This window comes from Medicago sativa, chromosome 1, assembly GCF_051527215.1.
Source record: "Medicago sativa cultivar Bolivia chromosome 1, Bolivia_mono, whole genome shotgun sequence".
Lineage (NCBI taxonomy): Eukaryota > Viridiplantae > Streptophyta > Magnoliopsida > Fabales > Fabaceae > Medicago > Medicago sativa.
In genome coordinates this window covers 18,801,620-18,945,798 of record NC_140749.1, presented here as the reverse complement: position 1 = coordinate 18,945,798, position 144,179 = coordinate 18,801,620, and the positions used below count along the sequence as shown (strand labels likewise).

General features: G+C 32.9%; 11 protein-coding genes, 1 long non-coding RNA gene and 1 pseudogene across 18 annotated transcripts; 10 read left to right on the top strand and 3 right to left on the bottom strand.

Annotated features, from left to right (window-relative positions):
- Window positions 1-13,083: 13,083 nt before the first annotated feature.
- LOC146953363 (protein RGF1 INDUCIBLE TRANSCRIPTION FACTOR 1-like) lies at window positions 13,084-15,166 on the bottom strand. The gene is made up of 3 exons (XM_085709219.1): window positions 14,815-15,166; window positions 13,942-14,097; window positions 13,084-13,385 (listed from the first exon to the last, which is right to left on the bottom strand). Exons 1-3 carry the CDS (start codon window positions 15,070-15,072, stop codon window positions 13,215-13,217), a joined length of 585 nt encoding a protein of 194 aa, XP_085565345.1. The 5' UTR covers window positions 15,073-15,166; the 3' UTR covers window positions 13,084-13,214.
- A 4,432-nt stretch (window positions 15,167-19,598) lies between these two features.
- Window positions 19,599-26,554, top strand: LOC146953362 (uncharacterized). 4 transcript variants are annotated; one of them, XR_015010069.1, is made up of 7 exons: window positions 19,599-20,769; window positions 22,026-23,371; window positions 24,362-25,039; window positions 25,289-25,407; window positions 25,530-25,650; window positions 25,995-26,138; window positions 26,291-26,554. It is a non-coding gene; the product is annotated as an uncharacterized LOC146953362 (long non-coding RNA). The 4 variants fall into 4 exon arrangements; XR_015010062.1 differs by having other exon boundaries at window positions 19,599-19,994; window positions 25,995-26,554; XR_015010061.1 differs by having other exon boundaries at window positions 25,294-25,407; window positions 25,995-26,554.
- A 12,809-nt stretch (window positions 26,555-39,363) lies between these two features.
- On the top strand, window positions 39,364-43,511 carry LOC146953361 (binding partner of ACD11 1-like). The gene is made up of 6 exons (XM_085709201.1): window positions 39,364-39,468; window positions 40,903-40,986; window positions 41,521-41,624; window positions 41,724-41,799; window positions 41,915-41,998; window positions 42,722-43,511. Exons 1-6 carry the CDS (start codon window positions 39,463-39,465, stop codon window positions 43,301-43,303), a joined length of 936 nt encoding a protein of 311 aa, XP_085565327.1. The 5' UTR covers window positions 39,364-39,462; the 3' UTR covers window positions 43,304-43,511.
- A 730-nt stretch (window positions 43,512-44,241) lies between these two features.
- Window positions 44,242-49,025, bottom strand: SDS (Cyclin family protein). The gene is made up of 7 exons (XM_085709191.1): window positions 47,807-49,025; window positions 47,553-47,717; window positions 46,270-46,436; window positions 45,748-45,876; window positions 45,369-45,546; window positions 44,889-44,933; window positions 44,242-44,656 (listed from the first exon to the last, which is right to left on the bottom strand). The coding sequence occupies exons 1-7, from the start codon at window positions 48,929-48,931 to the stop codon at window positions 44,627-44,629; spliced, it is 1,839 nt and encodes a 612-aa protein (XP_085565317.1). The 5' UTR covers window positions 48,932-49,025; the 3' UTR covers window positions 44,242-44,626.
- A 1,939-nt stretch (window positions 49,026-50,964) lies between these two features.
- Window positions 50,965-55,978, top strand: LOC146953359 (uncharacterized). Its single transcript, XM_085741445.1, has 3 exons — window positions 50,965-51,204; window positions 51,754-55,123; window positions 55,698-55,978. The coding sequence occupies exons 1-3, from the start codon at window positions 50,965-50,967 to the stop codon at window positions 55,976-55,978; spliced, it is 3,891 nt and encodes a 1,296-aa protein (XP_085597571.1).
- Window positions 55,979-74,605: 18,627 nt separating this feature from the next.
- Window positions 74,606-79,828, top strand: LOC146953358 (protein FAR1-RELATED SEQUENCE 5-like; annotated as a pseudogene).
- A 3,674-nt stretch (window positions 79,829-83,502) lies between these two features.
- Window positions 83,503-85,736, bottom strand: KNATM (KNOX meinox protein). Its single transcript, XM_085746280.1, has 3 exons — window positions 85,495-85,736; window positions 84,901-85,017; window positions 83,503-83,779 (listed from the first exon to the last, which is right to left on the bottom strand). Exons 1-3 carry the CDS (start codon window positions 85,627-85,629, stop codon window positions 83,657-83,659), a joined length of 375 nt encoding a protein of 124 aa, XP_085602406.1. The 5' UTR covers window positions 85,630-85,736; the 3' UTR covers window positions 83,503-83,656.
- A 7,057-nt stretch (window positions 85,737-92,793) lies between these two features.
- On the top strand, window positions 92,794-97,045 carry LOC146953356 (alpha,alpha-trehalose-phosphate synthase [UDP-forming] 6-like). The gene is made up of 3 exons (XM_085709181.1): window positions 92,794-95,403; window positions 95,775-96,048; window positions 96,585-97,045. The coding sequence occupies exons 1-3, from the start codon at window positions 93,395-93,397 to the stop codon at window positions 96,867-96,869; spliced, it is 2,568 nt and encodes an 855-aa protein (XP_085565307.1). The 5' UTR covers window positions 92,794-93,394; the 3' UTR covers window positions 96,870-97,045.
- A 5,600-nt stretch (window positions 97,046-102,645) lies between these two features.
- Window positions 102,646-105,386, top strand: LOC146953355 (uncharacterized). The gene is made up of 3 exons (XM_085741444.1): window positions 102,646-103,834; window positions 103,916-104,397; window positions 104,504-105,386. Exons 1-3 carry the CDS (start codon window positions 102,983-102,985, stop codon window positions 105,384-105,386), a joined length of 2,217 nt encoding a protein of 738 aa, XP_085597570.1. The 5' UTR covers window positions 102,646-102,982.
- A 1,553-nt stretch (window positions 105,387-106,939) lies between these two features.
- LOC146953354 (RNA-dependent RNA polymerase 1-like) lies at window positions 106,940-112,825 on the top strand. Of its 2 annotated transcripts, none has more exons than XM_085709172.1 (5): window positions 106,940-107,020; window positions 108,336-108,892; window positions 109,285-111,110; window positions 111,433-111,583; window positions 111,808-112,825. In XM_085709172.1, the coding sequence occupies exons 2-5, from the start codon at window positions 108,362-108,364 to the stop codon at window positions 112,633-112,635; spliced, it is 3,336 nt and encodes a 1,111-aa protein (XP_085565298.1). In that variant the 5' UTR covers window positions 106,940-107,020; window positions 108,336-108,361; the 3' UTR covers window positions 112,636-112,825. The 2 variants fall into 2 exon arrangements, with proteins under 2 accessions (XP_085565298.1, XP_085565290.1); XM_085709164.1 differs by having other exon boundaries at window positions 106,958-107,073.
- Window positions 112,826-117,857: 5,032 nt separating this feature from the next.
- LOC146953353 (RNA-dependent RNA polymerase 1-like) lies at window positions 117,858-123,516 on the top strand. Of its 2 annotated transcripts, none has more exons than XM_085709149.1 (5): window positions 117,858-117,976; window positions 118,770-119,337; window positions 119,730-121,555; window positions 121,878-122,028; window positions 122,194-123,516. In XM_085709149.1, the coding sequence occupies exons 2-5, from the start codon at window positions 118,807-118,809 to the stop codon at window positions 123,019-123,021; spliced, it is 3,336 nt and encodes a 1,111-aa protein (XP_085565275.1). In that variant the 5' UTR covers window positions 117,858-117,976; window positions 118,770-118,806; the 3' UTR covers window positions 123,022-123,516. The 2 variants fall into 2 exon arrangements, with proteins under 2 accessions (XP_085565275.1, XP_085565278.1); XM_085709152.1 differs by having other exon boundaries at window positions 117,860-117,976; window positions 118,781-119,337.
- Window positions 123,517-128,447: 4,931 nt separating this feature from the next.
- Window positions 128,448-133,492, top strand: LOC146953352 (RNA-dependent RNA polymerase 1-like). The gene is made up of 4 exons (XM_085709138.1): window positions 128,448-129,650; window positions 129,940-131,777; window positions 132,100-132,250; window positions 132,475-133,492. The coding sequence occupies exons 1-4, from the start codon at window positions 129,120-129,122 to the stop codon at window positions 133,300-133,302; spliced, it is 3,348 nt and encodes a 1,115-aa protein (XP_085565264.1). The 5' UTR covers window positions 128,448-129,119; the 3' UTR covers window positions 133,303-133,492.
- A 5,045-nt stretch (window positions 133,493-138,537) lies between these two features.
- Window positions 138,538-143,954, top strand: LOC146953351 (RNA-dependent RNA polymerase 1-like). Of its 2 annotated transcripts, none has more exons than XM_085709122.1 (5): window positions 138,538-138,656; window positions 139,450-140,017; window positions 140,307-142,144; window positions 142,470-142,620; window positions 142,843-143,887. In XM_085709122.1, the coding sequence occupies exons 2-5, from the start codon at window positions 139,487-139,489 to the stop codon at window positions 143,668-143,670; spliced, it is 3,348 nt and encodes a 1,115-aa protein (XP_085565248.1). In that variant the 5' UTR covers window positions 138,538-138,656; window positions 139,450-139,486; the 3' UTR covers window positions 143,671-143,887. The 2 variants fall into 2 exon arrangements, with proteins under 2 accessions (XP_085565248.1, XP_085565255.1); XM_085709129.1 differs by having other exon boundaries at window positions 138,540-138,656; window positions 139,461-140,017; window positions 142,843-143,954.
- Window positions 143,955-144,179: the final 225 nt, after the last annotated feature.

The window sequence follows — 144,179 nt, the reverse complement described above, 5'->3', positions numbered from 1 at the left end:
AGAGTGAAACAAGGGCTTATACAAATCAAATGAAAAGACACAAACAATTTTCAAGGACTAAAATGAATTTGAATGCAGGAAATGACTAAAATACCCTTTTTCCATGAATTTTGCAAATAACATTGAAATAAGATGCAGAGGAAAGATGCAATTGATCAGAGACACATCAAATGACTCGAAATGCAAGAAAAGAAGAATTGAGCTAGTATTTTTAGGTCCAAAATTAGGGTATAACAATATATATTTGTGGCCTAAAAGATTGCTGAGATTGCTTGATACTTGGATAAAAAATTTCATTTGGAGCGGAGATGTTTTAATGCTGAAGGTGTGCACGGTTTCTTGGAGTACTATGTGCCGGTCGTGGGATGAAGGTGGGTTGAATCTCAAGCCTACACGTCTAATTAATGAGGCTTTAATTTTGAAATTGGCATGGGACCTTCAAACAAAGCATAATCAATGGACGTCCATTTTCAAGCGAAGATATTTCACTAATGGCATACCATATATGCGATATTGCAAGTCATCTGTTTGGGCTGGAATTAAATCGCAAATTGCTACTGTGGGTTGTTGGATCGGGTGAGAGTATTCACTTTTGGACGGATAATTGGCTTGGAGAACCATTGGTTGATTTAATGCACCTTGATCCTAAATTTCATGCGCAGCTTACTGGTACGGTGTCGGAAGTAATAGACAATGGAACCTTGAGGCTGCCTGCGGCTCTTACAGCTGATGTGACCATCCAAAACTATGTCAACAACATTATTTTACCAATAAGTCAGCTCCCTGATGTGTTGGTTTGGCGGCATACTTCAGATGGGAAACTAACATCGAAGCATGCTTTTGATTTTCTGCGGCCTAGCGCTCCTGCTTTGTCTTGGGCAGAAAATATTTGGAGCACCGCTATTCCGCCCTCGCATTCTTGTATTTACTGGAGGCTGCATCATAATAAAATGCCAACGGATGAGAATCTCAGACGTCGAGGTTGCATTGTAGTCTCGGTCTGTAGCTTGTGTATGTCAACAGACGAGTCCTCAGAGCATCTTTTTCTTCGGTGTAACTTTGCCAATCAGCTTTGGGACTAGATAGGTACGAAACTTAACTGTATTATTGACCGTTCTACTGCTGGTTCTCTTCTCTCTTGTAGACCAGCTAGATGTTCTTCGCAAGTCTCTGATATCTATATTGCTGCGGTCTTGCACACCATCCATTCTATTTGGTGGGCACGAAATTCTTTGCAGTTTTCAAATGTGGTGCCTACGTTGCATGCAACTAAGGTTCGTATACATTCCTTTATCGCAATGTCAGGTAATGTTTCTAAGGGTTTTTGCCTTCCTTCTGATTCTGTGTTGCTGGACTCATTTACGGTTTCACCTCATTGCCGTAAGCTTAGAGATATTGTGCCGGTTTTGTGGAAGTCTCCCACCGCCCCGTGGTTGAAAGTTAACACGAATGGCTCGGTGATTGGTGGGAATGCGGCCTGTGGGGGGCTGTTTCGTGACCACCGCGGGACGTTCCGTGGTGCTTTTGCTGGTAATATTGGAGTCCATTCAGTTTTTTATGCAGAAGTCTTGGCCATTATTATTGCTATTGAGTGTGCTGCCTGTAACGGTTGGAGGAATATTTGGTTGGAGAGTGATTCAACAAGCGCTATCATGATTTTTTCGCATCCTCATTTGGTACCCGTTTGGCTTCGTAACAGATGGCAAAATGCTTGAAATCTTGGGATTCAGGTGATTGCTTCTCATATTTTTCGTGAAGGTAATAGCTGTGCAGATTATTTTGCGAATATGGGTCACTCTGTGGTTGGGACGGTTTGGATAGACTCTCTCCCTCGTGCTATATCACTAGATTTCTTTCGGGACAGATGCGGTTTACCTAATTACAGATTTCCTTAGTCTGTTTGTGTTTTTTTTTTCATCAATTTTTTATGTATCAGTTGTTCCTTTCGGAGGGTTTTGGCCTAGTCCCCCCTCCTTTGTACTTATTTTTCCATTTTTTAATAAATTTTCTTTGAGTTAGGCGGCAGAGGATGGCGGTGTCTCGGGGTGCCAACCTAATTAGGATGTCGACGATGTCTCCTGATGCCTGTCCTCGCTCCTTGCTTATCAAAAAAAAAAAGTCTTCAATTACCAACAGAAAAAAAGTAAAAGTAAACAAGTTTTTTCATAATTAAAAAGGTTTAAATATGGCTTTGTAAAAAAAATAGGGTTTAAATATGAATTTAAACCTTGCAGTTACACAATTTTTGCTTTTAATTTTTATTTTATTTTTGGTTCAGTCTCTATAAATTCAAAAATTGTTGGATTTAGTCCCGAAATTCATCTTGTTGGGACACATGGCATGATTATATTGGGTCATGTATGATGTTAGGACTAAAAACAACAATTTTTTAATTTGCAAAAACTGAACCTAACAATAAAACTTACATGAAGTAAAATCAAAACATGTTATAATTGGAGCTAGTAATATCATATTTAAACCATTGAAAAACATTATAGGAATAAACAACAATATTGGACTCATTTTTCCTTTATATTATTTTGTCAAAGATATTTTCTTTTAAAAAATTTAAGGAGCTTCATTAAAAGTATTTATTTGACGGGTTAAGAGGATATAATTTAAAAATGAAATTTCATTTTATTTTATGGAGTTAAACTAAAAAATTAGGGTTAAATTCAATGTATTATATTTTCTCATGATTATTCTTCAATTTTTTTTTGTTTTTATGTGTCATATTTCAAATAACTAAACACACATAAAATAAATAAAACATATAAATTAAAATAAGTAATGTGAAAAAGAAATGCATGTTTCTTTCTTTTTTTTGAAGGAATGCATGTTTCTTTCTTATTATATTTTTTTTTAAAATAATAAGATATTCAATTTCGTTTTATCCATTATGTTCTTATTTTCTCTAGAAGACGAAATGGCAACATCCATTAGAATTCACACACGCATGTGTGCGCGCATGTGCGCTCTTGTATAAATCATTGGAAGAAAATGTTTACAATTAAAATAAACTCGTGCAAATAATTAAGTTAAAGTCCTCATTATAGATCTTTGATGTGATCCGACTTAGAGACAAAATATTGAACAACTAACGAGCTACTTAGGTACTTCTCAGTCTTCCAATGTAATTGTAATCTAGAAGCATCGTCCAAAAAATATAGTGAACATAAAAACTCAGTCATATATAATTCAATTAAAATAGTTACTAATTTTTCCAACCATGTCAATGTGTTATATGCAATAGCGGTATTAAAGTATTGTGATTATCGTTTCCACAGTGACTCGTTTACTTATTTAGTTATTTTATAGTTCTAAGTTAGGACTTTTAAACGTCTGTAGTGACATAAACAAAAACACAATAATTTTAATGAAACTTCACATATTTAAAAAGATATCTTGGAATTAGATTTCCATAGCTATAACTAACGAGCATTGCTATTTAAAGGGAAAGAAATTGTCCCGAATCATCAAGAATAAAGTATAGACCAATTAAAATGCTTCCTTTTCCACAATACATGGAGGTGAGAGAAATTGAGAGAATGAAAATACACGCTCGGGACAAATTCGTGATACTCCTGTTCGTGAGATCCAGCATTACGCATAACTATAATGTATCCTCTTGATCAATTAATACTTTTAGGGTTTCAATTATATCTTTCACCAACCTATCATTGTATGTTTTTTCGTCCGACAAATGAAGATATATCTATTGTGCCTATTAACTTCTGATGTTTCACTAATTAAATTTGTACAATAGCATTAAGATCTAATAGCAGGTTGTGAGTTGATGGTCGGATATGGCAAGTGTACCAATCGTTAACCAAGTAATAAAGTGATAAGTAGAGTATCCTATCCACAGTGATTGTCCTTTCGTCCAAACAATTCTCGTTACTTATTTTTATAAGTTGACGGTATAAAAGTTAAGGGTTAAAAGACTTGCAATTTTTATCTGTTTGCAACAGAGCAAGTTTACTTGTTTTGGTTAGAGAAAAGTAAGCAACAGTTATGATTCTTCAAACAGCTTATTTCGGACAGCTAGGCATTTGTTCCCCTAATTACTAACCAGTTAATTCCTAGGTGCAGTAAGGCACCACCCGACTCAATAGTTTAACCTACTAAGTACCTACGTCTAGGGTCAACAATTCCTATGATATATTTGGCTAGTTAATAATCACTTACCTCCTAGATAGATAGTTATCAGTAAAGAGATATAAATATCAAGATATAAACACCCAGTTAGTAATAGCAATATTAGGCCCTGTCACAACCTAAGTACCTAATCTTGGGTTGCACCTATCACAGAAATAAACTACTTCCTAATAAAACTTAATAGCGAACAAAAGAATAAATAAATAAATAAATAAATAAATAAATGACATATTATATTCAATAAAAATCCAATGAAAATATACAGTAGTATATCTTAGAACTCTAACATAAAAAGATTTAGTTACACATGGTAACTAAAAACAAATTACTAAAGATAAAAACATACCCTAGAAAATCAAGGAGAAGATAGAAACTCTCCCAAAGCTTCAAAGCTGCCTTCCTCTTGACTGCCACAGTTCTGAACCAGAAATTCTGAATGAGGAAAGATGGTTTTATAGCGAGAGTTTCTACATGGGTTTCGGCTAAAAGTGCGGGTTTTACCCAAAATTAAAGCAGGAAAAGACGTTTGTGCTCCGTATTTTCAGATGCACGAGGCAAATTGCTAGTGTGCCTAGCGCATGAGAGAGAGGGCAAAAGCATGACATCCTTTCCTGGGCCCAAATTCTTCGATTTTCCGTCATTTTAGGTCTTCGTCTTCAAATAACTTGCCTCAGGACTTGGGAATAGAATTCCTCCCATTTGTAAGTCTTCTGAGGCCTCTTGAATCTTCATTTTTTGTTTCCTTGAATCTTCACAATTCTTCAGATGTTCTTGATTGCCGATTTGCATGATTTATTCGTGAATTACTTCAAAAATCCCCTAAAATTTCTATGTTTCGGGAAAACTAGAATTACATGTCCAAATATAGAAAACATTACAAAAGTCCCGAAATCATATGCAATTGTTCTAATGCTCATTCTTTTTGCTGCTAAAACCTAATGAAAATTACTGAAAAACATGCTAAGAATAACATAAGATGACATGTCATCATGAGTGTATATCTGAACTTGTGTCTAAAAACTAGCATCCACATATGAATTATTTCAGATCCTTTAGATAAAAATTATTTGTCTAGCATTTTCTAATCAAATAATCAATTTCATATGTATAGGTTCGGAAAAGTATTAAGAACAAAAATAACTCATCGATATAATCAAATTAAGATTATGGGTGCATTTGTTTTAACTTTAAAAAAATAAATTTTGTGTTAAAAGAATTTAGAGATTATTTTTTAAAGATTTTAAAAAATATCTGAAGTTATTTTTGTTTGCCTACTACCCATAAAAATCTATTTTAAAAAACAAATGAGTTTTAACATGGACATGTGTTACCTCCTTGTTGTTGAAAAAAATAGATTTTTGAAAAAAACTAATCCTAATAGCTTTTTATTTTAGGATCAAAATAGATTTTTTTTGATAAAATGATTTTTCTAAAAATCCTAAACAAATACTTAAAATGAAAAAAAAAAGAGTTTTTTTTAAAAAAATAGATTTTTTGTAAAAGAAATCCAAACCAAACGGGGCCTATATATAACTAACTAGATAAAGAGTTTACAATAAAATCATAGTTAACTACACCTAACCCCAACACCAAAAAAAATTAGCTACTCATACTCATGGTAGTTTTACAAAGAGATGGAAATGAGATGAAGTTGCATCCAAGTTGAATGATCAAACCTTGAAATGTTATCCACTTTGTCAATCTTCGTTCTTGAGCTATCCCTTTGGGTTTCCTATCTTCCAAAATCTGTAGAATGCCCTAAAAGTAGAATGACATGAAAGTGAAGATTCTATAGATGTATTGAGGCTTGCTTAGCGAATTAGCCTATATTCACAGTCAAGTGATTTTTAGTTCAACTATGAGGTCACTAGTGCAGCTTTGAATTGCTAAGAAATAGATGGTCTCCTAGCAACTTTTCTCTTTGAAACCTTCTTCAATCTCTAACTTGATTTGCTAAGTCATTTAGTGGCTTGTTTAGCAAATCTTCTTGCCTTATTTTTCTTCTATTTTCTCTGACTTGTTTCCCTAAGGTGTGTTTGGTATAGAAGAGAAATTGTAAGGAGAGAAGTTGGTAAGAGAGAATAAGAGAAGAGAGAAAGATGTGAGAAATAGAGTAGATTTGATGGATTGTTTGGTATAAGATAAAGAGAAAAGAAATAGAGGAGAGAGAAGTGTTGATTATATCTAAAAGTACAAAAATACCCTTGAGTACAAAAATGATTTAATTATAGATTTGATTTGTTTTTTTTTTTAAATGTTGAATAGCTTAAATAATTAAATTAAGTATTTTTGGTACAAAATAATTATATTAATTTAACTAATTATTATATTGATTGATTTGGCTAATTAATAATATTTTAATTTTATTTTAGAACCGAACATCTTTCCCTTTCTTAGTTTCTTATCTCCTTCCATAATCATTGCTAACCGACCCAACCATCTTAATCTCTCCTCTTCCACACATGTTGTATATTGTTGTCCCAACCCCCATAGCAATAGCAGTGACGAATTAAATTGGGGCTTTAAACTTGAATTTCACAGTCATAATTAATAAACAAAACCATCCAGAAAACTATTCTCAACGCCAGTCCACCCAAGAAAAGATCAGAATTAAATTGGAAAAACGGCACTTTAACAAAGTGATTGTTCAGCATGGCGGCACAAGAGCAACAAGATGGAGAAAAAACATGAATAAATAGGACAAGAACAAGGGTAATATAGGAAACTGGAGAACAGAGTGAGTTTCTTCTGTCTTTCTTCGCATATCAGCGAGGAGATAAAAAGGCAGTGGGGCCCACGTTTTTATAATCTCTCTCCACAAGTTCTTCACAAACCAAACGAGAGAAATTAGCTATCTCTTTTCAATTTCTCTCTCACCAACTTCTCTCCTCTCTTTTTCACCTCAACCAAACACAGGCGATTGGTAGGTTTGCTTCGAGAATGATCAATCCTCAGAGTTCGTGTGTTGAAGGAAAAAATAATCATTTGATGTTTGAAGGATAATAAACATATTACAATTATTATCTTGTTATCTACTGACGTGTTTTATGATAAATGTTTCATTGAGAATGTTCTAGACAAATGGAGAGAATGTTCAGGCCTCACAAAAATAACAAAACATATTCATCAAAACAACAAACAAAGCAAAGGAAAAATATGAGCTTTTGAGTAATATGTCAAAGATCTGCATAAATAAGAAACGGAGGTAGTATTCTCTTTGTGTCACCAAAAGAAGGAATAAATGATCATAAGAATCAAGAAAAATCAATGCATTATTTACACATGGGCCATAAAACCTACAAAAGATTAAAATCAGCAAAAAGACCTTCATTATTTTTTATCCATTAAGGAATGAAGCAAAAATGCCTTCATTATTTGCACATGCACATTAAGTAATAAGATAGATTCGGGCATAATCAAGATAGTTAAATACAATTGTGGATCTAAAGGATTATAATTTATACGTTATAATCTAAAAAAAAAAAAACTACAATTATGATTCATAAGAGTAAGATGTGTGCTCATCAAGGATTGAAAAGTGTTCCAGAGATGGTAACCATGAATTATATGTAGCATATGTAGGTGGATGAAACACAATAAAGTGGGTTTAAATTGTGTCGATGATTTAAAAACTTTTGCTTCTATATGTGTTATTAAAGATATTTTGATCAAATCTTTCTTAAAGGTATTCATAACACATAAAATTATTTATCAAATCATTCAACTCTTATTAAAAGACAAATTAAATGAGAATTACCAATTGATACTCCAAACAAATATTTAGTTGGGTTAATCTTCAAATCATGAATCCTCAGTAAGTCCAAATTGGAAATGTCATGGTAAGTCCACATGAAAAATCTATGCAGCATTCAATTAACCCCACCAATTGATTTTTTTTACCACAATCAATAATCTACTATTTTTAGCCATTCTAGATTCTTTAGAATCTACAAGATTGACTTATACTGGTGGGTCTTGTGCTTCAAAGACTAAAATTTTCCTTTGAATATGTAATTCAACATCTTGGGCTCCAACTTCTTCAATCAAACCATCCTGAGATTCTTTCCCAACTCACCTCTACTTTCTCCATTGAACAAACATGGAATCCAATACTCTGGATTTGGTTCCCAATGTTTCTAGCCGTTCTGGTAGGTTTGTCACCTCTAGAGGACTATTTATTGAGAACTTTGTCAAAACATTATGGGTTATACCTAGCATTAAGTTAGAAACCCCTATTAGTAAGATTGATGCGAATAAAACATAACCTCAAACTATTTTACATCTACTAAGAAGGGATTCTTATAAGTTTTCACAGCCTTTATCTTATCAACAACCCAAAACATGAGCCTTTTCTGAAGTGTTAAAGGTACACATTCACTAGTGTGAACCCAATTTCACCCTATGATGATTGATAAGTGCCAAAATTATGTTATTTTCATTAGCATTTATTAACTTTTTGTTGCCAGTAATCTATAAGAAAACCCCTCAATTTATTTTAAATATACAAATTATTATAGTTAAATGCCTGAATGCTATTATTCTTCAAGACTTGATTACAATAGAACAAAGAATCTGGACACAAGTACTTTCGTTAGTCAAGATCTAGCGAGATGAAAGCGAGCTAAGTTAGAGAGTTTCAAGGATTTCTTGGAAAGGACATTTCTTAGGTGTGCCAAGGCGAAATGAATTTGAGCAATTCAAGAGATTTTCAAGGTAAAAGGCTAGAGCACACTCGCTAGTTGAGCAACACTTCTCCCAATGAAGTAAGGTCGTTTAGTGCATTTTGACGACCAATTGGTTTTTACCACCTCTTGAAGAAACCTCGACTCATTGGGCGAGCTTGATTTATTCCATCGAGCTTGGCCTTTTTGTACTTGTATAAATAGGATTATAATCATATTTTTGAGATACCTTTGATACACTAGTATCATTTTAGAGAGAAAAAGAGAATGAGAAAAATGAGTTTCATCATTGGAGGCCATTAGAGCTTGGATTCAAGCTTGTTGATGTTCCTTCATCATCATTCTTCTTCTTCGCTAGTTACCTCAATCATTGGTAAATAATATCTCTATGTGTTTAGGATTAGATGTAGGTACTTAGGATTTAATGTATCACTATTGATATGGCTAGTTGTATACAGTCTATATTCAATTAATCTTTGATTTAATTCTATATTTAATGCTTTTTATGACGTGCCGTCTTAAAATTATTATTTGATTTAGAAGTTTGAGACATTATTCTTTTATTTAAGGGATCTGTTTTAGGCCATTTGTAGATACTAATGTTAATGTCTCTTTATATAAGAGATCTATTTTAAGTCATATATTTTAAGTCATTTCCATGTAATTGTTTGATTACGTAACTTTAAACTATTATATAATTTTCAGTCAATTACTTTGCTATTTTATTCGGTTAATTAATATTGTTCTTGATGCTTTTTATGCATTTACGGATGTCCATAAATTGATCCATGTCACAATGAGTACCAACCATAACTTTGTTGGCTGTATTTATTTTAATTGTCTACTATTGATTATATTTAGACATAAACGAATGATAGTTGTTACTTACTTTAGTGTTCCTAAACCTTCGAGGGTCATGGGCTTCACCGAGACATCAAAGGGTTGTGACTGTTGAAAAAAGTTAGTGACCAAGACATTGAACTAGCTATTTTGTTCAAATTTATTAAAATCAAGTAATATATAGCACAGTATTCATAGTTTGTAGTTACCTAAACAATTCAGGGAAGAAAATCTAACATGACCTAATTGCTTCCTCTTTCTCTTAAGGAATTAAAACCAACTTATTATAGTCAAGTTGAAACTAAACAGTCCTTATGGAGAATAATCTTTATAAATATTACTAACTGTGATAAATAATACACTTGCTATTCTTTTATCATCAATCCTCAACAAAGATATTTCAAATACATGTGACAAAATTAAAGTTAAACTTGCAACTTTGAAACGTCTTCTCCTTAATGTCAGCGGGAGAGTCTAACTCATTAAAGTTGTTATTCATACCATGTTTATTTACTCTTTCGACGTCAATCTTTGGCCTATACACTTCTTTTTATTGAAGAAGTCAAAGTAGCCCATCAAAATTGGCATCGAATATATTCAAAATTGAGACCTTGAAAGAACCACATCCCAAGATTTCAAGCCAACACCACCGGACCAACCCAAGTTGGTTAGCCTATGCACTTCCTAATGCATTATAAATATTGATTATTAAATTGTTTTCATCCATCAATTACAAGCTATCATATTTTATAGTGTTACATAAATTTGTCATCCCTAAATACTTAACAAAATTTGTTTTTTCGTCCTCATATAAAAAAAGTGACATGTTTACATCCCGATCACATGTATGCTAATTAGAAATTTGTTTTGTTATCCTTCAAATTTCTATTTTTGAATGATTTTTTTTTCAAGCATGTTTAGAACATTCTTCTGAGTTAAATGAAAAAAAAACATGTTTAGAACATCAAAAATAATTCTTTTACAAAAAATTAGAACTTTTTAACATGGAATGAAATAAATATGACATTTTTAAAACGCAAAAAGTGCATGATAAAAGCAATGAAAAAATGGATCAAAAAATCAATTTCGAGCTTATTTTTTGTGAGTAATTTTTTATGATATTCTAAACATGTTTGCAAATAAATATCATTCAAAATGTAAAAGTTTAGGAATAAATATAAAATTTAAATTTATCATAAACTAAAATCACATGCTGGAAAACTGTATAAAGCCACAGACATGAAGAAAAAAAATTTGCGTACGAAAAAATGAATTTTAATAATTTTTTAAAGACAAAAAAAGCTTATTAACCCTATTTTATACGATCTATCCTATTTGTCAACCCTAATAATAATGGTCATATTACCAAGAGCACTGTAATGAGATAGTAAAAATCTCTTCCAACTTCTTTTTTTTTTATTAGGTAAACAAGAGCTTAACATTTCAAAACATAGAGAATATTACAAATAGCTAGTGTTAACATTGAAAGGGCATTGCCCAACAATTTTGAAAATCCAGCAAAAAAAACCTAATAGAGCATGATTTGCAAGACACATAAACTTTGCAGACAAATATGAAAAATTAAACAAAATTCATAACCCAACAACCCATTCATCAACAATTTCCATCATCTAATGCTGACAAAGGAGATGCGAAAATCCAAAATATTTTTCTCTATCCAGTTACAGATCATTTTTTTGGCTTCATCACCTGCGTTTTGACTAAACTTGGTCTCAGATTTGTTCACTTTATCATGCTGGATAAAAATCACTTGATAAAAGACAAAGGTATTGAAGTGGGGAATGTCCTCATAAATAACTACACACAACTTATGTGATTTCTAACATAAAAACTCAGTTGTGATACACACTTGATACAAACTAAACTTGAACACAAAACACAGAACACAATAGAACACACATAGAATGTAAGATCAACAACAAACACACAAACAAACACTGAAGTATAAAATGAACAATACAAAGTAGATCAAATTGAAAATCAACCGTGGAGGCTTTGGTGGTAGGCGACACATATCTGGATCTGGTGGCACAAAGGTCTTCAGGTCAATGGAGGAAGTGGGTTAAGGTTCTGGTAGCGGTCGCTCAGATGAGAACATATATGTTATGGTTAAGGTCATGTGGGCATTGGTGGTAGTTGGGATGGTGGTGGGTTTCTCACCGTGGAGGTGGGTAGAGATGGAGAAGGGGTAAGGGGAAAAACATCCCTCCATAATGGAGGAGAAAAGGACCTCTATGGTGGAGGAGATAAACCTCCATAAATGAGGGAGGAGAGACCTCCATGGAGAAGGTGGTGGAGAGACAAAGATCTAAAGGAGAGAGACATTAGTAGCAAGGGTGGGTTGTTAGAGAGAAGTGAGAGCTTCTCTCTAGAAATGTTGGATCATAAACTATATTATTATTCACTCAAGTCTCTTCCAACTTAACTAGATGTATTGAGTTCGAATCAAACCATAGGAATACAATGATGTTAAATCTCGAGGAGATATTAGTTTTGGGGATTAGTCTCTGCAGTTGCACGGAAAGGATACCCGCTTCACACCAACAACAAAAACTATAGATGAACGAAAAAGAATGTTAATTTTACCAAATTATCATTGTTAATAATCTGTGTATTTACCATTATCATAAATGCATAATGAATTGTCACCGTGAGCATATTTTAGTTGGCAGGGATACTACAATATGTAGGATTGAGGTTCAAACCCCTAGACTCCCAACTTATTTATCTTAAGGGATGAATTTTTATCCACTAGAACACTTATAAAAAAAGAATTATAGTGGATTATAATATTTTGTGAGGTACAACATTAAAATTTAAAAATGACATTCATTTTGGTGTGGTGTGTGTCTATATATAGAGAGAGGAATTGTCTCCAAACAAATTGATGGCAAAAATGTGTACATGCTAAAATAAAATGAGAATGTTGCCAAAACATATGAAACAAAGGTCAGTTGCTAGATCAGAGAAAATATTGGTGATACATGTGCTTGAACATGACCAAGATTTGGGCTTCAATTTGGTTGTGGGGACACCAAATCTTTGCCATCCTATCCACCTACCAAATTTATGAGGTTTGATGTCCTTTTTGCCTGCCACAATCAAAGGGCAACATGGAGTTGCTTGTGCTACCTATAGTTCTAAGGGAACAGACCTTATTATACCATTACGAAGGTCACAAACATATGTCAGATTTTGGGAATCCTAAAAATGATGCAAAATAGGTACTATTGCTACTAGATTGATTTTTATGTTAATGAGTACTATGCATGTACATCATGCATATGCAAATGATATGATATATGTTTGGTTTAAAACAATCATTTGACCATTTTTGCACCACTCATATCAAAGCTAAATGGACCATAAACACCCAACTTATACATGAAATTAATTTCTTATTATGTTATATAATGAACTTGTGTTTCTAAAAAAAGTTGCAATAAATCTTATTTACCAAGTATATAAGCAAATAATATAATCAAGAAAGAAAGAAGAGAAATTTGAAAATTTTCAATAATCATTTACAAAACTAGAGATAGATCTCATAGGAGTGCTTTTCCTTGGACGTTTTCTGAGATTCACCCTTTCAACAGATTCATTTGGTTCAACAGTAGAGATAGATGACTCAGCCTCTGAATTTTGGTGATCATTTTGGTTGACTCCAAGCTCCTCAATTGTGATCTAACAATACACATGATTTAAATCATAAAAGTAATAAGCAAGCAAATAAATTTCACATTAAATTAAAATCTAGGTTTAAATGTGTTTTCATTTAATTTTTTGTCCCTACTAATTAACACTTTTATGTTTTGGTCCTTATAATTTTGTTGTAGTCCTTACATTTTGATCAGTTTCAATATAAATAAATTTTGCACGAACTAAAACAAAATAATAAGAACTAAACAACACAAAAGTCTACGTTTGCAATGATAAAAAATAGTTATAAGGACCGAAAATATAATATTTATAAGTACTAAAAATATATTTAAACCTTTTATCTACTCAAAAGCATATTTAAACCTACTAAAGTATATATGTTGTTTGTACCAAAAAAAAAAAAAAAACAAAAGTATATACACCCTCCGGTCACTAATATAAGCAAAAGTTTGATTTTTAGATTCATTCATTAAATGACGTATGTAGCTTATAATAAAGACTACATACGTCATTTAATGAATGAATCTAAAAATCAAAATTTTGCTTATATTAGTGACCGGAGGGTGTATGTTGTTGTTACCTTGCATTTGATGGAACAGAATCTGTTACGCTTATCTTGTAACTGTTTGCCACATTCTTCACAAATTCCACCAGCTTGCTTTTGAGATGTTGATGTCTTTGCTACTGCTAGTCGGGGTTTGATAAGCACAATCTTGTCATTGTTTGATATATAAGTCTGCAAAATCATGTCACGTTGTAAGTACAAAGTTAGGTTAAGTATTTAATCAGACAAATAAATCCATATGTTACTTCTACGGGTTGATCTATGAAGCACATACATTCCTTGAATTAGGCGTGTCCCGATGTCGGACATGCGTTGTGTTTGACACCGACACGACACTGATACATATAGTTACATTGAATTATGTGATTTTTTTTCAAATTATTAGCGGATACCGGCGTGTCAGTGTTCTTGTTGTGTCTGATGTCCGTGTTTGTGTTTAAAACCATCAAGACTATGACTAATGGAGAATAGTTAATAGAACAGCACAATTCATTTCAACAATTTAAACCACTTAAAAAATTTATATATTCATCAATGGTTATCATTCACACAATCATACGAGCAAAATAAATCAACCATAATGTAGCATAAACTATCCATCAGATTACAATTAAGAAACTGAATTGATTCACTCAATAAATGGCCTAAGAGCAAATTAGATCAATAAATGACATTGCAATTCATTAAGAAACATAATTGATTTCAAAAAATATTAATGAAATCAATTACTACCTCCGGTTCTATTTATATGAGAAAATTGGGTCAACAAAAATTGATGTATCTGATTCAAAATTCAGTCAAGTTAGATCAACTTTTGTTGACCTTACTTTCTCTCAGGACCAGCAGAGGGAGTAGTAAACAATAACGACAAAGTAGAGAGAAAAGAACCTGAATATATGAGCAATCAAAATACTTGAGTAGGTCAGTATATTTTGCAACATCTACATAGCAATATCTGTATATCTGAACCTTTCGATGAAGTGAATGAGATTCCTTATCATACCTACAAAAACTGATTCCACAATCCAAACAAAACACATTCTTCTCATTAAACTTTTCTTTGTGGTTTTTGCAATTTCCAAACCTATCTATCAAAAGTGCATCAAGCCAATCTTCTTTTCCATTTGGTAAACTACGCTTCACCATCTGCAAAATAATTCAATAAATAAACTTTGGATTAAAATTAAATAATAATAAAACATGAACACAAATTCAATGATCAAGGATCAATATTTCTCCACTATTATCAAATTACAAGAATATCAATCATCAAGAAAGAGTAGCACAAATTTCAATCTCCAAGAAAACCACTTTTGCAAGTAAAATAAACTTGTAATATATGGTACTAAAATTTTAACACAAGATGGGACTATTTTGAAGAATCACATGAACCATGAATGCTCCAAAATTTGTGAATGTGGAAAAGGGTATGAAATATTGAATCAATTATCATGAAATTGTGAAATTGCAATTGAACTTTGACACACAAAAAAATAATATCATAGCAAGGTAAAACAACTAAAAGAACACATGCAAAAGAATAAGAAATTGATAAGCAAGAAGTTTATGAGCTGACAATGTTACCTTTGTTCTTTCTCTCGACCAAGACACTGAAAGGGAGAGAAGATGGTATTATTAAAAATATATAAAGTATAACCAAAATATAATAATTATATAATTCTCAAAAACTGAAAAAGAAAAGAGTTAAGTTTGGAAACAAAATATTTTAAAATTCAAAGGGTTGTGACTGTGATTATGGGACGATTTTGTAAGATTGTTTTTCAATCTTCAATTGGAATTGGAAAAGTTTCTGTAAAAAGGAAAAAAAAAATAGAATTGGAAAAGTCACGTGGGGCCAAAAAATGGACCTCTATTGACACGCGCTCAACCCTCGCTTTTTTTTTTTTTTTTTGAGGGCAACCCTCGCATATTTCTTCTTTTAGTAAAATTCAAATAATAAAATTGTACCAAAAAATATAATAAAATATTAATGATTGGTAATTTTAGTAAAATTGAAATAATAAAATTGTACCAAATAAAATATTAGTAATTGGTAATTATTAAAAAAAATTCCAATATTCAGTATACATTGCAAAATAAACCATTGACTAATTACTATTGCACTTGTGAATTTTGTTGGTCAAACATTATTTGTTTTTTTATTTTTGGTCAAGACGTGTTTATTTTTTTTTATAAGTGGTCAAAGATTATTTGACATTGAATATGAGAGCACTAGGTTTGGCTTAAAAAAATCACTAGTATCTCAAATATTTTTACAACCTTAGGGACCAATAAACAATTTTCGTTTAATAAATTGAGCATGTTAAAAAAAACTTAGCATTTCCTTGGCCAAAAAAAAAATTAGCATTTCTTTTGGCGGAAGCAATGTTGTAAGAATTAATTAAATTAACACAAGATTTTTTTTTTTGGTCAATAAATTAACACAAGATTTATTCTGTAAAAAAAATTGACACAATTTATTAATTGATTTTGATTTTATTTATTTTTTGACTCAATTGATTTTGATTTTGATTTTATTAACATTTAAATTTAAGTATCAGGAAACTTAAATTTTAGTCATATATGTGGAAATTTACAAATTATAATTTGATTTAATTTTGTTTTTTCATCCTTTGTACTATTTGGCACCTTTCCTAATATATACATTTGTTTCTTTTTGACAAATATACACTTTTTGTTGACAAATCCTAATATATGTGTTTTTTTTAACAAAATAAATATTTAATATTGATCTTGTTGGGCCTAAGTAGATGGTTAGAGCCTAGAGGGTTGAGATCCTTTGCTTAGACGAAGGAGTTCGTTGTTCGTCCATCGGATGAGGGTGATGTACATGCATGTGTTATAACTTATAATAACATTCAAGTTAGTGAGGGTTTAAGGAGAGTGAGACAAATATTAAGGAAACTAGTGAGATAGTACATGACTCAATGATATGCATTGTTGTTATTTATCACTACTAGAAAATTCGCTTTTTGCGACGGAAATTTGTGAGGGAAAACATTCCGTCGCAAATTGTGACGGATTTTGTGAGGTTTATTGTTATGATGTCTAAAGCGACGGATTTTGTGAGGAATGTTGTCGTCGCTATGTACCCGTCACAAATTCCCTCAGAAATTTGAGCGGACAGTGTTTTGTGAGGGAATTAGCAACGAATATATTCCTTCTCTAACTCTTCCGTCACTTTTTCCGCCGCAAATTCCCCTAATGCTTTGTGACGTCCTTGTATTCCGTCACAAAGGGATTTCACATATTTTTATTAATTTTCCAAAAGTGTAATTCCAAAAGTGTAAAATTTCATAATTTTTAGCCTAACAGTGTAAAATTTCATAATTTTTAGCCTAACCGAATTTCATAATTTTTAGCCTAACCGAGACTTGAACCTAAGACCATATGTTGGTAGTAAAGGCAACTTACCACTATCCCATACTTACCACTATCCCATATTGACTCTTCTGTTATCTCATTCAATTTGTTTTAATTACTACTATGTTAAAACAATTTTTTTTAAAACGTTTCATTTTCTTCCACTAACAAATGTAAACGTGTTGTTATTTATTTTTTGGTTCCAATAACGTGTTGTTATTTTTTTTTTGAGGGAAACGTGTTGTTATTTATATCCTTATAATTTTTTTTAAGGAATATCCTTATAATTATTGTTAGGCAATTTTTACAGTATATTCAAAAAATTTGAATGCACTGGTACACCCATATTTTTAAATGAATAGTTTAATAAGTTAGTTTTTTTAGAAAGTTTTTTTTCTATCAATTACAATTACAATTATAATAATTATATTTTATTTATCAAAAGTGTCGGCAAAGCAAAATTCAACTTTTTTAATTTTTATTACTCACAATAGTGAATATTGATTATTTTTACAATAAAATGTTAAAAAATTAGTATGATTCTTATAAATAATTAAAGGTTTAAATATGTAATTAGTCCTTGCACTTTTACCATTTTTTGCTATTAGTCTCTGCACTTTTTTTTGTTTGGTTTTAGTCCTTGCACTTTATAAAAATCTTTGTATTGATCCCTCTGTTAACTTTCTGTTAAAAGAAAAAAAGTAAAACTAACGGAATGGCATGTGCCCCAATCATTTCATGCAACGTGGCACACTAAAAGACAAAATTCTAAAATTAAAGTAAAAAAATAAAATCATTGATTTTTAATTAGCTTTATTATTATTATCATTATTTCATTAGAAATTAGAAATAGAAATAAAAAATAAAAAAGAGAAGAAATATCATAATCAAATGAAAAAAATTAAAAAAAAAAAACTTATTTCCCAAACCTACAACATTGAATATTTTACAAAGCTTTTTTTTTTCTACAGTTCTAAATGACTATGCTATACAATTAAACCGTATTGTCCTCGTGAGCTTAACTCAACTGGTAAGAACAATGCATTGTATATGTAAGGTTCAGTGTTCAAATCTCGGCCACCACAAAAAAAAAACGTATTTTCTTTCAAAAAAAAACTTTAAAAAAAAACAATTAAACTGTATTTTTGTAAAAAAAAAAAGTACAGCTTATTCCTTCTTTAATTTTTTTAAGGTTAAATATGTTTTTAGTCCTTACATTTTGCCCCCCTTTGAAGATCCTCACATTTTATCTCTGTTATCAAAATTAGTCCATGTTGTTAATTCTCTAACGGAATGTTGATGTGGCGGTTAGTGGGTCCCAATTATTTTAGGGTTAAATATGTTTTTGGTCCCTACGTTTTGCGTGACTTTGAAGAATAATCCTTACATATTGGGACTCACTAACTGTCACATTAGCATTCCGTTAGAGAATTAACAGTAAAGGCTAATTTTGATAACGGAGATAAAATTTGAGGATTTTAAAAACATTTAATGAAATGTAGGGACTATTCTTCAAAGAGGCGCAAAATGTAAGGCCTAAAAACATAAAACATATTTAACCTTTTTTTATTTATAATTACTCTTAATAAAAATAATGAAAAAAATAAATAAAACATCATGCTTTCATTGAAAGTTTTTTTTTAAAGGTTCAGGAACTAATAGCGAAGTGCTTGGACAAATATTAATAAATGTTAGAAAGTGCAGGGACCAATAATATTTTTAAATAAAAATAATAATGAATAAAATAATAATAAAAAATTGATTTTTTTTTGTCTTTTAGTGTGCCACGTGGAGTGGAATGGTTGGTCCACGTGGCATAACGTTATTTATTGATTTTTTTAACTTGGACTTAACAGAAGGACCAAAGCCAAGTATTTAACAAAGTGCAGAGATCAATGCAAAAAAAAAAATGCAAGGACCAATGTCAAAATCTGATGAAATTGCAGGGACTAATGACATATTTAAGCCATAATTAAGTGATGTTTTTTCTTATGAAATAATGTTTTCTAAAATATAAATGTCGACAAATATATTTAAATTACATAAAATTGATCGTTAGCTTATTGATTGATGAAATAGGTGTACTGGTACATCTAAATTTAAAGGTGTGTCGTAGAAACTCCCTTATTATTATTATTATTATTATTATTATTATTATTATTATTATTATTATTATTATTATTATTATTATTATTATTATTATTATTATTATTATTATTATTATTATTATTATTTTAAATTCTCAATTATAATAAGTGAAAAGAGATATTCACTTAGTTTCTTCTCTCTCTCTCTAGTCTATACGTACACACTTCTTCCTCTTCTCCAACAACCTCATCGCCACCGTCCCTCCATCCCATGCCGTTTCTGGTCGTCACAGGCATAAATCGGAAAAACAAAAACCACTTTTGAACTTCTCATCACCTAAGCTTTCTATTGGATCAATTGATTTTGGGAGTTGGGCAATTTCACCTTCACCCTTTTTCTCTCCTATTAAGTGATTTTCTATTCGGACCGTGCCGGAAAATGCGTCCTCCTCGGTGGAGTTCGTGTTGCTACAACAAATCATCTTCGAGAAGCCGCTTAGGTTTCCAAACTTCTCCAGCAAAGACAGTGAAGGAGTTTCAATTGATGACTTGGCTTATCGTGCGGGATATTATCCTATTCAACAGTCATGCTGCTAAGTAATTCATATTTTTGCTTTAATTTTTTTTTTGTTTTAATTCTTTTTGCAACTGTTTGTTTTGTTTATTTAACTAATATTTAATTGCATAAAACATTACTTATCTGAGGTTTGTCTTCTTTGAATTTAATAATATAGTTTTCTGTAAGTGTCAGTTTTGTGGAATATGAATGTTTTGTTAGAATTTGTGTATATATACTATATGTTTGGATCTTAGTAAATCACCAATTTGTCTCTTGAAATTGTAGGGGTCGACTATACTTACACCTTGAAATTTGGGAATAGCCAATATAGACTTTTGATTTTGAATTATGTTGAGCAAACTTGGTCCTTCTGCTAGCTTGTATCTAATTTACGGTCAAATTAGTTACATTATTATCGCAAATGTAAGAGGTGTAAATGTCCAACCCCTACAATTTCAAGTGGTGAATTGGTAGTTTACTTAAGATGTTTTACATTATCAATCAATCATAGTTGTTAGAACATTGTAAACTTTTAGCTTTATTCATAATTACTTTCCAAGCCATTCGTTTGATTGGTTGTGATTTGCTGAGTGTATACAAATTAAACTTTTATTACTATGTTTTGGTTGTTTATGTGCAAGATGTTCTACTTTTTCTTTGAATCCTGGAAAAACAAGAAGGATCCGGTTGTGATATGGTTGGCAGGTGGACCTGGCTGTAGCAGTGAATTGGCTGTGTTTGATGAAAATGGCCCTTTCAAAATTGCTAACAATTCTATGAAAAAATTTCCTACATATTTTCCTCCTTCTCTTTGTGAGTCTTTTGTTTCTATTTTACCTTTTTAATTGATTTTCCACAATTTTTATTATAAAAACCTTAAACTTCTTCCTTTAAATGTGAAATTTGAACCATTTTATGACAAATTGATTTGCTGTGTTGTTGGGCAACATAAAGCAAAAGAGATAATTTTTATTGGAAGTCTTGAATGCATCTTTTCCTTCAAACTCAAAGATGACATGGTTTTGAGTTAAATAAATCTATGTTTTTTTTATTTGGTTTGAGTTTTAATCCTAATTTGTTTTGCGGCTCATTAGCTTCCTATTAGCATAAGATTAAAATTGTATGATTCTAGTTAGATTATTTGATATTTGCAAGGTCAGTGGAGCGTAGAAATAATTAAGATTTTAGGTTTCTCTTGTAGCATTATTATTAATTTAGGATTTGATATTATTCTTTAGTTTCTAAAGTGAATTGGTGAAATATGAACTGATTTAGAACATGATGAACTTGGTGTTTATTATCCATATTAATGTTTAATTCGATGTCTAATAGGATAAGGATAACATTAAGCTATTTTGAAAATTTTGGGAGTGAGAGTATAGTAAGATAAGTTTTAGTTCCTTAGTTGCAGTGTCAAGGTTGCTGAGAGTGTAAGCTTTATATATTACTGGAAACTTTCATTGGATGTTTAGATAGCGAATTCATGTTATAAGATGTGTATAATACTTAGAATGGGGAAGGTCTAAGACTTTTTGGAACCTTGATTGATATAGGCTAAATTCAAATATATATTGAGGACTTAGATTAATCTTAATGTTAAAGATTGTTCTACTTGAGGCTGTGATTATTGAAATGTAATTGAAGAATAAGTGGTTGATAAGCTAGAAGTTGGTGCTTTTCATAAGATTGTTCTACTTGAGTGAGAGTTTGAGTGATTTAAGGATAGATAAATAAGTTTATGTTATGGTATATAGTAAGAGACGATTTTAGTGTTTCGTGAACTAGAAAACTCGTGTTTCATTTTAAAGAACACTACGTTGAGTCTTTTTTATCAAAAAGAAGTTTAAAAATTATTAGAAGTTCACTTTCTTGATATTACATTTTAAGTTTAAATTTATCATTTTAAAATTACAATACTTGGTCCTAAGCTTTAATAAATTATTTCAAAAAGCTTGGGTTGTATGATCGCGTAATTTGTTTTTGCCATTGTTTTGCGTTGTACGAGGTTTAGTTTTAAATTGCATATCTAGATATTTATATATTGTTATGAACATCAATTTGTTTGTTAGGATGCATCTATATGGAGTTTTTGGAGTTGTGGTGGATTGGACATATTTTATGTAGTAACTATTCAATATTGCGAAAGGAACTGAACTAAAAATTAGTTTTCTCTGAGCTGAAAAACAAATCATCAACCCTGATCAAACATTGTAAGTTTGTTCATGTCCTAATCCATATATTATGTAAAAGATATAGGTGTTGTTATTCCTCAGTTATTTATCTGATTTAACTAAAGGCTTACATGTTCAAATGTTTTGAGAAATAAATCTATGAAAAAGGCATCGACTATGGCAATTTATGTGATGGATTCCTTTTTTTTTTTTTTGAAGAAATGTAATGGATTCCATGTTAAGTCATTTCTTTCGCTGTTGTGTATTTTTCCTATTTTTGTTTGTTTAAACATGTTTCAGATCAAGATACAAAGTTATTGAGTTGGCACAAATTGTGGATAGTTGCAGCTACAAGGTGCAGCGGGGAATTATATCCTCATCATTGCTTTCATTTATCCTTAATTAAACACTTCTTTACATATTTTATGTTTTAAAAATTGTGTGTTGGAAAGCTCATAAAACTAAAATTAGAAAACAAGCATAAATACACAACGTGATACCCTCTCATCAGATTCCTTCATTGTGCAGTGTTGTGATAAGTGATTATTAGCCTCCCTTTTGCCATTAAAAGAAAGTTCTCTTTCCCTGTTTAATATATTTTTTCTTGGAACAACATTGCATTCATTTAAAATCAAATCAAACTTTTCAATCAAAGTCTAGGTATTTTACTGGCCTTGCTAACTTTTATGCAGCGCAAAGTTCAGCTATAAACAAATTTATATGCAAATAAAAGAGAACCAACCATGAACCGTTAAAAATGTAGCTCTTTAGTGACTTTAGATGCAATGGGATACTAATAATTAGTGCTAGGTTTGTTGTTTATTTTGGTTATCCCATCTTTGTTTTTGTCCTTATTATTGAGGTTTGCTTGCTTGATGATTATAATGGCATCTAAAGCTAGATTATAGATCATTATTAATTTGATACTGATAATGATGGCAGGTTTGAAATTTTGAATAGTTCATCTTCAAGGTTTAAACCATAATGTGATCAGTAATTTTTTTTTTATTTCAAATACATGCAGATTTTTTAAACAAATGTGCTTTGTTGGTCCATGAGATTGGTCTGAACTTTGAGAATTAGCATTATGATGATCTTAATTTTTATGCTTGCCCATTCTGTAGATGATGTTTTGGCTTTTTAGCACATTCTTATAGTCTCCTTCATTCTTTTGTTACTTTTTAGCACAATTTTGGCATCATCTTGAGAAGTCTGGAAGTAGCTCTACCACATATTTGCAAAAGGTTTGTTTTTTTTTTTTTGGTAAGAAAATAACAGAGACAAGAATAATAGAATGAGGGAGTGTAATATATTAATTTTACCACTTTTACAAGGATCAAATGAATATGAAATGTTCTTTTCCGAGCTATATATATGATTCTATGTTAATACATTTTGGTTGTACTATTTTTCAGTTGGTTTTGTTCTCTAGCATGAAGAGAAATTATATTATTATAAGATGAGCCCTTTATATTGATGTGAACAAAGCCAAGCTTACATGAATTGGTGCTTAGATAACTCATGACCAGTAGAGAGAACACATTGATTTACAACAACTACTGTAATACTAGTTTTCTTTAACTAAAGAAATTAGAACCTTTAGTTTAATTTTTAGTTAAATTTTCTTATTTATTCATCTCATTATATGTATAATTTAAATTGGTGAGTTAATTGTAAAGGAGAGAAAATAAAATAAGAGGAACGTGGTGTGTAAATTGAGATTGGTTATTTTAGAAGAGAAGTTTTGGGAAAAATATTAAACATGTGGGGAATATCTGTTACCGGTACACTTAGTCATCCTTAGATTTTGCATCAAGTCACTAGCATACACAACCCACTTCCCTAGTTTAGTCGGTTACAACTTATACTCACATGATCTCCTCCTTATATAATTATGTTTGCCTTAGTGACGGTTAAAAAAAGATTGTGTGCCTTAGTGGCGGATTAAATAAACTATGTTTGCCTCAGTGGCGGTTATAAAATTTGTGTGCCGTAGTGGCGAGTTAATTATGTTTGCCTTAGTGACGGTTGATATCTGATTCATTTAATTTTAGGAGCATGCATAATATTGCATAAGAACTAAATTAACATTAGTGAAAGAATGATGTTTTTTTTCTGGTATTCTTTTTCTTTTAGTCGCTTATGTCTTGTATGATTTATTTTATAATATTGTACCATATGTTGGTTTGATTTGTATGGTTTATGGAAGCTGACCCCTTACACCAACATTTTAGGTACTCAAGAAGATGCATAAGATTGATGATTGATGCTTGTCTGCGAACGGGGAAAACACTATGGGGTTTTTGACATCTACTTTAAAATAAGGATTTTTATGAATCTTTAGTTGTTATTTGAAATTATTTGCTACATTTGAAAATGTGGTGATAAGTTATCTTCTGCTAGGAACTTTAGACTAGCTTTCCTACTGTTCTTTTGAAAGGAATTAATTTGTGGTTGTATGGAAATTTGGATTCCATTAGTAATTTGTTTGAAGAAAAAAAAATGAAATAGTTGTAATGTCTTGGACCAAAAATCTGGGACGTTACAACTACAACAACCAAACCTTAATTGAATTCCCTCTGCTTTGACACTCAACTTGAATAGTCAATGTTGATCTTCAAATGATTACTACAAGTAAAACTTACTTGATTTAAGAAATTTCGTGTCTTAGTTTGCTTTGCTGATATTAAATTCATTATTCATACTAATTATATGGCTACATTATTCATATTCATATTAAATCTGTTTTTTTTTTCATTACGATAAGAGCAACAAGGATTGTATTCGTTGAAACTCTTATCCTTTGGCGTTCCAGGGATCAGATTTGGAGTTTGAGTTCAGAGGTATCAGTGAGAAGCTAGTCATGTTCACAATTCTCCTCGGCAAAGTCAGCCTGCTCTTTGCAATCGAAGGTAACCGCTCATTCATTATATTTTCTTCTGTCTTTCTATCTTTTTAAACCATAGATTCGTTCATCAAAGCTGTTCTCTTTCTTTGTTAATTCGTTCATCTAAGTTTGTCAATTCATAGAAATGGCTCAAATCCCCAATTCATCTACTCGGCCTTTGATTTGTTTTAGGAATAAATTTCATAATCCGTTATTGTGTTAGAACTTTACATTAAGGATCTTCTCTAAGCATGTGTAGTTGGATTTTTGGAAGGATAGTAATTGCTTATTTAAGTGCAAGGAATGGGCTGATCAGCAGGAGATCCTTTGAGAACTTAATTCTGATTATTGTAAATACAAATTGTTATATGTGACTCCTGAAAAGGTTTCCAGGTAAAAGCCATTGTTGATAACTGCTTATTCTTTGAAACATATTTGTCTTGGTATAAATACATTTTCACTTAAGAAGCATCTTCTTCATTTCATAATGCCTTTGTTTTGTATATTGACTGCAGAAGTGATGTTCTTTTGCGACAATTGGAGAGTTTACATGGTCGTGAGTTGCTTTCAAGGACTGTAATTGATGAGGCTTACTGTGTGAGTCAATGGGGGCATGCTTTTAGACCAGATTATCAGGTTGGAGCTTTTATCCCTTCCAACTCGATTCAATGTCATGTGATATATATATATATATATATATATATTTTGCAGAAAATCCTGTGATATATTGTTTTGAACTTCAATAGATTCTTTAATTCTCCAAGGGACTTGGTGTATTGAAAAAGAAATTCCCAATGACTACTGTTTTAGCATTAATAGCTACAACAACAACTAGTGTAAAAGATGTTGTGCAAGCACTCGGTCTTGCGTTGTTTTTCGACATAGTTATAATCGCCCAAATTTATGGTGTGTTAAACAAGTACCAACTTCTTATTAATATAGTTTTAATGGATGAATCATGTTTGATTTGAACATTGCAGGTATTCTGTTGTCCCTAAGGCCAAAATGTGTTTCGAGGATATTGATAAATTTATCAGGGAAAATCATTTTGATGAATGCGGCATCATCTACTGTCTTTCATGAATGGATTGTGAAAAGGTCACTGAAAAATTGAAAAATTACAGGTTGGTATTTTCTTGTGTTCAAGCTCTTCTTTCTTTATCTTCCCCTTTTTATCATGCTTTGTTGTTTGTGTTTCATGGTCTGTATCTGCTATGAGATCTGATAAACCATGACTGCACTCTCGTGACACTCTCGTGACTTCCTGCACTTTTAGCCTTTATGTAAATGCGAAGGTGGCATCTAATTGTGGGGCTTGTGAATTCATTGTTTATGAATGTGGGCATAAATGTGCATTTTATCATGGGAGCATGGATCCTAATCAACGTGCTTGGGTTCAAAGGCAATGAAGCAAAGATGTTATAACTTTTAGTTTCAAGGCAATGTGGCATTTGGAATGGGTATCCACATTCGTGTCCACTTTATCATGTTATTTTGTGTATTTGATTATAACTTTTAGATAACGATTATAACTTTTAGTTTCAATGACAATGTTATAATACTATTTAGCAATAATTTCAATATATTATGATGCTAAGTAGTGTTATTCTTGTGAATACATTCAAAAATGTTTTCATCAAATATTAATTTGAATTTTATGTATTTTGTTTTCTTTAAAGTTTTGATATTTGTTGTTTTGAGAAATTTACTAAACTTATTTTAATGCAAAAAAAAAAAAAAATTTGTATATTGCGACAGAAAATGTAGGGTTGCAAAATTTTGGTCATGCAAATTTGCGTCCGCTATTAAGGCGACGCTTTCCGATTTTTCAGATATTTTGCGACGGGAGTATTCTCTCAGAATTTAGCAACGGTTTCTTTCCCTCAATATTTGTGACGGAAATCTGTGTTTTATATATTAATATCATGTGATGTTTTACGACGGGATTTTGATATTAGCGACTGTTTTATTACCGTCGCAAATTGTGACGGATTTGTTTTTCCCCTCCCAGATTTTTTCCGACCCCCATTATTACGACGGATTCTGGATTCGTCGCAAAATCCGTCATAAAACGGTTTGCGACGGTTTTTAGCCTATTTTGCGACAGATTTTGGCCGTCGCTAAAACCGAATTTTCTAGTAGTGTACAGGGAATAAGTATGTTTTTGGTTGTCAAACCTTCACCTGGACAGGTGTCCCTGAGGGACACTTGCAATGATTTGGGTGTGCTTCCTGCACTGAATACACACTAAATGGTCCAAATCGATAGTTCAGATCGTTATCCAATGGGATCAGTACATTTTCTTGACATGGGCTTGCACTCCATCGGCCTCGAGCGAACTTGGGTCCTTATCTGGATTGGGTCATTGGCCCGGTCTGAAACAATTACTCCGTCCGTTTTAAAATGAGTGTCGCTTTAGCCAAAAAAATTGTTTCAAAATGAATGTCACTTTCAGTTTCCAATGCAATAATAACTTTTTCTTTTCAATTGTACCCTCCAATTAATACTCAGCACACTACTTACAAAGTATTACTTTTAAAACTAACCAATAGTTAATAAGGATAATTTGGTAAAATAATAATTCTCTTTCTTTTAATCATTGCATTTCTTAATATGTGTGTAAACACTTAAAACGACACTCATTTTAAAACGGATGGAGTATTTATCAACTACTACAAATATTTTTCCTTTGCTAAAAAAATTACAATAATGTTTTATTCATTCTAGAAGATAAGGTAATATGAAATTTACGAATAATCTTGTGATTTATTTGTTTTATGATATTTTTAATTTCAGTATCAATACTAGAGTTTTCAATTAACATGATATTTTAACAAATGTTGAAATGCTAGCAATCATTTTAGTTTACAAACGTATTATTATAAAATACTCCCTCCGTTTCAAAATGAGTGTCACTTTAGCCAAAAAAAATTGTTTCAAAATTAATGTCACTTTACATTTCCAATACAACTTTATTTTTATTCTTCCAACTTTACCCTCTCCAACTTTTCTCTCACACAATTTTCAATGCAACTTTAAGTTTGTCATTTTCTTATAAAGTAAGGGCAGTTTAGTAAAAGTGTTATGTCTAATGATTATTTCAATCTATTTCTTAATCTGTGTGCAATTGGCTAAAGCGACACTCATTTTGAAACGGATGGAGTATTTATTTTTAGGGAGAAAAGCTTTTACTCCCTCCCTCCCATATTACTTGACCTAGTTGACTCTGTCACGTATGCCAATGCACAATTTTAAACTTAAATTTCTTTAATAATCTAGTAGAAAATATTACGAAAATTTGATATTTTGAAAATATTAATCGAGACGAATCTAACAACATCTTATATGCTATATTTTGTTTTTATATATTAGTAGAAAAATAGAGTCAAAGCATGTTACATGAATAGTGCAAATATTTTAAATAGGTCAAGTAATATGAGACGGAGGGAGTAGCATTCAATTAGAAATCTAAAGCGCAGATACATGACACTACATCAACTAGTAATAATACGTGGCTACCTAATAACATGATTACTTTTGCTAATTCATATGTGATCTTATTGGTTTGCCGCCAGCTAAACTCAAAATGAGAGTTATGAAAATAAATACTCCCTCCGGTCACTATTATAAGCAAATTTCTACTTTTTAGATTCATTCAATAAATAATGTATGTGGCCTACAATATAGACCACATACATCATTTATGTAAAAAAAGAACAATTTTATCCCAAATACTTTAAGGTCCTTTTTTTTATACACCAAAAATGTAATACCTTCAGAAAAAAAATCATAAAATGTTCTATTCAAGGAGGAATGGAATTAATTTAAAATAAAATTTGAATTTCATAAAATAATTTTGACCGGAAATTACAATTTTCAAAGGAAGTAAAGAAGCTTTACACCCTTTCATTAAATAACTTTGACCAGAAATGACAATTTTCAAAACAAACAAAAAAATCGATAACCGACCTGGTGACCAACTAATTTAAGGGTATCATCTCACCATCCACTTGTCGGGAGTGGTTCATTTAAAGTCAGAGCTTAACAACAAAGTCACATCCCTAAAAGAACAATAAAGTCTTAAACTCTAGACTCCTGACACGGTCCAATCCTGACTTGAAACATTGAACGGATAATAAGTTGCTTATTGTAACACCCTAAACTCTAAAAGCGATCAAACACGCAAATGATACAATCATATAAATAATTTAGATGTTACTTCTTCTATAAAACCACCTCATGCATAAATAATTTTTCAAAACATCACAGCGGAAATAATGTAATAACATCATCAACAGGTATAAAGAAACCTCCAACATAGCCATGTCATGAAGTACATTATCCAAATATAAATATGAATCTCAACATAGTGAGTAATAGTCGCAACAGACATAATAAAAAAATAACGACGACTGACACCTAATCAGATCCCTAAAAACTAAGACTCCATGACGAAAGACGAGGTAGCTCCAAAGCTATCCTCAAGCATGCTCACATCAAGAAAATCGATGCAAATAATCGTGCACGTTGTCTAGTCATTCATAAGAATAAGGCAGGCGGTCAACCTAACAACCATTGGGGGTTAGATAACATTCCACAAATAAGCATAATCAAATGAAAGCAAAAAGACATAATTAATTTCAAATGATTAAACAACACTTAATTAAATCATTAATGACATTTCTTCATCATCAATAATCATCAAGCATACAAGTATAACAATGCAACAAGTACACTTTCACATCCACACGTATTCGCCAAATTTCACCAAGTATATAATCCATCAAGTTTCACCAATGCACGTATACATCAAGTACACAAGCAAGTATGCCACTTATCAATTGTATGCAATGCTCTCTAGACACGACGTTATATGCATGTGGTACAAGTCATCATCAAGGTCATCACCTCAAAAAATTGCCTCTTCATACGAAACCGTATTATAAACATCGCCTCTTGAATACAAAGTATTCTAATCATCGCTTCTGGACACTTATGAATGCAAGAACATATGACTCAATAATGCAAACGTTCATACAACAAATCACCAACATAAATACCGACATTTTCATACATGCGATCGCCATCAAATCACCATCATCTTTGCATGTAAGAATTCACCACCAAAATAAATTATCACCATTTAAATTCATCATCATAATCATCAACATAATTCACCAACAACAATTATCACCTTAAAGAAACAACATCATGATATTCATCATATAAAACACTTATTCAACATTGATTCATCATCATTTAATCATATAAACATGATTACAATTTTACAAACCATTTATAAGTTTTAAAAACCATAAAAACCAATTTCGATAAAGTTCGTCTAATGTACATTGATTCTTGAAAAGAAATTAAACAACACGGGATGATATTACATCCCAAAGTTTTCTCAAAGAGGGATAAAACATGAATCTTCCCATGGAAAATAATTAGATAAAACTCATCGTAAAAGTTCTACTTATCAAATTCATACATTCATTCATAAATTAGTGTTAAGATTCATATTAATGGAACACGTAGAATTTGCCTTTTACTAAATGTCTAAGGTCATACATGAACTAATCTTATTCAATAATCATTTGTTTTTTTTGTTTTGTATATGCAACATCTCCTGAATGTGGGTATATCCAAGAAGAAGTTGTCTACCGGTAGAGTATGTTAAAAAGTTTGTAAGTGGCGCCCCACTTACTTGCCTCTATTCTAAATGTTACTTAAGATAACTCATACTTTTTATATCTTAGTGATGATAAAGCATCACATGATATTTGTATATGTTTTTAGTATTATTCTTTGTACTTGAAGACAAATAAGATTGGAGTTAGAGGATTTGTCAATGGTTCGAGGAATATACTGCATTGTTTTCACTCGAGTTGTTGTAATTCACTTTTATCCTAAATCATGCAACTCTATAGGTGTTTTGAGCGTTTGTTTAAGGTTCACGTTAATATGTGGTTTTGATACCGAAATGCTCTCATCTTTGATCAACATGGTAATATGGATCATACTCTTTGGTCCAATGTAATACAGATCCTACTTCCCATATGTTTTGGTCGAAACCACCTCCCGGTGCTTTGAAAATGAATGTTGATGGCTCACATAGAGATGCTAGTGGCTCATAAACTTGTGGAGTTATTTTACTAAGATCAATATGACACTTTTATGAAAGGTTTGTACTACAAATTAGCTGTAGTAGTTTTATTTTTGTTGAAACATGATCCCTTCACAACGGTATTCATCTTGCTCGCAACCTAGTCATTGAGGACATAATTTTTTAGACAAACTCTATATCTTTTTTCTTATGGTCGTGAAAGGTCATACCACTTATACTTCTATGATCATTCTTATTAATGAAATGCATACTTTACTCCATAGTAGAGACTGTCGAGTTCAATTTGTTTTGCTTTAAGAGAGACTAACTGTTGTGCTCATATGCTTGACCTTGTTGATTATGTTCATGCGTACCTGCAACATTTTGTAATATGTTATAGACCATCTACATTCCTAAAAGCACAGGTGCCCTAAGAAGGCTCCCTGAAGCTCATACGTGTCCCTCCGATAGACATCGCCCCCTAGCAAGCATCTGAAAGCACAATAAACTCATACGAATAATCAACCTCATAGATTCATCACTTCGTCTTGTCCCAAAACTTGTGCTTGAGGGGTTGTGGATCGTCAATATATTCCTAAGGGCTTAAAAGCCCTCTATAAAGGCTTAGACACCCTCCTGTGGACCGTCAATGTATTCCTAAAGGACTGAAAGCCCTCTAGAAAGGCTTAGGCACCCTTCATAAGGGCTCCTAAGGACTAGGCGCGCCCTTCCAGAGGTACCGCCTTAGCCAGCTTATAGAAGCATATAGAAGCGGGAAAAAAGACCTAAAGCCCAACTTGCTTAAGGCATCCACAACAGTTGATTTAATAAACTAGCATATATATATAATGGTAACACCTCAATCTACATTTACATATTTATAATAGATATTTTTTTCCGACAAGTAATTTATAATGGAGATAACAGTCAAACATCCGAGAAAAAAAGATGATAGTCTAATATAATCATGGGTAAACAACCACTTTGGTCTCTAATTTTGCACTTCATTGTCACAGTGGTCACTGACTCAAGATAAAATGTAAAATAGTCCTTGTATGTGTACCTCTGTAACTAGTTTAATCCTTAACATTAGAAATGACCATTAACAGCTGAGGTGACAACTGATGTGACATAGTGACTAAAATGAAAGTAACCAAATGGTCACTTTATTAGTAACCAAACTAATCTCACATTTTCCCTCCAAAGCAAAACTCATTCTCGGTGTCACAAAACCCATTCACCTTCTGTCGAAAAACCCAAGCAACCAACGTACATCTTGAGTCAAAGAACATTTTGATAACAAGGTACAAAATCAGATACCAAAGGGATTGTTTTATTCATAGAATTATTTTCCTCAATCAACTTTTACAAGCAAATAGGAGTATTAATTTTTAGATTAATTGAATAATTAATGTATTTATTTTACAATATAGTTCAAATACATTAATTATTTAATAAATGTTATGAAAATGAATATCTGTTTATAATAACAACAAGATCGAATAAAGTACACGGTCCCTAAAATTTTTTTTGAATAAAGTACACGGTTAATTTTTAAGAATTTTGCTCTCCACCCAGCACATTTTGCTCCCACCCTGCAGCCCTTCCATATTTACCCTTGCGCATGTTAACTAATGCAAGTGTAAATGTATGCGTTAGTTAACATGCGTTGCGCAACTTAAGTAACGCAAGTGCTAAAATACTGCGTGAGTTAACTTGCGCACTCATTAAGCACTGCGTGAGTTAACTCACGCACCCAATTACACATGTGTAAGTTAACTCACGCACACTCTGTGCATACAACCAGAAGAGGCAGAAACCTCTTTTTTCCCTATTTTTTCAATCCTTCTTTCATACATTCATTCAAGAACAGAATTTTCATCATTCATTCAATAATACATTCAATCAAGAGCAACTCATAATTATATTACGAAAAATAACGGAATAAAATAAGCGAATAACATAACGGATAATGTCATAAAAACGCTAAAAAGCGCAAGTGTAATAGGATTACAACCAAATCCAACAGAATGTCAAACAAAAAAAAAACTACACAAGTCATAAAACATAAAAGCTACACAAGTCATGCTGGTCCATCCCGTGGACTCCTACTCCTCCTCCGCGGAGTCGGCACCTGCTCCAGCATGCTCCACTCAGACTGTATGCCCTGCATGATGCGAAGAACCTCTGGATTACCAAACACATCTGGATGCCCAATTGCACTGTCCACTTTAGCCCTGATGTTGCTGATGATCTGGTATGGGTCGGGAGGATGTCTGGACCACTGCTGCTCAACAAGAACCTCCTCGTAAGCAGGGACAGGACGAGGAGGGGCATCAGCTGCGTAGTCAGGAATGGCCGCAGGGGGTGCACAATAGGATGTGATACTCTAACGAACCATTTCATGTACCCCTTAGTATGAACCCACGGCTGGTTATCCGGAACCGGATGACCCCTCTGCTGATGGCTGAGGACATGTAGAGCAAACTCAGTGAAGGCCTGGGCCACATCATCCGCCGCAAGAAGCTCAATGTCTGTAGGAGGCCTGGGAATTCTCTGGACATACCCGTACTGCCTAATAACCCGCTCTGGCAAGTGACGGACCATCCTGTCTCTGCCGGCCATGATTCATCCTGAGTACCAGCATATATCCTGAAAGGGCGTGATGTGTCGTCGTCTCTCGTACGACATCCAGGTGACATGAGAAAGGTCCATCGAATCGATGGCAGCTCTGTAGTGACGAGGATCAGTAAAGCCCCTGGGAGGTTTCCATTGACTCACAAGCGGGGAAACAGTAGGGTCGTAGGCATCATCATCAATCCTCAGAATGATGTTCGAGAAGTGCGCCAAAGTCCATCCCTGCAAACACAAAGAAACAAATATTTATATCACCGCAAGAATTATACAAACAACTATACATTTACGATCCAACAAGTAAAAAAGAAGAAAAACAATTATTACCACAAGCAATGTCATGTAACCGCCAATGGAGGCCACAGATGAGTCGGAGGTAAGAGATAGCTGCTCATATAGGAAAGCAAGTCCCATCCCATCCCATGACCAGCTGTCCAACTCGTCCATATCTTGCAGCGCAAGCAGCCAAAGCAGATTAATGTTTTTGCTGTTCTTGGCGGAAAAAATGGTCCAGCCAAGCAAGAGCAACAGAAACGCCTTAACGCAGGCTAATCTAACTACAGCTCGCTCGTTCTCTTCCTCAACTGTGTCAACCTCAAGAAGCTGATTATACATATTCAAGAGCTCCTCATATCACCTCTTCAGTACACCAAAACTGATGTGAGAACCACCCTGTTTTATCAGCTCCTTAGCGTCATCCTCCTCTGTAAACAGTAGGTCCGTCTGCATCATCTCTAACCCCTCCCCACGGGTTAACTCTCTATCAGGAAGGAGTCTCCCAGTGATGGGAATACCTAGGAGACACGCCACATCATCTAGTGTGATGGTCATCTCTCCAACCGGTAGATAGAAGCTGCTGGTCTCCTCATGCCATCTCTCTGTCATCGCACAAACGAACCCTTGAGATATGTTCTCGTACGCACTAGTCAGGAGGGGAGTCAGACCAGACATATTCACTTCATCCCAAAACCACTGATTTTGTTCCCCCGGAATAGGCAATGCCAAATTTTTAATGCTCAGCTTCTTCCCGCGCGAGATACCTTTCACCCTATGTTTTCTTCGAAACTGAAATACAAAAACAAAACACAACAAACAATAAGTCGTTAAATAAATAATAAGTAAAACAAACATTAAATATATGCTAACATAAATGTTAATTCTAACATTAAATAAGTAAAATAATAATTAGAATAAGTTGTATAAATAGTAAAAGAAGTAAAATAAACACTGAGTAAGAATAGCATAGACATTTAACAACAACATTAATTATTTTAATTGAATTTCAAAACAAAAAATAAGTAAAATAAACATTAAATTATACTTACATCGGCATCAACCCATATCCTACATGCCACATGTCCACCAAAGTTAGGTAAAAGCGTGAGATCAGAAGGCCCCCCTGCATAGCCGTCCGGACCGGCCTCGTACACCACCCTTGGCACCCCCTGAAAACGAGGCTCGGGCTGTAACACCCCGTTTTCCCAACAAGAAAATTTCTTAAATATAAATCAGAGTTTAACAACTTTAAACGGAATGCTACACTTCTTAAAAATTCATAAACTGAATAAATAACAATTTATTCTTCAAAATCATTTAACATAAGTATTTCAAAACTTCGCAGCGGAAATTAGTTCAACATAATAAAAGTCTTTGGCACGCAGGCCTCATCATAAAAATCTCATAAGTCATGTTCAACATTTATTCATAAAAATCCATAATTAATACGTAAGGAATAGAAATAAAAGACATAATCTCATCCCGTTACGTATCAGAGCACCTAAGACACACTTGTGAGGAGTCCATTCACGACCGCAACTAATCCTGGTTACCTGCAAGTTACCCATACGAAGAGCAACATTTCCAAGCAAAGGGGTGAGATTTCTCAAACAATAATATTAAACATATAAATCATATAAAATACATTCAACAACTTAAACATCTTATAATGAATTAATCATATCTAATAACTTAAACTTCCTTAACTAGTGTCATTATTCTTCCTACATTAGTCATATACTTCATCAAATACCTCAATTATTAATCATAAAACATCATCACATGTCATCAATTAATAGTCACAAACACCTTATCATAATCACATAACATCTAACATCAATAATAATCATAAGCATCATCACGTAATTCACATAAGTATCATTATCAAAACATAGCATTTATCGAAAACAACTTCATAATCAAGTTCATAATCAACTTCATAAACAAACATCATCATTAAATCATAATCATCGAATCACAATCAAACTTCATAATCAAACCTCACTTAACTCGACAATGCGACTCAACTCGACTATGCAACTCTTAACATCACAAATCATCTTAGCATCTTAACAACTTAACAACTTGACAACTCGACAACTTCACATCTTAAATCATCTTAAAAACCTCTTGATATGCAAATGCAATTGGTACCAATACAGAGCATCAAGCTCCCAACCAACTTATATGAGCGTAAATAGGCTCTTCAGGGCATCAAGCCCCCAACATAGTGTGCAAAAGCTTCAGGGCATCAAGCCCTCACCCATCGTGTGAATGACTAAGCATTCCAGGGCATCAAGCCCCCAACCAACGTATATGAGTATGCAACGGACTCAACTTTCTACAACTTAAACAATTTCATGAACATCTATGACATCCTAACATCTTGACATCTTGACAACATAACCTCTTAACAACTTTATGACTTCATAACAACTCGACGACTTAACAACTCTTATCATCTTAACGTCTTAACATCTTAACATCTTAGCCTCTTGACAACATATGGATCACATAAATGATTCATGTCATATCATAATATAACAATATCAAATGATAATAAACAACATCTTAAAACATCATATTCATCAATCATAAACAACTTCATATAACATCGTATTTAAACATCAACAATAATTCACTATGTATCTTTGTAAAAACATAATAAATTATCCACAACATATTTTCATGTCAAACCAAAGCTACTGGAAAAATATCACAAATATCAACAACTTTCATGTTTACAACAAAGATCAATTCAAAACAGAAACATATGAACAAAACGCAAAAACATGAAACAGAGAATGCTGTCACCGTACAATTTTGCTAAGACCTCCCTGTAGTATTTTCATCATAACTCAAAGACCAAACATCATTTTCACGTCAAACCAAAGCCACTAGAAAGCTAACAAAATTATCTAAAACTTTCATGTTTACGCCTAATACCAATTCTGTACCGATCAATACCAGTTTTTATTTTAAATTCGGAAAAGTTGGGCTAAAAGTCGATAAAAGTTCACTGTGACCTACGTGCAGTAATTTGACCATGACTCAAGTTCTATAAATCCTATTGACGTGAGACCAACGACATTAGAAAGATAACATCCATACCTACAACTTTCGTGTTTACACCTAAAACCAATTCCGCACCGATCAATATCAGTTTTAATATCAAAATTCGGGCAGAATGCAGATTTTCTTCAAGTTTCACCTAATCTCATGGTGCTAACCTCAAAACTACTTCCAATAATCATCCTATGGATTATCTAAGGTATGTACACAATTTCTACATCAATTCAACAAGTTTTCATCATTTAATCATCAAATCTCTCTCAAAACCCTAATTCTCAAATCCTCACAAACTCTCCCCAACTTGTTAGATGTAATCTAATGATTTAACAACTTAATATTAATGCAAGATAGTCTCACCCTCACCTTAGATTAATTCTTGAATCAGCAGCAACGTTCTTCTTTCCTAAGGTCTTCTCCTCTTCTCTTGACTTTTCTCTTCTCTTCTCTTCTTTCTTGTTCTCCTCTTTTCCAAAAAGCGGTTTTAGGTAAACTCTTTCTAACCTAAGCTTCTCTATTTATAATACTAAAATATTCTTCCCAAATCTATGTAGGCCCAACAACTTATTCTTCTTTCTATTCTAACCTCCAATTTTACTCACATTAATAATCCTCATATTCTAATAAATAATATTTCTCTACTAAATATATAATAATACACCAAATAACAAATATATATCTATAACAATTAACAAATATATTATGCTAGTAAATACCAACATATAACATAACAAAATATCACTCAACAAAATATATTAACTAAATTATAAAAAGACATCTAATCTCAACAAATCATATATCCCTCATATACATCATATAAATATATAAATATATTCTAAAACTAATTAAAATAATTAAATAAAAAGGAGGGCGCTACACGGGCTGCTCAGGCTGCTGAGGCTTCTCAGGCTGATCATTCTGCTGAGGCTCCTCAATAACAGGCGGCTCCTCAACAGCAGGCTCCTCAATAACAAACTGGTACTGGTGAGGCTGAGGCTCCTGAAACTGATACGCATCATGCGGCTGCTGATAGACCTTATAATGCTGCTGATACTGCGTTGGGTCCATAGTCTGGGATGGACCCGTCTGCGACGTTGACCCCCCTACATCATCATCTCTAGCAAGAGTCGTTCCCCCACCTCTCCCTCCGACCAGCCATAGGAGGGCGTAATGCTTCTTTCTCCCTCCGTGCACTACCAGTAGGGGCCATCCTCCCTGCCCTAAGTCGGTCACTCCTATCCTGAGGCGGCTCAAACGGATCAGGCGGTCTATGAGACGCATTCCTCCGAGGCATATCTGCACAACATTTAACAAAACACAAATTCAACATACATTTTCACACGCACATTGTGTCATTTCCAACAATTCATCAACAACACTAAAATTCCAACAATGTCATTTCAACCCGTAAACTATCACATTGCAGTCAAACATACTATAATCAAAATTAACAAACCATATGCTAACTAATTTGATAAGTCACAATCCAAAAAAACAAAAAAAATGACCATTGAGACATTTTACCAAACACATGGTGTGCAATTTTCAAACAACTACCTTAATCTAACAATTTGTAGACCCTAAACTACCACATTCTACTCTAAACAACTTCTAAACAACAATTCCTAAGTTAATTCGTCACTAACAATCATCAAAACTAACATGCAAACCAAATATATAAAAACCTAAAAATGTCATATTTCTTCACAAAAAAAAAAACTAAAATTTCTACAATTTAAATGCAATTAAGTATGCTAATCATCACTTACTTGATAATGTGGGAGAAATTGGCTTTGAATGGCGCAAGAATGATGAAAATCGGATATGGGGGGAAAATTTTCGAAGTTGGGAAGTTGGAGAGAAGTTGGAGAAATGAGGGAAATGTGCTTCTGTGTTGGTGTTAAATGACTTAACTAACGCTGCGCAAGTTAACTCACGCAGCGCATGTTAAGTCACGTATACAATATAACGTGCGCAAGTTAAGTTGCGCAGCGTGACTTAACTTGCGCAGGGGTAAAAATGGAAGGGTTGCAGGGTGCGAGTGATTTGTGCTGGGTGGAGAGCAAAAATTAATTTTTAATTTATCTTCTTTGTTGTCTTTGGCTGAAAAATTTACCACACCCAACCACAACTCACACACAACACCAAATAAAAATAAGAAAATGACAGACATATTACAACACAACACAACGCTGTTCTGTTCCCTTTAAAATTACTTAACAACCCCTATCAAATTCCAATTGTTCAAAAAACTCACCTTTCCTTGTGACAAAAAATTCATTGTATCGAATCGTTCCAATTGTTCAAAAAACTCACCTTTCGTTGTGACAAAAAATTCATTGTATCGAATCGTATCATCGAAAATGTCGGTGAGTTTCATTTCCCTATGCTCTTCTCCTTTCTTCTTAATTTCTTTCCATCCACTTTCTTTCCGTTTCAGATCCTTCATGGGTTTCTTGATTCTTCTCTTCTTTCTTGTTTACGCTGCATTGTGTTGTAACGTGTTCCCACTATGATGGAACAAGAATTGTGAAAAGATTTTTTATATATATAATTTTTTTTTTTGTGTTGAATGGGAGATTCAGAACTGTGATGGAGCTATACCTTGATTGATTTGAATCATTATATGATATGATGTAGTTGTATATATTAATTAATAATGCTCTTCTTGTTGAACCATAAGTATTGCTTTTGAATTTTTTGTATGCAATTTTTTGCTGATGAGTTTTTTTGGATCTAATGGAAATTGAAGTATGATTGTGTAGTGTTGGTTTTATACCTCAAGCTGTTATGTGATATGATTGAATCACTTATTGACAATACATGATTTGCATTTTTTTTTTTCTAGTTGAATGAGTTTTTTCTAATGGATATTTTGTTATTTCGGTAATTTTAATGAATGGTTGTTAATGTTAAGTCATTAAGTTACATTAGCTTGAATAGGATTTAGCTCATCAAGTGCATTTTATAGGAAAAAGGGCAAATTTTTAAATGTTGATTGCAGTTTTGTCAAATAGAGCTATATCATAGTAGAATTTGAACACATAGCTATTGTTTTGTGATATGCTATTTAGTACAAAGTGTTTTTGAATACGGGCTAATGTGGCACTATAGCCCTTTAGCATAGCTGTTGGGTTTCAAGTGTGAGTGGTTAAGTCTCACATCACTCACCTGTGAATGGATAAAATGTTGGATTTATAAGAGAGCTGACCTATTAACCTAATGCGTTGAGGTTTTGGGTGGAGATGTGGCGTCTCCCTCTCCTGTAGTCCTAGAGCATTGGTCCTGTGGTTTCTCCCGTGACCTATAGACTCTCCAACAATAGCATAGTTTGAAAAAATCACCATTTTGACAACACTGATTGGAAAATTGAGGGTTGAGATTGTTAAAGCATTGAAAGTTTGATTTGTATTCAATAGGTTATAATTCTGCTCTTTACTTAAGTGCATCTCATACTTCATATAGTAAAATCAAGTTGAATTTATGATGACAAATTTGCAAGCCATTTGAATTGGTTCTTTCCAACCGGAACTCTATCATATTAATAGTCTCTAACGCTCTTGATATAACCTTTCCTCTTGGCTTATTGACTATTGGTTCCTTTGGTTTGTTTTCTGACATATTGATTCTGTGTTATGAGCTTTTATTTTTGATTGGATTTTCATAACATTTTGGTGGAAATTATAAAGCATATATATTGCTTTCTGATGAACTGGTTCCTCTTGTCACTGTCATTGTTTGTTTGCCTCTTTACTCACAAAATATCATCCAAGCAATACCTTAATTTAACATTTTGTGTGCAGGCATCAGTGGACCATCCTGATCAAAGAGCAGAAGCCATTCCCTGCTCCACAGCTACACCAAATTGGACCGTTCATGTTTCAAATGTGAGTTTTTTTTAGATAGTAGCATTGGTTTGCACTGTAATTGTAATATACCTGATCAGGAATCAATGTTAGGTTTTCAGTGGGACAGCGATAGATTTTTGCATGCCATAAACAGTAGCAGGTTAACCGCATTTGAATACTGTTGATGGATTACAATTAGTTAGGGAATTCAAATGGGAATTATGTAATGAAAGTAGAAGCAGTTAATGTACTGAAAATCCGAAATCATTTGATTTGGAAACGTGTTAATAAAACCCTCACAATTAATAAAGATTCTAATGTATAGATTCATACTATAAAGGAACCGAAGATGATCGGAAAAGACTTTCAGATTTGTTTTGTTTGGAAGATAAGTTGGCTGATTATGCTATAATCTTGGTTACTTTTGGTTAACGTTGTTAACCAATTCTTATCTGTGCCCTAGTGTCCTGTCCTGTGTTGGTATTTTAGTTGTGCAAATTGTTTTTAATAGTTTACCATATTTCAGATATTTCTGATGCATTTTTAAGTTAATTCCATTTTCATTTGATACAGATAAGAACAGTTAAAGTGAGTAACATATCACTGATTACTTCCAAGCAAGACATTGAAGAATTCTTTTCATTCTCGGGTGATATTCAATATATTGAGATGCAAAGGTCAGAGCACTTGCAATGTACTTATCTTTATAAATTTATTTTGATTTTTATTGTGTTAACTTTTATCTTAAATGTCACCCTTTGGTTGTAATTCTGCAGGGAATCTGATCGCACTCAAGTTGCTTATGTTACCTTTAAGGATTCACAGGGAGCAGAGACAGCAGTTCTCTTGACGGTATGTACATATTCAAATAATTTCCGCATTTGAAATTTTACTGTACATTTCATAGTAATGGGATGTACCGCACCAATCTTTAAGTCATGTGCTTATTCGTCGATTTTTAATATAGGGTTCTAAGATAGGTGACCTATATGTCACCATCTCACCTGTGGAGCAGTACCAACTTCCCCCTGAAGCACTTCCCTCAAGTCCAGTAAGTACCTAATTGCTACTTTATCCTATCTTATTTAGTGTATGCAATTGAGGTCAACATGCACCATTGTCTTATGCTAGTCCATTTCTATGTCGTTAAGTGAGTTAAAGAAGAACTCTTCTGCCGAACATGTTTGCGTTATTTGCCGAAAATATCAGTTTCGTTGTCACATAGAATGATTTATACATCTGACTCATTAAATTAATATTCTTGACTGACTCCTAGTTTCAGGTTTTGAACCATATAGCTAAACTATTGCAGTCAAATTTATTGTGAGGTTAATATCTTTGTCTGGGTATGATAACTAAAACTTTTAGATTTAATTTGTGCTTGCGTTGATGCCAGCAACTTGTATGCAATACTGCGAACAACTCTAGCCTGAAGATGATGTCACAAAATCTCATATAGACTAACCAAATTAACTTCAGTGTCCTAGGCTCCTAGCAGATTCAAATATTGCCATGTAAAACATTTTCGTGTGAAATTCAATTAATAACTAGATGGCTACACTGTGGGTGTTGTTTATGGTATTAAAGTAAAATATATTGTAAACTTTGACCGGATAGATCTGAAAGAGACTTTTAGATCTTTAGTTAGATCTAGATGCAAAATCTCTGCATGCTCGTATAAAATTTTCCCTCACTTTGTTGGAATTCATAATTTGTTTACTATCAATTTATAATTATGTGTAGCATTTCTAATGTACAATGTTCTTCTCGCTAGACAATCCAAAGTGCTGATGCAGTTAAGACGGCTGAAGATGTAATAAGTACCATGCTTGCGAAGGGTTTCATTTTAGGAAAGGATGCAATCAACAAGACAAAATCCATTGATGAACGTCTTCAATTGACCTCTAATGCTTCTTCTGCAGTTGCTTCTATTGATAATAAAATTGGTTTAAGTGATAAACTAAGTATTGGCACAACCATTGTCAATGAAAAGGTGAAAGAGATGGATGAAAGGTATCAGCTTTCTGAAATGACAAAGTCTGCTATTGCTGTTGCTGAGCAAAAGGCAAGTAGTGCTGGATCAGCTATCATGAGCAATTCTTACGTCTTAACCGGAGCTTCATGGCTGTCGAGTGCGTTTAGCGTTGTTGCAAAGGCAGCTGAGGATGTCAGCACAATGACCATGGAGAAGGTTGAACAAGCTGAGGTGGAAAAAAAGGAGATCATTTACAGTGAAAGAAAAGGGACTGTTGATGAATATGCTCAGATGAACTTTGAGGACTCTTTAAACGGCGGCCCTGCAGTAGTTCCTGTTAGTTCCGAAAATGACAGTAAAGCTGGTAATTTTCTAACTTGAACTGACTCACAATTCCTTAACATCCTTAAAAGCACAGCTGGATTGATCTTGTTGGAATAGTTATTTTCATTCTTCAGTTGCTGCAAATTTGTTGTACAATGAAAAGTTTGTTGATTGTTATAGCGATGTAAAGGTTTTTCCTACAGATATGATTCATAAACATGATCATCATTCAAATATACTCATTCTTTCTTATTTGCTATCATCATATACTTTGTTAGTCTTACCTTTACTCAGTTCTCCTCGTGTCATACCTTTGAAGGGGTTTTAATACAATATCAATAATACAATTCAATTTTACAGAAAGTTGTGTTATCAAGAGAATGACAACAAGTGACATAAGTTTGTTTTCATTTTCTTGTGGTGAATGAAAAATAGGTTATATGTAGCTCTGCTCTTGGCATCTATATTGTTTTCCCATTAACGCTTTGGGTTTTTCGATTAGGTTCTTAGCTACCTGCTCACATCTCCGTCGGTTGTGAGTTCAATAGTTATCAGCTACCTTTGTGATTGATTGAGACTATGCTTTTGTTGTAGTATAAGAGGACTGATCATGTTTTAGATTCGCAGTTTTTTTTTCTCTTCATATATACATTGATTTCCTAATTGCAGATGTATAAAAAAAGAGTAAGATTGATAAAACATCTATACATTTTGGAAAATGCTGTTTTGAGACTAGCTAATTGTAAAGAATTTCACTTAGAATGACCTCCATTGGGCTTGTGAATGTTTCTCCATTGACGTTGATGGGGGATTTTTTTAGTTTAGAGTGATGTTGTACATAGGACAACTCTTATTTTCATTCTAAAATATTTAAACTATTTTGAATATAAAATAAAAAATAGAAATAGTTTGTCTTGTTAATTCATTTCTTAACTTTTGCACAAATCAAATGCAACGGAAAGATTGCAACTAGGTGACGAAAGACAATGCCTACATAAGATAAGAGGAATTATGTATAATAATGCAATGTGAACTTTTATATAACCCTGTAATATCTTTGTAGGTCATTTACAATTAGCAGCAAGATGAACTTCTATATAACCCTGTAATATCTTTTGGTTTTATATAACCCTGTGTGACCCTGTAATATCTATCTATAATATGTGGATATTTTGTCTTCTATACTTAGAAGAATCAATATAGTTACATGGGATAAAGAATGGAATTTACTTCCCATGAGGCAGGTGAACAAATGAATGAAATTTATTCAGTATTAATGATACTTGATGAATTAACGTAAGATAATCATTTTCCTTCGGATGGGTAGGAAACTACCCTCACCAATCCATAACTGATGCACTCCTTCCAGCTAGTTTGCAATCATAGATAGCGTAACAACCACTCCATGCTCTGTTGAAGTGAAGATATTATAAATTTCATATTAAAAACATCAATGCTACCAATAGTAAGAGAAATCAAATGTTAATAAATAATTTATTTTACTCACATTATTGTGTTGGTCTTTTTTCAGAATAACTAATGAAATTATATGATTAAAAGTATATAACTGAGTTGAGTTTTTTTTTTTCTTTTCTTTTCTGGCTGTACCTCAAAAGTACACTAACAGATTACAGTATCATACCTCCATGCATTCATGCAAATTCTCTTCCTTTGATCTAATGTGGATCTGCAAAATCACAAGATTAATTATGAACATTAAATTCTAATCTAATTACAAATTTGCTCATAATGAAAATCCATACAGGATAGTTAAGTGAAGAGGAAAAGTGAAACATAATATTCAAAGAAAGCATACACAACTGTATATATCATCAAGTGTTTAGCAAACTTTAGGGCAAATCAAGACCATACAAACATGATCCTTTTACTTCATTTTGATTAATTTTGATTACTTAAACTACATTGGTGAATCAAAATATCAAAGGATCAATAAAACTTAAACCTCTGAAGCATATATGGCCTTGCCTAAAGAATTTATAACTAAACATACCGTGTCATATAATGGTAACCAACATGATTTGCTTGATTAATTTAAGATTCAAAGGCTTGGTTCTTGTACCAAAAAAAAAGAGGCTTAGTTCTGTATCGCAACAGTGATTACCCCTATGACTTTGTGGGATGCTTTCTGATTGAGCTCTAGACTACCCAGGATTACAAGGGCAGCAGCAATAGTTGAGGGCCAGTAACACAGCTGATCAGGACCTGACAGAGCCAGTAATGCAAGGCATGTGACCCTTTTCTCCACAACAGCATCAGCATTAGCAGCTTTAAGGTAGAAACTGCAAAATTTTACAAGGGGTAAATGGGCGAGTAAAACTTTGTTTCCTTCATGAAAGGTCGAATTACACTTTGTTATGGCGTTACAAGATTTTCTTAATTGGTGATATATATGTAAAATGCAATTATAATGGTATGTTCACCAAAACTGCAAAATTTTAGATCATATTTGCGCTATAAGAATGTACAGGAAAAACTTATACCACAAGAAATTGTAGATGGTTGGATGAAAACACTCGAACTCTAGCACCTCCTGCACCATCCATTCCATAGCCACCACTTCGCATCTACTGTACACACTTTTCTCTATGTAGAAATTATTCTGGCTCACTCTATAGTGCCAACAAAAGACTCCGTTACTATTAACTTAAAAAGAAGATTTCTGTCATTCATTTGAGAACAGAATCAACCAATAGATTAAGAAAGGTAGTACATATATTATTATTGAAATCATGAGAACCTTGATTGTCCATCATTAATTGACTTTATTGTTTTCTTAACTCAAACTTCAACTGAGCTAGTTAATATATTGTAAAATAAATTAAAATAAATTCATATCTATAAAAATAAATTGAAAATTTAAGAGTTCTTTAAATTACACATATAATTATCATATGAACTAAATTTTTTAGTTATCTGACAGTGCATAATTAATAAGTATAAAAATCTCAATTTGTAGTTTCACCAAAACAAAAATCTATATTTGTAAAATATGAATTATGAACCTGTTATATTGCTGGTTTTCTTCGATTCTAGTTGCCAATGTAAGACACGCTATTCCAACAATATGAAGGTTTCTTTCTGCTTTGAAGTATCCCTTGCTCTGGAAACGGTCAAGTAGATTGATTGCAAGAAACATTGTCTCTGGTCGAAGCTGTTTTCGATAAGAGTGCTGCATGTTCAAAGCAAATTTCAAAACTAAGTAATTTTAAATAAGTAAAAATAAATAAATAAGTAAGCTAGAAATTGAAACTCCAAAAATTCAGTGTGAGTTTGTGGAGCAACATAGATGAGAATTATAGATAGCATAAAATAAAAAATTATTTGCTCATTCCTTTATGGTAATTTTGTCATTTAATTAAAATAAGGATGAGAAGAATACAATCATGTAACAATAAAACAACCAAATTAAATTTCGATATTGATTTCTATGCACGTGTAAAAAAGTTTTACAATATCATTTTATACAAATTAAATTCTTAAATTTTTAGATCATTGTTGTATAAGTTGTTTTGGTAGCCTATAGCTACAAGCATGACAAAATGTTCATACTATAATAATTTCTATAATCTTATATATTTTTTTATATATAAATTATAGGTATTTTATTGACGGTTGGTACAATTTTTAAAAAGAAATTTACACTACATTTACAACTTGCAAGTAAAAGGTAAAATCTCTCTTTGGACAAGCTGAACTAACTAACCACATGCACGAGTAAAAGAAAGAAAAGTGCACATATTCCATGTCCTATGATGTGAATTTACCCCACGCACTTCATTTTATAAATATTTCATTGATCACATTTCTCACTCTCTCTCATGTTCTTATTTTCAAACCTTCAAAAGTGTGTCTCACAAGACAAGTGGAAGCTACTAAGTACTAACTGATTCTCCAACAATCTCATCACACTCTTCAAGCGTGCTCTCTCACATGCAACACTACTTAATACTAACGAACTACTAGCTTTTATTTTTAATTAAGTAACAAATAAATAAAAATAACAGCTACATTCAAACGCAAAGCCTACTCTGTTTCAATTCTCCATTTCTAACCAAGTCAATGTTTCAATTTCTTAATTAACAAAACCATATCAAAGCAATTAACAATGATTAAGCGTAATAATATTAATACATACTATTATACTAACAATTAACTAACTAACTAATTAATTAATTAATTAATCATGATAATAATACTAACAATTAACTAACTAATTAATTAATTAATTAATTAATCATGATAATAAATTACTAGCTCAATTGAATTTAGTTATAGAGTAAACTACCTCAACAATCCAATGAACCATTCGTGAACGTTGCTGAAACACTTCCGCAAAATCCGATGCAGAGAAATATTTTTCACCATAATTCCACATGAAAGCTTGCCTTCGTTCTCTCTTTCTCAGCATCTGGTAACTCTCTTCATCATCCATGTCTTCAAACCTCGAAAACTAAAATAAAATAAAAAATAAAATATAATAAGCATAAGCATATTATTAACTGAAATTTTGAACTAAGAAATGGACGAAACAAAACGTACATTGTGATGAAGAGAAAAATCTTCTTCAACAATTGAAGTAGCTTTAACCGGAGAACCTAGCTTCGTGAATTCGTCGCGGTATCGAAGAAGCAACGAATAAGTATGAGAAGGAGTTTCACCAACGGATCCTTGAGAAAACTCGCTACCGGAATCAAATAACTGCGACGGAGAATAATCTGAACCTTCACCGAAAATCTCCGAGTGAACATCGGAGAATGTAGTTCCCTGACTTGAACAATACTCCTCCGATTCATCATCGTCGTAGTAAGAGAATTGCAGTTTCTCAGAACAAGCTAGATCGGAATCATAACCTGAATTATCAGAATAATTCTTCATAATCGATTGCGCTAAAGCGCAATTCTCATCAGCATTACGATTTCTCGAAATTTGAGAAAATTCAGATTCCGATGCTCTGTTAACAGAAACGACATCGTTTCGTGTTATCTCCGACGAGATATTCAAATTCAAATTCGAATTTCCGTTACTCGATTTCGAATTCTCAGCAAAAGTAACTTCCGATTTCGTACAAACTTCAGAAACTTCATCGTTCTCTTTTCCATTTTCGAACTTCAAAATCAACTTTCTACGAACTCCAGAATTCGAATCCACACACGAAGTCTCCGAAACTTCAACTTCATTCTCATTCCGTTTCTCAAATCTACGAACACATTCAACACCACTCGAAATTTCACTTCTCGAGTTCGTTCTTCCTTTAACAGCAGAGATTCTACTCGAATCACACGAAACTTCACCTCCGGCGAAATCCGAACCAGAACTCGAACTCGAATCAACTGAAACAACAGAAAAACCGAGATTCTCACGAGAAGCTTTGTATCTCGGAGAAACAAGTAGCACCGGCGAGATCTGACGTCGTCTCCGGCGAGGAATCTTCGACCGGAGCTTCTTGCTGATGACGTGTAACGGTGAAGGTTCGTGTTGAAGCTTGCGTTTGGAATTTCTAGGTTTGATTATTATCATTGTGAAGTGAGAAAATGCAGTGAAAATTGAATTTGGTTTGTTGAAGTTAAGATGAGTGAAGAAAAGAGTGTTCGAACGAACGGTTATGAAATTGAAGGAAAAACGAGGGAGGAGGGTATTTATATGAGGTGGACCCACGCAGTGCATTTTCCGTGCACCACGTCCATCACAACATACATCATGACTACAGTTAACTGTAATAAAGTGTTTTGGTATTTTTTTATTTTTTTGAAAGAAAAGTGTGTTTGATATATATATTATACAAAATATACATAATATAGTAGTAGTAATAATAATATTTATCGAAAAAAAATTAACATAATATCTTTTTATAATTAAAAAAAGTGTATAAGAGTTGGGCTCTAGACTCATTAGAGTCGGAGCATATCTTGATGTTTAACAAATGTTTATAAATGTACTTGTAGATCAATCAATAAAAATTTGTTCGCATCAAAGAAGAAAATGACACGATTGTTTCTTTGTTTTCAATAATCAAAGAATGTGGAATAGATTCAATCGTTTTCTTCCAAGAACCACATTCATCGTTTTCTTTTTCTCTCCTTTAATCGCCCTGACCTATTCTTGCTTGATACCTTTGTAATCCTCTTCTTCCCCGCACTTTGTTTTCCTTCTATAATCCTCCCTTGGTTATAGATAGTTGATTCCTTGTTATCATCTCTTCCTGGGTTTGTTTTTCCCACCTTTTGGTGAATCTTTTCCTTAGTTTCTTTCTGGTTTTTTCTTCTCATCGCCATTAAACCTCTTTTCTATCGTTCTCTCTTTTTCCTCTTCCCAACCCTTGTTTCTCTCATCTCTAATCATCTTCCTTCAGTTTTCACCATGAATCTATCTAAAGACAAAGCCGCTATATCTGAGTCTCCTTCCATTGAATCTCCAAATCAACCTTCACACTCTATCATACGTCCTTTCAAGCTTCAGAAGATTCAAACCCCTCCCATATCTTTTGAAGGTGATTTCTTTACTTTTCAACAAACTGATGGGGTTGGTACCAGCAGGAACTTTCATAGTCCATCCCAAGAAAATCCCCAATCTGCAAACAATCAAGAAACTGCAAATCAGCAATCTGGCTTTAACACAGAAGAACAAAAAACTGAACCTTTTTTCTACTATGAGGAAGAACATGTTCAAGAAAGCATCAAGAAATGTACCAACAGCCTAATTGGTAAGTTTCTCTCTGAAAAACCTTTGACAACTCAGACTCTACACAATACTCTCACTGGGATTTGGTGTAACCCTCTGGGGTTAAAAATCATAGAGCTGGAAGGGAAAGCGTATCAGATCCAACTGGACAAAGAGGAGGACGTTCAAAGAATTTGGAAAGGAAGCCCTTGGATCATAAGGAACAGCTGGTTACTCCTCCACCCTTGGGATCGTAATTTGGACATCCAAACACTGGATTTTTCCCATGTTCCTCTGTGGATTCAGTTTTGGGGTCTCCCCCTCCACTACAAATCCATGACTATGGGTAAGGAAATGGGAGCTCAAATTGGGTCTGTTTTGGATGTTGGAATGTATGAATTCCTTGAGAATGCTAAGGCTGTGAAAGTGAAGATACACTTCAACATTAAGGATCCCATTGGGGCAGGAATGTTCATTGGAAGTGAAAGAGACGGTATCACTTGGATTGATTTCAGGTATGAAGGCCTCCCTATGTTTTGCTTTGGATGTGGTTTAATTGGCCACAATATTGAGAATTGCAGGAACCCTCCCCTCCCTTTTGAGGGTGGCACAAATCCTAGAGGTGCATGGCTACGCTCTAAAACTTATGGTAGACGAGTGGTGGATAGGCCAGAAAAGACATTCAGAAGTAACCCCCTTAAATCGGTTAGTGGTGGTCAGTTCAGTCCAATTCCTAAAGGCTTAATGGACAAATTTGCAGGAATGAATATAAACAAATCAGGAGGCAAACCCTATAGCCCAGGATGCTACACTCATACCACTACACAGATTACAACAACAGTATATAGTCCAAATATGAAGATTTCACCTGCTCACCAGCACTATAACATGGACAGTATGACCTTTTTCAATGCTCAGAACAAAGGTGCAACACACAACAATATGAAGAGGGAGCTTGTAAACTCAGACAGTAATGATGCTCAGATGACTACAACAGATAAAGGCATGGCAGGCCTTGCAAACAAGGCCAACCAGCAAGCATGAAAATTCTATCTTGGAACTGCAGAGGGTTAGGGAACCCCTCTGCAGTCAGAGCTCTTAAGAAGCTCCTTAGAAGTAAATGCCCTGATTTGGTGTTCCTTATGGAAACTAGGCTTAAAGCCTCTGACCTAAAAGCTAAGTCCAGTTTATTGTGTGGTCCTCTTTCAAATTTACATATGGTAGATTGCAGTATGTTTAAGGGTCATAGATCTGGTGGCTTAGCCATTATCTGGAGTGATGTATTAAAAATTGATTTCTTTCAATCTAATAATACTTTAATTGATATGTATATTTCAGCTTGCAATCTAAATTTCTCTTGGTATACTACTGGTATATATGGCTTCCCCTATAATTCCAAAAAGCACCTCACTTGCAAAGCTATTTCTGATTTACATTAACAAAGGAAATTTTCTAAATGGCTCATTTTTGGGGACTTTAATCTTATCCTTAATAGTTCAGAGAAAATTGGTGGCAATACTATTGATTTTCACCTAACTAATCTTTTTAATGATACTCTTAATGAGTGTGATTTGCAAGATCTTGGCTATTTTGGGGATAAATTTACCTGGGCTAATAATCAACCTGACAATATTCACATAAAAGAAAGATTAGATAGATTTTGTGCCAATTCTAATTGGATTTCCTCTTTTCCCAGATACATCAACAAACACTTGCTTAGGTATTCCTCTGATCACAACCCAATCCTCCTAGAGTTTAGTGAAGCCAATACAGACTAAGGAAACCTCAAAAAACAAAGAATCCAGAGATTTGAGCATGTGTGGGCTCAGGACCAGGAGTGTTTTCACATTGTTAAAGAAGCTTGGGATAATTGTCATTTCACCAGCCCTAACAGACTTCAGCACACTCTCAGCACAGTTACTAACTGGGGTAAAGCTAAGTATGGTGAAATTCCCCTCAGAATTAAACAAACTCAAGAAGCTTTGGACAAACTCAAACATGATATTCCTACCAAGGATACTATATGTCACATCAAAGAGGTTGAACAAAAGCTTGGGGAACTTCTTAAACAAGAAGAAGTGTGGTGGGCTCAAAGAGCTAAAGCACATTGGCTACAACATGAAGATCTCAATACAAAGTTTTTTCATTCCAAAGCCAGTCAAAGAAAGAGGAAAAACTCTATCTATAGTATTCAGGATGCAGATGGCAGTATATGGAAGGACAGTATTCATATTCACTCCATCTTTTTATCCTACTTTCAAAATATTTTTAAAAGTACAATTCAAAATATCAACCATGACATTCTTAATGTGGTTAAAAATAGAGTTTCCAATACTGATTTTGACTTTTTAAATAAGGATTTCTCTGCTCTGGAAGTCACAGAGGCCATTAAATCTCTTAAAGGCAACTCTGCCCCTGGCCCTGATGGACTTTCAGCTCTTTTCTTTCATCAGTACTGGGATATCATAAGTTCAGATATTTTGAATTATACTCTTAATATCCTCAACAAAAAATGCAATATGTCTGAGATTAATCATACTTTTATCAGCCTTATTCCTAAGATTAATAATCCAAATACTCCGTCTGATTTCAGGCCTATTAGCTTGTGTAATGTTATTCTTAAAACCATTACCAAAATTGTGGCTAATAGAGTTAAAAAGATTCTCCCTAATATCATCCATGAAAACCAAAGTGCTTTTCTTCCTGGCAGACTAATTACAGACAATTCTTTGATTGTTTTTGAAACTCTCAACTATATTAAAAAACCCAGGAAAAAGAACAATGGTTTTGTGGGGATTAAGCTGGATATTGCTAAAGCCTATGATAGCCTTGAATGGGATTTTATTGAATCTACACTCAAGGCTATGGGTTTCCCTAGCAACATCACTCATGTTATTATGCATTGCATTAGATCAGTTTCCTTCTCAATTTTACTAAATGGTCAGCCTACTGACCCTTTCTATCCTAACAGAGGCCTCAGGCAAGGAGATCCTTTATCTCCATATATTTACATTATTTGTGTTGAGGTCATCTCTGGTTTACTTAGAAAGGCTCAGCAGGATGGGCTTATACAGGGGGTCTCTATTGCTACAAATGCCCCAGCCATCACTCATCTTTTTTATGCTGATGACATCATTCTTTTTTGCAGAGCCAAAATAGAAGAAGATAAGACTATTATGAGCATTCTTCAACTGTATCAGAATTCTTCTGGACAGAAAATTAATTTGGACAAGTCTGAGATGATCTTTAGTCCTAATATATCACAGGAATTTAAGAAGCAGTTTCAGGAAAGTCTACCTGTCAAGATGAGCAACAACATCCAAAAATACCTAGGGATGCCTACTCAGTTTGGTAGATCAAAAGAACAAGATTTCTACTTCATCATGGATAGGATTTGGAAAAAACTTAAAGGCTGGAAGGAGAAGTGCTTATCTTTTGAAGGAAGAGGGGTACTTATCAGGGCAGTAGCCCAGGCCATACCCACTTATTATATGAGTTGTTTCCTTCTTCCTAAAGGTCTTTGTTCTAAAATAGAGAAGGCTGTATGTTCCTTCTGGTGGGGCAACCATGACAATAAGAAGAAAATTCATTGGACTAAAAAAGATACCCTATTTAAATCAAAACATGCTGGAGGCATGGGATTCAAGACTCTGAGAGAATTCAATCTGGCTATGCTGGCTAAACAGGTCTGGAGATTTCATACAACTCCAAACTCCCTCATTTCTAGATGTTTCAAGGCCAAATACTTCCCTCATGGTGATATACTACAGGCTCCAGTAGGCAACAATCCAAGCTATGCCTGGAGAAGTATCCAGCAAGCTATATGGGTGATACTTAAAGGTAGCTTTTGGAGAATAGGGAATGGCAACACTGCAAAAATTTGGGATGATAACTGGATTCCTTATCATCATGAGTTCAAAGTTATGACAACAGGTAACAGTAACATTCATATCAATAATGTTAAGGAGCTTATTAACAGTGATGGACCAAATTGGGACCTGGATACTCTTCAATCACTTTTCTTCCCTATTGACTATAATCACATCCAACAGATCCCCCTCCTAAATCTCTCTAACCAGGATGAGCTCATGTGGATGCATGAGATTGATGGAAACTATGGAAACTATACTGTTAAAAGTGGATACAGGGCTATAAAAGACTGGCAGATTCAGTCTAGTTCTCCTAATGATACCTATAGCACTGAATCTAAAGTTTGGAAGAAAATTTGGGCTCTTAATACCATTCCTAGACACAAGGTCATGCTTTGGCGTATCCTTCAACAATCTTTACCTGTTAGAGATGAATTGAACAAAAGGGGTATTCCTTGTTCCATTCTTTGCCCCAGATGCAACACTAGGACGGAAACTATCACGCATGCTTTCATGACATGCCCGGACATAAACAGAACATGGTTTGGTTCTAGACATACCATTAAATTCCTAGAATACCCCATTCCAAGTTTCATTAACTGGCTTTTCGACTTCATTTTACATAACAAGGAAGCTATCATTATTGAAGTAGGAGCTATTATTTATTCTATATGGCATGCAAGGAATCTGTGCATTTTTGAGAATCAATGGTTACCTGAAGAAGAGATTATTCGCCGGGCTGAGAACAGCTTACATGATTTCTTCAATGCCCAATCAACTAAGGACGTAGCCGACACGAACCCGCACTTCCACTTCTCTTCGCACACACCTCATAATCAAACTTACATGATGAATCTTCATTCTCAAGCTGTCAAATGGAGAAAACCAGCACCAGGGTGTGTTAAAGCCAACTCAGATGCAAATTTGAAGATCCCCGGTCGTTGGGGCATTGGCGCAATTATTCAAAATGAAGAAGGGCTGGTAATGGCAGCAGCCACGTGGGTATCTTCAGGGAGCGAAGACCCATTACTGGCAGAAGCATATGCTTTGTTTAGAACTATGGTTTTGGCAAGGGAGTGTGGCTTTCAAAGGATTATATTTGAAAGTGATAGCGAGACCCTCATTCGTAAGGTGAAGGACGACAGAACCCACAATAGATCTTATCTAGGATATTTGATAGAGGAAATCCGGAGGCAGCAATGTTTATTTGCCACCTGTTCCTTCAGTTTTACTCATAGGTCTGGTAACAAAATTGCTCACCATATGGCCCAGTTAGCCCACGAAAAACCCAATGAGGTTTGGGTTGAAGAGGTGCCGGTAGCAATTAACAGCATGTATTTTCTCGAATTATTGAATTAATACCATTTCCTTTTCAAAAAAAAAAAATTTTTTGTTCACATTGATTATAGAAGTTGAATCTATGACCTTGCGTGTGAGTCAACTCTAATACAAGTATTTTTTTTTTCAAGTGTTACGATTCTAACTAAAACCAAAATCAACAAAACATTGTTTGTGATTTATTTGTAAAATGTGATGAAGAAATATTCTTCTCGCTAGTAATTGTAAGTTTTTAATTCAAGTTAGTTTGCAATAATAAACATAGTTAAAACAATATCTTAGTTTGTTAACTACTTTGTTGGAAATTAGTTAGTCTTAGGTTGATTACTTGTATAACAAGTAACTCACATATGATGTTGTAAATAAACTAGTAACCTCATAATTTTCTTTGCTAATGAGAAAGTATTCTGCAAAATATTTGAGAGTGTTTGGTTCCTTGTGCTACAAGCATGTCCTTGATGTAAAGAGAAAGAAGTTGCATGATAGAAATAAACCTATAATATTGGTAGGTTGCCATGAGAGATGTGCTTATAGATTGTATAATTCTATGAATCACTCTATAACAGTCAGTAGGGATGTTATAGTTTGTGAATCAAAATATTGGGATTGGAACAACAAAGAAGAGTGCTCAAAACCAATAATGCTAGTGATTTTTGAAAATGAAGCTGAGCAAATTGATGAGATTCCTGAAAAACCTTCCATATCAGCTTATCAAGGTGGCATAAACAGACAAATATTTATGTCATCTAGACCAGTTGACCACAAAGTTATACCTAATAATGAAGTAAATGATGAAGGAAACTTTGTGCATTTTACACTATTAGCTGATTTTGAACCTATTAACTAATGAAATATTATTATCTGATAAAATGCTATGATTGAAGAGCTAGAAGCTATAAACAGAAACAATACATGTGAGCTCACCAAATTGCCAGAAGATAAGAAAGTTATAGATGTAATATGTGTTTCCAAATTGAAGTTGAAACCAAATGGAGAAATTTCTAAGCATAAAGAAATATTAGTTTCTAGAGGTTTTATTCAAAAAGTTATAATTGATTACTCATAAGTATATGCACCTGTGGCAAGACTTGAAACAATCAGATTAATAGTAGCAATAGCTCGTGGAAGAAAATAGCCCATATACCATTTGGATGTAAAATCATCATTCTTGAATGGTATACTTGATGAAGTGGTGTATGCACACAACCTCCATAATTCAAAGTTAAATGAAAGAAATATATGGTATTCAGAGTGCACAAAGCTTTGTACGAATTGAAGCAAGCTCCAAAAGCCTGGTACAAAATGATTGACGACTTTCTAGTTGAACAAGAATTTGTCAAATGCAAAGCTTATGATGGTGTGTATGTGAAAAATAGTAAATATAATGATTTGGTGCTTATCTGTCTATATGTTGATGATCAAGTGGTCACTGGAAGCAATTTAGTTGAGATATAACAATTCAAAAGACAGACGATGAAAGAGTATGATATGACTGATTCGGAAAAGTTGTCATACTCCTTGAAATGGAATTCATTGAACCACAAAGGGATTAGTGATGCACAAGAAGAAATATGCAACATATATTTTAAAGAGATTCAACATAATGAGGTGCAATCCTACTTCTACTTCATCTAAAGTGAATCTGAAACTTGCAACTAATGAGGATAAATGTACAAATATTTATAAATGTACTTATATAAATCAACCAACAAAGATGTGTTCGCATTGACAACGAAAGTTGAACTCACAACCATGAGCGTCAGTCAACTCCTTACAAACTGAACAAATAATACAAGCATTCTTTTTCTCAAGCGTTACGACTCTAACTAAAAACAAATCAACTTGTGATTTATTTGTAAAATGTGATGAAGATTGTGATTTATTTGTAAAATGTGATGAAGAAATATTCTTCTTAGCTACCAATTGTTAGTTTTTAATTCAAGTTAGTTGCAATAGTAAAAGTAGTTAATACAATTTGTTAGCTACTTTGTTGGAAATTGGTTAGTTTTGATTGATTACTTGTATAGCAAGTAACTCACATATGATTTTGTATATAAACTTGTAACCTCACAATTTTCATTTCTTATGAGAATAAATAGTTACAATCACATATAACTCTCAATTCTCATTAATTCTCTCTCAAATCTGATTGCTTGCAAAGCAAGCTTTCTCTACTACGCTAGCACTAATTATATATCAATTCGACCCATCTTATGTATCTCATAGTTAGGGGGAAGTTGAAAGTCTCAAAAAACGTTTATGGATGGAATACTTGCATATTACATAGCCACAAAATTTTCATCAGAGAACAAGATTTGAACTCAATTAATTATGAAAAGTGGTCACTTTCTACGCTTGTTTTCCCTAAAGCCTAATTGTTTATGGAGGTTGTTAATTAATTCAATGGGAGAAACATTATCATGATGCTTTTTCTCTTTTTACTGATATGATTTTTTCTAAGGGACCAGTATGATTTTGTGATGCTGATCTCAAATTATGAAATGTTATGCAATCATTTGCGTCACCTTGAATTGTGGTTCTGAGGTGGAGCAATGCATTGTCAATTTGTCATAAATACAAATTCAAATTATTCAAGCAAACACACAAGAAAAAAAGTAGAAAAGAAAGAATGGATTATTTTTATTAAAATATAATATGCATATTTTTTTTAGTGTCAAAATGATTTGGATTTGTGGTTTCGATCACACAAGAATTATTCTGAGGATTTGTGATTTTTTTTTTTTAAGGAGATCTGTGTAATCAAATTTTCGAATGTACCCATTAAATTTGTTATGTACGATAATTCAATATTTGAAGACACTCTATGTCACACATTTCCTAACACATTTCGTTCTATTTGGTTAAAATGTGTTAGAAGTTGCGTCGTTAGTATTATTCATAATTGTTTTGACCATTACTGTATTTTTTGTTTATTGTTAGGAGAATGTTAACCATTGTCCCAAGCACAATAGTTAAGCATCTAAAACAAGTAAGTTTTTATGATTTATCAAAAGTAACATCTTATATTTCCAAGACAAAATTTTTATTTGTAGATGGATAAAACTTAGCTACAGTACCTTAGGCACTGTGCATCCGGTTCTTCACTAATTTTCAAAGAAACTACCAAAAACAGTTGCCAACTGATGCATTTTGTTTTCACGAAAACGACTCCGTTTCACATAATTTACACTAGGAACAGCATGAACCGTGTCTAAGGCACTGTATTTAAGTATTCCCCTTTGTAGATTCTTTAACCACTGCCCTAAGGGCACTGGTTAACAAGACCCTTATTGTTATGATGAGAGATATCCATGGGTGTGTATTTTCTACCACAACTACTATAAATGTGTCAAGTGGTTAAAGTGGGACAAACATAATTGCCGGAAATCATAGAAGTATGAAATTTCGCAATTTGAGTACCTTTTAATTCAGCAATTGGTGGAAACCAAGGTTGAAAATTGTTGACCAACCTTGATCAGAAGGAAATCTATTCGTTGAGAATTTAATATTAGTTGTGAGAATTCTACCGAAAGTACAAGATTTCCTTTTTGAGGCTTGAGAGAAATTGCATCCTAACAATGGTACTGACGATACAAAATAGAGAGGTATACAATACCCCTTAACTTGATCAGAAACATATTAGTTTGTTTACAATTATCCAACGTGACAACTGTCTAAGCTAGAATTTTGGGTCCTAAAACTCTAATTAACTCAGTAGCTCATGGCCTCCACCCAAATATACATTTTCCTAATCTAAAAACATCACATTCACAACGTTGTCTTACTTCTTTTTGGTTAAGAGAAGTGTTTATTTATTTGATCCTTGAAGTGTTTGCGAGTATATCCTTCTTCGAGGAGTTGGTTTTCAATAAGAGTAATGATATTTTGACATCCATTTGATGACAACTTTGTTGACAACCTTGTTTTTCTCACTTCTTATTGGTCAAAAACTATGGAGAGAGAAAAAGGAAGAGAGAGGATAACAACATCATATGAGTATGAGAGAGAAAATTGTCAAAAAATGGTTGTCAAAATATCATTTCTCTTTCAATAGAGTAATGATAACCTTTCAGGCCAAAGATCTTAGGTCTAGAAGGATCAATAATATATTTCCATGTCAGGGTCGTTCCTAGAGTTTTACGGGCCTTAGGCATAGTATGGAAAAAGGATCAATAATAAAAAAAATTCTTCTGATAAATGAATAATTCACATTATATAAGATTTAAACAATTTACAACAAAAACAATATACTTTGTCAACATGTTTGCAATAAACTAGCCATTTTCGATCACTAATCTCACCATTACTTACTTTTCTTGAATAATTTGTATATGAGAAATGCCTAAAATATTTGTCATTGGAAAAATTAAGATTCATTTCTCTAATAGGTCCAGGTCCCTTTTCAACTAGAATATCCTTTGAGGTGTTATCAAGATTCTCCCAATTTCTTGTATCATAAATATCAAAATGAGAAATTTCATGTTCACAATCATCACCAAGATTTTCAATATTATATGCATTTGGCACATCATTAGGAACATTTGAATTATCATTAATTTCCTAATTTTCATTTTCATGATCCAAATTTTCATTATTGTTGTTTTCTAAATTTGGCACATCATTAGGAACATTTTCTTAGGTATCTACCTTTTTGAAAATAAATTTATCAAGAGCTCCTTGTTGAGATTTTATTAGCTCTTCATTTCGTTTTTTTTTTCCTTCTCCCTTTTCACTACCACATAAATGTTTTTTAGGCAACATCTCAAAATAAATCAAATACTCAATCGAAATATACAAACAAACAAACAAAAAACCATAAAAATAGTGAAGTAGAGAACAATAACAGCAGCTTAAAAGTAGACCGAAGTTTTAACACCTGAAAATAAAAGAGCAACAAAAAAAAATATCAACACTTAACTAAACATAAATCAAAATTTGAATTGGAAAAAAAAAATCAAAAAATCAAATTGGATTGATATAATGATATTCACGTGTACTTGAATTGGAAAAACAAAAATAAAAAAATTGAATTGAATTGATAATTTGATATTCACGGAATCTTGAAGAATATCCATGTACAGTACTTGAAGTTGAATCATAAATCATGTTATATGCAAAAATCAAGAATTTAATTGGAAAAAGCATAAATCATTCAATTAGAAATTTGGAATTCAACATTTGAAGCAATTAGAGAATTGAAACAATCATTATCAAAGAGAATTGAAATTAGAAAGAAAGAAAAAACATAAACCTAAAACAATTCACCCGAAGAGAGAATGGATGATTTTGGAAGTTTTTGGTTTATTTTAGGTTTCTTTTTTCATCTGTCTTTCTAATTGCACAAAAAGAGTTTTTTTTTGTATATTGGGGGGCCTAAAGAGCAATTTCATTTTTTTTCTCTTTATTTGGGCCTTTTCACGTATTTTCCCCCTGTTTTTACATGCTGGGCTGACAAAAGGATTCTGACTTGGGCCTTCTGATACGAATTTCTATATGTACCCCACCTTTTTACTTAGATTTGCAATATACACCCCCCACTCTAAAAAAAATTCAGGGCCCCCTACTGGGAATGGGCCCTAGACCGTCGCACTCCCGGCCTATGCCTAGGGCCGGCCCTGTTCCATGTGCATTAATATGTTCAATTACTCCCTCCGTCTCACAATAATAGTCGTTTAAGGTTTGTGCGCGGTAATTAAAGAGATGATTAATTGTGTTGATTTCAATGGTAAAATCAATATTATTTACTAATATACCCTTATTAATTGTAGTTAGTGGAGTAGTTAAGTTAGATGAAATTCAATAAATAAGGGTATGGTAGTGGAAAAAAGTAATAAATGATGCATTGGTATTCTAAAGTGACTATTATTTTGAGACAAGGAAAAAATGCTAAAGTGACAGTTATTTTGAGACGGAGGGAGTATATCTTAAATTTATCAGTTAAGTCAGAAGATAATAATAAAAAATAACTATAACAACTTAATTAAAAATTGATAAGAACATCAAAGACTTGGGGATGCCAACTTAGTTAAGCAAGGGGTAACTGAAATAAATATTGGGTTTGAATCCACAAGAGAGAAATTAGGAGTGAATTTGCTATTTCATTTCCAAATTTGTATGCATTGGTTGATTTCATTTCGAAATTTTACAAAATAGTCAATAGGTCTCTGAATTTTACGGACAGATCAAATTGATCCCTCAAGTCTCAGGGGCGTTAACAATGCTGACATGCCACTTAAAAGCTGACGTGGATTTAGCGTGAGTTAACTCACGTAGGTGTATTTTCAGCGTGAGTTAACTCACGTAGCACGAGCATGAGCAAAAATAAATGGGAGAAGAGTAATTCTCAGACATCAAACTTGATACAAAAAACAAAGCAGCTTTTTTTAGAGCCTAATAGATCCTTAAAATAAATTGGAGGCCCAAATTTCATACTTATTTTTTTGGGCCTAGGGCGGTCGTCCTCTTCGCTCTGCCTCGGCTCTGACCACAATTTGGAAATAATGAATCGCACGTAAAGTTGTGAAACTCACACACGTTTCACCAAATGGATGAAAGAATGAGTGTTAGATCGTAGGAAATCTGACTGTTACTGCTCTTGAATTGTCCGTTTTGGAATTTGATATGGAGCATTGATTAACGTATTATTCCTCATAACTTACGTTTATGCAACGGTTCCCCTTATTTATATGTTCTTTTGCCACACGTAAATTTTAACTCTCCAAGATGGAAATTGCAAAAATTTATTTTGCTGTTACTATGTGTTTCTTGTTTTTATCTCTAATTGTGGCTGATATTAGCCTTCATGACAACATCAAAACTTCCATTCGTTCTCTACCACTTAACAAAAATTTATATTTTGGCATGCTGCCAAAGCTACCAAAAAATATGCCTTTTCCATATTCTAGACCATCCAGAAGACACAATTTTTACCCATTAATTTTTGGTTTTCCACCATTTGAATCGAATACTGTATTTGGTTCTCCACTTTCACCAAGTCCTTCTAAAAAAATATTGATTTAATCTTCGCATGTTATCAAAATATTTGTCTGTTCCACTGTTTGGACAAAGTATTCTCACAAAATTTAAATTTTTGAATGATTCAAAAAGTGCTCTTATTCTGCCATCAGGACCAAGTAGAAGAATATATATGATTCTCCACCTCTACCACATCTTCTTTTAAAAAAATTAATTTTGTTGTATATTACCAAATGATGTCTCCATTTCTTTATGCAAAGAAAATTATGAGAATTATAATGTATGGATTATAATTCTAAAAATCAGACCGATCATCGAACCAGTAAGCTAAGGGTACTGGGTCACTAAATCATTGGTCAAACCATTGGGTCATTGATCGACTGGGTCATTGATCGACCTGCACAAAAGAACCAGATTAAATCGGTTGAATCGTTTATATCACTTGGTTGCTGTAAACATTTTATTTTTGTATTGAATTGGATGACCCCGATCTTTAAAAAATATAAGACTTATAAAATGTTAAAGAAAATCAAATTAATTAAATTAATTTTACAAATTTGTTCTTTAAATTTAAATCAATCAACTATGGCATAATTATCTAATCAAACACATAAATTCATTATAAATGCAAAATAGTTTGCCTTTAAAAAAAACAAAATTTTCGTTGTTGGCCATTTTAATATTTACAATCAAGTGTTTTCCTATAAAAATTTGATTCGAAAGTACTCTCCGGAAAAAAAGTATAGTACCCCTAAAAGGAAAAGTAGTGAATTAACAAAACAGAATGCATGGTGTAATGGTTAGCTTTGCACTTGATTACTGCCAACACTCTTGTTCGAACCATGTTGATGATCTGATGTTCGAACCGTTTGAACCATGTTGATGATCTGATGTTCGAACCATGTTGATGATCTGATGCCCGGTTCGGTGAAACCGCTGGTAAATTCATCATTGTACCAAAGAAAATATTCTAAAGATTTATTTTTCAGTAGTATCTTTCTTTATTTTTTGTTTTGATTCACTCTTTCGATAGAACTGATATAAGGCCATCCGAAATCCAACCTGTTAGCTAAAGAAAAGGTGAACGAAGCAGATACTGTCTTAATTCAAAATTTCTCATCCGACAAGTCATAAATGGAAGACGAAGTTCCTCACATTATTCTTGGAGGTTACGAAAGACTTTACAACTTAGATGAAGTGTCTCTTGGGTTCCAACATGTGAACCCCGTGGTGTTTGATATTAACAATTGTGTCCTTAATTCTTTGAAGCGTTTTCGTTTGTTTGTCTTAGTTTGATATTAACAATTGTGTCCTTAATGCACTTCCAAGTGGCAATAAAGCTACTTGGGATCGCTTGTTGTCTCTTTTTTGGACCGACTCAATCGAAAGATGCCCATAGTCGGCTTCTCATGTTCGCTCTAATTCATCTGGTTTTGAGATCCTTTTTCGATTGGGTATGGTTAGAAAGAATGGAGGCAACGTCTCCGCTCCTTCGTCGTCTAAGATGCTTGCTCACTTCATCCCAACAAGGAAGTAGTTGAAAGGAAAAAGGAAATTGCTAGCTTCAAACAGCAAGATGGGTGAAATGATGACATGATATTTGATGATATTTTACCTACATTTTTTAGTCGTTTTAGTATAGTTTGAGGTCACTTTACATATCTTGTAGAGGAGTTTCTAATGGTTTAAGAGACATTTAATTCTATTTCTTCTCAAAACCGGCAACTTCATAAGTCTTTTGAGTCATTTTAGTGAGAAATTATGTAAATGGGCAAATCAAGACATCACATGAAGTTTTAGAGACAAGAGAATGAATATCAATGGAGTTCAAGAAAGTTTTTAAAGGCAATACGATGAGAGAGAATAATGTTAAGTCCCAAGATGAGCAAAAAAAACCTTAAGAAAATTTTTAGAGAGACTAAAACAAAAAGTTGATATATTTATAGGGACAAAAAATATATTTAATCCAAAAACTAAATAGAACTAATTGATTAGTGAAACAGTTGCTTCGTGCATTAATTGAATGCACCAATGTCGTTCTTTAGTACTCATTTTTAGAAAAATAACGTAAGATCATTGAAGTGTAAGTAAAAAGACCCTAATTGTGTATTATAATTCTCTTTTATATGTTTAAGATAAGATATACAAAAACAAAATTCTTTCAAAAAAGAACAAAAACAAAATTATTTAGTAATTCTTATGACAAACATTTATCCCGTGTATTTTTTATAATAGAATTATAATTAATATATTATCAATAATATCATTGTATTTAGAAGATATTAAAGATTTCATAACCATTATCATATCATATTGGCTTTCCTTCTGACCTAGCCGCTTCACACATAGCTGCGAAGAGAAATCTAGCCGCACTACACCACATCAATCACCGCTTTCCTTCATTTCTGATGTAGATGATAAAGATGGTGGTGTGATAAGTCATAGTTTATGTGTTTTTTTTAGTGTTTATTTTAATTCAATTTTGTGTGTTTTTGTCACTTTATACAACTAGTTTACTTCAATTGTTTGTGTTTTAATTTTAGGTAAAAATAAATGAAAACAATGATTATGGACCAAGTCAAGTGTTAAAGGCCAAGAAAAAGCTGAAAAACCATGATCCTAGGCCAAATTCATCGTGCACGGTCATGTCTCACCTTGCACTGACTGGGTGCCCCTGCCACTCAGACTGTGCCTAGCAGTGTCGAACGACATGCACGGACCGTGCGGATATCACGCGCGACCGTGCGTCCGCCCAGATGCCAGCTTTGGCCGTTTTTCCACCAAGCACGGTCGTGTGCCTCATAGGCACGACCGTGCGTACCTCTTAGGCAGTTTTAGTTGTTACAAACTCTTGGAATTTTGTCATTAAAGCCTTGTAATTTGTGGTTAATGATTTGTCTGAAGTTTTAGACTATAAATATGGCTCTAATGAGATTGAAAAACCACCTTGAATCATTGGGAACCTACTATATTCTTGCAATCAATGTTTCTCATTTTGTTCTAAGCTTTTGCTATTATTTTTTGCACTTTTACATTTTGTTCTTTACTTTCTTGCAATTTATATTTCTGCACTTTATAATTCCGTTATTTACTTTTATGCATTATTATTCCATATCTTTTAATTATTGTCTTATGTCTACAATGAACATGAGTGAGTAGACTTTCTATGTCTTGGGATTGTTGGATAAGTCTAATGACTAGATCCTATTTAAGCCAAGTCTAGAATTTTGTCTTATTTTAATTTGTTTTCGAATCTAATCTCATCGCTTTTAAAACCATATTTCAAATATCAATCGATGGATCGAAAGATGAAGATTGATATTAGAACAAATGAGATTAGACAAGGTTTGCAAAACATGAGAATAGTTTTGTAAACCTTGAGACCTTACAATTTTATTCTGAAAGGATTTCAATAGCAATCAACCATGAGAATATGATTGGTTGCCATTGAAATACATTTGTGGATTCCGAAAGGAAACATAAATTACATTCGAGAAACTTGTCTTTAGAAAACGAATCTAAAATAAGATGAAAACATAGGTTTGGATTGTTAGTGATTTTTTATTATAACAAACCAATAATCCCTAGACGCTTTTATAATCTGAATTTTGACCAAAATATGTTGAACTTCTAAACTCTAATTATTTCAGCTAATCATAATTGAAAAAGAAATTGATAATTACAATAACTCTCTGAGGAACGATATTTTGACTACTTAATAAGAACCTTGCGCTTGCGGTTTCTTGTCATGGTGCAATGAGCGGTTGTTACCCTACGCACCACCCTTCTCACATATCTCTCGGCGATTTCAAGGTCGATGGTTTTGGGGGAGGTTGTTCTGGTTCGCGGTGTCTCTCTCCCGACTGCCTCAAAATCGTTGGTGGTTTGGGTCGTCTGCAACAACCTCTACTTGGGTTAGTTTCAACAACCACCGCTTTTACATGGCAACATTGGTGGTTTGGAAGTTTGGTGGTTAGTTTCACAGATCGGTTCGACAGCAGATCTTCTTCGATGACAGATTATTTGGAAGTCTGATCAAAATCAAGGCTCTTTTTAGAAATCTGAATCGATGCTTTGTTGGTTAAGGCTTCTGGCTCCGACATATGTTTCATGTTTTCTATGACTCATTCGACGGTGGTGTTGGAGTTGTTGCGGCTAGATTGCTGGTTCGTGGTTGGTTTGTTCGACCTTTGATTCTGTGATTCCTTTCCAGAGCTTTTGAGCACTGCAGGTTTCATGGTTTGTTCTGCTGACATGCGCCAGTCCCACTGCAATATGTGATATTATCATGTTCACTCTTTGTGTTTGATTGGGATTGTTGGGCTCGAAAGAGTAGTTATACTTGCTGATGTTTGTCGTAGGGAGTTGTCAGCTCTTGGATTTGTACCGTGTTGGCTGTAACAGCCCGATTTTTCGCTAGATTTATTTTATTATTTATTTATGTGTGTCATATGTGCTCTTATGTGATTAATTGCCTCTTTGTGTATTTTTGGTTGGGAATTGTAGAATTTGGTGATAGAAGGGTATTTTAGTCATTTTGGACTTAGGGGGTATTTTGGTCATTTTGTGAGTAGGGGTAATTTAGTAATTTTGATGAGGATTATTTTTAGTGCTTTGTGAGAGCTAGTGTTATTTTACTAAGTGCTAGGGAGTTGTAGTGAATTATTTTATTACCGGTAAGTGACCGTTATTATTACATTTTACCGTTAAGTGGGTAGAAACATTTTTGAGTTAGATTAGTGATGGGTTAGGCCCATTAAGGCATTGTGAATTGAGCCCAATTATGTAGAGCATTTATAAACTCTATTCTTTGGAGAAGTAGGGTTTACACCATCGTTTTTCATTTTGAGAGAAGAGGTAGAGAGAGAGAGAGAGAAAGAGCAAGGGAAGATAAGGGTTTGAAGAGGAAGATCTAGAGAGGGCTAGAGGAAGCTAGAGATTCAAGTCTTTGGAGCTAAAGTGAAGCCTTAGTTGGTGATTGTGAAGTATTAAGGTAAAGGGGTTAGAATTCAATCATAATTAATAGTTGTAGTTCTTCCCTAATTCTTTGCTTAAGTGGTTAATTTGAATTTTGTTGTAGAAATTCGTACTTAATTTTGATGACATGATTATGTACATGAATTGAATGATAATTGTGTTGTTATTGTTGAATTTGTATGTCAAAATGGATATATATGATGATGTATTTTTGTGTGAAATTGATGATGAATGTTGTTGTGGTTGTTAGAATGAGGATGAATTCATGATTAGATGTTGTTGTTGTTGTTAAATGTGTAGTTGATGAATTGATGCATTGGGTATCATGAATTGGTGAATTGGTGATGAGTTTGTTGTTGTTGTTGAAAGTTGTGAGATTTTGGTGAAATTGATGAATTTTGTGGTGTTGATGTTTTAATCTCAAAACTTATGCATGTTTAAGTGTTTTGAAGTGTATATGACCTATAAACATCTTTGGGATTAAGTTTTTGGGTTTGGAATGATCAAAATTGGGATTTTGGGGTGAAAAGGGTTGGAACCCGTAACAATTTTTGAACTGTTCTGGTGTAGGACGCTTAAGCGTGCAGAGGACGCTTAAGCGAGCTACCCAGCGAGCCGCCAGCGTGCTCCAAGCGAGCAACCTCCAGAAGCTACTGGAAGTTGGACGCTTAAGCGTGCTGAGGACGCTTAAGCGCGCAGCTCCCAGTTCAGCCATTTTTGAATTTTCGCTTCGTGCACTTGGGGGCCAATCCGAGTTTTCTAAAATGTTTCTTTTGACTTGTTTAACCTCTGTTTACACATTTAAACCTACTGGAACATTGTTTGCATCGAATTGGACTTGATTTTGTGAATTTCACATAACTTTGGAAAAATGGTCCAAAACGTCAATTTTCCGGAACCTCGTTTTTCTCGTGGAATGGTAGTAGGATTAAGGTTGTGTACTGATTATGTGATTTCTAAAAATGGTTGTGATTGGTTTCATTAATTCTTGACTTGTTTTTCTTTGAAAACGAGATTTTTCTTGAAAAATGATAAAGAGAGACGAACTTCGTGATTGTCATGATTTCGTCGCCTCTAGCCGGTGAAACGTAATGGTATGCTCTACTGCACTTAAATGTGGCCTAGAGGCATACTTAGTTGAGGCATCAAATCTTGTTTACTTGGTTTTGGTTCAATTGCTTCAATAGTTGAAATTGTGGAATGGGAGACGAATTTTGATGAAAATGGTTTTAAGAGCCGATTGTCTTATGAATCCTCTATGGATAGTTTGATATGGGTATATGAATTTGATCTATGTATATATGACAACTATGTGTTGATTGAATTGTGCATGATTGTTGGTGATTGTATATATGTCAAGTGGTGGTGAATTGTTGTTGAATACATATATACTAGATATTGGTGATGGTGTGGTGAATTGTTTGTGTGGACATATGCATTTGTAGTCGAGTCATATGTTCATGCATTCATGATTGATGGTGGCGGATTTTATATCCAATTGAGGTGATTATGATGTTTTTGTTGCATCATGGGTGACGACCTTGAGGAGACTTGGTACCACATGCATATATGTGTGGAGTATAGGCGCATATCATATTAGCATGAGTCTTAATTGTTGTAGTGAATGATGATTGTTGGTGATAATTGTCTTTGATGAATGTCTATTTGTGATGATTGGAATTGTTGTGTGGGCTTGTATTGGAGGTTAATTGTCCATGTTATTTAATGAAGATTGAATTGGTTTATTTATGTCAAGTTGCTTATATTGATTATGATTGATGTAAAGCTAACCTCCAGTGGTTTTGACCGCCTACCTGTCTGTATGGATGGGTAGATGCTGTGCAGGAGTAATTCGCTTTTGGTGAGTGCTTGGATAGCGGGAGCTATCTCCGTTATCGTTTGGAGTCGTAGGTTTAGGTTCTGATTAGGTTGTCGGTGTCTTTATGTTATTGTTGGAGTCTGTTTTTATTTTGGGAGCCACTCTTTTTGATATCATTTGCCTTATAAAAAAAGAAATTAAAGATTTTAAATTAATTAATCAATTAGTGATAAATAATTGTCCTATGTATGAATTATACTTTTCAATGACATTCTATAGTACTTAAAAAAACGACATTCTTTAGTGACTCGTTTATAAAAACAAAGCTCGAGAAAACAATGAAGTGACATACAGGAAGGCAAAGCTCACAAATGAGAACTTGTCAATTTTTAAAATAAATGAAAGTGTGTAAGATTTATTATTCCTCACAAGAACACTTTTTTTTTGTCATGTAGCCTAGTGACTAGAGCTCACACAATTAAATTGTGGAGAAATGGAGTGTCCGGGGTTCGAACCCCGGCCCCTGCATATAACATGCAATATCACTACCAACTGAGTTAAGCTCACGGGGATACAAGAAATAATTGTCTAATGGCATACATTTTTCCCGTATATTATTTTTATAATAATTTATAGTATTCTCATTTTTATTTTGAATATATAAAAACCTAAATTTACCTAATTTATTACTGACAAACAATTGTCTTGTTAACATATATTTTATTGAGAAAGCAAAAAGTACTAAAGGTGTAAATAAATTTAAGGGTTAAATATGTTTTTGGTCCCTATAAATATAGAAACTTTTTGTTTTAGTCCCTCTAAAAGTTTCCTTCAACTTTTAGTCCCTGTAAAAAATTTCAATCACTATTTTTTGTCCCTAATTTTAAGATAATTTTTGTATTTTTCAATGAAATTGTGTAGAAATGTGTAGAATATTGTAAAAATCTCCCCAAAAAAAAAGAATTTTTTAACAAAACATAAATTCAATATTAACTTTTAACCTAAAAAAATATTAAAATTCATATTTAATTCATGTTTTGTTAAAAAAATTCTAAATTTTTTTTGGAAGAGATTTTTATAATATTATAAATTTTTTTGCAAAATTTCATTAAAAAAATATGAATTTTACATATGAGTTTACTTTAAAGGAGAGACAAAAAGTGAAGGTGGAAAACTTTTGGGAGACTAAAAGTTGAAAAAAAAAATTAGAGGGATTAAAACGAAAAGTTGACATATTTATAAGAAACAAAACTATATTTAACCCTAAATTTAAAAGTAATATAATACTAGTGAGAACGTTTTCATATAACCGGTCAAAGGAAAAAAAAAATTAAATAATAATTTTTCTACTATGTGCAATGTTGCACATGTTAAAGAAATTAAAAGTATAAATTTTTTATTGAAAAACAATTATTTATTAAAAGATTATATATAATATAACGTCCACACATGTGTAATTCAAACTTACTATTTAAAACTTTTTAATATTTGTAAATTTGCACATGATAAAAAAAAGAGAAAAAAATGAAGAAGTATGTCTATTAAAGTGTTAAAAAAAAAGATATTTAATAAAAATAGCATTTTAATCTCAAAAAAGTATGCGTGGCAAAAGTTTAAGTGTTTAATAATGGTATTTTCGTAGTAATTAGTTTTCTAAAGTATATAGTGGATGAATCCTTTGTTTTAATGTTTTTTCATTTATTTTCTTGTAGATATCCACAAATAAATGTATTTTACAAACTCTGAAATGGACACATCAACATATTTATGTTAGTATCTCTAAAAAATACACATTTATGTTAATAAGTTGAAGAGACCTTATATATACCATACATAATATGTATTATTAATTAATAATTGGTCAATTTTTTTTTTTGAGATTTGGTCAAAAAAAATTATTAATAAAGAAAATACATCAAAATATTAAATAAAATGATGTATAATACAAAACAAAAACCATGTAAAAAACAACTCAAATGAAAATCTTTCTTCTTTTGATTTTTTTTTTTTGAAAGAAAGATCTCTTTACTTTTGACAGACACTTTGAAAGCTTATTTATAATTGTTTATACACACACCTATACCTTAAATTAGTGAGATGGAAATTTCAAAGGTTTATTTGATTGTTATTGTATCTTTCTTGTTGTTGTCTTTTGTTGTGGCTGATTTTGGATTTGACCATAACATCAAAACTTTGATTCCTCCTCCACCAAAAGCTTCTCACAAAAAGTTAAATTTTGGTTTGTTACCAAAATATGTTCCCGTTCCATCATCTGGACCGAATACCGGACGATCTGATTCTCCACCTCCACCAAAAGACTCTCACAAAAAGTTAAGTTTTGGTTTGTTGCCAAAATATGTGCCAATTCCACCCTCTGGACCGAATAACAGACGATCTGATTCTCCACCTCCACCAAAAGCTTCTCACAAAAATTTAAATTTTGGTTTGTTGCCAAAATATGTGCCAATTCCACCCTCCGGACCGAATAACAGACGATCTGATTCTCCACCTCCACCAAAAGCTTCTCACAAAAATTTAAGTTTAGGTTTGTTGCCAAAATATGTGCCAATTCCACCCTCTGGACCGAATAACGGACGATCTGATTCTCCACCTCCACCAAAATATCCTTACAATAACTAAAGATCTAATAACTAGCGATCTAACTCTCCATCTCCACCACTGGAAAATAAATTGTGTTAGATCGTAATGTATTTTCAATTTGTATCTAGAAGGGGGTGAATTTATACCTCAAAAATAATTTTTTGATTTTCAAATAAATTTGTGTAGAGGAATTGTGGAAACCTGGTATTATTCTTATTGAGCACAAATAAAGAATCTACCATAATGAAAATTAATACAAATCACAAGTACCGCCGGATTAAATATAGTGTTTAATGATTAAATCAAATTGTATGATTGAAAAAAACACTCAATTTGACATTATTGCAAGATAAGCTAAAATATAATAATCACTTGTTTGAATAAGCACTAAACCTGTGAAAACCTAGATTAAGACTAAGTTGAATTATTAACATTTAAGTAAAAAAAAAAACAACTTATTCAATTAGGTGAGAAAAAATATGGACTCGTAGAACCTATTTGATGAAGTTGAATCTTTCTTACGATTTAACCCTTAATTGGGGTTTTATCAAATCTATCAAAAATTAGGTTTTAGAAAAATAATTCTAAACCCCAAATTGAATCAATCAAACAACTGAAATTAAAAGGGTTAAGAGATAGTGATAAAGAACACATAGATTTGTAGTGGTTCATCCACACCATTCTCGCTAGTGAGCTAATTCACTCCCAAAGATATAGGTCAATGGAGTTTGGTTGATTGTGGGACACCAAGTAATTAGAGTAAATAGGCAATTTCCCCCCCGAAATTGCAAGGTTTGTCAAATACTCCCCCTGTAGTTAACGAAACATCAATTACCCCCCTGAAATTGCATAACGTTAATCAATTTACCCCCTCCGTCAATTTTTCTGTTAACTGTTTACGGTTATGATCAATTACACCCCTGAAATTTTACACTTATGTGCAAAATGCCCCCTGAACTTGAAAAATTAAAAAAAATTGAAAAAATTCTGGAAAAATATTTAAAAAAAATTAAAAAATTCTGGAAAAATGAAAAATCAATAAAAAAAAATTGAAAAAAAATATTAAAAAATTCTGGAAAATTAATAAAAATGAAAAAAATTTGGAAAAGTTAATAAAAATAAAAAAAATCTGAAAAAATTTAAAAAATCTGGAAAAATTAATAAAAATAAAATAATCTAATAAAATGAAAAATAATGAAAAAATTCTGGAAAAAACTAAAATTTCAAAATTTCTAAAAAAATTAAAATTCTGGAAAAATGAAATTTTCGTAATTTTAAATTTTAATGAAATTCTGGAAAATAAAAATTCTGGAAATTCTCGAAAATAAAAATTTTGGAAAATAAATTTTAATGAAATTTTAAATTTTCGAAAATAAAAACGAAATTCTGGAAAAATGAAATTTTAATGAAATTTTTTTGAAATTTTCATTAGTATTTCTCAAAAAATTTCCGGGAATTTTTGTGTATTTATAAACCGAGAATAAGGGAAAAATATGTGTATTTATAAACCGAGCTTAGGTTTTTTATGTATTTTTTGAAATTTCGAAATTTTCATTAGTATTTTTTCCGGGAATTTTTGTGTATTTAAGTCGGGAACTTTTTGTGTATTTATAAACCGAGAATAAGGGAAAAAATACACTGAAAAAACCTAAGCTCGACATATATACTAATCAAAATTTTAGAATTTCGAAAAATACATTTTTTCCAGAATTTCGAAATTTCGACATATATACTAATCAGAATTTTTTTTATTTTTCATTATTTTTCATTTTATTAGATTATTTTTTTTAATCATTTTTTATTTTTATTAATTTTTTCAGATTTTTTAAATTTTTTCAGATTTTATTAATTTTTCCAGATTTTTTTAATTTTTTCCGTTTTTTTTTCATTTTTATTAATTTTTCAATTTTCCAGAATTTTTTAATATTTTTTTTCAATTTTTTTTATTGATTTTTCATTTTTCCAGAATTTTTTAATTTTTTTTAATATTTTTCCAGAATTTTTTCAATTTTTTTTTAATTTTTCAAGTTCAGGGGGCATTTTGCACATAAGTGTAAAATTTCAGGGGGGTAATTGATCATAACCGTAAACAGTTAACAGAAAAATTAACGGAGGGGGTAAATTGATTAACGTTATGCAATTTCAGGGGGGTAATTGATGTTTCGTTAACTACAGGGGGGTATTTGACAAACCTTGCAATTTCGGGGGGGAAATTGCCTATTTACTCGTTTGATAATGATATAATATTTACACCAAATATTTCTCCTTCAGCCTTGAACTTTATACCAAACACTTCAATATTATCAAATGGTGTCATATCTCCATTTCTCATATGGTTTTGGATTTGGAACTACGAATTCTGCATCTTTGCCTCCTCAAAATTCCAATAAAACTTACAAGAATTAAAGGTTTCTAGAATGTTTGGTATTAAATAAAATAAAAAATTATAACCAAGGGTTTATTTACTAAATACTAATCAAGCTTAAACAATATGACAAATAAATTGATGTTATCTTCATGTTCTTATGAATAAAAAAGAACGTAAAAATACTACTAGTAACGAGAAGCTAAGATACTACTACCTGAGGAGTAGAAATTGCAACATTAAAACATGATATAATTAGCAAAACAATTTGCACGTTAATTAGTATTGCGAAATTAGTACCACCACCTTTGTATGGCCGAGTAGAATTTTCGAAATCATTTCTAACCAACATGGAGGTCAACTGTTTTGAAAAATTAAAATTTGAAATGAATTATTAAATTTTAATTAAATTTCAATTTTGAATTTTGGACTGGAGTTAAAATAAAAATGTAAATATATAATTTTTGGTAGAATAAATTTAGGGTGAGGGAATGATGTCACAAAGAAAAGTTTCTGTCGTTTAAGCTACTGAAGTTGAAATGGCGAACCGGTCCGGCATACGACAAAAACTAATTTTGAGTTCATTAGTCGACAAGTTGGAGGGAGAGAAAACGTTGGTTGTTAAGAGTCCCACATCGGTTAGGAGTTGGTCTGACAATTTGTTTATAAGTGGGGGCAATCCTCATCTCACAAGCCGGTTTTGTGGGGTTGTGTTAGGCCCAACCACGATTTCTAAGATGGTATCAGAGCCTCTTCACAATTCTTTGGGCCACCTGTTATCAGGTTTCCGTTATCGGGCCACCCGTCATTTATGTTCACGCTCGCAATCATTTGTATTCGAAGAGGATGAAGGAAATGGAGGAAGGGGAGGCATATCATCGGGCCACCCGTCATTTATGTTCACGCTCGCAATCATTTGTATTCGAAGAGGATGAAGGAAATGGAGGAAGGGGAGGCATATCAGGTTTCTTTGGGCCACCTGTTATCAGGTTTCCGTTATCGGGCCACCCGTCATTTATGTTCACGCTCGCAATCATTTGTATTCGAAGAGGATGAAGGAAATGGAGGAAGGTGAGGCATATACTCTTCTTGATTATTTTAAATCAAAGCAAACAGAGAATTCATCATTCTTTTATGAAGTTTAACTAGATGTTAATAATCTAATAACAAATATCTTTTGAGATGATGCTAAAATGGTTTTGGATTATGCTTATTTTGGAGGTGTAATGTGTCGCACTAATAAGAGTTTACGACCATTTGCTCCGTCTGTTGGATTTAATCATCATCGTGAAAGTGTGTTATTAACTTATTTGGTGCATCATTATTATTATATGATGACACAGCTGAATCATTTGAGTGGTTGTTCAAGACTTTTCTTAAAGCTATGTGTGGTAAAAAGCCGACGACAATTTTCACAGATCAAGATCCTGCAATGGCAAAGGCAATTTCAGAGGTTTTTCCCGAGTCATGTCATCGTTTATGCTTGTGGCATTTATTTCAAAATGCACTAAAGAATGTTAATCATGCCTTTCAACGATCTAATTATTTTGCTAGAGTTGCAAAGTTGCATTTATGGTTTCGAGTATGAGGATGATTTTCTGAATGCTTGGGAGTCATTACTTGACAAGCATAATCTTCGCCAAAATAAATGGATGCAAGATTTCTTTAGAAAAAAAGGAAAAATGGGCTTCGGTATATGGGTGACACAATTTTTCAGCCGGTCTACACCAACACAATTAAGTGAGAGCTTTAATGGCCGTTTAAGGTGTTATACCCTAATTTTGGACCTAAAAATACTAGCTCAATTCTTCTTTTCTTGCATTTCAAGTTATTTGAATTTGTCTCTGATCAATTGCATCTTTCTCTGCATTTTATTTCAATGTTACTTGCAAAATTCATGAAAAATGGTATTTTAGTCATTTCCTGCATTCAAACTCATTTTAGTCCTTGAAAGTTGTTTGAGTCTTTTCAAAAAGCTTGAATAAGTCTTTATTTCAATTCCATGTCAAAATCCATTTCAAAAATTGCATTTGAAGTCACTTTGAGTCAGTTTAGCCCCTAGGGGCATTTTAGTCTTTTCATGTGTTAAAAACTCTGTTTAATTTCTTAAAATTGTCTCTGAGTCTTTTCATTTGGTTTGAATAAACTCTTGCTTTAATTTCATGATAAAATCCATTTTAAAATTGCATCTGAGACGTTTCGAGTCATTTTAGTCCCCAGGGGCATTTTGGTCATTTCACACGAAATTTTGACAGAGAGAGGTTACTTTAAAGTACCTCATTTAGTAGTTGGTTCATTTTAGTCCGTTTTGTCATTTTTAATCGTTTCACTTTACGTTATTTTCCATTTTACCAATTTTAATTCAATTTTATTTTTTATTTTCATTTTAGTCCTAAAAATTATTACTAATTGCATTTTAGCCCTTAAAGTTTTCTTATTTGCATTTTGGTCCTTTTAGTTTGTTATTTTTGCAGGTCAAAGTTGGTCAAAGTTAGTTACAAGTCCAGTCCACATGGCATTTTCTCATTGGTCCAGTCATCATACACATCACCTATAAAAGCCCAGTCACAGGCCAAATCATCACAACCACTATTCATTCTGTTACAACTCAGCAAAAACAGATTTCATCATTCTCTCTCTCCAATTCGGATCAAACACCACCAAAATCACAAAAAGTCTCAAGAACATTCAAGAACACTCTTGAATGTTCATAACTGAATCATCATCGTCCATAACCCTAACCACCTCCAGAACCGTCCAAAACCAACACAACCGTGACAAATTCATCACAATTCGTCACTGATTCAACCAATTCCCCACACAAATCCACAAAATCCGATCGATGATTCATCAAGAAATCATCAGAACACAAATACGAGCTCGGTTCTCAGAGATTCAATGTTGAATCATCATCATCGAACGCCGAGCTCTGCAATTCGAGCACCACTTCGTCGCAAGGACTAATCTGGTGCGATCACAGAGGCAGAACGAGAAGAAGAGGGAACGAAGTGGAACACCAGTTCAACAAGATTTTCCAGGAAAGATCCAAAAACGAATTCACAGAACACGAAGAAGAAAAAGGAAAAAACCGATTTACATTCAGTTCGATCTCGCCTACCAGAAGCAGCAAGAACGAACTACGTGAAGCTTTCCTTCCTTCGTCTTTCTGTGAATCCAACGAGGTAAATATCACTCTCTCATCTTTCCTTTCGTTTCAAATTCAATCGTTCAAAGCTGTGTACGTGTTTCGTTCATAAGAATGTGTGAGGACACAGATTGGCATAGATCCATCGATCTTGAAGTTTAGTTTTTCAAAAAGGTTTAAAAATGGAGAAATCAGTGAAGAGCTTCGTAGATCTATACCAATCCGTTCATCTTCTTCGAAAATAGAGTTTAATTTTGAAAAGAGGAAAGACGATTTGAGAGATGAGAAGTTTAGAGGGAGTCCATCTGTTAACGTGTTTGGAAGCAGAGAAGAGTGGAACGGCTGTGAGGATTAGAAGGAACTAGGGTTAAAAATGAGTGTGTATGTGTTGTGTTTGGTTTATATACCTCCTCCTAATCCTATGTACGTGCGTACACCGTAAGTACATGTTCCCCTGTGTTTGGACCATCAGATTTAGGGTTAGATTGACCTAGATCAGTCCAACGCCCCTGATGCGTTTGGATGATCCATGATCCATGTTCCCTTGGGCCTGGGTTTCTTTTTTCGTCTTCTTGTTTTTTTTGCTATATGCACTGATTTTCTTGCTATTGGAACCCCTGCCTTGCCTAAAATTCTCATAAGAATTCCATAAATTTTTCCATATGTTTTTGATATTTTTCTTAACCTTTTTGTGATATTTTTATGTGTTAAATCTTGATAAAAATATGTGTGGTATTATTTTTGTTAATTGTTTACTATTTTTGTTAAATTTGTGAAGTTTTAGATGTTCTTGAGCTTTAAAAATCCCTTAAAAATTCTAAAAAATTTCATGTATATTCCTTGTTATTTTTGTGATGTTTCTATGCATTTTGTTCACTGAAAATTTTGTAAAAAAAAATATTAACACATTTTCTTGCATTATTTATTGATTTTATATGAAAAAACCTCTAAAAATTTGCTCAATTCCATTCTATGTTCTTGATGACTATTTGATATACATGATATATGATTCTATGAATCTTTAGCTACTGTTTGTACATAATTTTGATGCTTGTGTGTGAATCTTGATTAGTTGCTTGGTTTACAAGTTACATTTGTGAATAAATAATGCAAATATGCCTAAGTTTACTTCAAAAATGTCAAGTTCATCATATTGCCTTAATTCTCATTTTAAGACCTGATTCTAAGCCTTTGAAAAATGTGTTAGAATGTGAGAATTTTAGGCAATAGGATTCTTGCATTTTGTGAGTAAATTTTAGCCATATTTTTGCATTTTTTGGCTTTATTTTGTGAAGTGTTCTATGCTTTTATCTTGATATTTCACTTGCTTTATTTTCTTTGATATTACCCTATGCTACTAACATTTTCTTGTCCCATGTTTCATACATCATAAGCATATTCTCCATCACACTTTCTCATCCCATTTCTTTACATTTCTTTTACTTTTAATTCATTTGTGTGGGATTAAGTTCTCACAAGGAAGTAGTGTGTATGTAGGGAAATGATGTAATATGGACTATGGACTCTAATGATGTACACTGACACAAGCACCGACACATGCACACACATCACATAGATATTTCTTAGATGTATGGCTAGGATATGCATGTTTAGATGTGTGTTTAGGATTGAATGTTTAGATGAATGCCTAGGATTTACACTTAGAAAAATCATTTTCCAAATAAACGTGAACAATATCACCCAAATCATTTTCTAAATAAACCTTGGGATCAAAATCCCATTGTATTTTCCTTTTATTTTCTTAATCAAATTTCAATGAAAATTAATCATACTTGACTTTTTTTTTCCAAAAATCACTAATCAAACCTCACAATTTTACAACCTTATGCCCTTGAGACCTCTCTCTCATTCTTCAAATTCCAATTTTCAAACTTAAAATCAACCAACAAAAACAAAAAACATTTTTGGAAGAGAACTACGGTGGATTTGATCCCTTAAAAGGGTACGTAGGCAAGGAAACAATATTCCTTCAATTCAAATAAAACAAAAATTCAAACGCTTTCTTCTCCCTCCAATTCTTGACTTAGTAAACTCTTAGGTGCAAATATCACTTTTCAAATAGCATTTAGAAATAAAGCGCGCGTGTAGAAAATAAAGACGGTTCCTATAGGATACTATAGTCGTTATGGGTGCCTAACACCTTCCCGTAGCGAAAACAACTCCCGGACCTCGATTCTCAAGGGTTTTGCTTATTTTTTTCCCTTCCCAAGAAAAAATGAGATATCAAAGGTTAAAAAGGTTCAAACGTAATCAATGTTTGACACTCGAAAACCAAGATAAAACATAAGGCTTTACATGAAGCCTACCTTTAATGTGTTAGAATTTTTCAGAAATTTTGAGAGATTGCAAGATGATATGCGATATAAAGAGGTAGAGTCTAACTATGGAATGAGCCAGAAGATGCCATCATTGAAATATGAACATCATGTTATTGAGAAATGCAAGAGATGTCTATACACCGACAATATTTCTCTTGTTCGTGGGGAATATGTTAAATCATGTAATCTTGGTTTTGGTAAGATACGTGCAGAACTTGTTTGAGGTAAGTGAACAAGAGAAATATTGTTGGTGTATAGACATCTCTTGCATTTCTCAATAACATGATGTTCATATTTTAATGATGGCATCTTCTGACTCATTTCATAGTTAGACTCTACCACTTTTATATCGCATATCATCTTCCTCATAGCATAAAGTTACCTTCAACTCTGAAGATCAAGGTGTTGAGTGTAGCTGTCAACTTTTTCAATTTGTTGGTATCCTTTGCTGCCATGCTATTCGAGTACTTAATTAATCTATGTAAAAAATCTGTCACACGCAATATCAAGATAGTTCATCATGAGAAGCATCACGAGCGAAAATTCTATAACATGATGACAATGTGGAATTAACAATTTCTTGAAATTGTATCAAGTTTTTATGAATAATTAAAAACTTTACTTAATAAAAAGTTTGTACACTAAAATCCTTGTCTTAAAACACCCAATACTTGCTTCTAGTATTATGTTTTTCTTTAACAAGACTATGATCATATGTTGTGCTTTCAAGTGACCAAGTAATGCACAACAAAGATTTTTTTTTTTAAAGTAAATACGAATCTTCCAACTTTGTAATATGTGTAATCTCAAATAATTTGTTTTCCTGAATTCTTCCGAGTTCTAATGAATTCAATCCCACTGTTACTTGTGTTTTTCCAGTTTTACTAGAGAGGTTTTCATTGCCTAATAATCGCATAATGGGAGAATAAAAATTTAATTTAGAATGTTGAATAATACGGAAGGTTAAGGGAGTTACCCATAAAAGAGTGGTGGGTTATTTACCTCAACCAATAAACATTCATATTTTTAAGTGGTATACATGCACTAAATTACCCACCATTCTTCAAAGGTAATCTAGAAAAAACCAATGATTTAAGTCAATTTGAATCTGACGTGGATCATTTAATCCACTTGTAATGTTATTAGTGGGTAACATGTTTATAAGTTTTCTTCATATTTTAGACTCCAAAATCTGACTTTCTATCGTTAGACCATATCTTTGGAATTAAATTTTTTAAATTGAAAAAAAAAACAAATAATATAAATGTTTGCAGCAAAATAAAAGACATGATCAAACATATATAAGTAACCATGATTATCAAAAACATGATCATGGACAGACCAAGTATGAATATTCACAGACCAAGTCTGAATATTCACACAGTTACAATCCATGATTCTTTGATCAGGTTTATCTTAGAGATGTTGTCAGATTTTGATGTCAGACCATGTCCAATGACCCTATTGAAAGGGTGATTCAATATGTTGAACCATTGGAGGGAGAGTGTTGAAGATGATGTGGAGCAAAGAGATGATGAATGCCTTCAACAAGTTGAACTCTGACCCGGCCTTGCCACGCGTCGCGTTTTGGTTTTGTGCAAGCGAGCGCGTGAGATGCATGCGCCGACAGGGCGCGTGTGGCGTCAGTGGACGCGGAGAGAGAATCTCTTGTGGATAAAGATGGGACACGTGGTGCAACACGATTGGCTGTTTCGATTTTTAACTTAATGTTTTGGACTCAATTATTTCATTGCAAATAATTTTTTTATTTTTTTTTACCAAAATTTGTGATTTTTTTTTCTCTACAAATGGAGACTTGGATCATTTGATTTGGACACAGAAAAAAAAACCAAGTTTTTCACTCTCTTAATCTTATTATTAGCTTTTCTTTTGAAGTTTTAGTCTTTATTTAGTGAAATGGATCCTAATAAAAATAAATTATTTTACAAAATTTTTGTTTTTTCAAAAAAACTAAAAAATAAATTGTTAATTGTATTATTTTAATTTAATTATAATCGATAATTATAATTTTATGTAATTATAAAAACAAAAATTAAATAAGAATAAGAAATAAATAAAAAGTGGTGGGGTAGGGTGTTGAATGAAAAACCATTGGAGAGGGTAAAAGTTGAATGAGTGTTGAATAAGAGAGAGAAAATGATGTGGAGTGTTGGGAATTGAAAAAGTGGGTGTTGAAGGGTATTGAAAGAAAAAAACCATTCGGGTTGGTCTAAATGATAAATGATTTTCAAATGATAAAGTAAGAAACGACAATGGTTAAAACGAGTGTATGTAATTTACCATCATTTTTAAATTATGTTTTTTTTTTTCTTCATGTTTTAATTATTATTATTTTTTGAATTTTTCAAAAAATAGTATATTTTAGGCACAATTACATATGTGTCCTTTAAAACATAAAATCCATATGCAAATGGACTAAAAGGGTAAAATTGCAATAAAAAATATAAAGGACCAAATTGTTAATTGAAATTAATTTAAGGGACCTTTACCTATTTTTTTATAATTAAATTCATTAAATATTTCAAAAATTAGACAATTTTAAAACGTAATGATATAAAATATTTGTTGATACCCATTTATTAATTGTGTTCAAGTGTTCGGTTGGAGAGGTTAGATGTTTATTAAATATTAATTATAAAATTCATTGTCCAAAAATATTAATTATAAGAGGGGTGATATTTTGACAACCAATTTCCAACAACTTTTGGTGACAACCTTTTTCCACTCTTTCTATTGGACAATAACAATAGAGAGAAAAAGGAAGAGAGAGAATAAAAGTACAATGAGAGTATGAGAGAGAGAGTTGTCACAAAAGTTGTTGAAAAATGGATGTTCAAATATCATTTCTCGGTTTACAAACGGCACTAGGTAAAACAATCAAACAGAAAGCTTCATCACATATGTTTACAAACGACTCTTTTGACCGCTCATTTGTTGCAATTTACGACGTTGGGCGGCTATTTCAAGAAAATAAGGCGTGGTATACACATTATATGGCTTGCATGTGTTTGGGTGATTTCAAAGAAATGAATAAGTGTTTTTTTTAAATAAAAAAATTATAAATTAGCCCACTTAAATTGACACTGGAATTTACTACGTTGGGCAGCTATTTCAAGAAAATAAGGCGTGGTATACACATTATATGGCTTGCATGTGTTTGGGTGATTTCAAAGAAATGAATAAGTTTTTTTTTTAAAAAAAAAATTATAAATTAGCCCACTTAAATTGACACTGAAGAGCATTCGAACCTGAGACCTCGAGGAAGAGCATACTTCCAAAGTCCAAAGCCAATACCACCAGGACACCCAAGTGGGTTAGAAATGAATAAGTGTTGTTTTAGTCAAAAGGTTGAAACGCCAACTAAGCTGGCTGATAAGGTTAAACTGGTTGATGAAAGCACATAATCCATGTTTAATGTTTGATCTTAATCATTGGTTGACTAATCATTTGATGTTTATGGGATTAACAACTTAGTTGTTATCTTTATTTTGTTCTACTAGTACTCGTGGATGATCTATTTTAAATAAGTGTTGTTCTTGTTGTCTTCTTCTGCATTTCTGATGTTGGGAAGATGACTTAGTGTGTTAATATATTTCATTTTGATTTGTTAAAAAAAAACATCAATTGTGGAGCATTACAACAAGCTTTACAAAATGACGAATTGTTTAGAAGAACCTGATGAGTTCGATTTTCTGGTGAAATAATTTTTGGATAGACTTTACTTACCTCCCGACCAAACTTTGTATGATCAAGGACTTTTTCCCTTAGAACCAAAGGGTTAACACAAAAATATATAAATAAAGTTTAATTTGTATACATTGACAATGTAAAGTTATTTTACACATGCATCCAATGTTGCGTTGTCACGTCAATTAACAAATATGACAACTTATGTGTTTTTATATTAATTAATTGACGTGACAATACACCATTAGATGCATGCGTAAATTAATTGTATATCAATAATGCATACTAATTAAATTCATAGAAATAATGTTGGGTATATAGGTACCACACTTTGAAAATTGATCTCCCGTAGAGTGGCAAGACTCGTAAATTTCACTCGACTAGAAAGAGAGTTCTTGGTAATTCTCTTGATATCGATATAACTTGGCAGATTTCATTTGATATTCATGTCTTAAAACAAACATTAATACAAAATATGCACTAAGCGGCAAATCGTGCTAACAATTAAGAGAAAATCTTCAGCTACAAAAAGTAACGAGGCAATAATCCATCATCAACATTCTTGCTACTTAGTATTATCATAATCAAGGTGCAGGTTAATTATTTTCTTCACCAAGTTCCTGCAGTTGAATATACGTAGCATTGATGAAAGCTTTTGCTTCTTTTGTTGGTTCATCAATCACGTCTTTGAGGTTGCTCAGTGCCATGCAAAATGCTTCCTATGTACACAAATGAATCATATTATATGTGAACTAGGTTAACACATACAAAAAAAAGTGTGAATTTTGTATTCAATAATTTACAGATAGAGATTTATAAAATAAAAAAAATAAAAAACCTAGTTTATGCTTGCTTAAAAATCACTTGTAAAATAATAATCTATAAAAGATGGTTTTAATAATAAACTACTCAAAATAACTTTTCATTTAAACGTATATAAGCTCTTCATGATATTTTTTTTAAAATGATTATTATTCACAAACATAAGTTGTGACAAGCTATAGTTTATATTTTTACAGTATCAAACTGACTCATAGTTTAAAATACGTTGTGACGTACGTATGGTTTTGCTAGGTTATGCTTGCTTAAAAATCACTTGTAAAATAATAATCTATAAAAGATGGTTTTAATAATAAACTACTCAAAATAACTTTTCATTTAAACGTATATAAGCTCTTCATGATATTTTTTTTAAATGATTATTATTCACAAACATAAGTTGTGACAAGCTATAGTTTATTTTTTTACAGTATCAAACTGACTCATAGTTTAAAATACGTTGTGACGTACGTATGGTTTTGCATGTGGGTTGAGGGTTCGGTATGTAACTAAAACTTCTCATTATGGCTACGTAAATTGAAAGTTTTGAAGGATTGCAGTAAATATATAATGAGCAATGATATATGAACAAACAACCATTAATAGACAACTTTCATGACAACTTCATTTTCTTCTATTTCTATTCGTTGAAAATAATAGAGAGAAAAAGAAAGAGAGAGAATAAAAACATATTGTGAGTATGAGAGAGAAAATTGTCAAAAAGTTGTTGCAAAATGGTTGTACAAATATCATTTCTCATATATAATTTTAACCATAAAAATTGTTACTTAGTAATTAATTTGGATGTTTTGGCTCCGTAAAGAATTTATATATCTATTTTACACACACAAAAAGTGTTCCACAATATCTATTTTACACACACAAGAATTTAATACATATAACTTCACCATTGAGTGAACAAATTTGATTAGAAGAAAGCTTTTAAAATCAAAACAAGTAATTAAAATGTTTTTAGAGATCAAATGATTCAACCATGACCATTAATTAATGTATGTAATACCATGAAGTGATCAAGCTCTGAATTGTTTGGACTAGTTGTTGTTTTGGACTTTGTGTTGACCAATTTCTTCCATGCATCACTTGTTATATCAAACTCTTTTGCATCCTCAGATCCGACCTAAGAAATAAAGGAATGAAGATAAATAATTAATTTCATTCCATACATGTTGGATATATCCTTTGATTAATCCATTTTTCTTTTGCAAAAAAGAAATATTACACGTAGCTATAGTAAAATGTCAAGTTAATTTGTTCTCTCTTGAAAAATAAATTAAAGTGAAAGCAAGATCAAAATACATTAGAAATTAGACTTTTTTTTTTAACTATTTTCTATTGAAATTCTTCTCTACCCTTTTGTTGTCTTTTTTACCCTTTTTGTGTATATATTAATAATTAATATTGTAAGTAATGTATTCCTCATGGTGACCGTGGTCCTAAACTATCTTTCCATAATTATACACTATATTATTCTTTACACAAAGTTTTATTTAAGAAATAGTAAAACAGTGCGATCAAAAATTGAAAAAATATATGTCGTAAGATGTCAACCTCTTAAATAAATTTAAGTTGTTTTCACATAAACGAAATTAACTACCTTCAAACAATTGATGTGAGACTCAACCAATGCTTCAAACAAAGGATGGCTTGCAATAATCTTCTTTAGAACCTCTTCATTTTCACTTTCTTTTCCTACATCATCACTTCCCTTTCCAATTTCTTTACCCTCCATCTCTCTCTCTCTCTATCTATCACAATCCAAACCCTCTATGTTTTATGCAAATGTAGCAACCGAATCAAAGACTTTGGCACGAACAAACAAGAACTATGTACATATATAGAAAATTTTCATCCAAAAATAAAAGAAGTTATTGTATTATGGTTATTAACCAATTGGTACTAAGTGCAAGTGATGGAAACGTGGTTATCAAGAAGTACTCTTTGAAGTTATTTAACTTTTAGAGGTAAAAATCAGTATGAATACAAGTGAATGTATGAGAAAAAGAATAAAAGGTTAAAACTATGTGGGCTTTCCCTGTTTCTCTTTTTTGGTCTTGAAAGCAACATGTCAAAGTTTTTATGATATGATTAAAGTATGTTTCAGGTCTTTGTTACCTGTACCATATTTTTGGACTTATTCTATATTCCCCCCTATCTTAGGCAATTTTTCATTTCCTTTGACAAATTTTTCTGACTACACTGTTCACCAGTGGAACTCCTCACTTTGTTGCATCATTTTCCTTACGAGGTAAAACAGCTAGTTACACCTACTTTGTTAGTAGTAAAGATCAACTTATCAAGAGGGATGATGATAAAAGCATTATCTTTGACAGTTTCATATTGGATAGAAGATGAGGGTGTTGAACAATATATAATTGAGATAATTTGTATATCAAATGTGTTAAGGTTTTTGGCAAATATGTGGTGTTTAAATCACTTTTTCTTTGTTGTTCTTAAGCTAACAATCACCTAATGTTTTTGGCTCTGGTTAAGTTCCAAGCTTGATAAGAGTTGGAGTGCATTCTAATGTTAAGAGTCTCATATTTGACGGATCGAGAGATTGTTGATGTATCAAGTATTAGTAAGTCTCGCCTAATCATATTGGATGGAATATACATAGATATTGATAAACATATAAATAAGGGCATCCATAAACTAAAGCTTATGATTTTGAGTGAAGACGTGGTGTTCAAAGTTCAAACTATTTTTATAATATGTTTTTAGTCTAATATGATAATCCCCTTGTGTTTTAGGTTCCCCTCTAGTCTCTGTTGTGCAATTGATGCAATCTAACCAAAATCATTATGCATTTAAATCAGTATATATTTGAGCTGTATATCAAAGTCATGAATCAAATCTGGCATGATAGATAGTAGAGCATCTAAATTAAACATACAATGAAAATGATTGATCCCTATCCTAAAAGAACTTCATATGTCAATAGAGGTCTAAATATATTTTAGTATTTTGAATGATTAATATTTGGTTTTCAACTGGAGGCTAGAGATGCATGAACTCAAAAAAAAAAAAAAAATTAGCTTAATAGCAGTTTTGGCTCCCTGAGTATTAGGAAGTTGCAATTTTGGCCCCCTAACAAAATAAAATACAATACAACCTCCTAAGTATTACCCCTTTTGCAGTTATGGCACCTCAGACCAATTTTGACCAAGTCAATGTTGACGTGGACGTCACGTGTGTAATTTTTTATTTTTATTATTTTTTAATATATTTATTTATTTTTTATTTTTTAATAATTAAAAAAAATTAATTTCTCAATAGTAGAGCCACACCACACCAGAACATCAATATCATTGAACCCTCTTTTAATGAGATTAAATTCCACTTTTTTTTTTTTAATAAAAATATCGCATTTATATGCATCCTTGAAGAACAATTTCCCAAAATTAGAGCCACAACACATTTATACGCATCTTTAAGACCACTTTTTAATGACATTGTCATATTTGGCAATTGCATTGTGCATGAGTCTCTAAGATGATGTGACTAGGTTTCTTGTTGTCAACGTTACCTATCAAGACAAAAAATTTAATCCATTTATCTAATTTATTTAACAAACCAAATAGATAGGAATATATTCTAAAATTGTAAAGAAGCATGCCATGATCATTTATTTCATTGATTGAATCCCACCTATTATGGAAAGGAAATGATCCTTCCAAAAAATCAATTTTGCCTTGATCTTGTCTTTTATAGCTTCAATATGGATCAATTTAGGTTTGCCTTTGAAAATTGGCACTCCAAGGTAATCAAAGGGAAATATACCTAAAGACAATTCCAAATTGGTGGACAAATAATTTAATCTGCTATGACAAACATAGCCTCCAAATACTTTACACTTAGTGAACTGGTCAGGTCTAGAGTTTTCTCCATACTCTTCAAGCTGGTGGTGAATGTACGTATCCAACATTCCGTTGAGTTGCCTTGCAAAATATCATCAAGTCACCAACAAAGAAGGAATTTTGGGTACATTCACATTATAAATTGAGAATATATCATCAATATAGTTATCCCCTTGCTTGAATCTAAATATTTTAATTGGAAACATGCCGTATATTTGTATTTGTAAGCCTATGGAAGTCACCAAAGTTTATGTCCCCCCTTAAGAAACCACTTTGTTATAAAATTATTCACATTAGTCCAATTTAACAACTCATCACATGAAGTTTTATTTGGAAAACACCATCCATATTTCTCAGGAGCTCCAAAAACAACATTGAAGTTGTCATTCATACACAAAAGACAACCAAATATGGCTTGCATGGAAATAAGAACCATTTAAATCTTTCTTCTTCCCATATATGAAATACTAAAATTAAAGGAATAACACATTTTTAATTTTTCCACAAGACAACAAAATTAGCTAGAAAACACAACTTCTCATCTCTGATTAGCATATTTTCAGCTTTCCCATAAGACAACTTGTGTGATCCATCATCAAGTTGATGCTAGATCCAAAATTACATAAAGATCACTCGAAAGGTATCTTACCAATTAAGAAAAGTATATAAAAACACCCAAAGTCTACCTTCTTCTCATGGAGTTGTTGTTAAAGGGTCTAACTTTTTTACATACCAAAAATGTCATGAAAGAGAGTGAAAAATGAAGGTCTAAAAAGTTAAATGAAATAAAGGAAAAAACTGACATTTTAAGTGGTTTGCAGGGGGTAGAGGTAGAAATGTAGGGGTACAAAATAAATTTTTCCTTGATGTGGATTGTAAAAAGATATGGACTTAATAGAGAAAGGGGCTAAAGTGATTCTTCAATGCAAAAAAAAAAAAAAAAATACCTGTTTACACCATTTTTTTTTTAAATCATACCTCTCCAAATTTAGCCATCTAAACAAAGAAAGAAATGTAATTCTTTTTCACATCTGGATTGCTAAATTTATAAACAAAAATTTCCCCCAGCTGGTTGGGTAAATTAAAAAACAAACGTTTTAATTTTTCTTTCATCTTGGATAATAATTCTAAACGTGGGGTCAAAATAAGTTTCCCAAAATAAAATTATTAAGAGTACTTCAACAATTAATTGTTTGTGTGTCATTTCGTCGTTTAACAGCAACATAGTTTGATTTTTCCATATTGCTGCGTAATTTGTTTCTCGTCTTTTTGCAGTGTTTGTTCCGTTCAGAATAACGTATTGGCTTTGACTCATTACAACAACTTCAACTATGATATCTTCGACATTAATGTTGCATATCTGAAGACATGTATTTCAATCACTTCAATTTTTTTACTTTTGTAAGAATTATTATTTTATTAAGTTGGATGTTGTTAGTTTGTTTGCAAAGATGATGACCAACCGAGATGTTGTAGAAGAAGGTGGAGTAACTAAATGATGAATATAAGTAAAAAAAAAATGTTAGGTTTTTAATAAATAAAAATGAAAATCTAATTTGCTACAGTCTAAATGTAGCTAATGTGTTCTTTCCAAAAAAAAAAAAAAATGTAGCTAATGTGACCACGACTATTAGCCCAAAACACCTCTCTCAAGTTCTTTAGTATGAGAATCAATTCCGTAAAACTTGTTTCAAAGTTTTTTGGAAACATGCTTTCAAATTCGGAAAAGTTATGGAGGTTTAATGAGTAATATATTTAATTGAAAAAGACTACAAATCTAAATTCGCTAAAAACAAAAAAGATAAATATGGGAACAAACACACAACATCCATGTTAATAGCATAAAACAACAAAGTACCTAAGCCTACAAATCTGACTATATTCAAGTCTCCAGAATACTCATGTCTTCGGATCTGTAACGTTGAAGACGCCAAAGTCATTGATCGGATTTGCACTTTCTCAAAGCTAATCTTTCAATCTGAATCAAATAAACACCGCACTAAGACGGGAAATCAAAAACACGCTGCACAAAGATGGGAAATCAAAACAAACAAAGTCGTGCAGAGACGACGAAATCGCAAAAATAAACGAAAGAAGACTGAAAATATGTGGAAAATTACTTATTCAAATAGGATAGAAGAAAAAACAATTCGGAGGGGTGATTTTTTTGATCAAAATTGACCCTAAATCACCTATCTGACAAGAGGAAAAAAGGAGTGACAGACGGCTAGGGTTTGAGAAGGAGAGAAAAGAAAGAAGACTAGTTATTTGTTGAGTATTTTCTTTTTTATGATCTTGTTTTAAAACATTTAAAATTTACTTGCGAGCATGATAAAAATTTTACCTAGGGAATTGCTAGTTATATCGTGAGAGAATATCTCCCGAAAATTTCATAAACTGTATTTGCTAAATACTTCCTCTGTTTCATAATGCTTGTCCATTTTGGAGAATAATTTTGTTTCATTTTACTTGTTACTTTCATGTTTCAATGCAACATTAATTATTGGTTTATTAATAATACCCTTACATATTTATTGTAGAGAGAGAAATAATAGAATGAAATAATAAATGAGTAAGGGTATTATAGAAAAAAACACAAAGAATTTCATAAAAAATGACAACATTTATTTGATTCTTTATTATGTGTAATTTCTTCAAAATAACAAATATTGTGAAACGGATGGAGTATCATCTTTAAATTAATTCCATGATGTCCCTTGTTTTTCGGGCCAGATGAAATTTAACTGGTACTTCCTACGGTCACTTTTACAAGTAAAAAAGTGCTTTTTAGATTCATTGAATACATAACTATGAAGCCCCGATACGGATACGGATACGGGTACGATACGATACGGGTACGCGAATACGTCAAAAATTTGAAATTTAGGATACGATACGGCTTGGATACGTTTACAATTTTTTTTTAATATATATATATATATATTAGACATAAACGCACAAAAAATAAATAGGGTGAAATCTTAAAACTAATTACACCAAGTCAAAATACAATGGACCATTCACCAACTAAGATAGCATCCTTTAAACCAAAACATACCATATAAACAACCTGCAATATGATGATACCAAGGTAGTATGAAGATAGTCACCCTTTTCAAGTAATGGCCAATATAATGATCCCAATTTACAAAAATTAATACTTGTGATCAAAATACAAATAAAAAATTTAAATAAAAATTAAATTAAATTAAATTAAATCTTTCGGATACTTCTGGGATACGTATCCGGGAGTATCCGCGGAGTATCGGTATCCGATACGTATCCGACACGTATCCGACACGGGTACGGCACCATTTTGGAGTATCCGGGCTTCATAGATACATAATGTATTTGGTCTATATATAGACCAAATACATTAGATATCAAATGAATCCAAAAAGTACTCCCTCCGTTTCAAAATGAGTGTCGCTTTAGCCAAAAACAATTGTTTCAAAATGAATGTCGCTTTCTGTTTCCAATGCAATAATAACTTTTTCTTTTCAATTGTACCCTCCAATTAATACTCTACACACTACTTCCAAAGTATTACTTTTAAAACTAACCAATAGTTAATAAGGATAATTTGGTAAAATAACCATTCTCTTTCTTTTAATCATTGAATTTCTTAATATGTGTGTAAACACATAAAACGACACTCATTTTGAAACGAAGATAGTACATTTTTGCTTATAAATGTGACTGGAGGGAGTAATAGTTACTTTAGTCAATGAATATGTAATGATTAGTCATAATAATTCTTTAATGTATCAAAATATTAAAATTGTCTTTGTTTATGCACTCTCTTAGTCAAAATAGTTCTTGACACTAAAATAATTTCTCAATTGTCACAATAACACTTTTCATATAAGGATCGAAATGACAATAAGTAAGTATTTATAAAGACTGATATGATAATAAGTAAGTATATCGAAGGATTAATATGACAATATTAATAAAACATTTTAACTTCAAAAACTATTTTGACTAACATAGTACAAAATCAAAAACTATTTTAAAATTGCGATACATTAATAAATTATTGAATTCTAAATCTTACATATATTATATATTGTCTCTGGCAACCGTCCCTCGTTCAAAATAGTAGTGTTAAATTTATAGAAATTATTTTTTATCATTATTGCGATTGTGCTAAGGTTCCCACCAAAAAAACACCAACGTTTTTTATTTTAAGTAAGAACATCCAAATGTTTTGAATAAGCAGAGAAATATTTTGTCAAAAAAGAGAGCATTATGGTATTCATTGATTCAAGACGGTTTGGAATATCAAAGTTAAAGAAGGGTTTAAAACCCACCACGTGTGCGGTTGAGCTAACTCAACCAATGAATGTTGGAAACGTGGCGTGACAAACGAGGAAAGCAGATAATTTGAGACAAGTCTCTACAGTGGGTCCCACTTTCTCGGTGACGGACTTGCCGAAAAACAATGGATAAGATCAAATTCAAAAAAAATTAAGAATTTATATAATACACCTCACTCACATAAATCCATAATCAACCACATCATCACCACCGTCCATTTAGATCACCAAAACCCATCCTCACACATCCAACCGCTTAAATCCTTTCTCACATTTATCTTAAAAATAAAACATGAAAAAATGGCTTCTGTTCACGGCTTCAAACGCAACTGACAATACCGATATTGTTTTGTTAGGTTAAACGTCTTTAGCTGGTTCAAATCGTGAATCTCATAATGTATGTCAATTTTCATGATGCTTATCGCTTCGTCTACTAAATAAAAAATGTCTGATGAAAGTCGATTCAGTTGTAAAGAATTGACATATTTATTGTATAAACTTGAGTTCAACTTCTATAGTCAACGTGACGACATCTTTAGTGAATGATCTTCAAGTAATTTTGTCAATATTATTTGACCTTTAAAGTTTGCTTCAACTAACGAGTCATCGTTGAACCTAACTCACTTAAACTTTCATTTAATAAAAAACACAAAAAAATGAAGAAAAAAAAAATTAGTAGATGACCCATGAAAACAAGTAAGCTTCTAAAAAGATCATAACACTGTTGCATGCTGTTTTTGTTCAGTGGTAAGAGAGAGACTATGGACTTAGGTGGCCATTGTGATCAAGGAGAAGCCTTTGAAGTTTGAAAAAAAAAATCATTCACATCAAAATCTTCTAATATAGTAATATTTATATTCTTCTCCACTATATCCACTAAATTAAAGTGATATTGAAATTCAAGTTTCAACCAAAACTGGTAAATTTCTTTCAAACTGTTACTAAATTCCATTTTGTGTTGCTGTTTCAGTTTCTGACATCAATCTCTTTGTGTGTTGTTTTGTTTCTGTTTCTTGTTTTTGTGATCTGAATCTATTCTGTTCTGTTTCATTCCTTTATGAAACCAATCTCTAAAGTTATTGTCTTTAAACAAATTCCTAACACCCTTTTGATGCTTTCCTTTGTTTCTCATCATAGATTCACAACTTGTATCTCTTGTCATTTTATGCTTTGTAACTTTTCTTTCACAAAGTTTAGAACTGGTATTAGCTGAGCCACATCTCAAAAAATTGTCTTTTTATTTCAATCTTTAGTTTTTCTTTGACCCTTTTGGTTGAATTGGATTTTCCAAAGTTGAATTGGATTTAGTGTTACAAAAATGGTTTCAAGATCTTATTCAAACCTAGTAGAGTTAGCTTCTGGTGAAACTCCATCATTTGGTTTGATGAATAGAAGAATTCCAAGGATTATGACTGTGGCTGGTTTGATTTCTGAAGTGAATATTGATGATGATCAAGTAGAGAGTGTTGCATCTGATCTATCTTCATCTTCGGTACACCGCGACCGGATCATAATAGTGGCTAATCAGCTTCCTATAAAAGCTCAAAAGAATCATGATGGTAATAGGACTTATTGGTCTTTTGATTGGGATGAGAATTCACTTCTTCAATTGAAAGATGGAATAGGTGATGATGATATTGAGGTTATTTATGTTGGATGTCTTAAGGAAGATGTTCATCCAAATGAACAAGATGAGGTTTCAATGACACTTCTTGAAAATTTCAAATGTGTCCCTACTTTTCTTCCACCTGAAATGTTTACCAAGTACTATCATGGTTTTTGCAAACAACAATTATGGCCACTTTTTCATTACATGTTACCTTTATCGCCGGAACTCGGTGGTAGGTTTAATAGGTCTTTATGGCAAGCTTATGTATCTGTTAATAAGATTTTTGCTGATAGGATTATGGAAGTTATTAACCCTGAAGATGATTATGTTTGGATACATGATTATCATCTTATGGTGTTACCAACTTTCTTGAGAAAGAGGTTTAATAGGGTGAAACTTGGATTTTTCCTTCATAGTCCATTCCCTTCATCAGAAATTTACAAAACATTGCCTATTAGGGAAGAGTTGTTGAGAGCTTTGCTTAATTCAGATTTGATCGGCTTCCATACTTTTGATTACGCACGTCATTTCCTCTCGTGTTGTAGTCGGATGCTAGGTCTTAGCTATGAATCAAAGCGAGGATATATCGGGATTGAGTATTATGGCAGGACTGTTAATATCAAGATTCTTCCTGTTGGTATACATATGGGTCAGATTCAGTCGGTTTTAAGGCTGCAAGAAACTGAGGAGAAAGTATGTGAGCTCATTCGACAGTTTTCTGATCAAGGTAGAACAATGTTGCTTGGTGTGGATGATATGGATATCTTTAAGGGAATAAGTTTGAAGCTTTTGGCCATGGAGCAGCTTCTTGTTCAGCATCCCGAGTATCGAGGAAAAGTGGTATTAGTTCAGATCGCGAATCCTGCTAGGGGACGTGGAAAAGACGTGAAAGAAATGCAAGAGGAGACCAAGGCCACGGTGAAACGGATCAATGAAAGGTTCGGGAAACCAGGGTATGATCCTGTTATTCTGATTGAGGAGCCACTGAGGTTTTATGAGAGAGTTGCTTACTATGTTGTTGCCGAGTGTTGTTTAGTCACCGCGGTAAGGGATGGAATGAATCTCATACCGTACGAATATATAGTCAGTCGTCAAGGAAATGAAACGTTGGATAAAGTTTTGAAAATAGGATCCTCCCCTAAGAAGAAAAGCATGTTAGTTGTGTCCGAGTTCATTGGTTGTTCGCCATCTTTAAGTGGAGCAATCAGAGTGAACCCATGGAATATTGATGCTGTGGCCGATGCAATGGATTCCGCTTTAGGAATGGCCGATTCGGAAAAAGAGCTACGGCATGAAAAGCATTATAGATATGTTAGTACTCATGATGTTGGGTACTGGGCTCGTAGCTTCTTGCAGGATTTGGAAAGGGCTTGTTGTGACCATGTACGACGAAGGTGGTGGGGAATTGGATTTGGATTAAGTTTTAAAGTTGTAGCACTCGATCCAAACTTCAGGAAGCTTTCAGTGGATCACATAGTTTCAGCTTACAGGCGGACCACAAGTAGGGCAATCCTCCTAGACTATGATGGTACACTAATGCCTCAGGTTTCCATTGATAAGAGTCCGACAGGTAAATCCATTGATATTCTTAATAGCTTGTGTAGAGATAAGAACAACATGGTGTTTCTTGTTAGTGCTAGAAGCCGAACAACGCTTTCGGAATGGTTTTCGCCTTGCGAGAATATGGGACTTGCAGCCGAGCATGGTTACTTTCTGAGGTAAGATTTATTCAAGGCTTCTAATTAATGTTTAAAAACCGACCGAAGATTGAACCGGCGAGACCTTCGGGTCATGGTTGAATTGGTTCAACCACAGTTGAATCAAATGACAAATAAAAAAAATATAGTAGTATTTATTAAGTAAAAAATTTAAAAATAAAATCCGGTTGAAATAACTGTGGTTCATCCCGATTCTTAAACTACAATACAACAGGGATCAAACCAACCGACAAACTGGATGGTTCCTTGTTCAATGGTTGAACTGATCCATTCAGTTTTTAAAGCATTGTTTCGAACCTTTTCATGATTGGTGATTTCATTAGATTAGGTAATGGCTGATACTACTTTTTATATGATTTGTGTGGTTTCAGAATGAAGCGAGACGGTGAATGGGAAACCTGTGTTCCTGCAACAGATTGTAGTTGGAAACAAATTGCAGAGCCTGTGATGAAACTTTATACTGAAACAACTGATGGATCCACCATTGAAGATAAGGAGACTGCACTTGTTTGGTGCTATGAAGATGCAGATCCAGATTTCGGTTCATGCCAAGCTAAGGAACTTCTCGATCATCTTGAAAGTGTGCTGGCAAATGAACCAGTGACTGTCAAAAGTGGCCAGAATTATGTAGAGGTTAAACCACAGGTGGGTATAACATTCTAAGCATGAGTTTTAGTCATCGATTCAATCTATATACTAGATGTTGATGTTAGCAGCCACATCATCAGTTCATTATTGAACCAACTAATTCTAGATTATGTTTTTGTCAAATGCCAACTTTTGAGTAAATAGGCATTGTACTCCTTGAAATTATAATGGTTGGTCAACTTAGTCCTCAAATTTGCGAAATAGCAATTTACTTCAACTTTTATATTATTCATTTAGGGCTGTTTGGATCGACTTATTTGAGCTTATTTACCAACTTGTGAGATTGTTTGGGAAAGCATAGGAAAACAGTTTATGACATGTCCATAAGCTGTTTTCAACTTATTTTCATAAGCTCTCCAGAATAGTCTATAAAACAATTGGATTTTATTTCATTTGTTATAGATATAATTTGTACATAAGTGCTTATGGTATGAGTGGTTTATACAAACTTTTTTTTTTTTTTAAAAGGCAAACCGGGTCTTCATGGTCTTACTATATATAGCCTTTAATAAATACATGTATATTACATGCAGGGTGTGAGCAAGGGATTAGTGGCGAAACGCTTACTTTCATCCATGCAAGAAAAGGAGATGTCACCTGATTTTGTTTTGTGCATAGGAGATGATAGATCTGACGAAGATATGTTTGAGGTAATCACGAGTTCGATGAATGGTCCAATAGCACCGAAAGCTGAAGTATTCGCTTGCACCGTTTGTCGGAAACCAAGTAAGGCTAAGTACTATCTAGATGATACTGCTGAAATTGTGAGATTGATTCAAGGTTTAGCCTGTGTTTCAGACCAAAAAATTTTATTCTAAGCTCAGGATAGTTGGTGGTGAATTGTGTTATGGTTGCTTTTCTTTGTTATTGAGCATATAAGCTTAATTATGATCTTTGATATATTTGATATTCCATGTCATGTATGGAAGTTGTTAATCAGAGAACTTGTATATATTTGGTTATCAGCTATAAATTATGTTATGTTGTGCTGTGACATGCTGCATTCTTTTTTAGACTAAAATTATTTTTTGGAAATTATTAGTTTTATTTATTGTAATAATTGGGTGAATGACTCATTTAAAATGAGATGTGTATACTAACTAGAGCTAGGGTCACTCATTATTTACAAAATCTTTTAGTGGGAACTTTGATTAAGATTGGGTCACTTATTATCAACTTTTTCAATAAAAATAAACTAAATGTTTTTTTTTTTTGAATTACAGCTGAAAGCGATAGACACATTCAGTGACCGACATTGCATTGAATAAAATTACGTCCACATGAGATAATTTACACGAAACTAAAAAAAAAAAAAATCCTTTCAGAAACAAAAGTTGTGTATGCTTATTGATTATTATTATTAGAAAAAAGAGATGTAAACTGTATATGTTTATCCCTGTTGCTATTTTTCTTTTTTATCTTATACTGTTTATACACATAAAATACATGTACAAATAAAATGTTATCGTATTTGACATCAACTAATGTATCATTTTTATGTCTTATTGTATACCTTATATCTAGCCATGAAAAATTACATTTATATTTTTTCTATAACATTTTTAAGCTTTAATAACCCAAACAATCAAACAAATTTTCATTATAATTTGGAGTTCGTACATGAAGTAACTAACGTATGAAGGGGCCTTCACACGCTGAAGGTGTCTTGCTAATTTGGAATTTGCATGCGAGGTAAATAAAATCTAACTAAAGATTATTTCAGTAAATATTGAAACTTGTATTCTCTTGAATGATTTATCCTTAACTGACGCTCACCAATTAAAATTGTAATATGTAAACTAAAAAAAAGGAAGTTGTTATTTATGTATTCTAAATTTTTCTCTTTTTAACTTTTTAATAGTGGATTAATTATTTTTCCAAAAAAAAAAACAGTGGATTAATAATTGCATTTGAATTTCCATTCCAAATTTAGCTTTAGGTAAAAAAAAAAAAAAAAAAGAAGGATAATTCTATGATTCCTAAGTAAAACTTCTCAATCCAACACTTAGATTGTGTCAAAAAAAAAAAAAATCCAACACTTGATAGAACATAAGAATGAAGTAAAACAAATCTCACGTGTGTGTTATAGAATTCGTCAAAATATCTATTGATACATTTGAAAAGCCTACAACATACCATTGAATCAAGTAGTCTTGTCAAATTCTATTATAGTTTCTTCACTAAGGTTCTCTTTGGTATTGCTAATAAATTAGCTTACAACTTATTAGAAAAGCTTATAACTAACCTTGTTTCTTTAAATGAGACGTGTTTGATAAAAAAAAAAAAAAGCTTCTCTTACTCGATTAAAACTATACAGTTTGTTCTCCACTTCGCTCTCACAAAACTTTGGTTCTTGTTTTGCTTCCATCAAGAGATCTTTTCTTTAGATGAGACAAACGCTTGACATCATAGGTAGATCAATAGTTTTTTTCTGTCTCCAGATAAATCAGTACCAAACACCACTCGTAAACTCACGCATAGAAGAGAGATTTTAGGTTCAGATCTAAGCAATCACGTAAAATATCTAGTCTAACAATTTCGAGCATTCGACAATGCTAGATAAGCCTTACAAACATAAATCAACGTTTCTTCGCTAATATGATTTCAGTATCCCACATCACTAATACACATAGGGTCATCGGGTCTAACTAATCCTAGATTGGCAATAATTCTTCCTTGGGATTCTTATTGGAGATAAACTTCATCTTATGCCTATTAATGGATCCAATATCGATTTAGATTTTGTTTTTGGGTATAAATCCTATTTTTTTTTCTGCTTTATGGAAATGGGTTCTATATAAGTTTCTAATCATGCCACACCATGTATTTGTTCTAAGGTGTGGATTTGATCAACAAGTCTTGCTTTTGAAGACATGTTCCGAATGAACTTTTTATTTTATTTTTTTCATATGCATTTTATATTATGTTTGTTTAGAAGTGAACACATTTTAAACATATGCTTTTGAACACATTTTATATTATGTTCATTCATAGCTTGTCAAGTTAGCCGTGATCTTGTAGATGTACAAGTCAGGAGCAAATCCGGTGCTTAATTTTTTTATCTGTTTGATTATGCATTAATTCTGTACTTTACCCCGATAGTGGGTATACCCCAATAGTGGGTAGTGTTCTACACATGGTGTAATATTTGGCTTTCTAGCTTTTTTAATGAATGAAATATCTTCTTTGACCAAAAAAAAAAAAAAAAAAGAAGTGAACACATTTTTTATGTATTTGCGTCCAAAAAAGAGTTTGTAATATGCATTGTGTATCGCATGGGTTATATGTAAGCATAGAGAGTTATTTTCTATCCTTATTCTTTACATAATAAAAAATGGAATTTGAATATTCTATGTATTAAATAACAATATTATCTAAAGTCATATATTTTAATGATTAATATTTGTAATTGATTGACAATGTAATATATATATATATATATATATATATATATAGGGGTTTGCTAGGATACACCCACTAGTTTTTATTAAGGTGTGTTTTAGCAAAGATATAACTAAAAAGTTGTTAAATACGTCTTAAGGTGAATGTTGCTAAAACACACATTCTAAAAAATAAGTGGGTGTATGTTAGCAACTCCTATAAGCATTTGCTAGGATACACCCACTTATTTTTTAGAATGTGTGTTTTAGCAAGTTATAACTAAAAAGTAGTTAAATACACCTTAAGGTGTAGCTTGCTAAAACACTCTCACATAAAAACTAGTGGGTGTGTTCTAACAAATCTCATATATATATATATATATATATATATATATATATATATATATATATATATATATATATATATATATATCATAAAAGGATATGCAACCTCTAAAAAAAATGCAAAACTAGTTTTTCCTCAAGATTGCAAACGAACCGATCAAGTTGAGACATAGCAAGTCTTTTTAGGCTAAGCCATAGTTGTTGGAAAGTACAAGAGAGAATGCAGATACCTTTTGTTCTTTGATGGGACAATTTTAATTTTCATTTATTTTTTGAGAGAAACTCTAAATATTTTTGTTTTAATCTAAATACTTTGGTAAAGAGATTGCTCTGTCAACTTTCCATTTGCCAAAGCTAAATTTGAGGTTAAATATTTTTTTAATTCTTTAAAATATATTTTTGTTTTAATTCTTCTAAATTTCGTTTCAATTTTCGTCTATATAAATATTTTGTTTTTAATTTTAATTAATTTTTTTTTACAAAAATTTAGTTTTATGTTTCAAATGATTTTTTTGAATGATATATTGTTGATAAGTACATAAAATATTATTATTATTAATTTAATAAATTAGTGAAAAAATAGATTAATTTTCATACATTAAAGATAAAAAAATACTTTTTTACACGTAGATCTAATTAAATCACGTTAAATAAATAATTTTAAAGATATTTTTGATTGAATGCATGTTTAAAGGTTTTTATGATATTGATATACATTTTTTTTAGTAAACCATCAAATTGGTCCATGTCTTTGTACCAAATTATCAAATTAGTCATTGACTTTATTAATATAACTCAAAATGGTAATTGTCTTTGTCAAACGTTTTTCAGATTGATCTTTCACTCTATTAGTTGTTTTGTATTTTGAGTGTTAATGACTCAATGTCTTTTGGATATTATTCTGTGGTTAATGACATAATGTCTTTTAGATCTTATTAGATATGTTAATGATTTAAAATACAAAACAACTAATAGAGTCGGAAATCAATATGAGAAACGTTTGATAAAGACTGAGACCGTTTTAAGTTATTAATAGAGTGAGTGACTAATTTGAGAATTTGGTACAAAGAGAGACCAATTTTGTGATTTACTCCATTTTTTTTTTAGAGACTATGTATTTTTTTAGGCTTAATAGCTCATTTGGTCCCTCAAATAATTTTCAGTTTTCATTTTGGTCCCATATCTAATAAAACACACGTTTTGGTCCTTCAATTATGTCTCCGTCGGTCAAAAAAATCCCAAACGTTAACTAAATGCATTTCCGTTAGTTTTTGGCCACGTGGACACAGGTATAAAGGCAAAATGTTAGGGTTTAGAGAGAGAAACATCTGGTTTTCAAAAAATAGAAAGAGATAGAGAGAGAAAGACGAAAACGCTGAGACTAAGGGAAGACGAAGGGATTGACGGCGAACAAGAAGGATCTGTGCGAGAAAAGCTTAGCAGATTCGAAGATGGCTGGTGAAGACGAAGATTTCGCACCTGATGATGAGGTATGTTGTTGTTTTTTTTTGATTTCAATAGTTAGGGTTTGTGTTCCGGTTTAGGGTTTTGAAAAACTTGAATGGTTTCTGGTTTAGGGTTAGGGTTTTCATATAAAAATCAATTTTTTATTCGATTTCTGGTTTAGGGTTAGGGTTTCATATGAATGATTTGAATATTCATATGTTCATACTGGATTTGAAAAAGTTTAATGATTTGTACATTCTGTTTGTCTGGGTTAAGTTAATTTTTGCATATTTTAACAGCTGGAGGAGGGTCATTTTTTACTTGTGCTTCACCATGGGGGGGTTTTTAGCCATTTCAATCAAGCTGGGTATGATGGGATTGAAACCGTACTAGACTGTGACCCAGATGTTTGGAGTTATTTCTCCTTGCTTTCAACCTTAAAGCGTCTAGGTTACCCATTGTTAAAGTCCCTTTGGTACTATGACCCTAGTCTACTGATGGAGCTTGTTAGATTGAGAGATGATCAAGGTTGTAGAAGGATGATGCATATTGCTGAAGAGTTTGATAGGGTACACCTTTATGTGGTTCACAGTGTAGGAGAAAATCCACAATTGGCACCTCTAAACCCTTTGATTGAGTATCCTATACAAGCTGCGAATGTGGGAGTTGTTGTGGAAGAAATTGTTGAGGAAGAGGATAATGTGGTGGAGAATGATGGAAATGCAGAGGATAATGTGGGAAATGAGGGTGTTGATGATGCTGTGTTTGAAGATGCAATGAATTTTGGGGAAGATGTGGGAAATGAGGGAGTAGAGGTTGAAGTGGGAAATAAGGGAGTAGAGGTTGAAGAAGGAGGATATGTTGCTGAACAAACAAACCTAGAGAGTGAGGTGGATGGTGGGGTCAATGGTGAGGGAAATGGAGTAACTGATGAGGGACCCAGTCTTGTGTGTGAGGAAGAATTTGTGGGGCCCACTATGGTGAATGAGGGAGAACATGTGGGGCCTACTGTGTCGCATGAGGGGAAATATATGGGGCCCACTGTGGCTGATGGGGGAATAAATTTTGTGATTAATTTAGGTGGGCCAGCTTATGTGAGAGAAGATAATGGGCCTTCTGTTGATTTAAGGGATGGAGTTGTGTATGGGTTAGCAAATGAATATGGGTCAAACTTGCAAAGGGAAGACAGTGAAGGTGAAGATAGTGCATTAGCAATTAGTATAGATGGCTCAGAGGAAGATATTGGAGAGGAAGATGGCTGTTGGTTTGATTTTGCTGAAGAAACAAACCTAGAGAGTGAGGTGACTGGTGAAGGAACAAACAGAGCAAACAGAGAGGGTGATGTGCTTGGTGAAGGTGAGAACCCAACTGTGGAAGTTGTACCAGATGTACCAGATTTGGGCAGAGCTAAGGGATTTAATGCTGAAGCTGAACCAGAGAAAGGTAATGAAGTAGGAGAGGGTACTAGCAGGTCTGGTTCAAAGGGGAAAGAGGTCAGTGATAGTCAGCCTAAGAAGAAGAGGGGAAGACCACCAAAGAGCCAACAAAAGAAAAAGGTGAATGAAGTAGTGTTTGAAGATGATTTGAGGGACCAGCTGATTAACAACTTGCAACAGGGTGGGCCATCTGGACCTTTGAGAAACAGGGGATTGAGTGATGAAGAAGACTGTAACAGTGATGAGTTAGATAGTGGATGTGAGACTGATGATGAAGATGGGGTTCCTAAGAATAAATTTCCAACCTTTAAGCTTCTGGATAACATGAAAGACTATGAGTGGGAGTTGGGAACTTACTTTGGAACTAAGCAAGAATTTCAAAAAGGTATCAGAACTTATGCAGTTCATTCAGGAAGGCCTCTTAAATTTACTAAGAATGATAAGAGGAGGGTGAGGGTGATTTGTAAACGTCCTTGTGAATGGGAGGCTTACTTGGCCAAGATTCCAGATCAAGAAACTTGGCAGTTGAGAAAGGTTGCTAAAGATGAAGATCACACTTGTGCCAGAGACTTTGATGTAAAGCTGATGAATTCTGAGTGGTTGGGAGACAAGCTTCATGCTAGGGTAAGAGAAAATGCAGATTTGAAATTGACTGATATTGTTAATAGAGCTCAGGAAAAGTGGAATGTTGGTGTTAATCTGACTAAGGCATTTAGGGCTAGGGGTATTGCAATTGACAAGGTTGATGGATCTTTTAGGGATCAGTATACTAGGATTTATGATTATGCACATGAACTGTTAAGGTCAAATAGGCATTCTACTGTGAGGATATCCACCATGCCATTCCAAGGAACAGAAGAAGATCTTCAAAATCCTGGAACAGTTTTATGTCCCCATTTTCAAAGAATGTACATTTGTCTCAAAGCATGCAAGGATAGTTTTATGCACTGTAGGTCTATTATTGGACTGGATGGTTGTTTTTTGAAGGGTTACTATGGGGGACAATTGCTATCTGCAATAGGGAGGGACCCAAATGACCAGATGCTTCCAATAGCATTTGCTGTGGTTGAAGGTGAAACAAAAGAATCATGGAAATGGTTTTTGGAACTTCTCATCAATGACCTAGGTGGGACAAGTTTATGCAAGACATACACCTTTATAAGTGATCAACAAAAGGTAAACTTCAGTTTAAATTTTATGGTTGTTATTCCTTAAATAATTCATTGTTATATGTTTGTAATTTCCACTTTTTTGCAGGGTCTTTTGCCAGCAATGGATGAATTGTTGGAAGGAGTTGATCAGAGGTTCTGTGTTAGACACCTCTATAACAATTTTAGAAAGAAGTATCCTGGTAAAAAGTTGAAAGAGTTAATGTGGAAGGCAGCCAAGGCCACTTATGATAATGCTTTCAAAGATGCAATGAAGGAGATCAAAGATATTAATGAAGCTGCTTATGACTACTTGATGTTGATTCCTGCTAAACATTGGAGTAAGTCACAGTTCACAAGTGGTCCAATGTGTGATACATTGGTTAATAACATGTCTGAAGCATTCAACTCAACTATCATCATTCCAAGATCAAAACCAGTGGTGACCATGTGTGAAGACATTAGAGTGTATTTGATGGAAAAATGGGAGGCAAACAGAAAGAAAATAGCCAGATATGAGGATGATGTGCTTCCTAATATAAAGAAAAAAATGGTCAGAGAAGCTGCTAACACAAACAACTGGTTGGTTAGGTATGACTTTCCTTAAATGTTTTTCTCTTAATGTACCATATTATGTTTAGTACTATTCTAGGTCATTTCTTATATGAATTTAATTGCCTTATATGATTGTATGTAGGCAAAGTACTGAGTATGATTTTGAGGTTTGGCATATTTCTTCAACTGGATACAAGTACCATGTAAACCTGCTTAGGAATGAATGTGACTGTAGGAAATGGCTTTTGACAGGTTTGCCATGCTGTCATGCCATTTCCTGCATGAGGAAAAGGTCTTTGAATATATATGATTTTGTCCCTGATTGTTACAGAAAGGCAAAGTATGAAGCTTGTTACTCATCTGTAATCTACCCTGCTAATGGTCAATGTCTGTGGGAAAGGACTGAATACAATGATTTGCAGCCTCCACCAATTAGAAGGCAAGCTGGTAGACCAAAGAAGAAGAGAAACAAGGAGGCAGGTGAGCTATTGAAGACTGATGGACAACTGCGCAGAGGAAGATGGGGTATCAAATGTACCAGATGCAAGCAACCTGGGCATAATAAGGCCACTTGCAAGCTCCCACCACCACCTCCACCACCTCCAACACAAGCCTCAACAGTGCAGTCTAGTCAGCCACAAGTTTCACAAACTTCACAATCTGCTACACAATCTGCTACACAAACTGCAGAAGCTGCTCAATCTACACACACTGCTTCAAGGAATAAACAAGTTGTTCAAGGTACACAAACTGCTGCAAGGACATCAGCTGGAACTCAAAGGACTTCTGGTACTCAAAGGGCCACTCATGGTGCACAACCTGCTTCAAGGACTACTAAAACTGCTACAAGAACATCAGCTGGTACTCAAAGGACCACTCATGGTGCACAGCCTGCAACTGAAGGTGCAAGTAAAAGGAAGAGGAACCAAAAGGAGAAGATGTCTTCATCACAACCAGAGGGATCAAAAGGCAAGAAAAAGAAGACTTCTGCTAGAGTTGAGGGTTCAGTCTCAACTCAACATTAGGAACCTGTATTAATGGTTGTTTTAATGTATTGCCTAAGTGCAAGGTACATTATAGGCTTAATGATGCTGTGTTTTGATGTATTGCCTAAGTGCAAGGTACAATATACCTCTAATGGTTGTTTTGATGTATTGCCTAAGTGCAAGGTACATTATAGGCTTAATGATGATGTGTTTTGATGTATTGCCTAAGTGCAAGGTACATTATAGGCTTAATGATGCTGTGTTTTGATGTATTGCCTAAGTGCAAGGTACAATATACCTCTAATTGTTGTTTTGATGTATTGCCTATGTGCATACATGTTATGTAAAGCCCAAGTGCAGTATCACTTTTTGGATGTAATGAGCCGTATTATGTTCAATATAATGAATCAAATTCAGCTATGTTGTCTACCTATTTATACCTCTTGACATTATTCTACTTCTGCAACACTCTTCTACTTCTGAAAAATTCATTCATTCATTCATACAAAGGCTATATTCATTCATGTTGTGGCAACCTTCATTCATTCCTTCATAATGCAAATTCATTCATTGATTCATAGTTAACAAAACAAAGAGCCCTAAACATTCATTCATTAAAAATTCAAAGTGCAATTTCATTAATTCAAATTCAAAATACAAAGTCATTCATTCATATGAGCCATTACAACCATCATTTCATTCATTCAGGAATTACAAAATATAGGGGTTCTAACTATTTCATTCTTTCATTACACACCTAATATTGCATAGCAGTACAGTCCCAAACACAAGGCACAACCCAAAAGATGCTAATCCAAAAATAATAGACTTCTTCAACCATGCCCTTGTTATCTCCAATGCATTCTTCAACTTCTGGTTTTTTTTCTCCAGCTTTGAATACAACAGATCCCTATCATCAACTTGTTCTTCATCAACTAACTTAAAAAATCCACAACCTTTCTCATAATGATTCCGGTAATTTCTGCATCCCAAAATTTTTTTCCCAAATTTCGGATTTGTGTTGTCAGTAACAGTGCGGATTACTGGAATTTCACCACACCTGCATTCACTCACTACTCTTCTTCTAAGACTCGAACCAACAGACCCAATAGATTGAGACATTTCATTTGACATTTTCTTAGATTCGTTTCCAGAAATTTTCGAAATTTGAGGAAAATGGATTTTTTCCAGATTTTCGAAATTTGGGGGAAATGATAGGGATGAAGATGAAGAAGAACGAAATTTGGAGGAAGCTGATTCGATTTGGAGGGGATTCAATTTGGAGAGATAGGAAGAAGAAGGAACCCTAATTTTTCGTCTTTCTCTCTCTATCTCTTTCTATTTTTTGAAAACCAGATGTTTCTCTCTCTAAACCCTAACATTTTGCCTTTATACCTGTGTCCACGTGGCCAAAAACTAACGGAAATGCATTTAGTTAACGTTTGGGATTTTTTTGACCGACGGAGACATAATTGAAGGACCAAAACGTGTGTTTTATTAGATATGGGACCAAAATGAAAACTGAAAATTATTTGAGGGACCAAATGAGCTATTAAGCCATTTTTTTACACACATATATATAAACATAGTCTTGGACCTCACGAAACTTAGTTCAAATAGTTGGGTTTGGGAGAGTACTTGGCAGTGTAAGTGTTGAACTGGCTGGCATTGAGGTCAGACATTCTTTCTCTCTCTGTGTCTTCATGCTCCTCAACACAACAACATTGTACTTGCTGCTATCACTTTCTTAAATCTTACCTTCAGTTCTTGCTTTATTTATTTATTTTATTTATTGGTCTAGTGTTTTGTTTATTTATTTATTATTGATTTATTTTTTATATATTTGAATTGAACTGAAATTTCTATTTCTGTATATTTTTCAGCTCAAGTTTACATTTTTATGTATTTTTCTCCCTCAATATTATTGTTTTTACATTTTTTTTGGGTGATCTTCTGCTTCTTTTTTTTTTTTTTTTTTGGGTACAAACTGCTTCTTTTTTCTTAATTTAACCTGAAGTTATTTTTGGATAGGCTGTAATATTACATATGAAGAGTCAATTTTGTTTATTTATTTATTTATTATTAGTTTGATATTTTATATTTGAAGTGAACTGAAGTTTCAATTTTTATGTGTTTTTCATCTCTCAAGTTAACATTTTCATCTATATCTATAAAGTTTACATTTTTATCACACCTTTATATTGTAATTTTTTGTATATATATTTGAAGTAAACTGAAGTGTCTTTCTTCTTCTTTCTTTTTTAATTTTTTTATGTCTCTGGTGTTGCTCCTAAATTGGTGGTCTTCTGCTTCTTATTCTGAATTTCACCCGAAGTTATTTTTGTATAAGCTTTTTTACTTTGAAGGGTCAGTTTTGGTATGAGGGTACAAATGGAAGTAATTTTTCTTTTTGAATAAGTTGTAAATTACATACAAAATTAAAAATATTAGTACTTGGATCAATTTATATTATTACCAAAATGAAGGTTTTAAAATTGTATATGACATTGATCACTGCTGCTCTAAATTTCAGAGTTAAAATTTGACTAATATATGTGTTCTTTTCAATATGCTTTTTTGTCCAAAACTATGAAAGCAATGGATTCTGTGAAGTAAAATCAACCCTACATAGTTTGTTACAACAAGATCAAATTTTTAACCTAATTTTTCATTTCTTTTATTGGAGATACATTTTATTTTGATGATGTTTTAGAGTAATGAGGTAGCATAGAGTAACCACAGGGTTAATGATAAGGTTGTTAAGTTTTGTGTGACTGTCATTTTAATGATTTGGTTTTCACATATAGGATTGTGTTGTGAAGAGTATATTTTGCATTAATTCTACATGTTTTTACTTAGATTATGTAGCTTTGATGATAGATGATTGATTAGTCAAAAAGGATCTAATGTAATAACCTATGTAGCTTTGATTTTGTTTCTATACCTAATTATTTTCTCTTAATTTTTTTTAAAATAAATTCAATTCAGGAGAATCAAAAGAGTTAGCATTGAGGATGGGTAAAAGTAAAACAATTGAGTTATCTGGATTCCCTTATTATGTAACCGATTCTAATGTAAAGAGTTTCGTAGAGAAGTACACCGGTGAAGGAAGTGTGGTTGCTATGAAGATAAGGGAAGGCAAAGGCCATGTTCGACAAGCATTTGCAATTATTCAATTCACTACTGCTAAACATGCTACATATATGATGACCTTGTCTAACTTAAGTTTGCCAACATGGCGGTACGGGGGCTACGATTTAAAAGTTCGGGAAATGGAAAGAGATATTGATCCAAAGCCAAGAGCATTTTTGGAAAGTTTAGATGATGTGAAACTGCATTTTGGCTGTCAGATCTCAAAGGAAAGATTCTCTTCATTATGGAGAGAGGTGGATGTTAGTGTAGAATTTGGGATTGGAATGAGAAAGTGGCGATTCTCTATGCGCCATCATGATAAGAAGTTCAAACTTGAGCTTTCATATGAGAACATTGGGAAGATTGAGCTGCATCGACCACGGGGTAAAGCTGCCAAGTATCTATTGATTCAGGTTGTTAAATTTTTATATGATGAATAAAATCCCTGACATGTAATGCTTTTTTGTTTCATTAATGCATGATATATCTCATTTATGCTTCATGAACTGTGGTAGATGTTTTCACAATTTCATTTCATATTAAGTAAGATTTCAATGGATACCATTTCTTCCATAACATTGCAGGAAAATTTGGTGTATGTACCGGATGACTAGTTACTTATTAAAGATAAACACTTTCATGCAATTTAATGTTTACTGAATAATGTGTTACTTAATGCCAATTTCAGTCTCTTGAACTATGAACTCTTATCGATAATTCTAAAATTGTCTGCTCTTTATTTGTATACTACTAAATTTGCTGCATAACATTTGACGAATCTCATTTCTTTCTCTTCTGTTTGTAGTTAATTGGTGCTCCTCGGGTTTTTGAGCTTTATAACGATCCTTTGAATAATTATTATAAAGATTCCTCTGATGAGCAATGGATCCGTTCCATAGATTTCACTCCTTTCAGTTGTATTGGGCATTCTTCGGCATTATGTCTAGAGCTTCCTAGTAACAGAGATTTTCCGAATTTCAGGGAAAACTTTGGTCTTTATGAGGAAATTGAGGGGCAATACACTTTGGAGAGAGGTTTACCTTTTTCTCGCAATCTGGATGTTGTCCCTATTGTTGCTCCTCCACGAGGCATTAATATTCCATTTGATATCATGTTTAAAGTTAATGCATTGGTTCAGCATGGTTGTCTTTCAGGTTCTGAACTCGATAATGATTTCTACCGTCTAGTTGATCCACTTAAAATGACCAATGATTGCGTCGAGCACGCTTTAGAAAAAATGTACTATTCAAAGGATTTCTGTTATGAACCCGCAAGGTGGCTGAAAGACCAGTACAAAATGTATATTAAGTCAAATTACCTGCCTCCGTCACCGACCATATCTTTGGATGACGGGTTGGTATATGTTCGCAGGGTTCAGATAACACCTTCCAAAGTATACTTTTGTGGTCCAGAGATTAATGTCTCCAATCGTGTTCTCCGTCGTTTTCATAAACATATCGATAACTTTCTACGTGTTTCTTTTGTTGATGAGGAGTTGGGTAAACTGTATTCAGCAGATTTATCTTCACACATTTCTGAGAGTGGGCGAACTAAGATATACTATAGAATTCTTTCCATCCTTAGAAATGGCATAGACATTGGTGGTAAGAAGTTTGAATTTCTAGCTTTCTCATCAAGTCAGTTGCGTGAAAATTCGCTATGGATGTTTGCTCCTACAACAACTGGACTTGGACTTACTGCCGATGAAATAAGGTTTTGGATGGGAGAATTTAGCCAGATAAGAAATGTAGCTAAATATGCTGCTAGGCTCAGACTCTCTTTTGGTTCATCTACCGAAACTCTAAGCATCAGTAGGCACGAAACTGAAATGATTCCTGACTTGAAGGTTAACCATGGTGCAATCGAATATGTCTTCTCTGATGGAATTGGGAAAATATCTCTTGAACTTGCTAGGACAGTGGCTAAAAAATGTGGTCATCATTCTATGCCATCTGCCTTTCAGATTCGGTATGGTGGATTTAAAGGAGTTGTGGCTGTTGATCCAACCTCATATGTGAAGTTGTCACTGAGGAGGAGCATGATCAAGTTTCTGGCAAATAACACAGAATTGGATGTTTTGGCATGTAGTAAGTTCCAGCCTTGTTATCTGAATCGGCAGTTGATTACTCTCTTATCCACGCTCCATGTCAAGGATGGTGTTTTTGAGAAAAAACAGAAAGAAGCTGTTAATCAACTGAACACAATGCTAACTGATTCGACCAAGGCGCACGAGGTTTTGGACTTGATGTTTTCTGGGGAGGTCACTAATATTCTGAAGGAGATGCTTATTTGTGGCTACAAGCCTAATATAGAACCATTTCTTTCAATGATGCTGCAGACATTTAGGGCATCGAAGTTGTTAGAATTGCGACAAAAAACTAGGATATTTATTCCGAAAGGAAGAGCAATGATGGGTGTTCTAGATGAAACTAGAACCCTAGAATATGGTGAAGTTTTTGTTCAATATTCTAACAAAAGGCTCAGCAGTCTATCTCATGTTGTGAAAGGTAAGGTAGTAGTAGCAAAAAATCCCTGCTTGCACCCGGGTGATGTGCGTGTTTTGAAGGCTGTGGATGTGCCAGCTTTGCGCCATATGGTGGATTGTGTTGTTTTCCCTCAAAAAGGTCACAGGTAGATATATTCTTTAACATGAATCTGATCTAACATTTAAATATCGGGTCCAATAAAAAATAACTCTTAAATTTTAATAAATCAACTTGGTGAAAATGATTAGAGAGCAAAACACTTCATTTCTATAGTAAATACGCTGCTGATACGTCTTGCAAAATAATACATTATCATTTAGAGAAGTAGGCTTTGCATAATTTGCAGTTATAGGTTTATCATTTAGAATGTTACTTTGGCAAATGGAAATTAAGATGTTGCTTCTCTTTATTGGCATTTTTTTCCCTTTAAAACCGTGTCTACACTAATAACTGATTTCTAATACCAGGCCGCATCCAAATGAATGTTCCGGAAGTGATCTTGACGGGGACATCTACTTTGTTTGTTGGGATCCTGAATTGATTCCACCTAGAACAATTGAACCAATGGATTATGATTCTGCCCAACCGTCTGAATTAGATCATGATGTGGAGATTGAGGTATTGTCCTTTGAAATTTGCATCCATAGGAAATTTTTTTCTTGTATTTTTGGTATTGTCTTAGCAACTTATGTAATGTGATCTTTGGAAGAATAATATGTCGAAGGAAGTAACACTTAATAAGTATCCTATTTTCGTACATTTTTCTATTTCTTGTAGAAGAATCCTTCATGAAAAATAGCAGTGCTCATATTCATAAATCATAACATGGTTTTATGGTGCAGGAGGTGGAGGAGTATTTCACCAATTACATACTCAATGACAGTCTTGGAATAATTGCCAATGCTCACACAGTCTTTGCAGATAAAGAACCTGGTAAAGCAATGTCCGAGCCATGTATTGAGCTTGCAAAGCTATTCTCAATAGCAGTTGATTTTCCAAAAACCGGTATCCCAGCAGTTATACCCCCTCATCTTTTCGCCAAAGAATATCCAGACTTCATGGAAAAGCCTGACAAAACCACCTACAAATCAAATAATGTAATAGGAAAACTTTTTAGGGAAATTCAAGGTATTTCAACTGAGGGTGGTTCTATTACATCCTTCACACTTGAAGTGGCTAAAAAGTCGTATGATCCAGACATGGAATTTGTCGGCTTTATGGATTATGTCGACGATGCTTTCTATCACAAAACCAATTATGACTACAAGTTGGGAAATCTGATGTACTACTACGGTATCAAAACTGAATCAGAAATCCTAAGCGGGAATATTATGAAAATGTCGAAATCTTTCACCAAAAGAAGGGACGCGGATGCAATTACAATGGCTGTAAGGTCCCTAAGGAAAGAGGCGAAGAGTTGGTTCAATGAAGACGATACTGGTGCAGATTCTGGGAGTGATGATCCATATGCAAAAGCTTCTGCTTGGTATTATGTTACTTACCATCATAGTTACTATGGTTTGTACAATGAAGGTATGCAGAGGGACCATTTTCTAAGCTTTCCATGGTGTGTTTACCATTTGCTGGTCCAAATCAAGAAGGAGAAAGCCATGATGAGGATGCATTCTAGCATGGAACAAAGTTTCAGTTCTGGGTTGCGTCTTGATTGACAACTCTGCTTATAATTATTGAACTTTGCATGTAGATATTTATGGTAATGTCATGATATGTAATGCTAATAATACATATCTAGCTGGCATAGACTCTCCATTGCCACCACCATAGCATGCTAGTTTCTTCATTGCACCACTATGTTTGACATTTCCAATTTCAAGAAGATCATGTTTCCATTGATGCATTTATTATTACTACTATTTTAACTCTAATTAGGTTAATTCTATTAGAGCAACTATGTTTCTTGCATTGCAAGCAAAACTGGGTTATGAATGAATTATGGAGGAAAAAGAAGATGAGAGTAATTAGAGTTTGTTATGGAGAGATAAGAGAGTATTGGAAAGTTGTTATGATTTCATTGATTAATGAAAAGAGAGTTTACATTGTATTTATATACATGACTTAGAGAACAAACCATCATGTAACTAACTAACAAACTCAACCAAAAGTAAAGCTAATCAAAACTAACTCTACTAAACATGATTATGGATTAATAACAACTAACACACCCCCTTTAATCCATAATCCTAACACTCAATGAGTCCTAACTTGTCCCTCATGTAAGCAAATATGTCAAGCTTCAAAACCTTTGTGAATCCATCTGCTAGCTGCACTTCAGTAAGGCTAAGTACTATCTAGATGATACTGCTGAAATTGTGAGATTGATTCATGGTTTAGCCTGTGTTTCAGATAAAAAAAAATATTATTCTAAGCTCAGGATAGTTGATGGTGAATGGTGTTGTGGTTGCTTTTCTTTGTTATTGAGCATATAAGCTTAATTATGATATTTGATATATTTGATATTTTCCATGTCATGTATGGAAGTTGTTACTCAGAGAACTTGTATATATTTGGTTATCAGCTATAAATTATGTTATGTTGTGCGGTGACATGATGCATTCTGTAGTTTTAGACTACTATTATTTTTTGCAAATTATTAGTTTTATTTATTGTAATAATTGAGTGAATATGATTCATTTAAAATGAGACGTGTTTACAAACTGAATTTATGAATGAGCACTTGTATAATACAATAAATTTTGACACACTATAAACGCACCCCAAATTATAAACGCACCCCAAATTAATTAAAGAAGCGAAGTATGTATATTGTTTTTGGTAACAAACCCGAGTGTGTATTTATTTTTTTTTTTTTTTGGTACAAGAGTGTGTATTTATTTATTTATTTATCTATTGATTCGAAAAAAAACTAATGCGCCATTTCCTTGTAAAAAAAAATGTATTTGTATTCAGGGTTTACACATGGGGTAACTAAAGTCGGACCAAAGACGTCTCTGATAACACAGCTCTGATAACATAGCTCAGTTGGTGAATGGCATTGTATGTATAATATATGCTAGGGTTTTGATATATTTCAAGTTTTTCTCTTTTAACTTTTTAATAGTGGATTAATAATTTTTCCAAAAAAAAATAGGGGTTAATAATTGTATGTGAACTTACATTCCAAATATAACTTTAGGTCAAAGAATAGGATAACTGTATGATTCATAAGTGAAACTTCTCAATCTAACAATTGATAGAACTTAAGAAAGGAGTAAAACTTACCTCACTTTTTTAAGGTTAAGCGTGTGTTTGGTTGTGCGGTGACGAGAATTGATTTTGGTTAAAAGTGAGTTGAATTTAAAGTGATTTATGTTTGGATACCTTCAAAATATGAGTGATTTTTATGAAAAAAAATGGTGTTTAGATATTTTGTACTAGAATTGCTTTTGGGTGTGTGAAAGACCAAAATGGGTTTTAACATGTTTGTGAAAAGGAGAGTTAAGGGTATGTGAAAGATAGTTAAATTAAAGGGGAAAAAAAAGAGAAATTGATTGAAGCCAAACCCATGGTGAGAGAATTGATTTCAAGAAGCTATGAAATGAAGCTTCATCCAAAATTTATTCTCAAAAGCAAAATGTATGCTGGCCGGTGAAGAGAACCAAACACAATAAAATTGATTTTGAAGAAATAAACTCACGTTTTGGCTATCTCACCGGGCAACCAAACATTGGCTAATGTTGTGTTTGTTGCAGCGGTGGAAGTGCAAAAAACGCCGTTTGCACTGATTCTACATTTTGTAGCTTTGTTATTTTCACGGTAAAAGTGCCTAGATACACGAGAATCCTGCTTTTGCCGCGTATCCCCGTAACCAAACAATCACTAAGACTTATCTCATTTGCGGGTTATAGAATTAGCCAAAAAAAAATATGTTGAAACAAAACATCTATAAATACATTTGAAAAACCTACAATACACCATCTTTACGCACCATTAAATCAAGCAGTCTTGTCAAATTCTATTATGGTTTCTTCACACTAAGGCTCTCTTTGGTAATGTTAATAAGTTAGCTTACAACTTATCAGAAAAGCTTATAACATTGTTTCTTTAAATGATATGTGTTTGATAAAAAAAACTTCTTTCACTCAATTAAAACTACAGAGTTTGTTCTCCACTGTGCTCTTAGAAAACAACAAGTTAGCCCTGGATCTTGTTTTGCTTCTATCAAGAGATATTTTCTTCAGATGAGACAAATGCTTGACGCCATAGATAGATCAATAGGTTTTTTTTTTTTTGTCTCTAGACTGATTAGTACCAAACACCACTTATAAACTCACACATAATATGAATAGAGATAATTTAGGTTCAAATCAAAGAAACCATGTAAAATATTCAATTTAACAATTTTGAGTATCGATGACGTCAGATAAACTAGGCCTTAAAAATAATCCTAGATAGACAATAGTTCTTCCTTGGGATTCATTGGTGATAAGCTTTATCTTATGACTATTAATGGATCCAATATCGATTTAGATTTTGTTTTTGGTAGTAATCCTCTTTTCTTTTCTTTTTTTCTTTAAGGAAATATCTTCTATAGAAGTTTCTAATCATGCTACACAATGTATTTATTCTAAGATGTGGATTTGAGCAACAAGTCTTGTTTTGAAGTCATGCTGGAATGCACTTATTTTATTTTTGGGTCATGTTAACTTGTGTCATAAGTGCATAAGTGCACATGTTAAGCATTAATTTCATTCCTTTAGTGGTAATAATTTATTGAAAAAAATTAATATTAAACATTTTGAACAATAAATTAACACAATTTCCAATAAATAATTGCTATTAGTAGAATTCTTAACATGTGTCATAAGGGCACAAGTTAACATTTCCATTTATTTTTTCATATGCATTTAATTTTATGTGTTTAGAAGTGAACACATTTTATTATGTATTTGCGTCCAAATAAGAGTTTGTACTTTGTATAATGCTTTGTGTATCGCATGGGCTATACGTAGCCAGAGAGTTTTATTTTCTATCCTTATTTTTTACATATAAATAATAGAATTTGAATATTCTTTACTAAATAACAATATTATTTAAAGTCAAGTATTTTTTAGGATTCAATCTTTATAATTGATTGACAATGCAATACATATATCATAAAATCTGTGCTCGTGAGCTTAGCTCAGTTGGTATGGACAATGCATAATATATGCAAGGTCCGAGGTTCGAACCCCGGCCACCACAAAAAAAAAATCATAAAATCTTATTTAAAAAAATAATGATTTACAAATAAAGGATATGCAACCTAAAAAAATAAAGATATGCAAACGAACTGATCAAGTTGAGACCTAGCAAGTCTTTTTTAGGCTAAGCCGTAGTTGTTGGAAAGAACAAGAGAGAATGCAGATACTTTTGTTCTTTGATGGGACAATTTTCATTTTCATTTAAGAGAAACTCTCAATATTTTTGTTTTAATTTTGGTAGAGAGGTTGCTCTGTCAACTTTCCATTTGCCCCAAAACTAAATTTGAGATTAAATTGTTTTTAATTCCTTAAAATATATTTTTGTTTTATTCTTCTAAATTTCTTTTTCGATTTTTGTCTATAAAATATTTTAATTCATTTTTTTACAAAATTTTAGTTGTTATGTTTCAAATGATTTTTTTTGGATGATATATATTGTTGATAAGTACATAATTTTTTTTTTTTGAAAAAGCCAAAATGGAATATAATAAATCACCAAGAGTGATTCATCTCGCACAAGGTGTGCAAAAGAGAATCACTCAACAAAATACAATGTTAGATATCTTATGTCATAAAAACACTACGAAAAAACAACGGAAAAAACAACTCCATAAAGGTGCCGTCACCAGTCGTTATAACTGAAAGCGGAAGTGAGCATATTAACTTTTAGCCATAAAAAAAACATAAACTTTATGTTGTCTAATAAATGGTCCAAATCCAATACTTTGCGCTTAAAAATCCTGTTGTTTCTTTCCTTCCAAACAACCCAAACACAAGAATGGCAGATCACTTTAAAGAAAGAATGTGTAAATCACGGTAACCCCACCAGATCACATTAAATATTATTAATTTAATAAATTAGTGAAAAATAGATTAAATTTCATATATTAAAGATAAAAAACTTTTTTACACATAGATCTAATTAAATCACGTTAAATAAATAATTTTAAAGATATTTTTGATCCAAAACATGTTTAAAGCTTATATATATATATATATATATATATATATATATATATATAAGTTATGATAGAAGACACCTTTTATGAAGGTGTCTTTTATCAAGTTACTCTATGAGCATTTGCGAAAAGACACCAACTTACTTTTATGAAGGTGTCTTTTAGCAAAGTTATAACTAAAAAGTGAAAATCACACCTTAAGGTGTGACTTGTTAAAAGACACCACCAAAGGGTGGCTTGTAACAAAACCCTATGGGTGTGTTTGTTTCAAGTTTACCAAATTTATTCATAGGAATAACATTCCTTGGAATATAAAGATGGGAATTTTATTCCAAGGTATTTAGGAAAAATATGTTTGGTTAACTTTATAATATTCCTAGGAACCATAAAAATAGGGATTATAATAGGTAACTATTTATGAATTTATTCCCATCTCCATGAGAACTTTATTCCCACCCTTTTCCTTGGGAAATTTTTTCTATTCCCAGGAACATTTTATATCCGGGAATAAAATTTAGTAAACTTGTAACAAACATAGGCATATATATTCCTATCATTTTATTCCCGGGAATCAATAAATATAACTTGAAACAAACACACACACATATATATATATATATATATATATATATATATATATATATATATATATAGATTAAATTCATAGTCTTGGAAATTCATAGTCTTGGACCTCACGATACATACTTCAAATAGTTGGGTTGGCAGTGTAAAAGTGTTGCACTGGCATATTGAGGACATACATTATTTCTCTCTCCGTGTCTTCATGCTCCTCAACACAACAACATTGTACTTGCTGCTATCACTTTCTTAAATAATCTTTGTTTCTCAAGGTCAGTGCTGATCATTTTCTTTTGCTTATTATGTATACCCTAAACAATATTTTATTTTCTTTTATATTCTAATGCAGATGATTGAAGGTGCTGTGTTGTATAATAGAATGAAAAATCCTTAGTCTTTTTTTTCTTTCTTTCTTATATATATTTGAAGTGAACTGAAGCTTACGATTTTATGTTTTTCATCTATCAAGTTTACATTTTTATCACACCTTTATATTTTAATTTTTGAATGAATATATATTTGAAGTGAACTGAAGTGTCTTTTTCTGAATTTCAGCTGAAGTTATTTTTTGATAAGCTGTAATTTTGTTTTACTTTGAAGGGTCAATTTTGGTATGAGGGTAACCAATGGATTCTGTGAAGTATAATCAACCCTACATAGTTTTTAAAACAAAAAGATCAAATTTTTAACCTAATTTTCATATTTTTTTAATTTTTGATTGGAGATACATTTTATTTTGATGATAGATAATTGATTAGTCAAAAAGGATCTAATGTAATAACCTATGTAGCTTTGATTTTGTTTCTATACCTATATGTTACAATTATTTTATTTTTTTTCAAGATATTAAACATAACTATAACTATTGTCCTGTGGCACAATAGGTATGTTCTGAAATATGAATGTGGTTGCAAAGTTCAAATGCTTTTATGGAATGGTGTGTATAAACTTTCACTGCTTTGAGCATAGAAAATCATTGATTATGCTTGTAAAATGTAAACTTAGATTGACATCTATAACTTGATGTAGTGATGACATTCATAATTTTTTATTTTTTTAACATAGATCGATTTCAGGGAAATCAAAAGAGTTGGCATTGAGGATGGGTAAAAGTAAAACAATTGAGTTATCTGGATTCCCTTCTTATGAGACTGTATATGATGTAAAGAGTTTCGTAGAGAAGTATACCGGTGAAGGAAGTGTGGTTGCTATGAAGATAAGGGAAGGCAAAGGCCATGTTCAAAAAGCATTTGCAATTATTCAATTCACTACTGCTAAACATGCTACATATATGATGACCTTGTCTAACTTAAGTTTGCCAACATGGCGGTACGGGGGCTACGATTTAAAAGTTCGGGAAATGGAAAGAGATATTGATCCAAAGCCAAGAGCATTTTTGGAAAGTTTAGATGATGTGAAACTGCATTTTGGCTGTCAGATCTCAAAGGAAAGATTCTCTTCATTATGGAGAGAGGTGGATGTTAGTGTAGAATTTGGGATTGGGACGAGAAAGTGGCAATTCTCTATGCGCCATCATGATAAGAAGTTCAAACTTGAGCTTTCATATGAGAACATTGGGAAGATTGAGCTGCATCGACCACGGGGTAAAGCTGCCAAGTATCTATTGATTCAGGTTGTTAAATTTTTATATGATGAATAAAATCCCTGACATGTAATGCTTTTTTGTTTCATTAATGCATGATATATCTCATTTATGCTTCATGAACTGTGGTAGATGTTTTCACAATTTCATTTCATATTAAGTAAGATTTCAACGGATACCATTTCTTCCATAACATTGCAGGAAAATTTTGTGTATGTACTGGATGACTAGTTACTTATTAAAGATAAACACTTTCATGCAATTTAATGTTTACTGAATAATGTGTTACTTAATGCCAATTTCAGTCTCTAGAACTATGAACTCTTATCGATAATTCTAAAATTGTCTGCTCTTTATTTGTATACTACTAAATTTGCTGCATAACATTTGACGAATCTTATTTCTTTCTCTTCTGTTTGTAGTTAATTGGTGCTCCTCGGGTTTTTGAGCTTTATAACGATCCTTTGAATAATTATTATAAAGATTCCTCTGATGAGCAATGGATCCGTTCCATAGATTTCACTCCTTTCAGTTGTATTGGGCACTCTTCGGCATTATGTCTAGAGCTTCCTAGTAACAGAGATTTTCCGAATTTCAGGGAAAACTTTGGTCTTTATGAGGAAATTGAGGGGCAATACACTTTGGATAGAGGTTTACCTTTTTCTCGCAATCTGGATGTTGTCCCTATTGTTGCTCCTCCACGAGGCATTAATATTCCATTTGATATCATGTTTAAAGTTAATGCATTGGTTCAGCATGGTTGTCTTTCAGGTTCTGAACTCGATAATGATTTCTACCGTCTAGTTGATCCACTTAAAATGACCAATGATTGCGTCGAGCACGCTTTAGAAAAAATGTACTATTCAAAGGATTTCTGTTATGAACCCGCAAGGTGGCTGAAAGACCAGTACAAAATGTATATAAATTCAAATTACCTGCCTCCGTCACCGACCATATCTTTGGATGACGGGTTGGTATATGTTCGCAGGGTTCAGATAACACCTTCCAAAGTATACTTTTGTGGTCCAGAGATTAATGTCTCCAATCGTGTTCTCCGTCGTTTTCATAGACATATCGATAACTTTCTACGTGTTTCTTTTGTTGACGAGGAGTTGGGTAAACTGTATTCAGCAGATTTATCTTCACACCTTTCTGGGAGTGGGAGAACTAAGATATACTATAGAATTCTTTCCATCCTTAGAAATGGCATAGTTATTGATGATAAGAAGTTTGAATTTCTAGCTTTCTCATCAAGTCAGTTGCGTGAAAATTCGCTATGGATGTTTGCTCCTACAACAACTGGACTTGGACTTACTGCCGATGAAATAAGATTTTGGATGGGAGAATTTAGCCAGATAAGAAATGTAGCTAAATATGCTGCTAGGCTCGGACTCTCTTTTGGTTCATCTACCGAAACTCTAAGCATCAGCAGGGACGAAACTGAAATGATTCCTGACGTGAAGGTTAACCATGGTGCAATCGAATATGTCTTCTCTGATGGAATTGGGAAAATATCTCTTGAACTTGCCAGGACAGTGGCTAAACAATGTGGTCATCATTCTATGCCATCTGCCTTTCAGATTCGGTATGGTGGATTTAAAGGAGTTGTGGCTGTTGATCCAACCTCATCTCTGAAGTTGTCACTGAGGAGGAGCATGATCAAGTTTCTGGCAAATAACGCAGAATTGGATGTTTTGGCATGTAGTAAGTTCCAGCCTTGTTATCTGAATCGGCAGTTGATTACTCTCTTATCCACGCTCCATGTCAAGGATGGTGTTTTCGAGAAAAAACAGAAAGAAGCTGTTAATCAACTGAACACAATGCTAACTGATTCGACCAAGGCGCACGAGGTTTTGGACTTAATGTTTTCTGGGGAGGTCACTAATATTCTGAAGGAGATGCTTATTTGTGGCTACAAGCCTAATATAGAACCATTTCTTTCAATGATGCTGCAGACATTTAGGGCATCGAAGTTGTTAGAATTGCGACAAAAAACTAGGATATTTATTCCGAAAGGAAGAGCAATGATGGGTGTTCTAGATGAAACTAGAACCCTAGAATATGGTGAAGTTTTTGTTCAATATTCTAACAAAAGGCTCAGCAGTCTATCTCATGTTGTGAAAGGTAAGGTAGTAGTAGCAAAAAATCCCTGCTTGCACCCGGGTGATGTGCGTGTTTTGAAGGCTGTGGACGTGCCTGCTTTGCGCCACATGGTGGATTGTGTTGTTTTCCCTCAAAAAGGTCACAGGTAGATATATTCTTTAACATGAATCTGATCTAACATTTAAATATCGGGTCCAATAAAAAATAACTCTTAAATTTTAATAAATCAACTTGGTGAAAATTATTAGAGAGCAAAACACTTCATTTCTATAGTAAATACGCTGCTGATACGTCTTGCAAAATAATACATTATCATTTAGAGAAGTAGGCTTTGAATAATTTGCAGTTATAGGTTTATCTTTTATAATGTTACTTTGGCAAATGGAAATTAAGATGTTGCTTCTCTTTATTGGCATTTTTTTCCCTTTAAAACCGTGTCTACACTAATAACTGATTTCTAATACCAGGCCGCATCCAAATGAATGTTCCGGAAGTGATCTAGACGGGGACATCTACTTTGTTTGTTGGGATCCTGAATTGATTCCACCTAGAACAATTGAACCAATGGATTATGATTCTACCCAACCGTCTGAATTGGATCATGATGTGGAGATTGAGGTATTGTCCTTTGAAATTTGCATCCATAGGAAATTTTTTCTTGTATTTTTGGTATTGTCTTAGCAACTTATGTAATGTGATCTTTGGAAGAATAATATGTCGAAGGAAGTAACACTTAATAGCAGTGCTCATATTCATAAATCATAACATGGTTTAATGGTGCAGGAGGTGGAGGAGTATTTCACCAATTACATACTCAATGACAGTCTTGGAATAATTGCCAATGCACACACAGTCTTTGCAGATAAAGAACCTGCTAAAGCAATGTCTAAGCCATGTATTGAGCTTGCAAAGCTATTCTCAATAGCAGTTGATTTTCCAAAAACCGGTATCCCAGCAGTTATACCCCCTCATCTTTTCGCCAAAGAATATCCAGACTATATGGAAAAGCCTGACAAAAACACCTACAGATCAAATAATGTAATAGGAAAACTTTTTAGGGAAATTCAAGGTATTTCAACTGAGGGTGGTTCTATTACATCCTTCACACTTGAAGTGGCTAAAAAGTCGTATGATCCCGACATGGAATTTGTCGGCTTTATGGATTATGTCGACGATGCTTTCTATCACAAAACCAATTATGACTACAAGTTGGGAAATCTGATGGACTACTATGGTATCAAAACTGAATCAGAAATCCTAAGTGGGAATATTATGAAAATGTCGAAATATTTCACCAAAAGAAGGGATGCGGATGCGATTACTATGGCTGTAAGGTCCCTAAGGAAAGAGGCGAGGAGTTGGTTCAAGGACGGTGGGGCTGATGTAGATTCTGAGAGTGATGATGTATATGCAAAAGCTTCTGCTTGGTACTATGTTACTTACCATCATAGTTACTATGGTTTGTACAATGAAGGTATGAAAAGGGACCATTTTCTAAGCTTTCCATGGTGTGTTTACCATTTGCTGGTCCAAATCAAGAAGGAGAAAGCCATGATGAGGATGCATTCTAGCATGGAACAAAGTTTCAGTTCTGGGTTGCGTCTTGATTGACAACTCTGCTTATAATTATTGAATTTGATGCAAATATTTTTGCGTTGAAGGAGAGAAGAAAAGGAAACGTATATTCGCTTGTTCTAAATTTACGAGTTTTCCTTCTTTATAAATACATATCTTGTATTAGAGGAAAAGAGCGTGGAGAGTAGAAAACAAGGGTTTAGAAGCCAACAACAAAACTAGGCTTTGTAGAGTTTTCTCTTGGCAACAAACACTAGAGTTGGGATTGAATCACCATTGATTCACCTTGGAGAAACACTATTAGGATTGAGTATCTTAGTCATAAGAAGAAATTCGGGACTTTGGGTAGAATTAGGTTTGGAACTGATTCTTGTCGCACTTTGAAATCTTTTATGGAAATGGGTTCTATATAAGTTTCTAATCATGCCACACAATGTATTTTTTTCTAAGGTCTGGATTTGATCCACAAGTCTTGCTTTTGAAGACATGTTCGAATGCACTTATTTATTTATTTTTTTCATATGCATTTTATATTATGTGTGTTTAGAAGTGAACACATTTTTTTTCCTCAAAAAAAAGTGAACACATTTTTTATGTATTTGCGTCCAGAAAAGAGTTTGTAATGTGCATTGGGTATCGCATGGGCTATACGTAAACGTAAGTATATAGATTTATTTCTATCCTTATTTATTATGAGTAATACCTCAAATTCGTCCTTGAATTATCAGCAATCCATCAAATTCGTCCCTGAATTTATCGAAATATCTATTTAGTCCCTGAAACGTAAACGTAAGTATATAGATTTATTTCTATCCTTATTTATTATGAGTAATACCTCAAATTCGTCCTTGAATTATCAGCAATCCATCAAATTCGTCCCTGAATTTATCGAAATATCTATTTAGTCCCTGAATTTTGCAGACGTCCATCAAATCAGTCCCTCCGTCCAAAAGCACCGTTAGTGGTGATGACATGTCCCCTTGCATGCTGTGTTGTCCTGTACACGTGTGAACAAGGCAGCCACGTGTACAGGGACGAAATTGATGGAAATGGAGAAAATTCGAGATTTAACTTTTGAGGGTAATTTTTCCTGTGTTTCCAATTATACCCCTCTATTACCATTGTCTTTCATCCTCACATTTTTTTCACTCAGAAGCATCAAACCAGTCCCTAATCTTTCACCTTCCCGCCTAAACTGTCACCCTCTTCACTTCTCCAAAATCATCATCATCACCAGCGATCAACCTTGGAAAAGATTCGGTCTTGAAGTCAGATTTCGTGGATTGTCAAGGTAACGCCATTGAACTTCGTTTTCCATTCACTTCTGTTCGTTTCTCCCTTTTTTTTGTCCGTTTTTTGTGAATATCGGTTTTAGTTTTAGGCATTATTTTTGCGACTTTTAACTTCATATCATGTTTCGTTGATGACTTGATGGCTATGTAATTTGCATTTTTTGGCTATGTAATGACTTATGAACCTCAAATATATGACTTGTGATGGTATGCAATGTATGTCTTTTTATAATCAAAGTGTCTGTCTTTTACTTTTTACTTTATTCAGCAAATGTATGCCCAAGGATCAAAGTGATATCTGGTGTGAAAATTCAAGGACCTATTTGATGGTAATTTCACTAATTTGAGGATCGATATGATGGATATGCATATAATTCAGGGACCATTTTGATTGAAACTGTTTTTATATCAACATTTTGTTAACTTCTTTTCTACCAGTAGGAATTAGCTTCAATATCAGCATTTTGTTAACTTCTTTTCTACCAGTAGAAGTTAGCTTCAAAACTGTCTGTTTTTATATCAGCATTTTGTTAACTTCTTTACTACCAGTAGAAATTAGCTTCAAACAATGACCAATGATTTTTTAATTTCGAATTGAATCAACAAAATTAGGGTTTTATGTTTTTGAATTGGGGAAGAACACCTACTCAATTCATGGAAGAATTTTGGAGGATTTTGAACTCTAGGTGACAAATAATAACATTAGGGTTTCATATTTATGTATTTGGGGAAGAAAGAGCCGTTAATTTGGAAGTGGAGAAAGAGCCGTTATTGAGTACAAGGAGAAAGAGCCTTTGTCAATTTTTTGAAAATCCATCAATTTGGTCCTTGGAAATTTTCTGAAAATCCATCAATTTGGTCATTGGAAATTTTCTGTAAATCAATCAATTTGGTCCCTGCTTGCGTGGCATCTGACGTGGCAAGCCTTGTACAAGGTTAACGTTACACGTCACCTCCGTTAACAGACCAACTTAACGGAGGGACTGATTTGATTGACATTTTGTAAATTCAGAGACTAAATAGATATTTCGATAAATTCAGGGACGAATTTGATGGATTGCTGATAATTCAAGGACGAATTTGAGGTATTACTCTATTTATTATATATAAATAATAGAATTTGAATATTCTACATTAAGTAGTAACAATATTATTTAAAGCCATATATTTTTAACGATTGTCCTTGTGAGCTTAGATTGTCGTTGCGAACTTAGCTCAGTTGGTATGAATAATGCATATAATGCATAATATATACAAGGTTTGTGGTTCGAACCCCGACCACCACCCAAATTTTTTTTTTAACGATTTAATATTTGTAATTAATTGACAATGTAAATTTTTTATCTATATATCATAAAATCTTATTTAAAAAATAATGATTTACAATAAAGGATATACAACCTCTCAAAAAATAAATAAATAAATAAAGGATATGTAAAACTAGTTTTTCCTCAAGATTGCAAACGAACCGATCAAGTTGAGACATAGCAAGACTTTTTAGGCTAATCCATAGTTGTTGGAAAGTACAAGAGAGAATTCAGATACCTTTTGTTCTTTGATGGGACAATTTTTATTTTCATTTATTTTTTGAGAGAAACTCTCAATATTTTTGTTTTAATCTTAACACTTTGGCAGAGAGGTTGATATGTCAACTTTCCATTTGCCAAAACTAAATTTGACGTTCTTTTTAAATCCTTAAAATGTATTTTGTTTTAATTCTTCTAAATTTCTTTTTCGATTTTCGTCTATATAATATTTTATTTTAAATCTTAATTCATTTTTTTTATAAAACTTTAGTTTTATATTGCAAATGATTTTTTTGAATGATATATTGTTGATAAGATCATAAAATATTATTAATTTAATAAGTTAGTAAAAAAATAGAATAATTTTCATACATTAAAGATAAAAAAAACTTTTTTGCACGTAGATCTAATTAAAAAATCACATTAAATAAATATAATTTTAAAGATATTTTTGATTTTTTTTTGGTGGCCGGGGTTTGAACCCCGGACGTTGCATATATTATGCATTGTCCATACCAACTGAGTTAAGCTCACGGGGACAAAGATATTTTTGATTGAATGCATGTTTAAAGCTTTTTTTATGATATTTATCTATTCTTTATTAATTATTAATTATGAAACTTAATGTCTACTAAAAATACAATGTTACTCCTTCTTAATTTTTTGACATGTCATCAAAATTATATCCTTGTGTATTTTTTGCTTCAATCTCTCCCTATTTTTCTCTCTTAAAAACAAATTAAAAATAAACTCACTCGATAAAACACTAACTTAATTTTTTTTTAAGAACAAACATACTTGATCTTAATCTCAATCAAAACAAATTTTCCTATAATTCAACTTCTAAACATCTAAAGAGTTAAAAGCAATTTTGTTGGAGTCCACGGGATGGAGCATTATGACTTTTGTGTAGTTTTTTTTTATGACATTTTGTTGGATTTGGTTGTAATCCTATTACATTTGCACTTTTTGGCGTTTTTATGACATTTTATTATTATTTTATTCTGTTATTTTTTGTAATTTAATTATGAGTTAATGCTTGATTGAATGAATGCTTGAATGAATGATGAAAAATGTATGCAATTGACTGAATGAAAAATTTAGGGAAAATAGAGGTTCTGCCAGTTCTGGCTTGCTGCATAGACTGGACGTGAGTTAACTCACGCAGTGTTTTACACTTGCGTGACTTAAATCACGCCGCGTTAGTTAACTAACATATAATTTTACAATTGCGTTAGTTAACTAACACATGAGTATTTTAGTCAATTTGACTGGGTATGAGCCAAACTTTTTGGAAGAAGAGCAGAAATATTTAGGGTAAGCCGTAGTTGTTGGAAAGAACAAGAGAGAATGCAGATACCTTTTGTTCTTTGATGGGACAATTTTTATTTTCATTTATTTTTTGAGGGAAACTCTCAATATTTTTGTTTTAATTTTGGTAGAGGTTGCTCTGTCAACTTTCCATTTGCCAAAACTAAATTTGAGATTAAATTGTTTTTTAATTCCTTAAAATATTTTTTTTATTCTTCTAAATTTCTTTTTCGATTTTTGTCTATAAAATATTTTAATTCATTTTTTTTACAAAATTTTTGTTTATGTTTCAAATGATTTTTTGAATGATATATTGTCGATAAGTACATAAAATATTTTTTTTAAGAAGTCAAAATGGAATATAATAAATCATCAAGAGTGATTCATTTCGCACAAGGTGTGCAAAAGAGAATCACTCAATAAAATACAATGTTAGGTATCTAATGCCATAAAAACATTACGAAAAAATAACAAGAAAAAAACTACTCCATAACACCCATACACAATAAAGGGTGCCGCCACCACTCTTTATAACCGAAAGCGGAAGTGAGCATATTAACTTTTAGCCATAAAAAAGACATAAACTTTATGTTGTCTAATAAATGGTCCAAATCCAATACTTTGCGCTTAAAAATCATGTTGTTTCTTTCCTTCCAAACAACCCAAACACAAGCATGCCAGATCACTTTAAGGAAAGAATGTGTAAATCGCGGTAACCCCACCGGATCACATTAAATATTATTAATTTAATAAATTAGTGAAAAATAGATTAAATTTCATATATTAAAGATAAAAAAACTTTTTATACATAGATCTAATTAAATCACGTTAAATAAATATTTTTAAAGATATTTTTGATTGAAGGCATGTTTAAAGCTTTTTTTATTTTTTATGATATATATATATATATATATATATATATATATATATATATATTAAATTCATAGTCTTGGACCTCACGATACTTAATTCAAATAATTGGGTTGGCAGTGTAAAAGTGTTGCACTGGCATATGGAGGACATACATACATTATTTCTCTCTCCGTGTCTTCATGCTCCTCAACACAACAACATTGTACTTGCAGCTATCACTTTCTTAAATAATCTTTGTTTCTCAAGGTCAGTGCTGATCATTTTCTTTTGCTTATTATGTATACCCTAAACAATATTTTATTTTCTTTTATATTCTAATGCAGATGATTGAAGGTGCTGTGTTGTATAATAGAATGAAAAATCCTTAGTCTTTTTTTTCTTTCTTTCTTATATATATTTGAAGTGAACTGAAGCTTACGATTTTATGTTTTTCATCTATCAAGTTTACATTTTTATCAGACCTTTATATTTTAATTTTTGAATGAATATATATTTGAAGTGAACTGAAGTGTCTTTTTCTGAATTTCAGCTGAAGTTATTTTTTGATAAGCTGTAATTTTTTTACTTTGAAGGGTCAATTTTGGTATGAGGGTAAACAATGGCTTTTTTATTTTTGAAGAAGAGGGGCAAACAATGGATTCTGTGAAGTTAATCAACTCTACATAGTTTTTAAAGCAACAAGATCAAATTTTTAACCTAATTTTTCATTTTTTTTCTCTTCTGGAGATACATTTTATTTTGATGTTCTTTGAATAATGAATCAACGTATTGAACTACAAGCAGAGGGGTTATGCTAAGGTTGTTAAGTTTTGTGTATACCGTCGTTTAATAACGATTTGGTTTTCACATATAGGGTTGAGTTGTGAAGAGTATATTTTGCATTAATTCTACATATAGGGTTGAGTTGTGAAGAGTATATTTTGCTAAAGTTGTTCAAGGGAAGAAGTTCAAATGCTTTTATGGAATGGTGTGTATAAACTTTCACTGCTTTGAGCATAGAAAATCATTGATTATGCTTGTAAAATGTAAACTTAGATTGACATCTATAACTTGATGTAGTGATGACATTCATAATTTTTTATTTTTTTAACATAGATCGATTTCAGGGAAATCAAAAGAGTTGGCATTGAGGATGGGTAAAAGTAAAACAATTGAGTTATCTGGATTCCCTTCTTATGAGACTGTATATGATGTAAAGAGTTTCGTAGAGAAGTATACCGGTGAAGGAAGTGTGGTTGCTATGAAGATAAGGGAAGGCAAAGGCCATGTTCAAAAAGCATTTGCAATTATTCAATTCACTACTGCTAAACATGCTACATATATGATGACCTTGTCTAACTTAAGTTTGCCAACATGGCGGTACGGGGGCTACGATTTAAAAGTTCGGGAAATGGAAAGAGATATTGTTCCAAAGCCAAGAGCATTTTTGGAAAGTTTAGATCATGTGAAACTGCATTTTGGCTGTCAGATCTCAAAGGAAAGATTCTCTTCATTATGGAGAGAGGTGGATGTTAGTGTAGATTTTGGGATTGGAATGAGAAAGTGGCAATTCTCTATGCGCCATGACGATAAGATGTTCAAACTTGAGCTTTCATATGAGAACATTTGGAAGATTGAGCTGCATCGACCACGGGGTAAAACTGCAAAGTATCTATTGATTCAGGTTTGCTAAATTAAACTTTTATATGATGAATAAAATCCTTGACATGATATGTACATTGCTTTTCCTTTTCCTTTTATTTTAAATTTGTTTTTCATGTAATGCTTGTTTGTTGCATTAATTCGTGATATGTCTCATTTATTCTTCTGATGAACTATGGTGGATGTAATTTAATGTTTAACTCTGAACTCTTATCGATAATTCTAAAATTGTCTGCTCTTTATTTGTTATATACTACTAAATTTGCTGCATCACATTATACAAATCTTATTTGTTTCTCTTCTGTTTGTAGTTAATTGGTGCTCCTCGGGTTTTTGAGCATTCAATAAATTTATACGAAGATCTTTATATGAATTATTATAAAGATTTCCCTGACGAGCAATGGATCCGTTCCATAGATTTCACTCCTTGCAATTGTATTGGGCAGTCTTCGGCTTTATGTCTAGAGCTTCCTAGTGACAGAGATTTTCCAAATTTTTGGGAAAACTTTGCACATTATGAGGAAATTGAGGGGCAATACACTTTGGAGAGAGAATTACCTTTTTCTTGCAATCTGGATGTTGTCCCCATTGTTGCACCTCCTCAAGGCATTCATATTCCATTCGAGATCTTGTTTAAAGTTAATTCATTGGTTCAGAATGGGTGTCTTTCAGGTTCTGCTCTTGATAATGCTTTCTATCGTCTAGTTGATCCACTTAGAATAAATATTGAATTTATCGAGCATGCTTTAGAAAAGATGTACTATTCAAAGGATTTTTGTTATGAACCCGCAAGATGGCTTAAAGATCAGTACAGAATGTACCTTAGTTCAAATAATCCGCCTCAGTCACCGACTATAAATTTGGATAATGGATTGGTGTATGTTCGCAGGGTTCAGATAACACCTTGCAAAGTATACTTTTGTGGTCCCGAGATTAATGTCTCGAATCGTGTTCTCCGTCGTTTCCGTAAACATATCGACAACTTTCTACGTGTTTCATTTGTTGATGAGGAGTTGGATAAACTGTATTCAGCAGATTTATCTTCTCGCATTTCTGAGAGTGGTAGAACTGAGATATACTATAGAATTCTTTCCATAATTAGAAATGGCACAGTTATTGGTAATAAGAAGTTTGAATTTCTAGCTTTCTCATCAAGTCAGTTGCGTGAAAATTCGCTATGGATGTTTGCTCCTACAACAACTGGACTTAGACTTACCGCCGATAGCATAAGGTTTTGGATGGGAGATTTTAGCCAGATAAAAAATGTAGCCAAGTATGCTGCTAGGCTCGGACTCTCTTTTGGTTCATCTACCGAAGCTCTAGACATCAGCAGGGACGAAACTGAAATGATTCCTGACGTGAAGGTTAACCATGGTGCAATCGAGTATGTCTTCTCTGATGGAATTGGGAAAATATCTCTTCAACTTGCCAGGACAGTGGCTAAAGCATGTGATTATGATTCTATGCCATCTGCCTTTCAGATTCGGTATCGTGGATTCAAAGGAGTTGTGGCTGTTGATCCAACCTCATCTGTGAAGTTGTCACTGAGGATGAGCATGCTCAAGTATGATTCAGTTAACGCAGATTTGGATGTTTTGGCATGTAGTAAGTTCCAGCCTTGTTATCTGAATCGGCAGTTGATTACTCTCTTATCCACTCTCGATGTCAAGGACAGTGTTTTCGAGAAAAAACAGAGAAAAGTTGTTAATCAACTGAACACAATACTAACTGATTCAATGAAGGCACACGAGGTTTTGGACTTGATGTTTTCTGGAGAGATCACTAATATTCTGAAGGAGATGCTTATTTGTGGCTACAAGCCTAATATAGAACCATTTCTTTCAATGATGCTGCAGACATTTAGGGCATCAAAGCTGTTAGAATTGCGACAAAGAACTAGGATATTTATTCCGAAAGGAAGAGCAATGATGGGAGTTCTAGATGAAACTAGAACCTTAGAATATGGGGAAGTTTTTGTTCAATATTCTCACAAAAGGCACAGCTGTCTTTCTCATGTTGTGAAAGGTGAGGTAGTAGTAGCAAAAAATCCTTGCTTGCACCCGGGTGATGTGCGTGTTTTGAAGGCTGTGGACGTGCCTGCTTTGCGCCACATGGTGGATTGTGTTGTTTTCCCTCAAAAAGGTCACAGGTAGATATATTCTTCAATATGAATATGATCTAACATTTAAATATCGGGTCCAATAAAAAATCACTCTTAAATTTTAATAAATCAACTTGGTGAAAATGATTAGAGAGCAAAACACTTCATTTCTATAGTAAATACGCTGCTGACACATCTTGCAAAATAATACATTATCATTTAGAGAAGTAGGCTTTGAATAATTTGCAGTTATAGGTTTATCATTTAGAATGTTACTTTGGCAAATGGAAATTAAGATGTTGCTTCTCTTTATTGGCATTTTTTTCCCTTTAAAACCGTGTCTACACTAATAACTGATTTCTAATACCAGGCCGCATCCAAATGAATGTTCCGGAAGTGATCTTGACGGGGACATCTACTTTGTTTGTTGGGATCCTGAATTGATTCCACCTAGAACAATTGAACCAATGGATTATGATTCTGCCCAACCGTCTGAATTAGATCATGATGTGGAGATTGAGGTATTGTCCTTTGAAATTTGCATCCATAGGAAATTTTTTTCTTGTATTTTTGGTATTGTCTTAGCAACTTATGTAATGTGATCTTTGGAAGAATAATATGTCGAAGGAAGTAACACTTAATAAGTATCCTATTTTCGTACATTTTTCTATTTCTTGTAGAAGAATCCTTCATGAAAAATAGCAGTGCTCATATTCATAAATCATAACATGGTTTTATGGTGCAGGAGGTGGAGGAGTATTTCACCAATTACATACTCAATGACAGTCTTGGAATAATTGCCAATGCTCACACAGTCTTTGCAGATAAAGAACCTGGTAAAGCAATGTCCGAGCCATGTATTGAGCTTGCAAAGCTATTCTCAATAGCAGTTGATTTTCCAAAAACCGGTATCCCAGCAGTTATACCCCCTCATCTTTTCGCCAAAGAATATCCAGACTTCATGGAAAAGCCTGACAAAACCACCTACAAATCAAATAATGTAATAGGAAAACTTTTTAGGGAAATTCAAGGTATTTCAACTGAGGGTGGTTCTATTACATCCTTCACACTTGAAGTGGCTAAAAAGTCGTATGATCCAGACATGGAATTTGTCGGCTTTATGGATTATGTCGACGATGCTTTCTATCACAAAACCAATTATGACTACAAGTTGGGAAATCTGATGGACTACTACGGTATCAAAACTGAATCAGAAATCCTAAGCGGGAATATTATGAAAATGTCGAAATCTTTCACCAAAAGAAGGGACGCGGATGCAATTACAATGGCTGTAAGGTCCCTAAGGAAAGAGGCGAAGAGTTGGTTCAATGAAGACGATACTGGTGCAGATTCTGGGAGTGATGATCCATATGCAAAAGCTTCTGCTTGGTATTATGTTACTTACCATCATAGTTACTATGGTTTGTACAATGAAGGTATGCAGAGGGACCATTTTCTAAGCTTTCCATGGTGTGTTTACCATTTGCTGGTCCAAATCAAGAAGGAGAAAGCCATGATGAGGATGCATTCTAGCATGGAACAAAGTTTCAGTTCTGGGTTTCGTCTTGATTGACAACTCTGCTTATAATTATTGAACTTTGCATGTAGATATTTATGGTAATGTCATGATATGTAATGCTAATAATACATATCTAGCTGGCATAGACTCTCCATTGCCACCACCATAGCATGCTAGTTTCTTCATTGCACCATTATGTTTGACATTTCCAATTTCAAGAAGATCATGTTTCCATTGATGCATTTATTATTACTACTATTTTAACTCTAATTAGGTTAATTCTATTAGAGCAACTATGTTTCTTGCATTGCAAGCAAAACTGGGTTATGAATGAATTATGGAGGAAAAAGAAGATGAGAGTAATTAGAGTTTGTTATGGAGAGATAAGAGAGTATTGGAAAGTTGTTATGATTTCATTGATTAATGAAAAGAGAGTTTACATTGTATTTATATACATGACTTAGAGAACAAACCATCATGTAACTAACTAACAAACTCAACCAAAAGTAAAGCTAATCAAAACTAACTCTACTAAACATGATTATGGATTAATAACAACTAACACACCCCCTTCAATCCATAATCCTAACACTCAATGAGTCCTAACTTGTCCCTCAAGTAAGCAAATATGTCAAGCTTCAAAACCTTTGTGAATCCATCTGCTAGCTGCACTTCAGTAAGGCTAAGTACTATCTAGATGATACTGCTGAAATTGTGAGATTGATTCAAGGTTTAGCCTGTGTTTCAGATAAAAAAAATATTATTCTAAGCTCAGGATAGTTGATGGTGAATGGTGTTGTGGTTGCTTTTCTTTGTTATTGAGCATATAAGCTTAATTATGATATTTGATATATTTGATATTTTCCATGTCATGTATGGAAGTTGTTACTCAGAGAACTTGTATATATTTGGTTATCAGCTATAAATTATGTTATGTTGTGCTGTGACATGATGCATTCTGTTTTAGACTACTATTATTTTTTGCAAATTATTAGTTTTATTTATTGTAATAATTGAGTGAATATGATTCATTTAAAATGAGACGTGTTTACAAACTGAATTTATGAATGAGCACTTGTATAATACAATAAATTTTGACACATTATAAACGCACCCCAAATTATAAACGCACCCCAAATTAATTAAAGAAGCGAAGTATGTATATTGTTTTTGGTAACAAACCCGAGTGTGTATTTATTTATTTATCTATTGATTCGAAAAAAAAACTAATGCGCCATTTCCTTGTAAAAAAAAATGTATTTGTATTCTGGGTTTACACATTGGGGTAACTAAAGTCAGACCAAAGACCACTACTAGAAAAGTCTCAAATACCGACGGAATTTAGAGACGGAATTTATTCCGTCTCTCCTAGAGATAGAAATGGAGACGGAATTTTATAAGTAGAGACGAAATTAAACTTTTAACATTAGAGACGGACTTTAGAGACGAATTTTACCTAGCCAAAGTTATTCTGTCTCTATTTCCGTCTCTGACTTGGAGTGATATTTTTAAATCTATTTGTGTGAGTCATATCTCATTTTCAAAGAGCTCCAAAATCTGTTTCAAAAAAAAAAAAAAAAATCTCCAAAATCTAATTTCACTTGGCTCCAACATCCCCCCAAATCTTTTCTCATTTCATCTTAACTAAAGCCCCAAATTTTTTCATCCCTTTATTTCAAAATCTAATTTCACTTGGCTCCAACGTCGACGTCTCTGATAACACAGCTCTGATAACATACCTCAGTTGGTGAATGACATTGTATGTATAATATATGCTAGGGTTTTGATATATTTCAAGTTTTTCTCTTTTAACTTTTTAATAGTGGATTAATAATTTTTCCAAAAAAATAGGGGCTAATAATTGTATGTGAACTTACATTCCAAATATAACTTTAGGTCAAAGAATAGGATAATTGTATGATTCATAAGTGAAACTTCTCAATCTAACAATTGATAGAACTTAAGAAAGGAGTAAAACTTACCTCACTTTTTTAAGGTTAAGCGTGCGGTGACGAGAATTGAATTTGATAAAATTGATTTTGTAAAATTGATTTTGGTTAAAAGTGAGTTGAATTTAAAGTGATTTATGTTTGGATACCTTCAAAATATGAGTGATTTTTATGAAAAATGGTGTTTATATATTTTGTACTTGAATTGCTTTTGGGTGTGTGAAAGACCAAAATGGGTTTTAACATGTGTGTGAAAAGGAGAGTTAACAGGTATGTGAAAGATAGTTAAATTAAAGGGGGAAAAAAGAGAAATTGATTGAAGCCAAACCCATGGTGAGAGAATTGATTTCAAGAAGCTATGAAATGGAGCTTCATCCAAAATTTATTCTCAAAAGCAAAATGTATGCAGGCAGGTGAAGAGAACCAAACACAATAAAATTGATTTTGAAGAAATAAACTCACGGTTTGGCTATCTCACCGGGCAACCAAACATTGGCTAATGTTGTGTTTGTTGCAGCGGTGGAAGTGCAAAAAACGCCGTTTGCACTGATTTTACATTTTGTAGCTTTGTTATTTTCACGGCAAAAGTGCCTAAGTACACGAGAATCCTGCTTTTGCCGCATATCCGCGTAACCAAACAATCACTAAGACTTATCTCATTTGCGGGTTATAGAATTAGCCAAAAAAAATATGTTGAAACAAAACATCTATAAATACATTTGAAAAACCTACAATACACCATCTTTACGCACCATTAAATCAAGCAGTCTTGTCAAATTCTATTATGGTTTCTTCACACTAAGGCTCTCTTTGGTAATGTTAATAAGTTAGCTTACAACTTACTCCCTCTGGTCTCAAATGTAAGAAACTTTTCACTTTTTAGATTCATTCAATAAATGATGTATGTAGTCTTTATTATAGACCACATACATCATTTATTGAATGAACCAAAAAAGTGAAAAGTTTTTTACATTTGAGACTGGAGGGAGTATCAGAAAAGCTTATAACATTGTTTCTTTAAATGATATGTGTTTGATAAATAAAACTTCTTTCACTCAATTAAAACTACAGAGTTTGTTCTCCACTGTGCTCTTAGAAAACAAGAAGTTAGCCCTGGATCTTGTTTTGCTTCTAGCAAGAGATATTTTCTTCAGATGAGACAAATGCTTGACACCATAAATTTATCAATAGGTTTTTTTTTGTCTCTAGACGGATTAGTACCAAACACCACTTATAAACTCACACATAATAGAGATAATTTAGGTTCAAATCAAAGAAACCATGTAAAATATTCAATTTAACAATTTTGAGTATCGACAACGTCAGATAAACTAGGCCTTAAAAATAATCCTAGATAGACAATAGTTCTTCCTTGGGATTCTTATTGGTGATATGCTTCATCTTATGACTATTAATGGATCCAATATCGATTTAGATTTTGTTTTGGGTAGTAATCCTCTTTTCTTTTCTTTTTTTCTTTAAGGAAATATCTTCTATAGAAGTTTCTAATCATGCTACACAATGTATTTATTCTAAGATGTGGATTTGATCAACAAGTCTTGTTTTGAAGACATGCTGGAATTCATTTATTTTATTTTTGGGTCATCTAAACTTGTGTCATAAGTGCACATGTTAAGCATTAATTTCATTCCTTTAGTGGTAATAATTTATTGAAAAAAATTAATATTAAACATTTTGAGCAATAAATTAACACAATTTCCAATAAATAATTGCTATCACTAGAATTCTTAACATGTGCCCTAAGTGCACAAGTTGACATTTCCCTTTATTTTTTCATATGCATTTAATTTTATGCGTTTAGAAGTGAACACATTTTATTATGTATTTGCGTCCAAATAAGAGTTTGTACTTTGTAGTATGCATTGTGTATCGCATGGGCTATACGTAGGCACAGAGTTTTATTTTCTATCCTTATTTTTTACATGTAAATAATAGAATTTGAATATTCTTTACTAAATAACTATTATTTAAAGTCAAATATATATATATATATATATATATATATATATATATATATATAATAAAATCTGTCCTCGTGAGCTTAGCTCAGTTGCTATGGACAATGCATAATGCATAATTAATGCATAATATATGCAAGGTCCGGGGTTCGAACCCCGGCCACCAAAAAAAAAATCATAAAATCATAAAATCTTATTTAAACCTTTGAATCTTATTTAAAAAAATCTTATTTAAAACTTATTTAAAATTTAAAATTTAAAATTTTAAATCATTATTGTAAATCATTATTTTTAAAATTTTAAATTTTAAATTTTAAATTTTAAATAAACAATAAAGGATATGCAACCTAAAAAAATAAAGATATGCAAACAAACGAACTGATCAAGTTGAGACCTAGCAAGTCTTTTTAGGCTAAGCCGTAGTTGTTGGAAAAAACAAGAGAGAATGCAGATACCTTTTGTTCTTTGATGGGACAATTTTCATTTTCATTTATTTTTTGAGAGAAACTCTCAATATTTTTGTTTTAATTTTGGTAGAGAGGTTGCTCTGTCAACTTTCCATTTGCCCCAAAACTAAATTTGAGATTAAATTGTTTTTAATTCCTTAAAATATATTTTTGTTTTATTCTTCTAAATTTCTTTTTCGTTTTTTGTCTATAAAATATTTTAATTCATTTTTTTACAAAATTTTAGTTGTTATGTTTCAAATGATTTTTTAAAATGATATATATTGTTGATAAGTACATAATTTTTTTTTAAAAAAGCCAAAATGAAATATAATAAATCACCTAGAATGATTCATCTCGCATAAGGTGTGCAAAAGAGAATCACTCAACAAAATACAATGTTAGATATCTTATGTCATAAAAACACTACAAAAAAATAACGAAAAAAACAACTCCATAAAGGGTGCCGTCACCGGTCGTTATAACTGAAAGCGGAAGTGAGTATATTAACTTTTAGCCATAAAAAAAGACATAAACTTTACGTTGTCTAATAAATGGTCCAAATCCAATATCGTGCGCTTAAAAATCCTGTTGTTTCTTTCCTTTCAAACAACCCAAACACAAGAATGCCAGATCACTTTAAAGAAAGAATGTGTAAATCGCGGTAACCCCACCAGATCACATTAAATATTATTAATTTAATAAATTAGTGAAAAATAGATTAAATTTCATATATTAAAGATAAAAAACTTTTTTACACATAGATCTAATTAAATCACGTTAAATAAATAATTTTAAAGATATTTTTGATCGAAAACATGTTTAAAGCTTTTTTTTTATTATATATATATAGATTAAATTCATAGTCTTGGACCTCACGATACATACTTCAAATAGTTGGGTTGGCAGTGTAAAAGTGTTGCACTGGCATATTGAGGACATACATTATTTCTCTCTCCGTGTCTTCATGCTCCTCAACACAACAACATTGTACTTGCTGCTATCACTTTCTTAAATAATCTTTGTTTCTCAAGGTCAGTGCTGATCATTTTCTTTTGCTTATTATGTATACCCTAAACAATATTTTATTTTCTTTTATATTCTAATGCAGATGATTGAAGGTGCTGTGTTGTATAATAGAATGAAAAATCCTTAGTCTTTTTTTTCTTTCTTTCTTATATATATTTGAAGTGAACTGAAGCTTACGATTTTATGTTTTTCATCTATCAAGTTTACATTTTTATCACACCTTTATATTTTAATTTTTGAATGAATATATATTTGAAGTGAACTGAAGTGTCTTTTTCTGAATTTCAGCTGAAGTTATTTTTTGATAAGCTGTAATTTTGTTTTACTTTGAAGGGTCAATTTTGGTATGAGGGTAACCAATGGATTCTGTGAAGTATAATCAACCCTACATAGTTTTTAAAACAAAAAGATCAAATTTTTAACCTAATTTTCATATTTTTTTAATTTTTGATTGGAGATACATTTTATTTTGATGATAGATAATTGATTAGTCAAAAAGGATCTAATGTAATAACCTATGTAGCTTTGATTTTGTTTCTATACCTATATGTTACAATTATTTTATTTTTTTTCAAGATATTAAACATAACTATAACTATTGTCCTGTGGCACAATAGGTATGTTCTGAAATATGAATGTGGTTGCAAAGTTCAAATGCTTTTATGGAATGGTGTGTATAAACTTTCACTGCTTTGAGCATAGAAAATCATTGATTATGCTTGTAAAATGTAAACTTAGATTGACATCTATAACTTGATGTAGTGATGACATTCATAATTTTTTATTTTTTTAACATAGATCGATTTCAGGGAAATCAAAAGAGTTGGCATTGAGGATGGGTAAAAGTAAAACAATTGAGTTATCTGGATTCCCTTCTTATGAGACTGTATATGATGTAAAGAGTTTCGTAGAGAAGTATACCGGTGAAGGAAGTGTGGTTGCTATGAAGATAAGGGAAGGCAAAGGCCATGTTCAAAAAGCATTTGCAATTATTCAATTCACTACTGCTAAACATGCTACATATATGATGACCTTGTCTAACTTAAGTTTGCCAACATGGCGGTACGGGGGCTACGATTTAAAAGTTCGGGAAATGGAAAGAGATATTGATCCAAAGCCAAGAGCATTTTTGGAAAGTTTAGATGATGTGAAACTGCATTTTGGCTGTCAGATCTCAAAGGAAAGATTCTCTTCATTATGGAGAGAGGTGGATGTTAGTGTAGAATTTGGGATTGGAATGAGAAAGTGGCAATTCTCTATGCGCCATGACGATAAGATGTTCAAACTTGAGCTTTCATATGAGAACATTTGGAAGATTGAGCTGCATCGACCACGGGGTAAAACTGCAAAGTATCTATTGATTCAGGTTTGCTAAATTAAACTTTTATATGATGAATAAAATCCTTGACATGATATGTACATTGCTTTTCCTTTTCCTTTTATTTTAATTTTTTTTTTCCTGTAATGCTTGTTTGTTGCATTAATTCGTGATATGTCTCATTTATTCTTCTGATGAATTATGGTGGATGTAATTTAATGTTTAACTCTGAACTCTTATCGATAATTCTAAAATTGTCTGCTCTTTATTTGTTATATACTACTAAATTTGCTGCATCACATTATACAAATCTTATATGTTTCTCTACTGTTTGTAGTTAATTGGTGCTCCTCGGGTTTTTGAGCATTCAATAAATTTATACGAAGATCTTTATATGAATTATTATAAAGATTTCCCTGACGAGCAATGGATCCGTTCCATAGATTTCACTCCTTGCAATTGTATTGGGCAGTCTTCGGCTTTATGTCTAGAGCTTCCTAGTGACAGAGATTTTCCAAATTTTTGGGAAAACTTTGCACATTATGAGGAAATGGAGGGGCAATACACTTTGGAGAGAGAATTACCTTTTTCTTGCAATCTGGATGTTGTCCCCATTGTTGCACCTCCTCAAGGCATTCATATTCCATTCGAGATCTTGTTTAAAGTTAATTCATTGGTTCAGAATGGGTGTCTTTCAGGTTCTGCTCTTGATAATGCTTTCTATCGTCTAGTTGATCCACTTAGAATAAATATTGAATTTATCGAGCATGCTTTAGAAAAGATGTACTATTCAAAGGATTTCTGTTATGAACCCGTGAAATGGCTGAAAGATCAGTACAGAATGTACCTTAGTTCAAATAATCCGCCTCAGTCACCGACTATAAATTTGGATAATGGATTGGTGTATGTTCGCAGGGTTCAGATAACACCTTGCAAAGTATACTTTTGTGGTCCCGAGATTAATGTCTCGAATCGTGTTCTCCGTCGTTTCCGTAAACATATCGACAACTTTCTACGTGTTTCATTTGTTGATGAGGAGTTGGATAAACTGTATTCAGCAGATTTATCTTCTCGCATTTCTGAGAGTGGTAGAACTGAGATATACTATAGAATTCTTTCCATAATTAGAAATGGCATAGTTATTGGTAATAAGAAGTTTGAATTTCTAGCTTTCTCATCAAGTCAGTTGCGTGAAAATTCGCTATGGATGTTTGCTCCTACAACAACTGGACTTAGACTTACCGCCGATAGCATAAGGTTTTGGATGGGAGATTTTAGCCAGATAAAAAATGTAGCCAAGTATGCTGCTAGGCTCGGACTCTCTTTTGGTTCATCTACCGAAGCTCTAGACATCAGCAGGGACGAAACTGAAATGATTCCTGACGTGAAGGTTAACCATGGTGCAATCGAGTATGTCTTCTCTGATGGAATTGGGAAAATATCTCTTCAACTTGCCAGGACAGTGGCTAAAGCATGTGATTATGATTCTATGCCATCTGCCTTTCAGATTCGGTATCGTGGATTCAAAGGAGTTGTGGCTGTTGATCCAACCTCATCTGTGAAGTTGTCACTGAGGATGAGCATGCTCAAGTATGATTCAGTTAATGCAGATTTGGATGTTTTGGCATGTAGTAAGTTCCAGCCTTGTTATCTGAATCGGCAGTTGATTACTCTCTTATCCACTCTCGATGTCAAGGACAGTGTTTTCGAGAAAAAACAGAGAAAAGTTGTTAATCAACTGAACACAATACTAACTGATTCAATGAAGGCACACGAGGTTTTGGACTTGATGTTTTCTGGAGAGATCACTAATATTCTGAAGGAGATGCTTATTTGTGGCTACAAGCCTAATATAGAACCATTTCTTTCAATGATGCTGCAGACATTTAGGGCATCAAAGCTGTTAGAATTGCGACAAAGAACTAGGATATTTATTCCGAAAGGAAGAGCAATGATGGGAGTTCTAGATGAAACTAGAACCCTAGAATATGGCGAAGTTTTTGTTCAATATTCTCACAAAAGGCACAGCTGTCTTTCTCATGTTGTGAAAGGTGAGGTAGTAGTAGCAAAAAATCCTTGCTTGCACCCGGGTGATGTGCGTGTTTTGAAGGCTGTGGATGTGCCTGCTTTGCGCCACATGGTGGATTGTGTTGTTTTCCCTCAAAAAGGTCACAGGTAGATATATTCTTCAATATGAATATGATCTAACATTTAAATATTGGGTCCAATAAAAAATTACTGTCTTAAATTTGAGTAAATCAACTTGGTGAAAATGATTAGCGAGCGAAATACTTCATTTCTATGTGAATTATGCTGCTGATACTTCTTGCAAAATAATACATTATCATTTAGAGAAGTAGGCTTTGAATAATTTGCAGTTATAGGTTTATCATTTATAATGTTACTTTGGCAAATGGAAATTAAGATGTTGCTTCTCTTTATTGGCAATTTTTTTTCCTTTAAAACTGTGTCTACACTAATAACTGATTTCTAATACCAGGCCGCATCCAAATGAATGTTCCGGAAGTGATCTTGACGGGGACATCTACTTTGTTTGTTGGGATCCTGAATTGATTCCACCTAGAACAATTGAACCAATGGAGTATAATTCTGCCCAAAAGACTCTATTGGATCATGATGTGGAGATTGAGGTATTGTTCTTTGAGATTTACATCCATAGGAAATTTTTTCTTGTATTTTTGGATGGTTTTAGCAACTTATGTAATGTGATCTTTGGAAGAATAATATGTGGACAGAAGTAACACTTAATAAGTATCCTATTTTCGTACATTTTTCTATTTCTTGTAGAAGAATCCTTCATGAAAAATAGCAGTGCTCATATTCATAAATCATAACATGGTTTTATGGTGCAGGAGGTGGAGGAGTATTTTACCAATTACATGCTCAATGACAGTCTTGGAATAATTGCCAATGCTCACACAGTCTTTGCAGATAAAGAACCTGCTAAAGCAATGTCTGAGCCATGTATTGAACTTGCAAAGCTATTCTCAATAGCAGTTGATTTTCCAAAAACCGGTATCCCAGCAGTTATACCCCCTCATCTTTTCGCCAAAGAATATCCAGACTTCATGGAAAAGCCTGACAAAACCACCTACAAATCAAAGAATGTAATAGGAAAACTTTTTAGGGAAATTCAAGGTATTTCAACTGAGGGTGGTTCTATTACATCCTTCACACTTGAAGTGGCTAAGGAGTCATATGATTCGGATATGGAATTCGAGGGCTTTATGGATTATGTCGACGGTGCTTTCTATCACAAAACCAATTATGACTACAAGTTGGGAAATCTGATGGACTACTATGGTATCAAAACTGAATCAGAAATCCTAAGTGGGAATATTATGAAAATGTCGAAATCTTTCACCAAAAGAAGGGATGCGGATGCGATTACTATGGTTGTAAGGTCCCTAAGGAAAGAGGCGAGGAGTTGGTTCAAGGACGGTGGGGCTGATGTAGATTCTGGGAGTGATGATGTATATGCAAAAGCTTCTGCTTGGTACTATGTTACTTACCATCATAGTTACTATGGTTTGTACAATGAAGGTATGAAAAGGGACCATTTTCTAAGCTTTCCATGGTGTGTTTACCATCTGCTTGTCCAAATCAAGAAGGAGAAAGCCAGAATGAGGATGAATTCTAGCATGGAACAAAGTTTCAGTCGCAGGTTGCGTCTCGACTGACAAATCTGGGCTGCGTCTTGATTGACAACTCTGCTTATAATTATTGAACTTTGCATGTAGATATTTATGGTAATGTCATGATATGTAATGCTGATAATACATATTTAGATTGCATAGCCTCTCCATTGACCATTGCCACCACCACATGCTAGTTTCTTCATTGCACCACTATGTTTGACATTTCCAATTTCAACAAGATCATGTTTCCATTGTTGCATTAATTATTACTACTATTGTAACTCTAATTAGGTTAATTCCTTCATGTATTTTCATCTTAAGGGTAATTTGCTTTATTCTAGTTTTTGTGGAACTTGTTTTAAAAGATTTAAGCCATTTCACAGACTAAATAAAATCTAATTTTCTTACAAATAATATACCTACATTTTTTTTTTTTGCAGAGAATGAGATATGACGTGAGAGGTCCAATATTGTAGGTTTAATTTCAAACATCAACCTATAAGTGAGCCTTTAAACTGAGTTTTTCGAGAAAAAACTGGATAGTTGATTCT

Coding starts and splice junctions, on each gene's coding strand:
- LOC146953363 (XM_085709219.1), bottom strand. CDS start 15,072: ATGGTGAAGCGTAGTTTACCAAATGGAAAAGAAGATTGGCTTGATGCA. Junction 14,098..14,814: donor TTGATTGCTCATATATTCAG/GTTCTTTTCTCT, acceptor ATGATTTTGCAG/ACTTATATATCAAACAATGA. Junction 13,386..13,941: donor TCTGTTCCATCAAATGCAAG/GTAACAACAACA, acceptor GTGTATTGTTAG/ATCACAATTGAGGAGCTTGG.
- LOC146953361 (XM_085709201.1), top strand. Junction 40,987..41,520: donor GGACCGTTCATGTTTCAAAT/GTGAGTTTTTTT, acceptor CATTTGATACAG/ATAAGAACAGTTAAAGTGAG. Junction 41,625..41,723: donor CAATATATTGAGATGCAAAG/GTCAGAGCACTT, acceptor GTAATTCTGCAG/GGAATCTGATCGCACTCAAG.
- SDS (XM_085709191.1), bottom strand. CDS start 48,931: ATGCACTGCGTGGGTCCACCTCATATAAATACCCTCCTCCCTCGTTTT. Junction 46,437..47,552: donor TGGTTCATTGGATTGTTGAG/GTAGTTTACTCT, acceptor TTGAACATGCAG/CACTCTTATCGAAAACAGCT. Junction 45,877..46,269: donor GAAAACCAGCAATATAACAG/GTTCATAATTCA, acceptor TTGGCACTATAG/AGTGAGCCAGAATAATTTCT.
- LOC146953359 (XM_085741445.1), top strand. CDS start 50,965: ATGAAAATTCTATCTTGGAACTGCAGAGGGTTAGGGAACCCCTCTGCA. Junction 51,205..51,753: donor TAGCCATTATCTGGAGTGAT/GTATTAAAAATT, acceptor GTGTGGGCTCAG/GACCAGGAGTGTTTTCACAT. Junction 55,124..55,697: donor GGTGCCGGTAGCAATTAACA/GCATGTATTTTC, acceptor ACTCTATAACAG/TCAGTAGGGATGTTATAGTT.
- KNATM (XM_085746280.1), bottom strand. CDS start 85,629: ATGGAGGGTAAAGAAATTGGAAAGGGAAGTGATGATGTAGGAAAAGAA. Junction 85,018..85,494: donor CTCACATCAATTGTTTGAAG/GTAGTTAATTTC, acceptor TTTATTTCTTAG/GTCGGATCTGAGGATGCAAA. Junction 83,780..84,900: donor CAGAGCTTGATCACTTCATG/GTATTACATACA, acceptor TTGTGTACATAG/GAAGCATTTTGCATGGCACT.
- LOC146953356 (XM_085709181.1), top strand. CDS start 93,395: ATGGTTTCAAGATCTTATTCAAACCTAGTAGAGTTAGCTTCTGGTGAA. Junction 95,404..95,774: donor GAGCATGGTTACTTTCTGAG/GTAAGATTTATT, acceptor GTGTGGTTTCAG/AATGAAGCGAGACGGTGAAT. Junction 96,049..96,584: donor ATGTAGAGGTTAAACCACAG/GTGGGTATAACA, acceptor TATTACATGCAG/GGTGTGAGCAAGGGATTAGT.
- LOC146953355 (XM_085741444.1), top strand. CDS start 102,983: ATGAAAGACTATGAGTGGGAGTTGGGAACTTACTTTGGAACTAAGCAA. Junction 103,835..103,915: donor TTATAAGTGATCAACAAAAG/GTAAACTTCAGT, acceptor ACTTTTTTGCAG/GGTCTTTTGCCAGCAATGGA. Junction 104,398..104,503: donor ACAAACAACTGGTTGGTTAG/GTATGACTTTCC, acceptor GATTGTATGTAG/GCAAAGTACTGAGTATGATT.
- LOC146953354 (XM_085709172.1), top strand. CDS start 108,362: ATGGGTAAAAGTAAAACAATTGAGTTATCTGGATTCCCTTATTATGTA. Junction 111,111..111,432: donor TTCCCTCAAAAAGGTCACAG/GTAGATATATTC, acceptor TTCTAATACCAG/GCCGCATCCAAATGAATGTT. Junction 111,584..111,807: donor ATCATGATGTGGAGATTGAG/GTATTGTCCTTT, acceptor TTTATGGTGCAG/GAGGTGGAGGAGTATTTCAC.
- LOC146953353 (XM_085709149.1), top strand. CDS start 118,807: ATGGGTAAAAGTAAAACAATTGAGTTATCTGGATTCCCTTCTTATGAG. Junction 121,556..121,877: donor TTCCCTCAAAAAGGTCACAG/GTAGATATATTC, acceptor TTCTAATACCAG/GCCGCATCCAAATGAATGTT. Junction 122,029..122,193: donor ATCATGATGTGGAGATTGAG/GTATTGTCCTTT, acceptor TTAATGGTGCAG/GAGGTGGAGGAGTATTTCAC.
- LOC146953352 (XM_085709138.1), top strand. CDS start 129,120: ATGGGTAAAAGTAAAACAATTGAGTTATCTGGATTCCCTTCTTATGAG. Junction 131,778..132,099: donor TTCCCTCAAAAAGGTCACAG/GTAGATATATTC, acceptor TTCTAATACCAG/GCCGCATCCAAATGAATGTT. Junction 132,251..132,474: donor ATCATGATGTGGAGATTGAG/GTATTGTCCTTT, acceptor TTTATGGTGCAG/GAGGTGGAGGAGTATTTCAC.
- LOC146953351 (XM_085709129.1), top strand. CDS start 139,487: ATGGGTAAAAGTAAAACAATTGAGTTATCTGGATTCCCTTCTTATGAG. Junction 140,018..140,306: donor CAAAGTATCTATTGATTCAG/GTTTGCTAAATT, acceptor TACTGTTTGTAG/TTAATTGGTGCTCCTCGGGT. Junction 142,621..142,842: donor ATCATGATGTGGAGATTGAG/GTATTGTTCTTT, acceptor TTTATGGTGCAG/GAGGTGGAGGAGTATTTTAC.